Source organism: Sminthopsis crassicaudata, chromosome 5 (genome assembly GCF_048593235.1).
Source record: "Sminthopsis crassicaudata isolate SCR6 chromosome 5, ASM4859323v1, whole genome shotgun sequence".
NCBI classification, from domain to species: domain Eukaryota; kingdom Metazoa; phylum Chordata; class Mammalia; order Dasyuromorphia; family Dasyuridae; genus Sminthopsis; species Sminthopsis crassicaudata.
Genome location: NC_133621.1, coordinates 301,291,553 through 301,432,150, shown reverse-complemented (window position 1 = coordinate 301,432,150; position 140,598 = coordinate 301,291,553). Strand labels below are relative to the sequence as shown.

General features: G+C 47.5%; 4 protein-coding genes across 7 annotated transcripts; 2 read left to right on the top strand and 2 right to left on the bottom strand.

Moving 5' to 3' along the window:
* Positions 1–33,017: 33,017 nt before the first annotated feature.
* RBX1 (ring-box 1) lies at positions 33,018–43,392 on the bottom strand. The gene is made up of 5 exons (XM_074271797.1): positions 42,833–43,392; positions 41,527–41,605; positions 38,221–38,291; positions 35,800–35,885; positions 33,018–33,213 (listed from the first exon to the last, which is right to left on the bottom strand). Exons 1-5 carry the CDS (start codon positions 42,908–42,910, stop codon positions 33,201–33,203), a joined length of 327 nt encoding a protein of 108 aa, XP_074127898.1. The 5' UTR covers positions 42,911–43,392; the 3' UTR covers positions 33,018–33,200.
* Positions 43,393–48,581: 5,189 nt separating this feature from the next.
* On the bottom strand, positions 48,582–76,554 carry XPNPEP3 (X-prolyl aminopeptidase 3). Of its 3 annotated transcripts, none has more exons than XM_074271790.1 (10): positions 76,219–76,554; positions 73,385–73,501; positions 65,270–65,677; positions 63,832–64,034; positions 61,851–61,913; positions 60,667–60,780; positions 59,253–59,338; positions 58,268–58,448; positions 54,529–54,649; positions 48,582–50,297 (listed from the first exon to the last, which is right to left on the bottom strand). In XM_074271790.1, the coding sequence occupies exons 1-10, from the start codon at positions 76,400–76,402 to the stop codon at positions 50,131–50,133; spliced, it is 1,644 nt and encodes a 547-aa protein (XP_074127891.1). In that variant the 5' UTR covers positions 76,403–76,554; the 3' UTR covers positions 48,582–50,130. The 3 variants fall into 3 exon arrangements, with proteins under 3 accessions (XP_074127891.1, XP_074127892.1, XP_074127893.1); XM_074271791.1 differs by lacking the exon at positions 76,219–76,554 and adding an exon at positions 74,991–75,149; XM_074271792.1 differs by lacking the exon at positions 76,219–76,554 and adding an exon at positions 74,991–75,066 and having other exon boundaries at positions 65,270–65,717; positions 73,320–73,501.
* Positions 75,467–99,305, top strand: ST13 (ST13 Hsp70 interacting protein). The gene is made up of 12 exons (XM_074271793.1): positions 75,467–75,837; positions 83,936–83,993; positions 87,464–87,539; positions 87,642–87,712; positions 89,341–89,407; positions 90,102–90,186; positions 90,377–90,487; positions 92,973–93,075; positions 93,904–94,020; positions 95,090–95,138; positions 95,858–95,985; positions 97,015–99,305. The coding sequence occupies exons 1-12, from the start codon at positions 75,728–75,730 to the stop codon at positions 97,141–97,143; spliced, it is 1,104 nt and encodes a 367-aa protein (XP_074127894.1). The 5' UTR covers positions 75,467–75,727; the 3' UTR covers positions 97,144–99,305.
* A 7,081-nt stretch (positions 99,306–106,386) lies between these two features.
* Positions 106,387–137,925, top strand: SLC25A17 (solute carrier family 25 member 17). Of its 2 annotated transcripts, none has more exons than XM_074271795.1 (9): positions 106,387–106,578; positions 126,346–126,406; positions 128,553–128,619; positions 129,293–129,444; positions 133,742–133,858; positions 134,432–134,577; positions 134,713–134,808; positions 136,280–136,362; positions 137,051–137,925. In XM_074271795.1, the coding sequence occupies exons 2-9, from the start codon at positions 126,361–126,363 to the stop codon at positions 137,196–137,198; spliced, it is 855 nt and encodes a 284-aa protein (XP_074127896.1). In that variant the 5' UTR covers positions 106,387–106,578; positions 126,346–126,360; the 3' UTR covers positions 137,199–137,925. The 2 variants fall into 2 exon arrangements, with proteins under 2 accessions (XP_074127896.1, XP_074127897.1); XM_074271796.1 differs by lacking the exon at positions 106,387–106,578 and adding an exon at positions 106,769–107,100.
* The last annotated feature ends 2,673 nt before the right edge of the window (positions 137,926–140,598 follow it).

Sequence of the window (140,598 nt, the reverse complement as noted above, 5' to 3'; positions counted from 1 at the left end):
CCTGCCGGCTTCTCCTCCGGTGGAGAACGGGGCGCTGGGGAGCCAGTCCCCCCCCACCCCCAGAAAGCCCTGGCCTAGTGATGGAGCCGTGCCCCGCTCCCCCCGGACCCTCGGGGCCCGGGCAGCTCGGGCAGGGGCTCCAGCCCACCGGGGCTGCACGGGGCGGGGGTCCTCAGCTGCGGGAGAGGCTTCGGGCCCGGCTGGGACGGGGAGCGAGCTGTTCTCTGGGGCTCTCCCTTCCGCTCCCTGCTAGCGTGGTTCCCCCCGGAGCATCCCCTCCCCGCCTTCACCGTCCTACTCTCCATCCAGGCGTTAGCAATCTCCACCCCCTCCCCACGGGCCGGGCCGGCTTATCGGGGGCTTCCGGGCTCTTCAGACCGGTCAATTATGGCCGCCAGGCCGAGCTGCGAGTTAGAAACTCGCCTTTCTTCCGACGGCCCGGGGAGGGGGCGCTGACATCGTGCGGTTTCACATTAAAGTCGTGCGGGACCTCAACCACGGAGAGAATCCCTGCATTTTACAAAGGGGGAACAGAGAAGCTCTTGTCAGCCAAGGCCTGGCTGCAATACAAGTGGTCAGCGGCCTCTTCTCCGGCTCTTAAAATCCCCCCCACCATCGGGGCCCGCCTTGTCCCAGCATCACCTTTCACAGAAGGCATGAGGGGCACGGCACCCCCTCCCTCTGCCCTGCCCCCGCCGCTGGAGCCTTCCCTCCAAGGGCGGCTCGTGCTGTGCGCACTTTTGGTCTTGTCTGGTCAGTTGCATTTTGGCACACTACTCCACACCACCCCAAAGGGCATCAAACTGTGCCGCCCTTTGACCCAGCAGTGTCTCTACTAGGCCTGTATCCCCAAGAGATCATAAAAGGGGGAAAGGGACCCACGTGTGCAAACATGTCTGTGGCAGCCCTCTTTGTAGTGGCCAGAAACTGGAAAGTGGATGCCCACCAATAAAGAAAAAATTATTTTGGAACACAAGGTTTGGCAAAGGTGAGTGTTGAAAATGATACGATTTGAAAATAAAGTTTTAGTAAAAAACAAAAAACTCCCACTGTATTCCATCCCCATCCCCTTTCCAGCTAAGAGCCCCTTAGGTGGCACAGCTTGCTACTGGAGTAGCAATGGCCCCTATGGGACCCTTCCAGAGCCTTGGTTCTAACTCTTAGAACAGGTCACTCACTAGTTCAAATCACTCTTTGGGCCTCAGTTTATTCATCTGTAAAACATAATACCTGCATCTATCTAATCTTTTTTCCTTCCCAAGATCTGCCCTGAACACACTTGCTTTCATCCCACCTCACACCCATTCTGGAGTGTTCCATGAGCTGCAGGCCATGTTGCATTAGGACTGAGCAGCAGTGCAAACATCTGGAGGGAGGCTGGCTTCAAATCTCTTCTCTGATGTTTTCTGATGGGGAAGCTTTGGCAAATCGCTTAATCTCCTTGGCCTCCACTGCCTCAACTATGAAAGGATGGGGCTGAACTACACTGTTCTAAAATCATTGTCCTATCATTAGTGAAACTTGTCTCTTTTATGTCACCCTTCAAATGAAAGGGGTTGAACTCAGTGACCCACAAAGGCCCCTTCCAAGGCCAGATCCCCTGACCTTGATTCAACATATCATTCACCTAGCTCAGATATACTCTTTGGGCCTCAGTCTATTCATCTGCAAAATGTAATATCTGCACAGATTAATTCACAGAGTATCTGTGTGTTTCAAACATGTGTATAAAGTACTTTGTCCTTGTGCATTTTTCTTTTTTTTTTTTTTTTTTTTTTTTTTTTTTTTGAGGCTGGGGTTAAGTGACTTGCCCAGGGTCACACAGCGAGGAAGTGTTAAGTGTCTGATAACACATTTGAACTCTGGTCCTCCTGAATTCAGGGCTGGTGCTCTATCCACTGCGCCACCTAGCTTCCATTAAACCAGGATTTTATAAATGGGTCTGGGGGGCCTGCCTTCATAGACTACATGTTTCTTGTACATCTTTTCTTCAGTTCCTCCAGAGAGGGTCTGCCCAGCATGCTGGAAACTTTTTTTTCAAAATTCAAGAGGAAACAAAAAATTCCCATGTTCACAATAGGACATGAAAGGATTCAATATAAAACAAAACAATTCCATTTCAAGAAAACTGGTGTAAGAAATACTACACATTTTATTATTATTATTATTATTATTATTATTATTATTATTATATTTTTTATTTACAAACACATGCATGGGTAATTTTTCAACATTGACCCTTGCAAAATTTTCTGTTCCAAATTTTCCCCTCCTTCCCCCCACTCCCTTCCCTAGATGGCAGGTAGTCCCATACATGTTAAATATGTTAAAGTATATGCTAAATACAATACACTACACATTGTTTTAAAAGCTGCCCAGCTTTTTTTCTTTGCTTTTTTGTAGGTTTTCTTTTGCTCTCTGCTATGCATTTTTTCATTTTTTCCCACCCTTGTCCTAAATAAGGCTAATTAAGCATGGATTTATTTATATATATATACACAGATATCTCTAAACATACTATAAATATATACATAATCATATACATAAGACCATACTATGCTTATTGCCACTTATTGCCACTTGTCATCTGTTTCTTTGAAGGTAGATAACTTCTTACAAGTCCAAGTCTTTCCATGTTTTTCTAAATCAACCAGCACCACAGTAATATTCCAACCCAGTCATACCCTATCTGAGAGATTGTCTGAAATTTTTTTCTACAATTTTCTGCATTCCTTCTATTCTTGGCTGAATAGGTTTTATTTATATAAGAAAATTTTAATTTAAAATAATCCAGTGTAGCCAAAGCAGTTCTTAGGGAAAATTTTATATCTCTAGATGCTTACATAAATAAAATAGAGAAAGAGAAGATGAGTTGAATTGGGCATGTAACAAATTAAATCCCCCCAATTAAATACCAAATTAGAAATTCTGAAAATCAAAGGAGAGATTAGTAAAAGTGAAAGTGGAATAGTTAAGTGGCACAATGGATAGAGCACTAGCCCTAAAGTCAGGAGGATTTGAGTTCAAATATGGCCTCAGACACTTAACACTTCCTAGTTGTGTGACCTTGGGCAAGTTGCTTAACCCTAATTGCCTTAGCAAAAAAAAAACAAAAACAAAAAATTGAAAGTAAGAAAATTATTGAACTAATATTCAAAACTAAGAGTTAGTTTTACCCCCCCCAAAAAAACCCCAAAATAAAAGAATCCAAATTATACATTTTATACTTCTCTCACCTTATAACATAGTTTAAGGTCTGATACTGAAACTGCTTCCTTTACATCTTTTTTCCCATGGTTTCTTTGATGTTCCTCACCTTTTGTTCTTCCAAATGAAGTTTGTTATTTTTTCTCACTCAGTAAGATAAGAATTTCTTAGTAATTTAATTAGATTTACCTTTCCATGAAAAATAAATATTACTACAATTATTTAGATATAATTTTATTTGTATAAAATATTTTTGAGTTTGTATATTTCCTGTGTTTCTTTTGGCAGGTATATTCTCAGGTATTGTATACTGTTTAGTTATTTTAAATGGTCTAAAACAATATTGAATAATACTGCTGACACATAGTGGTTTCCCTATTTTTCTCTTTTGATTAAATTTATTTTAGCTTTGAGATAACGATTACTAACCCAGAGAATCAATTTAAAAGCTATTAGAAATAATCCACAACTTTGGCAAAGTTACAGTATACAAAATAAATCCACATAAATCATCAGCATTTTTATACATCAGTAACAAAATCCAACAGCAAGAGGTACAAAGAGAAATTCCATTTAAAATAACTGTTGATAATATAAAATATTTGCCATAATATAAAATTTATATGCCAAGGGAAAGTCAGGAACTATATGAGCAAAACTATAAAATACTTTCCACACAAAAAGTCAGACCTAAGCAATTGGAAAACTATCAAATGTTCATGGATAGATCGGGCAATATAATAAAGATGACAATACTCCCTAAACTAATCTATTAAGTGCTATACCAATCAGACTCCCAAGAAACTATTTTACTGATCTATAAAAAATAACAACAAAATTCAGCTAGAAGTACAAAAGGGTAATAATTTCAAAAGAATTAATGAAGAGAAAAGCAAATGAAGATGGCCTAGGTGTACCAGATCTAAAACTATATTATAAAGCAATGGTCATCAAAACTATTTGGTAGTTGGAGAGTAGTAATAGAGAAGTTGATCAGTGGAATAGGTTAGGTTCAAAGAACAAAATAGCAAATGACTATAGCAATCTAGTATTTGACGAACCCAAAGGCCCCAGCTTTTGGGATAAGAACTCACTATTTGAAAAACTGCTGGGAAAATTGGAAACCAGTATGGCAGAAAGTAGGCATAGATGCACACCTAACACCGTATACCAAAATGAGGTCAAAATGGGTTCATGATCTAGACATAAAGAATGAGATTATAAACAAATTAGAAGAATATAGGATAGTTTACCTCAGATTTGTGGAGGAGAAAAGAATTTGTGACCAAAGAAGAACTAGAGATCGTTATTGATCATAAAATAGATCATTTTGATTATATGAAGTTAAAAAGTTTTTGTACAAACAAAATTAATGCAGACAAGATTAGAAGAGAAGCAATAAGCTGGGAAAACATTATTACTTCCAAAGGATCTGATAAAGGTCTCATTTCCAAAATATAGAGAGAATTAACTCAAATTTATAATAGTTCAAGCTATTCTCCAATTGATAAATGATCAAAGAATGTGAGACAATTTTAAGATGAAGAAATTGAAACTATTTGTAGCCACATGAAAAGGTGCTCCAAATCACTATTAATCAGAGAAATGCAAATTAAGACAACTCTGAGATACCACTGCACACCTGTCAGATTGGCTAAGATGATAAAAAAAGATAATGATGAATGTTGGAGGGGCTGTGGGAAAACTGGGACACTGATACATTGTTGGTGGAGTTGTGAATGGATCCAGCCATTCTAGAGAGCAATTTGGAACTATGTTCAAAAAGTTATCAAACTGTGCATACCCTTTGATCCAGCAGCGTTACTACTGGGCTTATATCCCAAAGAGATCTTAGAGAGGAAGGGACCCACATGTGTAAAAATGTTTGTAGCAGCCCTTTTTGTAGTGGCAAGAGACTGGAAACTGAGTGGATGCCCATCAGTTGAAGAATGGCTGAATAAATTATGCTATATATGTGCTTATGGAGTATTATTTTTCTGTAAGAAACGACCAGCAGGATGATTTCAGAGAGGCCTGGAGAGACTTACAAGAACTAATGCTGAGTGAAATGAGCAGGACCAGATCATTATATATGGCAACAACAAGACCATACAATGATCCATTCTGATAGACACGGCTCTCTTCAACAATAAGAGGATTCAAGCCATTTCCAGTTGTTCAGTGATGAAGAGAGACATCTACATCTAGAGAGAGGACTGTGGGAGATAAGTTCGGACCACAACATAGCATTCTCACTTGCTTTTGTTATTTGCTTGTCTTATGTTTTCTTTTCCTTCCTTCTTGATCTGATTTTTCTTGTGCAACAAGATAACTGCATAAATATGTATACATGTATTGGGTCTAACATATATTTCAACACATTTAACATGTATTGGACTACCTGCCAGCTAGAGGGGGAGGAGGAGAAAGTAGGAACAAAAGGTTTTGCAAGGATCAATGGTTGATAAAATTACCCATGCATTTGCTTTGTAAATAAAAAGCTTCAATTAAAAAAAGAGAGAGAGAGAGAGAGAGAGAGAGAGAGAGAATGATTACTACTCTTGCTTTTTTTATATAAATTCTACTACTGACCTTTATTTTATTTTTGTGTATATCTCTCATTTTTATAGCATTTCCTGAAAGCAACAGATTGTGAATTCAAAATATTAATCTATTAGTTTCCATCTTATGGATAAGTCCATTCCATTCACATTCTAAACTATAACTGTGTTTTTTCCTCCCTATTTCCCACCCCCCTCCTCTGTTCTTCTCACTCTATTCCTATCCCTTCTCGCTCCCTAGTAAATTTTCAAAGACCATAAATTGCAGAGATGTTGCTGACCTGCTGTATTTTCCTAGGAATCCCCCACATCAAAGAGTCACAGGGATTGTATTGATTTGATTTGATTTTACATAATCACAATTCACATTTACATGGCATTTTGTGATAGTCAGTTACCCCATTTTGCAGGTAAGAACTGGATGAATTGCATGAATGAAAGTGGTCTGAGCCATAGAACGCCAACATATTAGAAGAACCAAAATAGCCAAGGATCCAGAGGGTAAGTAGAGATTTGTGGTAGTGAGTAGAAATGATGTGGTCAACTGCTACATATTAATGATGGTGACCCTAGTACTAAAAATGAAGCAAGAAATATCAGCAGGGATGTGTGTGACCTGAAAATGAGGAAGGCGGGCCTGGATTAAGAGTAAGGAGTAAATATGATGATCAATTCTGATGGATGTGGCTCTTCAACATGAGATGAACCAAATCAGTTCCAATAGAGCAATAATGAACTGAACCAGCTACCCAGTGAAAGAACTCTGGGAGATGACTATGAACCACTACATAGAATTCCCAATCCCTCTATTTTTGTCCGCCTGCATTTCTGATTTCCTTCACGGGCTAATTGTACACTGTTTCAAAGTCCAATTCTTTTTGTACATATATTGTATTTAAGTTATACTTTAACATATTGAACATGTATTGGTCAACCTGCCATCTGAGGGAGGAGGTGGTGGAAGGAGGGGAAAAATTGGAACGAAAGATTTGGCAATTGTCAGTGCTGTAAAAAATACCCATGCATATATCTGGTAAATTAAAAGCCTTAAAAAAAAAAAAAAAAAAAAAAAAAAAAAAGAGTAAGGAGTAAATTCTACATGACCTAGGTTGGGTTGACATTCTTGAAGGATTAAAAGAGCCAGAGAGAATGTCTCCAGCATGTTGGGCAGATTTTCTATGACAGATTTATGGAAAAACATGGACAAGCATGGCTCACTATGGGAAGTTCTGGATTGGTTATGTGTCATCTATACTGGCAGGATCATCTAGATATAGCTTACTGGAAACTCTGAAGTGTGGACAACAAAAAAATCTTACTGAAGAGAGAGGACATGTTTCATTCTCCTACTCAATAAATTCCAATGGCTTCCTATTATCTCTAAAAATATCTACATGTGGCAATACGAGTCCTTAATGACCTGATTCCACCCTGACTTTCCATGTGATTAGACATTATTCTCCTCCAACCTCGAAGCCAATCTGTTCCCTGTGCTGTTTCTCACATGTGATTTCTCCTCTCCGCCATTTTATTTCCTTCCCAACTCCGTGCAAATGACACCTTCCCTGAGCCTCCCCAGCTGCCAAACAGGGTCAGGAAAGGGGTCAGGCCAGATTGACCGAACAACTTCCTAGCTGGGTGACGTTGGGCAATTCCACCCCTCCCCCAGAATGTTCATGCATTCATGTTGTATAGCCTTCTGTGCTCGAGTTCCTAACTGACTTTATAGAAGTCTCTTGAGAAGTGGAGAGTCTATTTCACTTTTTTCTTTTTTTTTGGGGGGGGGGAGGATTTGTATCTGAGTACCTGGATAGTGTCTGACAAAGGGGTATTTAATAAATATTTGTTGTTTGACTGATGGCTAGCATGAAGGGAGGAGGGGAAGGAAAGAAAGAAAAAAAACAATAAAAAAAGAAGCCCAAACAAGAAAGGGAAGAAGGAGGAAGGAAAGAAGAAAGCAATAAATAGAAAAAGAAAGGGAGGGAAGGAGAAAGAAAGAAAATGGGGGGAAAGGGAAGGAGGAAAGAAAAAGAAGGAAATGAAAGAAGGTAGGAAGAAATAAAAGAAATGGGGGAAAGAAGGAGGAAAGAAAGAAGGGAAAAAGGAAAAACAAAAAAGGAGGGAAGGAGGAAGAAAGAAAGAGAAAGGAAAGAAAGGAAGAAAAAGGAAAGGAAGGAAGAAGGAAAAAAAGGAAAGCAATAAAGAAAGAAACAGAAAAGGGGGGAAGAGAGGAAGGAGAAAAGAAAAAGGAAAGAAGGAAGAAACAAAAAAGAGAGGACAGAAGGAAGAAAGGAGGAAGAAGGAAAGAAAGGAAAAAACAAAAAGGGAGGGAAGAAAAAGAAAAAAGAAAGAATGATGAGTGAATAAAAAAGAAAGAGTGACTGAAAGGCATTCTGAAGTGCTTACTTAGTGCCCAGAGTCTCCCCAGGAAGAAGAGAGAGCCTGGAGCCCCAGGTGGCTTTAGAGAGGCCCACTTGGATGAGAGGGAGCAGGAGAGATGAGCTCCCCCTTTTAAGGCTGGCCACTGGCCACGTCCTGAAGATCCCGTGGAGCTGAGATCTGGAGTAAAAGCCTGCACGGGCTTGTTTCTCCCCTTCTCTGAGTTGTTTGTGTCCTCAGCCTGAGCTTCCTCATGGACCTCTGGCTTCTATGGCAGGAGACTGGGATTCTGAGGGGAAAGAGCAGGGACATTTTAAGATTGGCAAAGCAGGACAAATATGGTCATTGACACCTTCTAAATAAGCAAAGATGGGCTCAGAGGGCCAAGCGGTGAGACCCCGATTTCCAGAGTTTGGCTTTGGCCCCGGGGCTCCCCCACCTGGCCCAGCCCTCCTCCCCCTGTACTGTATTGCCTCTCTCTGTCGGGGTGCCTCAGCTTCCTCATTTGTTAATTGTGAAACAATAACATTTGCACTATTTATAGCACAAGGAGGCTGTGATGAAAGCATTTTGCAAACCATGGAGCGCTGGAGAAATGGGAGTTGGGTGTAGCAGGGGCCTGGGACACCAGGCCAGCTGTTACGGGGTGACATTGCTTGACGTGAGCCATTATGCGCCGTTAGGATATGGGAGTGGATTATAAGATCACAGCTCTACAGCTGGAAGGAACCTGAGAGACTCTCCAGTCCAACCCCCTCGATTTACATCTGTGGAAACTGAGGCTTGAGGATCCTAAACTTGAGTTAGAAGCCATCCAGCCCAACCCACTGCTTTTATAAACTGCTGTGTCAAGGGACACAGAAGTGGAATCCAGGTCTCTTCCTCCTAGGGCCCCTCCCACATTGTCACTGGGCCTCCCATCTGCTGGGCTCCGCCTCCATCCTCCCAGGCCACCTCGGTTCAGTCTGGAGTAGCCTGGGCCCTGAGCTGGCGCTGGCCCCTCCTTCCAGCGCACCAGAGAATTGGGGAAGCAGGCCCTGATGAGGCTTGTGGTCCTGCCAGGTCTTCCACCGTCTATCAGAATTGCACCACCTAAGCCTGGTTCCGGTTTCCTGTCCCCAGAGAAGGGCACTGGGGGGATGGTAGGGACGCCGGGCAATCGGACTGGGCAAGGCCCCCACTTCAGAGATTTCCCCAGGATCCTCCTGGGGGCCTTAACCATAAAGCGGAGAAATATCCTCCTAAAGTGTCCTGGGCCTTTGTGCCAACCAGGATCCCTGGCAGGAGCTTGGAGCCCCCCAGCCTCCGCTGGGGGAACAGAATGGGCATACTGGCAGAAGATGGTCTTGGGCAGGGATGGAGGCTGAGAGGAGGGAGGGGAAAGGAAGGAGAGGAATGAGGGAACCATCAATGAGACAAGAACTCTGATTGGTTGGCTTTCATTTTGGCAAGGAAAAGATAGAGATTCCTGCAGACCTTCTATCTTTCCTTGTCTGGGAAACCGAACTTGGGGGCTGAACTGGGGAGATCCATAGGGCAGAAAGCTGGAGATAGACTGCTACAGAGACAGAGAGATAGAGAGGAGAGAGAGATGGAGACAGAGACAGAGAGATAGAGAGGAGAGGAAAGGGGAGAGAGAGATGGAGACAGAGACAGAGAGATAGAGAGGAGAGGAAAGGGGAGAGAGAGATGGAGACAGAGACAGAGAGATGGAGACAGAGACAGAGAGATAGAGAGGAGAGGAAGGGGGAGAGAGAGATGGAGACAGAGACAGAGAGATAGAGAGGAGAGGAAAGGGGAGAGAGAAATGGAGACAGAGACAGAGAGATGGAGACAGAGACAGAGAGATAGAGAGGAGAGGAAGGGGGAGAGAGAGATGGAGACAGAGACAGATAGAGGAGAGGAAGGGGGAGAGAGAGATGGAGACAGAGACAGAGAGATAGAGGAGAGGAAGGGGGAGAGAGAGATGGAGACAGAGACAGAGAGATAGAGAGGAGAGGAAGGGGGAGAGAGAGATGGAGACAGAGACAGAGAGATAGAGGAGAGGAAGGGGGAGAGAGAGATGGAGACAGAGACAGAGAGAGAGATAGAGGAGAGGAAGGGGGAGAGAGATGGAGACAGAGACAGAGAGATGGAGACAGAGACAGAGAGATAGAGGAGAGGAAGGGGGAGAGAGAGATGGAGACAGAGACAGAGACAGAGAGATAGAGGAGAGGAAGGGGGAGAGAGAGATGGAGACAGAGACAGAGAGATAGAGGAGAGGAAGGGGGAGAGAGAGATGGAGACAGAGACAGAGAGATAGAGAGGAGAGGAAGGGGGAGAGAGAGATGGAGACAGAGACAGAGACAGAGAGATAGAGGAGAGGAAGGGGGAGAGAGAGATGGAGACAGAAACAGAGAGATAGAGAGGAGAGGAAGGGGGAGAGAGATGGAGACAGAGACAGAGAGATGGAGACAGAGACAGAGAGATAGAGAGGAGAGGAAGGGGGAGAGAGAGATGGAGACAGAGACAGAGAGATAGAGAGGAGAGGAAGGGGGAGAGAGATGGAGACAGAGACAGAGAGATGGAGACAGAGACAGAGAGATAGAGAGGAGAGGAAGGGGGAGAGAGAGATGGAGACAGAGACAGAGAGATAGAGAGGAGAGGAAGGGGGAGAGAGAGATGGAGACAGAGACAGAGAGATAGAGAGGAGAGGAAGGGGGAGAGAGATGGAGACAGAGACAGAGAGATGGAGACAGAGACAGAGAGATAGAGAGGAGAGGAAGGGGGAGAGAGAGATGGAGACAGAGACAGAGAGATAGAGAGGAGAGGAAGGGGGAGAGAGATGGAGACAGAGACAGAGAGATGGAGACAGAGACAGAGAGATAGAGAGGAGAGGAAGGGGGAGAGAGAGATGGAGACAGACAGAGAGATAGAGAGGAGAGGAAGGGGGAGAGAGAGATGGAGACAGAAACAGAGACAGAGAGATAGAGGAGAGGAAGGGGGAGAGAGAGATGGAGACAGAAACAGAGAGATAGAGAGGAGAGGAAGGGGGAGAGAGAGATGGAGACAGAGACAGAGAGATAGAGAGGAGAGGAAGGGGGAGAGAGAGATGGAGACAGAGACAGAGACAGAGAGATAGAGAGGAGAGGAAGGGGGAGAGAGAGATGGAGACAGAGACAGAGAGATAGAGAGGAGAGAGAGATGGAGACAGAGACAGAGAGAGAGGAGAGGAAGGGGGAGAGAGAGATGGAGACAGAGACAGAGAGATAGAGAGGAGAGAGAGATGGAGACAGAGACAGAGAGAGAGGAGAGGAAGGGGGAGAGAGAGATGGAGACAGAGACAGAGAGATAGAGGAGAGGAAGGGGGAGAGAGAGATGGAGACAGAAACAGAGAGATAGAGAGGAGAGGAAGGGGGAGAGAGAGATGGAGACAGAGACAGAGACAGAGAGATAGAGGAGAGGAAGGGGGAGAGAGAGATGGAGACAGAGACAGAGAGATAGAGAGGAGAGGAAGGGGGAGAGAGATGGAGACAGAGACAGAGAGATGGAGACAGAGACAGAGAGATAGAGAGGAGAGGAAGGGGAGAGAGAGATGGAGACAGAGACAGAGAGATAGAGAGGAGAGGAAGGGGGAGAGAGATGGAGACAGAGACAGAGAGATGGAGACAGAGACAGAGAGATAGAGAGGAGAGGAAGGGGGAGAGAGAGATGGAGACAGAGACAGATAGATGAGAGGAAGGGGGAGAGAGATGGAGACAGAGACAGAGAGATGGAGACAGAGACAGAGAGATAGAGAGGAGAGGAAGGGGGAGAGAGAGATGGAGACAGAGACAGAGAGATAGAGAGGAGAGGAAGGGGGAGAGAGATGGAGACAGAGACAGAGAGATGGAGACAGAGACAGAGAGATAGAGAGGAGAGGAAGGGGGAGAGAGAGATGGAGACAGACAGAGAGATAGAGAGGAGAGGAAGGGGGAGAGAGAGATGGAGACAGAGACAGAGACAGAGAGATAGAGAGGAGAGGAAGGGGGAGAGAGAGATGGAGACAGAGACAGAGAGATAGAGAGGAGAGAGAGATGGAGACAGAGACAGAGAGAGAGGAGAGGAAGGGGGAGAGAGAGATGGAGATAGAGACAGAGAGATAGAGAGGAGAGAGAGATGGAGACAGAGACAGAGACAGAGAGATAGAGGAGAGGAAGGGGGAGAGAGAGATGGAGACAGAGACAGAGAGATAGAGAGGAGAGGAAGGGGGAGAGAGAGATGGAGACAGAGACAGAGAGATAGAGAGGAGAGGAAGGGGGAGAGAGATGGAGACAGAGACAGAGAGATGGAGACAGAGACAGAGAGATAGAGAGGAGAGGAAGGGGGAGAGAGAGATGGAGACAGAGACAGAGAGATAGAGAGGAGAGGAAGGGGGAGAGAGATGGAGACAGAGACAGAGAGATGGAGACAGAGACAGAGAGATAGAGAGGAGAGGAAGGGGGAGAGAGAGATGGAGACAGAGACAGATAGAGGAGAGGAAGGGGGAGAGAGATGGAGACAGAGACAGAGAGATGGAGACAGAGACAGAGAGATAGAGAGGAGAGGAAGGGGGAGAGAGAGATGGAGACAGAGACAGAGAGATAGAGAGGAGAGGAAGGGGGAGAGAGATGGAGACAGAGACAGAGAGATGGAGACAGAGACAGAGAGATAGAGAGGAGAGGAAGGGGGAGAGAGAGATGGAGACAGACAGAGAGATAGAGAGGAGAGGAAGGGGGAGAGAGAGATGGAGACAGAGACAGAGACAGAGAGATAGAGAGGAGAGGAAGGGGGAGAGAGAGATGGAGACAGAGACAGAGAGATAGAGAGGAGAGAGAGATGGAGACAGAGACAGAGAGAGAGGAGAGGAAGGGGGAGAGAGAGATGGAGACAGAGACAGAGAGATAGAGAGGAGAGAGAGATGGAGACAGAGACAGAGAGAGAGGAGAGGAAGGGGGAGAGAGAGATGGAGACAGAGACAGAGAGATAGAGGAGAGGAAGGGGGAGAGAGAGATGGAGACAGAAACAGAGAGATAGAGAGGAGAGGAAGGGGGAGAGAGAGATGGAGACAGAGACAGAGACAGAGAGATAGAGAGGAGAGGAAGGGGGAGAGAGAGATGGAGACAGAGACAGAGAGATAGAGAGGAGAGGAAGGGGGAGAGAGATGGAGACAGAGACAGAGAGATGGAGACAGAGACAGAGAGATAGAGAGGAGAGGAAGGGGGAGAGAGAGATGGAGACAGACAGAGAGATAGAGAGGAGAGGAAGGGGGAGAGAGAGATGGAGACAGAGACAGAGAGATAGAGAGGAGAGAGAGATGGAGACAGAGACAGAGAGAGAGGAGAGGAAGGGGGAGAGAGAGATGGAGACAGAGACAGAGAGATAGAGAGGAGAGAGAGATGGAGACAGAGACAGAGACAGAGAGATAGAGGAGAGGAAGGGGGAGAGAGAGATGGAGACAGAGACAGAGAGATAGAGAGGAGAGGAAGGGGGAGAGAGAGATGGAGACAGAGACAGAGAGATAGAGAGGAGAGGAAGGGGGAGAGAGATGGAGACAGAGACAGAGAGATGGAGACAGAGACAGAGAGATAGAGAGGAGAGGAAGGGGGAGAGAGAGATGGAGACAGAGACAGAGAGATAGAGAGGAGAGGAAGGGGGAGAGAGATGGAGACAGAGACAGAGAGATGGAGACAGAGACAGAGAGATAGAGAGGAGAGGAAGGGGGAGAGAGAGATGGAGACAGAGACAGAGGAGAGGAAGGGGGAGAGAGATGGAGACAGAGACAGAGAGATGGAGACAGAGACAGAGAGATAGAGAGGAGAGGAAGGGGGAGAGAGAGATGGAGACAGAGACAGAGAGATAGAGAGGAGAGGAAGGGGGAGAGAGATGGAGACAGAGACAGAGAGATGGAGACAGAGACAGAGAGATAGAGAGGAGAGGAAGGGGGAGAGAGAGATGGAGACAGAGACAGAGAGATAGAGAGGAGAGGAAGGGGGAGAGAGAGATGGAGACAGAGACAGAGACAGAGAGATAGAGAGGAGAGGAAGGGGGAGAGAGAGATGGAGACAGAGACAGAGAGATAGAGAGGAGAGAGAGATGGAGACAGAGACAGAGAGAGAGGAGAGGAAGGGGGAGAGAGAGATGGAGACAGAGACAGAGAGATAGAGAGGAGAGAGAGATGGAGACAGAGACAGAGAGAGAGGAGAGGAAGGGGGAGAGAGAGATGGAGACAGAAACAGAGAGATAGAGAGGAGAGGAAGGGGGAGAGAGAGATGGAGACAGAGACAGAGACAGAGAGATAGAGGAGAGGAAGGGGGAGAGAGAGATGGAGACAGAAACAGAGAGATAGAGAGGAGAGGAAGGGGGAGAGAGAGATGGAGACAGAGACAGAGACAGAGAGATAGAGGAGAGGAAGGGGGAGAGAGAGATGGAGACAGAGACAGAGAGATAGAGAGGAGAGGAAGGGGGAGAGAGAGATGGAGACAGAGACAGAGAGATAGAGAGGAGAGGAAGGGGGAGAGAGAGATGGAGACAGAGACAGAGAGATAGAGAGGAGAGGAAGGGGGAGAGAGAGATGGAGACAGAGACAGAGAGATAGAGAGGAGAGGAAGGGGGAGAGAGATGGAGACAGAGACAGAGAGATGGAGACAGAGACAGAGAGATAGAGAGGAGAGGAAGGGGGAGAGAGATGGAGACAGAGACAGAGAGATGGAGACAGAGACAGAGATAGAGAGGAGAGGAAGGGGGAGAGAGATGGAGACAGAGACAGAGAGATGGAGACAGAGACAGAGAGATAGAGAGGAGAGGAAGGGGGAGAGAGATGGAGACAGAGAAGAGCGGGGAGGGAGAGACAGAGACAAGGATGGTCAGGGGCAGAGACAGGGGTCCTCAGCGGCCACGTGGGCGGGCTTCCGCCTTCAGGGCGTGAGCGGCGCCGGCTCGGCAGGCCCTGCCATGGGGCACGTGCCGGGCGCGTGCCCCCGGCTCTGGGAGGAGGGAGCCGGTGGTACCCGGGGTCCCGCACCTCCCCCTCCGGCAGCAGGGGACAGGGAGATCAGCGCTCCCTCGCTGGCCATTAGCCGCAGGAACTGTGCCTTCTGCTCCGGAGACCTGAAAGAGGCCCGGGACTGCTCGTTCCCTGCCGCCCCCCTCCGGAACGCGTAGCTCGGAAGCCTTCCTCCGCTCTTTCCCACGGGGCGGGGGCGGGCTGAGGAGCGCCCCCCCCCCCCCCGCACCAGCAGGGGAGGGCGGGGGAAGGAGGACTCCCAGAGCGGGAGGGCGGGGGGGGGGGAGCTCGAAGTCCTCCCCAAGGGCCCACCTGAACGCGGAGCCGCGGAGGCAGCCGTCCGAGCTGCGGCGGGGAGGGGGAGCGCGTTCCCGGCTCGGGGACAGCCTGTGCGCGGGGAGCCCGAATGTCACGTTCCCCGAAGGGACGCAGAGAAGGGCCATTTGGCCGGGACTGCGAGTTCGGGGAGGGGAGCACCGTGGACTGGGGAGGTTAGAGGCGGCCCGGAAAGCTTCGAGGGCCCCCGGGGACCTCGTGCGGCAGAGGACCCCGGAAAGGGCAGAGGCTGGGGGTCTTTCCCCAGCTTCAGCCCGGGGACCTGTTGTGGCTGGAGGCACTAGTGGTCCTGGAGGTTATAGCCCAGGGGAGTGGCGGGGCCTGCCTGCAGTGGGCGACCCAGGCCCGGGAACCCATTAGGAGATCGGTGGGAAGCCGAGTCTGGGCCCAGTTACATACGATCATGGGGGCGCAGTGCTAGAGCTGGGAGAGCCCCCCTCCCCCCGCCTCCCGGGCACCTGTGAGCGTGGCTGCGGGGAACAGCCCATCTCTCTTTCCTCTCCCGCCCTCTGGTTTTATGTCACGGCCCTCACCGGCCAGTTAGGGAGGTCCGGGACCATCCAGATGGACAAATCCCCGGCCTGTCCAGTGCTGAGGAACCGAGGCCCAAGCAAGGCGCTCAGGGAGAGGCCCCCAAAGTGGGACTTCTGCTGCCCCTCATACACACAGACACTCATACACGTGTGTATATCTATGCATAGAGACATAAATATGTCAATGAGTGAATTAACAAGGGTTTAGTGCGCACCTTTGCTGCGCCAGACAGAGCGGGCTGCTGGGAGTGCCAGAAGAAAACCAAATAATCCTGGTCTCATTCTCAGATGAGAACATGGCCATGTATACGCGCAGCCTTACACAATGGCAACTTGGGGGTAGAAGGCACTGGCGTTTGAGGAGAACAGGGAAAGTTTCCTGTAGGTAGTTGTACCTGAGCTGTCTTTTGAAAAATCTTAATAGTATTTTAGTTTTCCAAATACATGCAAAGTTAGCTTTTAACATTCACCTTTGCAAAACCTTGTGTTTCAGTTTTTTTCTCTCTCCCCGACTTCTCCGCCCCCAAGACCGCAAGCAATCCACTGTAGGTTAACCATGTCCATTTCTTCTAAACATTTCTCCATATTGGTCATGCTGAACAAGAAATATCAGATGAAAAGGGAAAAAAAATACACAAGAAAGAAAGAAAAACAAGCAACATCAAAAAAGGTGAAAATCCTATGCTCTGATCCACATTCAGTCTCCGTGGTTCTCCCTGCACGTGAATGGCTCTCTCCATCCCAAGTCTCCAAAATTGCCTCGAACCATCCCGTTGTTGAAAAGAGCCACATCCATCACCGTTGATCATTACATAATCTTGTTGTTGCTGGGACAGTGATCTCCAGGTTCTGCTCACTTCGTTCAGCATCAGTTCATGCAAGTCTTCTCAGGCTTTTCTGAAATCAGCCTGTCAAACTAATTTTTTTTTTTTTTTTTTTGGCTGAGGCAATTGGGGTTAAGTGACTTGCCCAGGGTCACACAGCCAGGAAGTGTTAAGTGTCTGAGGCCACATTTTAACTCAGGTCCTCCTGACTTCAGGCTGGTGCTCTATCCACTGCGCCACCTAGTTACCTTTTTTTTTTTTTTTTTTTTTTTTTTTTTTTTTTTTTTTTTTGCTGCCCCCTGAGCTAAGTCTTGAAGACAAGGAAGGAATTCAAATAGGGAACTGTGAGGAGTGTGCACCTTCCAAGTGTGGGTTACAGCCAGGGCAAAAGCACAGAGGTGGAAGATTAAAGTTATATATGAGGAAAAGAAGCTTGCCTGAGATGTGAACTGTGGGAAAGAGAGCAATTCCCAAGAGTCTATGTAATCGTAGACCATCCAACCGAAAGGGACCATCTTGTCCAAACTTAGCTGAGATTTCCCCCTCTGAGTGCCTGTGTTCATCTGATAGTCTCCTGAAGACTCCTGGGACAAAGAACTTTTTCTCCCTCAAGGCAATCTCTTTATTGATAACACATCCTGGAGCCTAAAGAAAGGGCATTGCAGCCGTTCTTCAAGGTCTTCCCCACTACTTCAGAGATTGACTTGATCTTTTAAAATAGTTTTCTTTTTTTATTTACTATAAACTTAATCAAAATTACGATGAGTCAATAATCATTTCAATGAAGATTACAATATATAAAATATATTTCAATATACAAAATATATTTCAATATATAAAAAAACAAAAAAAAATGATATATAAAAGTCTAGAATTCTATTATATGCTATTTGGTTTCGAAATGCTTTAAAACATATTAAGTTTAACATTTGACATAAAATTCAACAAGGCAGTAATCAAATTGCCCCGTTTGTATCTTTCCAATTTCCTTTTTGTTTTCTTTTGTGTACTTTAAAAATATTTAGTTGATGTTCTTTTCTATCATCTCTTCTACTACTTATTACCTCCCCCCAAAGAAGTGTAGCTGAGCTAAACAAGTGACCATATTGGCCATGTGTGGACACATGTTTCCTTTGGGGCCATTACCATCCACAAAGTATGGGATGTTCTGGCTTCAGGCTGCTGGAACCCTGGGTAGCTCGTGGGTCCACCCCTTTTCAAAGGTATTATTTAATGTAGTGACTTCTCTCACCACAATTCATCTCCTATTGTCCCTTTCCTCCTACATAGCCATAACCACTCACATCTCCAGCCTCTCCAGCAAAAATAACCCTATTTCTATAGATGAGGCAACTAAGTTTCAGGGAGGAGGGGTTCTAGAGGCAGTAAGCCAAAGAACCATGGTCTTCCCCAATTTTTCCTTCAGAGAGAAGGGAAACTAAAACAATGATCACTGGACTAGAGAGGCCTGGATTTGTGTCTAGATGGTAGCATTGGGCACCTACCCAGGCTGAACCCCTGTTTCCTGCTCTGTAAAATGGGGTAATGGTACTCTCTTGGCTTCTAGGACAGGGTGAGAAGCAATAGGCTGGGCCTAGGAATGAATAGTATTCATAATAACTAATTGATCATTACCAAGAAAGAGTAACAGAGAATTAAGAGCTACATTCTCCAAGAACAGGAAGTTGGTGAGACCTGCCAAAACTGAATGAGAAGAAAAGAATTCAAAGTGATCCCCATCATTGGGAGAAATGGGGTGTCTGAATTGGATGGTGTTCAACATGGAATAAAGTAGAGTCTTTGCTAAATCCGATCCATTCGGAATGAGCAAAGATGGCCAGGCAAGAACTCGGAACCATGCTTGAACTCATGAAGAGATTGAGAAGCCATTGCATTGTGAAAAGAGCCCTGAACTTGAATCCTGGATTTCTTATTTACCACCAGTGGGTAACTCACTTTCCCTCTCTGTCCCTCAGTTTTCTCTTCTGTAAAATAAGGGGATCTGACGAGGAAATAAGGCCTCAGGAGCCTGGAGTCAGATCCTGGGGAGGGGGGGAGGCTTAATTGCTAGAAAAAGAACATATTCTTCTAACATTGGGGCAGGATGGATGGCCTCGATAAGGGAAGAAACAGGATGATCCCTTTTGAGGAGGAGGTGGGTGCTTTAGGAGGTTCAGAGCAGCACTATGGGCAGTGTACCGAGACCTCCCCAGGGCCAGAGAGAGGGAGGGAGGAACAAATGGAGATGAACTAGATAACCGACTTTCCAGTGGGATTCCTTGGTCAATGGTTAGCAGTCGAGAGCCGAGGTTTGAGAAGCAGAAGAGGCCTAACTAATGGGACAAGTGGGCTTTGCCTCCTCCTGTCTGCTGAGAGCTGGAAGGACCTTCAGAAGCCCCTTAGTCCAAAGCTCTCATTTTAACAAAGGAAGAAATCTAAAAAGTGAACCGATTCACCCAAGATTACATATCTCAGTTGAAGTTCAAACTCAGATCTTCTTGATTCCATTGCCTCAAAATGGGTTCTTCCAGTTCCCTGACAGGGGAAGTTATTTCCCCAAGGTCAAACGTGACTATAGATTTATCTATAATCCATCTAGTCTAATCCCCTCATCTAACAGAGGAAAAAAATCCAGAGCCAGAGAACTGACGCCATCCTCAAGGTCACACGCATAGTAAGTGGAGAAGGGAGATTTCAATCCAGATCTCTGGCTCCAGAATCATTGCTCTTTCCACCATAGACATTGTGACATCTGGCAGGGTCCTCTGACGCCCTAGACTAGGCCCCAGAGTGCCACTTTAGGGTCCCATTGCCTGGCTTCCCCCGGCTACACCACCAAGTGTGCAGTGCTCCTAAACCTCAGTCTGCTCCAAGGCTGTTAGCTGGGAAGCTAATTACCACTCCTGGGAATGGAGAGCAGAGTGGGATCTGCAAATGAGTCACGGCTCTTTCCCAGCATCTTGCCTGCTGCCCCCCCTCTTCTAATGTTCCCTCCAAGCTGGGAGGACTGCTTCTGGACTGCCCTGAGATGTACGTGGATAGCAGCACAGACTTGTCCAACGGGCTAGCTAACTCAACCTCCACATTTTACAGATCAGGAAACTGAGGCTCGCTTAGGCAAAATGATTTGCCTAAAGCACAATAAATAAACGAATGCTCACCAAAAAAATAATCTTAGAGTTTATAACAATATAACAATATTCCTTTTTTTTTTTTTTTTTTTCCTGAGGAGGAAACTGAAGCTTATAAGGGAGAAGCGAGGTAGGAATACATTAGATCACTAGATCCAGTTTGTACAATGCAATTCATATGTCCGAGCCTGAAATTCCTCATCTGTAAAATGTGGACAGGTGGGTGGTTCAGTGGGTAGGGCTTGGGCCTTGGAGTCAGGCACTTGCTCGCTAGGACTCTGCCTCAGTTTTCTCATCTGCAAAATGAGTTGGAGTTGGAAATGGAGTCTTTGCCAAGAAAACTCCAAATTAGATCAGGAACAATCAGACTAAATAGAACGACACGGGGGAAAACAAACAGCATTTTCACTCTAAACTCTGAAGGCGATTATGAAAATAGGAGATGATAAAAATAATTCTACACACCCCCTCTCCCCAACTTACAAATATGTGTCAGGTGCTATCGTTAAATATTCCATTAGTCTATTTAAAATTTTTAAATTTCATTTTCTAGATGAACAAAAAAATCTCTCCCATTGCTGCTAATAGAAAAAAAACAAAAACAAGAATAAATGTTTTTTGCAACAAATGTGAATAATCAAGCAAAACACATTCTCCCCTCCCCCCCGCTGGCCATGTCATTTATAGGTATACATTTATGCATACATATACTTTAGTGGCTGACCCTGTGATCTCATCTGTGAAGGGAAATCTGGGTGAGGAACTTTTGCTAGAAACAGATCAGCTTGGAGGGATCTGAACTGCCCCTGGGCATGAGACATCAGGATGGAGTTTGGGTTTTTTTGTTTTGTTTTGTTGGGTTTTTTTCCGGGTGGGGGGGGATAAGGCAATTGGAGTTAAGTGACTTGGTCAAGGTCACACAGCTAGTAACCATGAGGTTGGACTTGAACTCAGGGCCTCCTAACTTCAAAGCATTGTGCCATGTCGTAGGCTTGAGTCTTAAAGTCTCATCTTCCTGACTCTGAGACTTTCCAGGTATGGGAGGGCCATGGACCAGTGGATCACACTAGATCCCCTTAAAATTCCCAGCCAGCCCTCATACTCTGATCCCGTGCTCCTATAAATCTATGACCTCTGGAGTTATTAAGCATGGTGAAGCGGCGCACAGGACCCTGACCAAGGGCGGACTTGAGTTCAAATGCCTCCAAAACGAGCCACCCCGTGAGCCGATTAACCACTCTGTGTGCCTCAGTTTCTTCATCTGTAAAACCAGGGGAATGGTGGTGGATTTGATCTCCTTTGAGCTTCCCACCAGCTCTAAATCTATGATCTCTGAAGAGGTTGATAATCAAAGACCCAAGTTTCCAAAATGAGGGAGCATCGGCGTGGGGGGAGGAAGAATGGGTTGTAATGCTGGGACCACCACTGGTCGTGTTGATTCTCCCCAAATCCCTTAGTCACTCTGAAGTGAGGAAGCATTTATTCATCGCCTACTGTGTGCAGCATTCAGTTTTCTTCATCTTATAATGATGATGATGATGATAGTAATACCTACTTCAGCAAACACTCCAGCAATGTCAGCGACTACTCTCATTGTTATTAGAATTATTTTTGCTTTTTTACAGCAGATTCTCCAATGAGGGCGCGGGCAAGGAGGGGGGAGGGGAACCAAAGAGAATTCAGCAACAGAAAAAACTCAAAAGGCAGCAACGGACATTTTCATGGAAGTGATGAGGAAGGGTTTTAAATGGGGGGGAGGGGAAGACAGACACAGACAGAAAAGGAGAAGGAGGGAGGGAAGATGGGAGAGGCAGGAGGGGACTGGGAGGGGGAGACAGAGACAGAGACAGAGAGAAAGGAGGGAGAGAACATGGGGGGGAGACGCAGAGACAAAAATAGAGACAAAGACACACACAAAGAGACAGAGACATTCAGAAGAGAAGAGAGAAGAAGAGAGAAGAGGGGGAGGGAGAGAGAAAGAGAAAGATACATGAAGACAGAGACAGAAACAGACTGACGGACTCACAAAGACAGAGACAGAGATACAGAGAAAAGACAGGGAGAAAAGGGGGGGAGAAAGACAGAGACAGAGAGACAGAGAGACACAGAAGACAGGGAGAAAGGGGGGTGAGAAAGAGAGACAGAGAGGGTGTCTTCGGTAGCTGGAGAGGGGGAAGGGAGAGGAAGCGGAGCTCTTTTCGGCGCATGCCCCCCTTCTCCCAGCCAGGTGAAGGGGGAGGGGAGGTGCAGATTGAGGGTGGAAAGAGAAGTGGGGAAAGAATGATAACGGAGGGAAAGAGGGAGAAGAAGCAGCAGCTCTCCCCTAGCCAGGATTCTCTGTTGTTCAGCGGGCACTGGCTAAGTTTGTTGAAATAGCGATGAGCAAAGAAAGCGAAACGAAGAAAAATTCTCCCTCTCCATAGATGTTCAAGACGGTCTTGGGGAGGAGGGAGGGGGGAGGGGAGCCGAGGGGGGAGGGGAAGTCCACAGTTTGTCGTCCTGGATTATCGCTTTAGAGAGGGAAAGGACCTTGGAATCCCCAACTCTAACTTCCTCCTTTTTCAGATGAAGAAACAGTGCTCACCCAAAAGGGAGACCACTGTACATGCTCTGAGATTGGGGGGCTTTTCCCCTCGTGCTAAGTCACTGGGGAGACTGGGGACAGAGAAGGAAAAATGGCCTGCCTTGGGGAGTAAAACCCTGTTTTTCCAGAAAAAGCAACTGAGGCCGAGAGATTTGCTTAAAAGCAGCATGTTGGGAGGCCAGCGGCTGCCCTCTGCCCCGGGCGGGCCCCCTGGCTGGGAGTGGCTGATTCCTCCAGCTAAAACCCACCGAGAACCCCCAGGTGCACGCAGCCCCCCAGGGGAGAGAGGTGCCCGGGAGCCTGGAAGCAGGTAAAAGCCCTTGGCAGAAAGTGCCCGGATCTGGCCTTCCCAGAGTCCTCACGTCCTTCTGGGACTCCCAACCTGAGATGGAGAGGTTCGACAGCAGCCCTAGGTGGGCCGGAGCGGAAATGTCCCCCCAATATTCTGTCCCCCAACAAAAAGAGTGTGGCTCAGTGGGCAGAGCTCTGAACCAGAAGTCAAGAACTGGATTCAAATTCTGCCTAAGAGACTCCCTCAGTGTAAACACACCCTCAGACATCTCAATTAACCCTTCTTCCCCCAATCTGAGCTCATCAGTGCTCTGTCCAAAGTGACCCCTGTGGCCACATCCCACGGCTTTTCCTCCTCCTGGACCTGCTTCTCGCTTGGTTCTCCCCCCACCTCTCTGACCTCTCCTTCTCTGGCTCCCCTGCAGGATCCTCACCCAGGTCATGGCCTCTAACTGCAGGCGTCCAGCGTCCTCTTCTCTCCCATCTGCTCCCAAGGCTTTAATGACCGTCTTTGTGCTCATGATTCTCCTATCTACCTACTCTGCCCCTACTTCTTGCTAACCTCGATTTTGATCACATTTCAGATGGCTCAGAGTGGACATCCAACGGATATCTTACACTCATCTTGTTCAAAACTAGATTTATGGTTTATCTCATAAGTAAATAACAAAGAACTAGATTAGTTCTTCCTTTGCTCTCCCCACTCCTACCTCCCCTATTACTTTTGTGAATCTTCAGAGCCCTTTTAAACCAAGGAATTCCTGAATCCCTCAAGATCTACCATGCCCAATCCCTTCCCAAGGCCTAAAGTTTTTCCCTTTGCAGCATCCCTGATGACACCGTCCTCCATACTGTGAAGGCCCTCATCCCCGTATACCTGCGTTATCCAATAGCTTCCGGCTCCATTCAGCCCCCAAAGTGTGGGTCTGACCAAGTCACTCCCTTACTCAGTAAACTCCAGTGGCTCCCTATTGCCTTAGGAGCAAATACAAAATCTTCTATTGTTTGAAGCCCTTCCTGACTTTGTCCCTCTCATCCTTTTAGACTTTTGACATCGTACTCCCCACTATGTACTCTTCAAACCAGAGTCTTTGGCTCATCATTCCCTTTGGCCGTCTCCCATACCGAGAATGCTCTCCTTTTTTTTCACTCAGCTACCCACCTTTCTGACTTTCTTTAAATCCTGACTAAATCCAGGAAGCCTTTCTCAATTCTAGTGCCCTCCCTCCTCAGTCCTAACTCTTGTGACTTCCTTTGGGGTTTTTGTGGCAGGAAATGGCTGGCCACTTCCTCCATCAGCTCATTTATCAGATGAGGAAACTGAGGCACGCCGGTCATACAGCTAGTAAGTGTCTGAGGCTAGATTTTAGTTCAGGAAGGTGAATCTTCCTAACTCTAGGCCTGATGCTGTACCTACCATGGCTCCACTGAGCTGCCCCACCCTTAATTATTTCCTATTTATCCTGCATATAGCTTGCTTGTACCCCTTTGCTTGGAAACTCCATGAGGGCAGACACTGTTTTGCCTCCTTTGTATTCTTGATACTTAGCCCAGTATTATTAATTATCTCTAAAATGAGGGAGTTGGATTAGGCAGACTGTGCTCCAGCTCTAAGATTCTAGGGTCCTGACAATAGAAAATGCTATGTTATTCAATGAATGAAGGAAGGAAAAATAATTTGTTAGGTTTCTCCTTGGTACCAAGTGTTGGGGATACAAATAGACAGTGCAAAAAGTACCTCCTCTTAAGTTCCATTCTTACTGGAGTTCACACACAAAAGCAAGTGCAGCGTCAGGGTTGATGGCAATGCCTGAGCCATTTCACACAAAGGAGTAGAGTTGGTCATGTCTCCTAAGTCATATGAGCAGTAAAGTGACCCAGAAGGATTCTAAGCCAAGGGGGAGAGGTATACCCAGTCCAGTGAGAAAATATTTTCTTTTTTTTTTTTTTCCTTGTGGTTTTTCTTGTTTGTTCTGATTTTTCTTTTCCAACTTATATGGAAATATATTAAAAAATGAATGTACATGTGAAACCTGTGTCAGGTAGCACGGGGAGTGAGCAGCTAAGACAGAAGAAGGAAAAAAAGTTGGAACTCAAAATATTACAAAAATTAGAGTGGAAAACCATCTTTACATGGAATTAGAAAAATAATATATTATTTTAAAAATTCTCTCTCACTGGAGTGTGACTAAACTCGCTTAAACTGAGCCACAAACTCTTTCAGCCCGATTCCCCAGCTACTGGATGTGTTGAATAGTAACTCAGATGTTAGACCTCATGGAAAACTGGAAGACTGGAGAGGAGAGAAAAATCTCTTCCTATCTCCCCATCAAAGAAAGCTCCGCAAATATATACACTGCATATTTTGCAGTTTTTTATATATTTTATATATACATATAATTATATATACATATAATATTTTATATATTTATATATACATATAATATGCATATATATGTGTGTATATATATATATAATTTTGCAATTTTGCCCAATTGTCTTCAAGATTTAGCTATTTCTAATCCCAATGAGTGTGCCCAATCTGCATTAGTCCAATGCCAGGCTCTCTTCAAATCCATCAGAGAAAAGTGTTCTCATTTCACAAAGGGGAAAACCAAGGGTTAACTTCTTATGACCACAGCATAGTCTACAATTGCAGATATGAAAATATATCAGTTGGGACAGCTAGTTGCTATAGTAGATAGAGCACCCGTCCTGAAGTGAGGAGGACCTGAGTTCAAATCTGGCCTCAGACACTTAATACTTCCCGGCAAGTCACTTCACCTCAATTGCCTCAGCAATAAACAAAAAGAATATATCAGTTGAGTTGGATGGGGGGGAATAAATTTCTTCTCTGCCTTGTGTGTATGTATATGTGTGTTTAGTGTAGGTTACATAGGTAATATTTAGCCTCTAAATGCACATATTTATATACAAACATATACCATATAACACATACTGCATACATGTTTTATAAGCACATATTTATTCACGTCCATGTATGTATGTACACATATATGTGTAGAACTAAACATTATCGATCTATCTCTCTGAGTCAGATTTGGGCCATTACATTTCCTACAGCGGCACTGGCCTATTCTATTTGACACTGGGTCCAGTTCACTATTTGATCATGAGCTCCTTGAGACTTGGGATTGATTTTTGCCTTTCTTCAGATTCCCAGACCCGGACCTGGTTGGTATAAAATCGGTGGTTAATATATGCTTATTGACCGAATGCCATTTGCAGTGTTAGTGTGAGACATTTGTACTAGGGGGCCAGTTCTATGAGTTGTCCCTCCAATTCTATGTCATTGCCGGAACATTAGGCATTTGTCATCCGTTTGACTTTCCTCCTTACATGGAAGAAAAATTCTATACTCTGTTTTAGGCCCAAGCTTGTCAAGGATGAATTTATTAATTAACTCTATCTAATTCTATTGCTTAGAGAAAGAGAAAATCAGAAGGGACCAAAATGCATCCAATCTTTGGAAATCTCTATATTTTTGAGTTATAATTTTTGGGTCCTAAGAACGACGACAAATTTAATACAGGAGCTAGACTATCTTTTTGATTCACCAAACTATTCTTCCTTTCATTTTTGGCTCACCCTGGAGAATCCAAACTCCAAAGGCCATAGTAAGCATTTGAAGAAGCCTTCCTTTCACCTGATCAAAAATGAACTCAAGGGAAACTTCTGTTAATTAAATTAATCGACTTCCTTCTCTTATACCAATCCCTTGAGGGAGGATGCCTTCCTAGGCCGACCACCATAGTTTGGGACCTCTTCTCAGAATACTTTTTCAAATAGGTTGAATTTAAGAGAAAGCCAATTCTATTAAAATATATTTGCTCAAATATTTTCTTTGAAACCAAATTTATGTGTCTGTTTTACAGTGTTTAGACCTTTGATAAGAATGATACAAAAAGACAGAGAAATGATATAAATTAGAAGAATGATAGAAAATGACCTTGTTCAGAATTGAGAGTTAAAGACTGATAGGGATTTTTCATTCAGATTAGGCCAAGGACATCAGACTAAAGTACAATTTTAACATTATTTTGTAATTTGAAGCCTTGAGAAGGGACAAGGGAAGGTGTATGTGTGGGAGAGACTCAGTATGTTTCCAAAGAGATTAGAGCCTCCCTCCTTAAAAGGGATAAGAGAGTGTCCTGCAGTGTCCTAGGACTTTGGCAACCATCTTTACTTTTTTTTGGGGGGTGGGGTGGGGCGAGAGGTGGAGGCACGTGGCAGGAAGGCAATTGGACTTAAATGACTTTTCAAAAAAATTGTTTTAATTTTTTTGGTTACATTAACTTTTATATACATACATACATACATACATACATATATATATATATATATATATTTTTTTTTTTCCACATTTCTTTATGGGGGAGAAAAACCTGAACAAAAGGGAAAAACTACAAGAAAGAAAAAAAAAAGCAGAAAAAAGTCTGTGTTGATTTATATTCAGTCTCTATCGTTCTTTTTCTGCATGCAGATGGCATTTTCTATCTAAAGTTTATTGGGATTGCTTTGGATTAAGTGACTTTTTAAAAGTGATTTATTCAGGGTCCACAGTAAGTATCTAAAGTCTATTTGAATTCAGGGTGTCTCGTTTCCAGTGCTTTATGCACTTTTGACACCCAGCTGCCTCTCTTTGGCAAAAATCTTCTAATATGATTCTAAGGAGACACTCTCTGTCATGGATGTTATTTTAAAGAACATTTTAAAAATAGTGCCTTTCCAGGTTTTTAGTGTATGTATACAATTGTCTTGATAGATTAGATATCTTTGAAATTTTTTTTTTTTTCTGAAGCAAAAAGTGACTTCCCCAGGGTCAGACAGCTAGGAAGTGTTAAGTGTCTGAGATCAGATTTGAACTCGGGTCCCCCTGACTTCAGAGCTAGTGCTCTATCCACTGCGCCCCCTAGCTGCCTAGCTGATATTTCTTTAGCCTCTTACAAACACTGTTCCAGTCAGTCCCTACAAAGCAAGTTCCCATTTGACAAATGAAATCAGAGATCCAGAGAGACTAGGGGACATGCCCTAATAAGTGTCCAGGAACCCAGTTTTCCTTGCTCCTAGGCCTTTTCTTCCTAAACCACGATTCTCTAGGGCCTCTCTGGTCCCCTCCCCCACCGCAGCCAGGGCCCTGATTGAAGCAGGCCCTCAGGAATATATTTGTCAAGTGCCTGAATGAGTGAATGAATGACTCCAGAGCTGAATGAACGAGATGCTCTATGGGCTTCCTCCTCACCCACCTGTATCAGCATCCCTCAGTTGCCATAGCAACAACATAACAAACCATCCCACTGCCCGAGAGGCAGGCGCCCGAGACCTTGACAGAGACGACCGCTGGAAGGCCTCCCCCAGTCGGCTTCCAGCAGGGCTGCCCCGGGCTGGGGTTCCAGGGGGGCCAGGGGATTGCATCCACCCAGCAGCCCAAGGGACCCGAGGGCCTCCGATTGCAATAAAACCCAGCCTTGTTTGTGAGGGAGGCAGTGAGTCATGGAAGGCTCCCAACACCCAGCAGGGTAAACAATGAGGGAGTGAGGCCATGGGGGCGGCAAGCCGGGCCTGGGAGGGCTGAAATATCCCGAGCTGGGAGAGCTCCTGCCCCACCCCCAGGCCGGGCTGCCATCTTGGCCTAGGAGACCTGGGGCATTGTCTAAGGCTGGGCCTTCCTGGAACTCCAGGGAGAAGTGGGGGGAAAGAGTGCTGGCCTGCTCTGTACTAAGGAGAGACCCTAGGCGCAGAACCTGCAAGCACGGGAAAGCTGCTAGGGGCAGAGCTTAGAACAGGGGATGTCAGAGCTGGGAGGGAGCTTAGAACAGGGGATGTCAGAGCTGGGAGGGGGGGCTTAGAACAGGGAATGTCAGAGCCGGGAGGGAGCTTAGAACAGGGGATGTCAGAGCTGGGAGGGAGCTTAGAACAGAGGATGTCAGAGCTGGGAGGGAGCTTAGAACAGGGGATGTCAGAGCTGGGAGGGGCCTTAGAACAGGAGATGTCAGGGAGGGGAGGGAGCTTAGAACAAGGGATGTCAGAGAGGGGAGGGGGCTTAGAACAGGGGATGTCAGGGCTGGGAGGGAGCTTAGAACAGGAGATGTCAGGGCGGGGAGGGGGCTTAGAGAATGTCAGAACTGGGAAGGATTGTAAAATAGGGAGCTGAGAGAGCTCTTTAGAATATAGATAGAACATCAGAGCTGGCAGGGGCCCCTTAGATAAAGGAGATGGATGAGAATGTGAAATGAGAGTTGAGAGGGAATTAAAGCACAGAATGTCAGATCAAGCAAGAGCCTTAGAACTTGGAATGTCGGAAGAGAGGATGTTAGAGCTGGAAGTTCACTTGAGAGCTCTCCCGGGGAAAGCATTCCACATTTTAAAAAGATTTTCCAACTTTTAGGATGGTCGGATTGATGAAATGGCAATCCCAAGGAAAGGTGATAAGGGCCAGTGCTCGTGTTTTTCTCCTTGGGTTGGGCCATAATGAGGTGGGGAGGGAGAACATGTCACAGATGAACGAAGATGAGGAGGGCTTAAGGGACATGGGAAGAAGTTGCCTGGGCCCGTGGTAGACAGAGCAGTGGGTTTAAGTCCCAAAGTGGGTTTAAGTTGGCTGGCTCTGGGGACAGCTTTCTAGCCAGCAAGGCCTGAAAAGGCATTGTGGGTAAGATAAGTGAGGTCTATCAGCAGGCTGCCGGGAGGGGTGGGTGGTCCGTCGGAGGAAGCGGCATCTTTGGAGAGTCCCAACGTTTACTTTGTAGGTTTTGAGCTGCACCAGACGCCCCTTTGTAGCTTCTGAGATTTGATGACATTTAGGAAGCATTTCTTTTCAAATTTTCACTTGACAAGAACTAGGGGCCAGGAAGATGTGAGTTCCAATGGGCAACTTACTTCACTATCTGAGACTCATTTTCCTTATCTGCAAAATGGGAATATATTAATCTGTATTTATGGAGCTTTGAAACTCTTAAAGGAATACTAGCAATGATTATTTTCTATTTCATATTTATTCTGCACATATTCCCCTCCACTGTAATCTGAGAGGCGAGGAGGTCTTATTCTTGGTCTTTGCCAGCACAGTGCCTGGTACCCTGGGAGTCACATTTGTTGATTCTCTGTCATTTTTTCCAGTATACATTTGTCACCTCTCAGTCTGTCTCCCCAAATGTAAACAGCCAATAGCAGCACTTCCTTCATCTCCCTCCCAGGGTGGCCGTGGGACGAAATGAGATTCCATTTGTAATATACTTTGCAAATTTTGGAGCACTAAATAAATGCTGTTGCTGTTTTTGTATCTGTAGAGAATAGCATACAGTCCAGCTTAATAAATGCTGGTTGATTGATAGTATAGTATTGAAAGAGTTACCTAGAACCTGGAGAAATCAATTACCTAGAACCTGGGAGAAATCAGTCCACTTTCACAGCTGGAAAATGAAGGCATTTCCTTGCCTTGGAGGTTATTTTTCAGCAGGGTCCTCAGCCTGGGAAAGCGCTACAACCGTCTTGTCTCAAAATCCCTGTCTCAACACCCCCCCTGCCATATTCCAGGTTTCCTCTGGGGGGGCTCATTTGTTCCCCCATGAACCAGCAGATCTGGGGAACAGTCGGCTTTGGGGACCATCCCCCAGATCACTCTCTCTTTGGCTTGTCTGCCACCCACCTGGCCCCCAGAGGACTACCCTAAACTTCTGGTGCCCAGCAAAGCAAGTTGCTGATAGGCCGGTGAACGCCACCTTCTCCAGAGATCCCGACATCCCACCGACAGTCCAAGGACTCGGCTTCCACTCAGAAGGAAAAGTGACTTCTTCAGCCTTTTGACACTGCCCTGTGGGGCTACAACTCTGACCAGGTACCCCTCCCCAGAACAGACCTGCCCAGTCAAGGTAAGTCATGGAAGTAACAAAGGACAAAGTTCAGGTCCTCTCTCTCCCAAACACAATTCTGTGGATCGGCTTCCTCAATGCTCTTCTGGTGATGGGGACCTCATCCCTCCCCAACGGGCTGCCTTTGCCTCCCTTTCTCTCTCAAACTTGAGAGCTCCCCGAGTCTTTGGAAGCCCGGATTCTGGGATCTTGATCCCTAGAGATTGTGGGTCTGGACTAACACTGTGAGGATGCCATGTCCGATGCTCTCATGGATTTAATGACCCTGTGCACACTGATAATTCACCCATCCTGCCTCCAATCTCATCCCTCACATAAATCCAATTCCCCAGCATGGCTTCCCTGACGTCATGGTCCATTTTGAGAACTAAGAACAACCGACGTCTCTTGCTGCCCTTTAGGCATCCTGAACGAGATGTTCAGGAGACGTCTTAAACATGGCTTGTCAGAACAGACTTCATTAGCTTTCCCTGACACCCTCCTGTCCCTCTGCTCTTGGGGCAGCTGCTGGGTAAGGCAGGGGATAGAAGGCCAGGCCTTGAGTCAGGGAGACCTGGGCCCAAATGTGGCTTCCGACACTTACTTACATCTGACCGAGTCACTCACTTAAATGTTTGCTTGTTTCCTCAACTGTAAAATGAGCTGGAGAAGGAAATGGTAAACCATCAGAGGAGGTCTGCCAAGAAAGCCCCAAACGAGGTCATGGAGAGTCAGACGGGACTGCAGCAGCTCACCAAGAAGTGGGGAGAGAACCCCATCCCAAGGCCCCTGACTCTGTGGTTCAAGCTGAACTCAAAAAACAGAAAGGCCAACAAACCCAGTCTGTCAGATTCCCCTTGAAAGCCAAAGTTGGCAGTCAACCCAGACCCCCAAGACCCATGTGATGTAGGAAGACAATTAAAATTGGCTATGGAGGGGAAGGGGAGCAAATGGGGAGTGGCTGAATCTCCCATACCACAAACGTGGGGGGTTAGAATAATGGTGGCTGACTACACTCCTGTCAGATTGGCTGATGAATGTTGGAGGAGCTGTGGGAAAACTGGGACACTGATGCATTGTTGGTGGAGTTGTGAAAGAATCCAGCCATTCTGGAGAGCAATCTGGAATTATGCCCAAAAAGTTATTAAACTGAGCATACCCTTTGATCCAGCAGTGCTACTACTGGGCTTATATCCCAAAGAAATACTAAAGGGAAAGGCATCTGTATGTGCCAAAATGTTTGTGGCAGCCTTTTCTGTAGTGGCTAGAAACTGGAAAATGAATGGATGTCCATCAATTGGAAAGTGGCTGGGTAAATTACGGTATATGAATGTGATGGAATATTATTGTTCTGTAAGAAACAATCAGCAGGATGAATACAGAGAGGTTTACATCATCTGATGCTGAGTGAAGCAGAGTGAGCAGAACTAGAAGATCTTATTTATGTTGTAAATGTTGTAAAAAAAAAATTACTCATGCATATGTACTGTCAAAAAAATTATAATTATAAAATTAATAAAAAAATATGGGGAGTATATATATAGACATTATATATATATATATATATATATACATATATATATATATATATATAATATATATATATATATATACATACTTTCCCCTTAAGCAAGGTTAAAAAAAATAATAATAATGGTGGCTAAAAAATTACTCATGCATATATACTGTCAAAAAAATTTATAATTATAAAATTAAAAATAATAATAATAATTAAAAAAAAAAAAAAAAAGAATGGTGGCTGTGCTCCTGCTGAAAATAAGGACGTGAGGAGGGATGGGCTTAGGGAAAGGAGAATGCGTTGTTTTGGACATGCAGGCCTTCAAGGCCCAGAGCCAGCCTGGTGTAAATGCCCAGGGAATGCGGGAGTGGGACCTGGTCTGAGGGAGGCTGGACATGGAGACAGAAGTGTCATCCATCCCAACGCGCCAGGCGAATTCACAGGAACTTATGAAATCATCAAGAGAACAAGGGGAAGACTCGGGATAATCGAGCGTGAGAAGATGCTGCATGATGGGGGCTGATGAAGCCACGTTACCAGGAGGACTGGTCTGACCGCGAGGAAGAGGATGGGCAGGTGCCTGATAACCAAGGATGGAATGCACCGCTCACCCAGCCTCGGTCTAGTAAGGGCCAAACAGGGCACAGACTATCTAATTCAATCAATCCACATCCTCAGTTCTCTTTTCAAACATTTAATTCAGAAGACGGTTTCCTAGTCCGGGAAGAGAAGATCCTTGTGACGTCGTCATTCTAGGACACATGGAAGAGACCGGCAGTTTCTTGGATCCAACAGGGCTTTATTTCACACAGAATACAATATGGTGGCACTAAGACCAAACTCAAAAGACGCTGCACACAAGACCGAAGACTGGCTTTAACTCATGTATAATTAAGCAACAGGACAGCAAGTCATCAAGTAGCGAACAAAAGTGATAATCTTGAGGAAGAAGGTGCTTTTTCTAATGCCCATACCTGAAAAACAAAGAAAGATTATTGTCTCAGAGCCTCCCCTGGGCTAAAGCCTGCTGGAGGCTCACACGCACACACGGGCCCCACGTGTGTGGCTCAGGACATTGGCTCCTTGCCAGTCCCTGTTCTTCTGAGACCTCCCCCACCAATCAGAAGCTGGCCATTGCTACAGGGGCACCCGTGAGGCTCCTGGGCCAGCACTGGCTCAGCTTCACTCTCAGGCTTCCCTTCCTTGCCCCATCGGAGGGCGGACACCCCTAGGTCACTCAATTTAACTCAACAATCATTTCTTAAGCACCTACATCCATATCCTTGGCATCTGTTGAACCTCAGGGACACTAACACACACAAAAAGCCAACTGCCCTCAAACCCCTTAAATTTTACTGCTGAGAAATGACACATCAAGTAGATGGAGAAGATACAGAAACCATTGGGGGTTGGGAGTTGGGCTTCAGGTAAATGAATGGAGCTCTGGCTTCCAACTAAGGCAAGGAGGGCACAGGGTGAGGGGGAATCAGCAGGCCACTGGGGCTGGAAGATAGGGCAGGTTGTGAGGGGAGATGAGGTGAGAAAGGCGCACAAAAGATAAATGTCTATTTGTCTTAAGAGTCACTAGTGGCTGGTAGGCAGGGGTCTGGGTCCTTCATACTTCAGGAATATCAATTAAGCATTGAGCAGAGAACGGACAGGAGAGGAAAACTACATAGGGACTAGTTTAGCAGTAGTGAGATGGGGTGGAGGGTGGAAGATGGAAGATGAGACTTGGTGACTTATTAACTACAGGGGATGAGGGAGAGGGAAGAGCCAAGGGCAGCTGGGAGACTTCAAAAACCTGCCTGACTGGAAGGATGGACTCCTCTGCAGTGTGGGATGCCCAGGAATGCCCCAAGGGCAGTTGCCAAAGAAAGAAGGCCTGGAGCTCAGGAGAGGGCCGAGGGCTGGCAGTAGCACTCTGGGAGTCACCTGCAAGGTCTTTAAGACCCCCCTTTCAGGGGCAGCTAGGTGGCGCAGTGGATAGAGCACCAGCCTTGAATTCAGGAGGACCCGAGTTCAAATCTGTTCTCAGACACTTCACACTTCCTAGTTGGGCAAGTCACTTAACCCCAGCCTCAGAAAAAAAAAAAAAAAAAAAAAAAAGACCTCCCTTTCATAGATGAGATCATCAATCTCCTTGGGACTCAAGTCTTTTGCCCAAGGTCATAAATTAAGTTGGTAGAAGGGCTGGGACCAGAACCTTCCTAATTCTACAGCTGACTTGATTTTTTGGGGGGGAAATTTGAGAGATTGGTAGATTCTAGGCAACACAGAGCAAGTCCATTTCTGTCCTCCATCCTCCAAACTTAGTTTGGAGCCTCCCCATACAACATGTCAAGCACCAAGTTTCAGCTGGCCCCATGCAGAGGACTATGGCGAGACCCTGGCCTGGGGCTGCTTGTGCCAATCCCCGAGCCTGTCTCTTTGGCATCCTTATCTTTAGCCCCAGGCCTCTTGGATCAGTTATATTCCCAGAACAAAGCTTAGATTTCTAAGGAATAGGCAGATTTCTCTGTAAAAATCAGCCATTGAAGTTCTCGCTCCAGGCCATATCATAACCTAGGTCCTTCTGGCACTCCCTGGAAGCAGCTTCTTGGACAGGACCCAAACAAGGTCCACGTGACGCCCAATGCCACGTCATGGAAGAATACCCCAAAGTGTCCAATTGCTTATCAGACAAAGCAGTGCTTTAATCTGGGTTTGAGGGGAGCAGAAATGGACCTGAGAACAGCTAATTTAACTGAAGCCCACAAGCTGAAGTGATTTGTCTTAGTCTAGAGGTTAGAAATTGCACAAGGATTTCAACACAGATCCAAAGCCAAACCCCCTACTCTGCTGTCTCTCCTTCACAAGACATAGACCCAAAAGCCTTGGGTCCTGTAGCAGGACCGTTACCTGCTCGCCACTAGAAAATGTCTTCCATCCCTCAAGCTCTAGGGCCCAGGTTGAAAGGCCGGACCCCCCAGCTCAGGCTCACTGGAAGATAGCCCATGTGCCTGTGCCCTGGGGGTAGCTCTACCTTTGCCAGTGCCCAGTCCTTCCAGACAATTCAAAGGGTTGGGATCCAGGGACATCTTCTCATGGGCTAGGTTCCTGTATGGCTGGATTTTGGGGCAGGACCTTGCCTTGTATTTTCTTTGAACTGAATTAAGGGATGTGCCTGAGGCCTCTGGCTGTACTGAGAGAAAGAGCTGCACTGCTGCTCACAATGCTTCCCAAAGCTCCCTCTCCCAGCTCTGAGAGGCTGGGAGTACAGCGTCCTTCAGCTTATTTTACAGATGAAATGAGACGTCAGCAGTCCATCTCAAGGTCCGTAAGGGTGTGCAGAGCAGATGCTGGAAGCCAGGGCTCCTCACCCAAGGTGCCTCCTTAGACTCTTATTAAATGAGTCCCATCACCGGCTAGACCAGGGCAGAGTCACCCTCCAGGTACCTGAATGGTTGCTACTCTGTTGACCAAAGTCTAAATTAAAAAAAGCCACAAGTATACTCAGCCCCCCACCCCAGGAGGTCTGTGTGTCTCCCATCACACACCAAACTGCCCAGAGCACCTACTTTTGAAACTCCCACTCTCTGTTGTCCAGCGGGCACACCTGCCTGGTTTTGAGCCAGCGAGAGATGCAGTGGAAGTGGAAGGCGTGCTGAAATAGAAGGCAAAGCACATTAAGGAGGATCTCCATCATTACCTCACAAGCAAGGCAGAAGCAGAGGTGTGGAGGAAGACAAGGGAAGGCAACAGATGAACGAACCTCTCTCTTGTCTGTACGAGAGATTCATTCTCAGAAACTTCACTATAACAAACAGAAAAGTCACAGAATGCACGGGGCAGACACCGGAGGCCGGGGCCCCCATCATGCCCTGCCCTTCCTGGTGAGGACATGGCTCTCATTCTTCTCACAGGGCAAGGGCTCCCCCGGGCCTGCCCATGGATCCCAGCCTCCCACTATTTTCCCTCAGGCCTCACTCCAAGGGCCAGTGCTTAGGAGACCAGAACTCCCTCCAGCACCCTCCCAGTGGCAAAGGCTGGCTTCTGTCAGCAGAGATGCATCTTATGGACTCCAAGGTTTATTTTAAATTCGCTGAGAGGAGGCAGTGGAGAAGGCAGACCATGGGGAGGACAAACATTGTCTTCCTTTGGGATACGGATGTGGGAAAACGGCATTACTCAAATTGGGATGAAGGGAGGGAGAAGGAGGGAGCAGTGAGCAAGGATACTCCCTGGGTAGCCTGGGAGAGGAGCAGAGTCTGCCTTCGGGCAGGGGAGGAGAGGATCGGTTTCAGGGCCCAAGGTCAATGACCTTGGGGGCTCATGTCCCCACACAACTTGTTATGGAGAATAATCTGCAAGCAGCAGGGAGTGCTGGCTGCCTCCTACAACTCAAGACACGTGGCTGGAGGAGAAAAGCTACCCCCCAAGGCTGGTTAGCAAGCACGCTTGCTTTATGGCATCCACCACGGCCTTGAACTTATGGGAGGAATTTTAGAGCAAAGAAAGCGTACGAAGAAGCAGGAGAGGGACTGATCTCCGGGGAGAGGAAACCCATTTTGTAACAATTATAACCAAATTCAGGTGTAGTAAATAAAGACTAGATCCATTGCACTGGGGGCATTGCGCACGAGTATTCTAACTTGGAGAAAGCCGGCAGAAGCCGGTTCTGGGAGGAGTTACAAGAGCTTACTGGAGAAAGTGCTAGATGCCAGGATCTGTGCTGGTCCTGAGCCTTTCTAAGGACAAGTTTAGCCAACCTCCTAGACCTTTATAACCCTAGCCCTGTGCAGTTGGCCAAGCCGCAGCACCTCTCACCCTGCCCCCAGCTGGCCGGGCAAAGGCTGGCCTGCACCGACCCAGCTCTTCCTGACCTCCACCTTCCTCCCCGCACAGCAGCTATAGAGCCAGCACATTGAGCTTGGCTGAAAAGAGACCCCAGGAGAGCAGGGGCTCAAAGGCCTGTGTCCTCCTGCACCTATGCAGAGAGGAGAGCCCAGGGTCCTCGGCTAGATCCTAACAACACCCTTTACAACCGGTCTGCGGGAAGCTGGACAACACACTGGGAAGATTGCTCAGAGGGATCAGAAGTGGGAGCTGAAAGGGAACTTGGGCCCAGGGAGGCTGGGACTTTGAGAAGGGCAGTCTTCTCATGGCCAAGGGCTTATGGGGGACGTCCCCCACCCAATGGGAGCTCAGGGTTCTCTGACAGCCGCCAGTGCTCCAGCCTAGAACTCATTCACCAGAGGTGGGACCAGGCTGTATCCAACAGAACAAAGCTTTGATCAGTCATCAACTAGACTAGAAGCAAACCCCTCCTTACACAAAGGGGATAGATGAGATGCCTGAGGTGGCCAACAGCGGGACTCAGGCTTGACCATGGTGTATTTGTGATAAGGGTTTTCTTTCTCTCTCCTTTGTTTTCCAGGAGGGAAGGAACAAATGGGAGGGAGAAAAAGCAAATGCTTGGTTTAAAACAAAACAAAAAAACAACCCAAAAGACCAGTGAAGCAAATGTTTTTAGAGGTTCAAAGGCCATTTCCAGAGAAAGAGTTCCTGAAGCATTCTAAATGCTGCTGGAATAAATCTTTGCCCACTGAGAAGCCTTTCTACAGCACGTTTGTTAAAAAGTCAACCTTGGGCCAGGGCCAGGGCCGCCCCATCAGCCCTTAATCTTGATCTTCCTTTCCCGCTCCACTGTGACCTACACAATGAGCAAGGAGCTGGGAGCCTTTGTGAAGAAAACAGCATGAACAAGGAAGGGCCCAGCAGGAGTGCCGAATACACCAGTGCTGCATAAGAGCACCTTGCAAATAGTTACTGGCCCATGGAAGTGCTAATGAACAAAACCAGGAGAATGATGTTTAAAAATCTTACTTTCCATGTGCTTGGATAGAATCCAGTGTGGAAAAGTTTTCTATTTAACTGCAAACCTGATAGAACAGACAAGAGAATGGTATGTCTATGGAACATAAAGATGTTTCTCTTACATTGCAGACTCCCCATGCGACAGTACATTCTTCAGAGGTGGCGGATGCCTGATTGGCTTGACATTCTATACCTGTGGGAACAAGATCACACAATCTCAGGAGTAGGAACCCTTTTACCCACCTGTAACAGCAACTTTTGACAACTATGGCAAGAGGGTTTTTTTTTTAATATAAAACATTTGCAAAAAAAAGTGTGATTTTATATATGTGAGTTTTCATATGTGGAAATGGGGAGCCTTGAATCCTTGCCATCTCCTTTCCCTCTGCCTTCCAAAGAGGTCCTGGTCCCAACCCTTCTCTGATCCCCCCTCTGCCTCAACATATGCAGCATCTTCCCAAAGCCCTGCTCCCACAATGCTGCTGCTCAAAGGTCTTCAATGGGTTCCCACTGCTGACTCCAAATTCCTGGCATTTAGTGTCTTCCCCAATCTGGCTCTAAGGTTCCCTTCCATCGCACTCCTGCCCTTCTAACATTCAAAGTTTTAAGTCACACCAGACTGACAGCTCACGTCCCCTTTCCAAATTCTGGCCAGCATGACCTGCCTCCCCTCCTCCACCCCACTGACATGCTTCTCTCCCTATGGTGCCCAATATAACTCATGAAGCCCTCTCTGAACCACAGCAGCTCACACTTTCGACTCCTTCGCTGCCTCCCAGATGGACTCGGGTAAGGATCTCTTCTGCCAGCTGCTTGACCTTTTCCCACTAATCGCTGAATTGGTAGAATTGTCTAACTCTCCCCAGCTAGAAGCTAAGGGCTCCCCTGGGCCTAGAGAGCCCTCTAGAAGCTGCTTCTTTCCCCTCAGATTTCTTGGGTTTTATCATGTTCTAATTTGCATTCTAGCTCATTGGGTATGTGTCTGAGATGACAAATTTCTTGAGGTCAGGACCTAAGTCTTTGAACATTGCTTTCAACATAAATACTAAATGTTTATAGAATTCAGTTATTCATTATGTAAACCTGGCAGTAACCAGAAACCTAGAGAAAAAAAAAGGTATAATTAGGTGCTGCCTGGAAAGGTGACTAGCCAACACGGACAAGAGGCCTCCAGAAGTTCCTTGAAGGAGATGTTTAAGAAAGGGCCCCCACCTAAAGCAGCATTTCATTCTCCTCTTGGACCTGTTCTTTGTCTAGTACTCGTCTTTAAGGAATCACCCAAATAAAGACCTAAGACTTCTGCTTGTGATTTATTCTATGTCTGCTGAGGAGAGCAAATGACCACATGGGTTCTCAAGGACCAGTTCATTTCATGATGAAGGACCTACAATTAAAGGAGGAGAAAAATCTAGCCAAAAAAAGAGAAGTCATGAGTAAGGTGACAATTTCAGCGTAAGGATTAGGACTCGATTGTTTTTCCCCAAAAGTGATCTTCCTAGTTCAGCTAGGACCTACTAAGTGTTTTGTACAGAACAAGGACTCACTAAATATTTGAAGAACTACAATCCTTATTACTTATGAAGGGCCTGATTACAATAATATCCTTCCTTGATCAAAAATTTCACAAGAGAGGAATAACAGAAGTGGCCCAGGGGTGGGCATTAGGATGTCAGATGAGAGGGGGTTAAGAAATTTTAAAAAACCAACCAAATGTTAAATATTTAAAATATCAAACATAAGAGAAAACACAAAACACGTGTTTTCTCAAAACACATATTTGAAGTTTGGGGGCCAAGAACAGACAGGTTAAAGTTAGGCGAGTCCAATGCCTGACTGAAGTCAAGGACCAACAGGAAAAATGTCGATCCTGAGGAAAACCTCGTCCTGCAGACATGGGCAAGCTCTAGAACAGGGGCAGGGCACCTTTATTCTGCCAAAGGCCATTTGGATGCTTAAATTATCATTCAAGGGTCATAGAAAATGATCAACCAGCTTTCCGCTCCTATGTTTGGTGGTACGCATGTTAATTCGAGGAGGGAGCCTCTTCAGATGAAGCTGTTAATAAAAGCGAGCGCTGATGCTTTCTTAGAGCATGGTCTAGGCAAGTCAGAATCCATTTACTTTGGAAAAGCGAGGGCCAGCTTGGCAGCTCAAACACTTTTTGAGACCCTCAGAAGATCAGACGCTGGCATGCCTTCTATACAGCACCCAAACCGACAATGAATAGCTCTTCCTACGAATCTTGAAGCAGCAGCGGCGTCCTTAAAGGCCTCTACTCACTCAACAAGATCTAAGAGAAAACCCGAGAAGAAAGAGAGCAAGCACGGCCTTGAGTTTCCCTGCGAGACAGCCCGCAGGCTGGCTCTCCAAGACCAACACCCAGCCTCACAATGCAGGGTTATGTGGGGCAAAAACGGAAATGTGAAAAGAATTTTCAACAACCACCTTTACACGAGACCAAGCCCAAGTCAGATCTTCCTCCTTCTGGGCAAGGCCCCATGAAACTATCGAGGCACAGATACTGGCTGGCTGTAATCAGAGACTACACCCACACACATTTAAGACTGTACGTATGTTCTTCTGTGATTGGCATCTTTCAAATATACATGCAACACACACATAACATATATATGTAACATGTACACAAATACACACACACATGTAGTTATGTACTGGAATTTCTTGGAAGCTGGGGATCTGCCTACGTGTGAAAGAGAAGCACCGCTTGCTTCCTTTCTCCCTTGGAAAAAAGCCTCAAACCCGTAGAAAACCGAAACGCTCCCACCTAAGACAAAGGTGGCCTACCCAACCACCAATCAATTCGCTACATAATCATAAGTCAGGATAGCTTCCCAACAGCAACTAATGACTTTTATTTTTTAATTTAGAAAATGTAGCTATGATTACAGACTATTCCCACTGGCTGATAATTTAATCATGAAAATTTATCACAGTTCCCTGAAGCTATTTCAAAAATAAAGAACTAAATTTGGGTGTTTGTAGGTTTCTTGGCCTACCTGCTAATAATAAAACAAACCATTTTTGCCATTAACTCCTCGGGATTGGCTTTAAAAGTGTTGCTGGTTGATTTTCTTGTCCTTATTACTAAAAGGCTAGCCATTCAGCAGCATGTGCTCAGCAGCCAATTGGGTCCCATGTGGCGTGTAAAGATGTAAGTATAATTCCCTTTGAGCTATTTGACTGGGAATCTGAAGTTTCCCGTGATTCTCCACCTCGTCTGAGATCCGTGTTTTCCCTCAGACGTCTGAGCTTCCCTGTGCCCACAAACGTTGGCTGGGAAGTGTGGCCCCCCGGAAGGGAGCGGCTTTCTTTCCGCGGCTGGGCCTCTAGCGGGTGCCCAGCCTGGCTGCGCACTCCTGTCTTTAGGCCCTGCCACCTCTCCTCTGATCCCCGCCCCAGTGACTTACAAAGGTCCATAATGTGGTTCCTGCAGATGGCACAGTTGTCAACCACAATATCCCAGGCCCAGAGAGCTACTGCATTCCACTGCAAAGAGAGAAAGGGGAGAAGGACGCAGGCTGGCTGGGAGCTCCTACAGCCCCGGGGTCTCCTCCGTGATAAGTCACCCTCTGGGGCCGGACCCTCCGCCAGAACTTCCCCATGGAGCCGCCTGTCTCTGAGAGTCCGTGTTAGCTACAGTAAGCGCTGGGACCCGGAGCTCCAACCCCCCCCCCCCCCCAGGTCCCATGGAAACCCTCCTCTGCAGAAAATGCCCCGCAGAGCCCCACGGGGGATGGCCGGTGGCAATGGCTAATCCCGGGATGAGAGAGGCTTGCCACTGCCCAGTCTACATCCCGGGCATGGAAGCAGGCCAGCCGGCGTCCGCACTGGGGGCTGCAAGCCACCCTGCTCCCCGACAGGCCCAACTGCCTCTTCCACCCCAGGTAAACTCCGTGCCCCCTCCCCCACCGTGTCTCAGATAATGGGGGTGTAGGGCAGCAGCAGAGACTTATTGCACTTAAAAATGGGTCCCCCATGTCTCTAATATGTAAACTGGGGGGGCGGTGTCTGCAAACCCCTCAGTCCCATCCCTCCCCCCGAGATTTGTTTAGGAGAGAATGCCCTTAGGTCCGCTGTGACCGTCGCCCTCGTCTCCACATCCCCCTTTCATTTCAACTGGGGGGGCTCCAGTGCTTAAGGGCAAACCCACGGGCTTCGGACGTGACCAGAACAAGGGGCCTGGGAGGAGCCGCGGGACAAAGCAAAGGCCAGGGGCTGAGGGGAGGGGGGAAGGGGGAGCCGGCTGGTGCCCCCCCTTCCCACCCCCGCGCCCCGGGGAGGGAGCGGAGGAGCGGGCGGGGCAGCCCCCGAGGCGTCACGAGACCCCGGGCTCCGCGGCTGGGCTGGGCTGGCTTGGGCGGGGCAGATCCGGCCCCACCCCCGCCCCTCCCGGCCGCGCCGCCGCCGCCTCCCCCAATGACAGCTCAGGCTCCCGGCAGGGGTGCAGGAGCCGCAGCCCGCCGGCCCCTCAACAACGGCCGCGCCCATTGGCCCGTCCCGCTTCCTCGCCGGGCAGCCTCGCCCGCGCCCATTGGGCCGCGTCCGCGTCCATCCCCGCCGAAATCCCGCCCACTTCCGTTCTCCTGTGGAGAACCGGGTACCCCAGCAACGCCGGGGAACAGGGGCCCCCCAGCCCAGCCGTCCCCCGCTTGGCCCTGCAAGCGGACCCACACCCCGCCGGCCCCTCTGAGGGAGGCGCCGGGCAGGCCCAACCTTTTTCACTTCAAAGCGCTTCTTGCCGGCGCCGCTGTTGGTGCCACTGGGGGTGTCCACATCCATCGCCGCCGCCATTTTGGAAAGCGAGTGCCCGTCGCGCGCTCACTGCGCCTGCGCGGCGGCGCACGCCTCCCCCTCCCGCCTCCGACCTCCTCCCTCTCCAGCCCCGCCCCTCTCGGCGTACGGAGGCTCCGAGGCGTGGCAAGAAGCCACGCCCCTTAAAGGCGCTGATCGGGCTCTCCCCCCTCCCTCCGGTCTCCCCAGGTTGTCACTGGGGTTGCTCAACCCCCAGAGGAGGCGGGGCTGGACAGGGAGGGGCCGAGTGAGCCCAGCTGAAATCGAAAAGACGTCGTCGTTCCCCCAGAATAGCCTTCCCCCCGCGCTGAGCCCGAGGAGGCTCCGGGTATCCCCCCGTGCGCAGCCCCCCATCCCCGGGAGCCGCAGGGACCCCGCTGGGGTACTGCGCCACAGCCTCCGAGCCTGGCGGGAGGTGGGGGGGACAGCCCGGCCCCCCGGCCCGAGTACGCACTGGCAGACACGTACCCACGCACGTGCACACGTAAGGCACCTCCACCTACGCAATGCGCCCCCCCCCCGCCCCAGCATTCCTAAACTACCCCCCTCCCCCAACGGCCGCCGGGATCCGCGGCTCCCCGCTCCCCTCACGGCCGCCGGGATCCGCGGTCTCCCCGATTCCGCACGACCGCCGAGATACAAGGTCTCCCCCTCCCCCACGGGACCCTAATGTGCTCTTTGGATCCCCGAACTTTCCGTGTCTCCTTCCTGGGTCCCAGATGAGAGGGTTCCTCACTATACTCCTTCCAAAGAGCCTTCGAGACTCCTCTCGGGTCCCACATCTGCAGCTAACCTCGTCGCCCCATCCGTCCCCATCCCTACGCTCATGTCTCCTTCCCGGGTCCCCTCGAGTGCCTTCTCTGATTTTCCTCAGATTCTGCCCCCAATGTCTCCGAGCCCATGCCTCCTTTCTGCGACTCCGGTTACACTCCCCCCCCTTGGAATCCTTTGGGCTCCCTCCCATCCCCACAAAGCCCTCATCTCCCTCGGGGGTCCCCACATGTCAACAATTTCTCCTTTTCATTTCCGAGAGCCAGCTGGGCGGCCGTCTCCCGCCCCCAAATCTTCCGGGTACCACAATCTAAGGCTCTTCCTCTTCCTCTCTGGGTTTCTTGGCCTTTTCATTTAGGGCTGGAAGCCACGGCCGAGCAGCTTGCCTGTGTCAGGGCCCCTTCCCTCCCCTCCCTCCTTAGGTCCTGAAGCAAAGGCTGTGCAGGAAGAGGCCCTCTGCAGAGAGGAGGATCTCTGGTCCCTGTCCAGCTTCCATCCAGACACTGATTCTGTGAGCCTCGATGCTCAGGCTGTCTGGCTCACTGAGGAAACTGAGGCTGGAAAGGGAAAGCTGGCAGAATCAGGGTAAATGGCTCGTTTTCTGATTCCAAATCCAGCCTTTCCCCAGGGCTTCCTTCTCCTGAAAAGGCTGCTTCGGTTAGTGACCACCCACCTGGCCTGCAAGGTGACAGAACTCTGCAGGTGCCCTTCGGGGTTTGGAGGCTAAATGCCAGTTCCTGTTGTTAGATGCCTGTTTTTGTTGAAAAATAAGCTCTAGAACTTTCTCTCTGAGGTTAAATAAAGCAGATCTTTTCCAGCCTTTTTTTTTTTTTTTAAACAACCAGAGATGGGTAGGTAGGCAAGATATTGGTAAGTATGATAGGTTGGCAGGTACAGATGGCACACGGAGTGATAAAGCAGTTACTGTGTTCACCGTGTGTCATGAACTGTGCTAAACCATGAGCTCACTGCAGAGAAAAATGAACCGTAAAGTCCAACTTTTATGTCCTCCCCAAACACCAAAAGATGTGATTTTTCTTAATTTTTTTCATAAGGCATATTTCAATTTTCTTGTAGCTCCATGCTTGGTCATACTTTGTATCACCAGAGCTTGCTTAGCTCAGTGCTCTGCCCAAAGTAAGTGTTTAATAGATACTTCCGTCTTCTTTACTCCATGAAAGCCACATTAACCAGCTAACCTATAACCACTATTTCTTAAATGTCTAATTTGCGATTGATTCTATTTGCCTTTCTTGTCCTGGCCATTTTCAAGTGTTTTTAGGTTCCACTTTGACCAGACTCATGGACTCTTAACAAGTTTGAATCCCCAATGGTAAACTCATGGCTTAGAGGCATTCTCTGAGCTAGCTCCCTCATTCTACAGGCCAGGGAACCAAGTTCCAGGTTCGAATCCAGATCTTCAGAGCACAAGATTCATCAGGCTCACTCTCCAGTGAGCGACTTTCATATCTGCTCTCAAGAAAATGGGACAGTAGTGGACTGTGACCCACTGAAAGTCTTGGAGTGGCTACTCCCTGAGAGGCTACCTGCCACTCATTTCCTTGTCTACTCATTGCCCTGGTGCCAACATTTGACAAAAAAGACATTATCATGAGGTGAGCCTTGCAGTTACTGAACTGAATATGAATACATATGCTGTACTGATCCGCTGAGCTTTTGTTGTCCAGTTTTTAAGATAATTATTCCTTATCCAAGTAGGGGCCAAAATCACAGCCCCAAGAGCTTATTTCTTCTTAAGATGAAGGTGAGGGTCTCCCCGGTAACTGCCCTGGTCAGGGGCCCTATCCGGACGGTCGTGATCAGTAGGATTGGTTGTTCTCATTCTTGAAAAGGACAAAAATGACGTCACTCTTGGGGTCAAGTTACAGTGTGACTGATCAGACCAATATGAACTCAACGTGCTCTGCCACAGGTCGGACACAGAGTTCCTATGAACATTTAAGGGAGGGGAGGGTGGGAAAGGGGCCACCTTTTAGGATGGGTTGAGGGTGCCCAATCTGAGCATCACTGAATGAAGTGGCCATGTTTGGTCTGGAGAAGATAATTAAATGGCCCTGGTCTGCATGTGTTTGAAGAGCCAACTTTGGGAAGGAGGATTGTTTGTTCTACTTTGGCCCCAGAGTCCACGACAAGCAGTGAGGGCTCTGGGGAGTTGTTACAGAGGCAGATTCTGGCTCTGTATCAAGGGAAATCCTGATGCAAGAGGGGGCTGTGTTGGGCAGTAAAGAGTTCTTTCCCTTTGGAAGGCTTCAGACAAAGGCTGGATGGGTACATATGTAGAATGGGGCTTTTCTGGAGGTGATTCAGAGGTAGCAGCCACACTTCGCTTATGATTTCCTTGGTGGAGTGTTAGCAAAAAAAAGCAGTGGGATCTTATGTTAACAAGGAATGTCAGGATGGGAAGGAGCCTCGGAGAGTTTTGTCCAATGCCCTCATTTTGCAGAGCGGCACGTGGTTCCAGCAAATGAATTACTTTAAAAAATTTGACTTTCTCAGTCACATGAGCCTGGATTAACCAAGTCCGGCCTAAAATCCAGGTCTCCTGATTCTAAGACCAAAGCCTTGGGAACTTTCCACTGTGTACCATCCTTTTGGAGCACCTTAAAGACTGAATGGAAATAGCTGCACCTGAGAACTTCATACATCCCATGCTTTAAGTGGTCTGTATAAGAATGAAAATTGGGGAGCCCCTCGATAGGAAGCCTCAGCATAATCAATTATGTCAATTACCCATCATTGCCTTGGCCACTGAGATTTGCCCAGTCATATATTGGGTCAAGGTGGGGGGGCAGTGTCTCTCCTATTCAAAGACTGGCTTGCTATGTACTATAGCAAGGTGCCTCTTGTCAGTTGTTAGCACCGAAATCTTGCCATTGCCTCTAAAGGGTTTTCCTCTTCCAGCCAAATGGGAATCCTTGTCTGCCCACTGCTTCCTGCTGCCATGCATTTGCTAACCCTCTTTCAGGTCTGGAGAGAATGAGCCTTCAGCCCTCCATCCTCCTTTAGTACCTAAGTCAGAACCTCTTCTGACCCCACCCTATTGAGGGAAAATGTTCTTCCCTGTGGTCAGTCTATGGAAAACTAGGCCCACAGGTTCAGGGATGGAAGGAACCTCTGACATCTCATCCAAACTTCAGATTTTGTAGAGGGGCTTTCTGAAGCCTAGGAATGTGCAGCAGCTTGTGTTGGGTCACCCAGAAAGGGATAGGGCCTAGACCCAAGCCCAGCTCTGGCCTTCTTTACAGTGTAAGTATACCTTCAGATGGATCTGGCCCTGCCACCCTTTGATCAGTTAGTTATATCTCCTTGCCCTCATTAGCCTGAGGATGGGGTCCATATTTCTAGAACATATCCATGAGCACGAGTGGAAAGTTAAATGGTTGCTTGCTGCCAAAGAAGAACCTTGAGCTGAGTGCTTGGTGAAAAAGTCACACCTTTAACCCCAGAAGAAACCTTTGGCTTCTGAAACATAAGGCCAAAAGCAACGTACAGTATATTTATTTTTAAACACTGGTAACAATTTTTTTCCCTTGTTGGGAAATACCTGATATCTTGGTGGGGGAGTCTTTACAAAGTAACAGCATTTTGTCCAATTCGATATTCACAGAAAGTTCATAAAACCATCAGGATGCTGGTTGAGATCAGTTACCTCATAAGGAGATCATTCCCATGAATCTGCCATGATTTCCCTATGGGTGCAGGAAACAGAGGGCAGTCAGATATTCAGCTGCTCTGTGAACTTGGGAAGGACCTTGGTATAAGGGAAGAGTCTCTTCCCCCAAGGGATCCATGAGGTATTTGGTGATCCAACCGTTCTCTGTTCCAGTTAAGGTCAAGCCTAGCCTGGCACCCGAGCAAGCTCAGCAGCTTAAAGGGACACCTCTCTCAAGACAACGGCTTTGTTTCACTAAGTGGCAAGAATGGATACCAAAATTAAAAAGCGCCCCCAAACCCAACCCTTCTCCCCCCCCCCCCCTTCAAGAATAAAATCTGCTTTATTACTGGACCTTCCTAATGCCACCATGGGAAACAAAGTCTGTGGTCAAATGTGCAGAGGCTCTAACTCCTTGAGGATACACCAAATTGAGGACAAATTCTAATTTGTCTTACTCATTTAACCCTCTCAGTAATCAGGCCGCCTCCATCTCCCTTTGAAGAATGAGAATGCTCTAAGATCAGACACATCACAAAGGGAACCCAAAAGTGATTCCTCAGCAATGGGGCTGCTTTCTCTTCACTCAGAAACCAAGGAAGAAACATTCTTGATATCAACAAATATAAATGCAAATCGTTTTGGGAGCCAACGAGAACCACCTTGAAATAACTTTGCTATTAGTATTGTTCACTCAAGCCACTTAGGGAAGAAAAATATACTTGAATTTTTTTCCCCCCACCATTGCCCAATAACGTGTTCACTTGGGGGTGTGGGTGAATGTTGAAAGGATCTAATACTTTTTTTGGCTGGCAAATCTTTATGCAAAGCACCGAGGATATACCCTGGATGGAACGACTGTCTGCTCTCCAATTCCCAAACCTAGCAAACTCAGACACCTCATAAAACACTGTCTTCAAGGCGATGGTGCTGAGGGGATTTTTGAACTCAGGAGCATCAGTTGTTCAAGTATCCAGGAGAGTCCAGTTGGGATGCTGGAACTCTGGTGACAAGAAACCCTGTCGGAGGAACTTTCCAGTGGCCAGAGAAGCTCCACAATTCTACTCAAAGGCACACTTGGGGCTCTAGGGCCCAGGACCAAGTTCTCAATGACCTGAAAGTTTTTTTGAAGGAAGGAGGTATCAAATACAAGAAATTGTTCTGCCCAAGTTCAGCTAGAAAGTTGCAAAGTTGTTACTGTGTTCTTTCACAAGGAATGCCATATAGAAAGGTCAAGCTTTTATTCTATTCTAGGGTTTTTCAAGTTTAAAAAAGCCCTCCTACCTTGCTTGTCTCATTTTTTTTCATTTAAATGGAGAATGGCAGGCTGAAGTTGGGGGCTGGGCAAGAGAGATGGAGAAAGACAGTATATATGTGTATGTGAGGGGGTCAAGGCTGTATGTAAAGGGACATCTCGGCTCTCTGGAGCACTGGGCCTCCTCGTAGACACCTGCTCCAGCTGTCCAGCCATCATGGGCCCCTTTTCAGCAGGGAAGGGAAGGGAAGGGCAGCCCGGATATAATTTGTAACACTTTGGCTTTGTAACATTATCCTTGCCTCCCGAAGGAGCGCCCGGCTGCCCGCCCTTGGCTTCCTCTGTATCTCTCTCCAGTTTTCCTATCAGATAGGCACACTTCCAGCACTCCACGAAGGGTGTCATTTCTCAAGCTCGTTTCCCTGACGTGTTTATTAAACAATCCGTGGCCCTTTTACTGGCACTTTGTGAAGTTGGGCTTTGATTTTGGCATTGACTCTTAACCTTTTCCTAAGGCTCCCTCCCTAGCGGGGCCCCAGTACCAAGGCCAGGGCTGGGTCTTCCCTGAGCCCAGCCAGGACACCAGGATTTCAAGGGACAGCTGAAGGCTCATCCGCAGCTTTACAGCATTAGCACTGCCTGAAGCAAATGGCGGGAGAGACAGCAAGTCTCCCTTGCTCAGACTGAGCTGCAGCCTTGGGAAGGCTGTTTCAGCTGGTCCCTTCATCAAAGAAGAGAGCCCACCTGACCAGGGAATGGGTACCATTAGGGCAGGGTAAGCTACAGGAAGCTGGGAAAAGGAGAGGGAGGGTCTGTCCAGAACCAAGCTCCTTTTCTATCTTCAAAGCCCTTTCCCAGCCTGCCACAAGGGATGGACTCTGAGCCATCACCTCACTGAGGGTGTAGCCTCAGCAGCCAGCCAACCCAAGTTGTGGAGACAACGTGGTCAGCTAAGGGCTTCTGGGTAGAGAGTGTGGTTCTCCATGGGAGAGAGGAAGAGGAGAAGCTGAGAACTTTGTGCCTCGTTTCCAGGCCTCTAAGACAGGTCCAGAGGGTGAATACTCAAACTCATCCCATGGAAACCAACCATGGAGTCCCTGGAAGCAGGAACATACACAGCTAAATTGGGAGGGCGGGAGAGGGGCAATCTTTTTCCTGCCTTTGACAATGAATGATTTTCTAATTAAAGCCCAGAGGAAATGCGGACCTCACCTACCCCTTTCCCTTTAAACCTTGAGCAGGCCTAAGTCACTGCTGTTGTATAAACAGGCTCCCCCCTCTCCAGAGCTGAAGAATTCCCTCTTTAGGCTTCCCAAGTATAAAAGGAAAATGTCCACAGAAAGACTCCCCCCAACTCCCAAGGAAGGGAGTACATACAAACATATATACATGAATATATGTATATATGTGTATATGCACACATGTGCACAAACATATACTCGAGAATATATGCATGTGCACATCCATGGAAGCTCCTCAAGGGGTGAGTGTATGGATCTGTCCAGGAGCCTGGGCTTCTGGTCAAGAGGCCCGGTCACAGATCTGCTCCACATGGTGCATCTCTTTAGGGCAATCTGCAGACAGGATGAGGGGTGAGCCCTCGGTCACCACCACGTCGTCCTCAATGCGCACTCCGAGACCCCGGAATCTCTCAGAGACATCACAGTCACCTTCAGGAACATAGATGCCTGGGAACAGAAGAAAGGGGATGGAAAAGAAGGGCAATCACCAAGGGAAAGAGAAGACAAGCCAGGGTAGCTTTTCAGAGTGTCTTAAGCTCGAAGAAATCCAAGCTACCTAAGAAGGAAACACTCCAGATCACGAAAAATTAGAGAAATGCAAATCCAAGCGGCTCTGAGGTGCCCCCCACCACACACACATTAAGTGCATGGTGGTAGAGCTGCTCCAGGAAGCAATTTACAAGTGGGCCCCCAGAGTTCTAAACTGGGGATAGCCTCTGGCTCATCCCACCACCCTTAGGTCCATACCAAAGAGTTTAAACAAAGAGGGAAAAAAATCATCTTTCTTTATAAAACTAAAATTTGGACCACATGACATTAATGAAATGGAAGCCAGAGGAGGGCTCACCAACTAGTGGCTAGCTGGGAGCAGTACTACATTTCAATGGGAAGACTTGTACAAACTGATGCAGTGTATGGCGAATAGAACCAGAGGTCATGTTTTAATGGTACTTTGTAAAAATGAACCACTTGGAAGGACCTGACACACTCCCGCCATGACACACTCCTGCCATGACTCCGGGGATCTCCTGATCAAACATGACCCCTAATAGAGCTGATGGAACCCAAGATGGAAACATGTTTGGGACACGGCTAACACGGACATTTGGCTGGCCTGTGCTTACTCATTCCAAGGGCTGGTTTCTTCTCTTTCCACCGGGGAGGGAGAACAGAAGAAAAATAGCAATGTTGCTCCCACCTTCCCCTAGAATAAATGCCACCCAGGGGAGTAGCTTAGGGACGCTCTTCTTCTGGCCCTGGAAGTAGCGGCATGTTCCCGATAGGCCAGGGGGCAGTCCTACTTCCCGCCTCTCCCTTCTTGACTGTGCTCCTTAACTCTGCCCAGTAAACAAGCCCCCCAAGTCCTGACCAGTGGGCCTTTGTGAGGATGTCACTGAGGCAGAGAATCTGTGGGTGATGGCACCACCAGGGACCTAGAACTTTGCTTTTGAAAGAATGTCTCAATGGGCTGGACTATGGGGAAGATCTAGTACAGGGTCTGAATTCATCTGAGCTCCACCATGCCATGGAAAATTTTCCATCAGACAGCTTTAAAATTTTCCTTTCCACAGCCTCCAGGGGATATCCTCAGTGGGACAATTAGATCAAAAGGAAACAAAAGCAAATTCAGCAGAGCCCCTCCCTGGAAGGTCCTCGTCTCCCTGATATGGGGCACAAGGAAGGCCAGGTCAGGCACTATGGGAGGAGACTGGCTTCTGACACGCCACCAATGAGGCTGGCACAACAGCTTCAAGGCCGAGAGGATGGCACAAGGCTGGATGCACTGAGCTCGCCAGCCTTTCCAGTTCCAACCCGCAATTTCATAACTGGCTGGAGGTGGAGGTTACCGGCCCGCGAGCTCCTGACAACAACTGTGGCCACGGCAGTGCCCCAGATTTCATTCCCCACATGCCCACATCAGGTGACCCATCAGACAGTCACACCTCTCTCTGAGGCATCTGAGAAAGCATAGGGATGTGTGGCAGCAGAGAGCTGGGCAGTGCCATAGGAGGTGCCCAATAAGCCCATCCCCTAACCTTTCCACAGGGAAGGCAAGGGTGTTTCTCATCTGCTAGGCTGGCAAGATGGACAACTTCAATCTCTCTTCATCTGAGCCTAATAACATTGACTGAAATTTATATCAAATGGAAGATTTGAGGTTGCACAATAAAAGGCAGATGGGTGGCACAGTGGATAGAGCCCCTTACATGAATATCCGAGTTCAATCTGACTTTTGATCCTAGCTGTGTGACTCTGCACAAGTCACCTTCTCTGCCTCAGTTTCCTCATTTATAAAATGAGCTGGAGAAGGAATGGCCATCCTCTCCATTATTTCTGCCAAGAAAACCCAAATGGGGTCAGGAAGAGCCGGAGATGACTGAAAATGACTAACCAAAAATCCTAATAAAAGAAGCATTTGCAGATACTAAAGATTGAACAGTGAAGGAAGACGTCAAGCAAAGATCCTATGATGTTAATGAAAGAACATAAAAGTGATGGTCAAACCAGGCCCCTTTCTTCAGCCAGGTGGCACAGTGGGTAAAGCACTAGGGCTTGGTACCAGGAAGACCCGAGTTTGAGTCCAGCCTCAGACACCGCCTAGCTGTGTGACTCTGGACAAGTCACTTTACGTGTCTGCCTTAGTTTCTTCAACTGTAAAGCAGGGGGGGATAAAAACAGATTTACCTCCTAGAGCTATTGAGAGGACTAAGTTATGTACTATTTGCCAAGTGTCAAATAGTTAATCTGGTTCCAAGAAAAGCAGTGTGCTCATGACTGCAGGCTCATGGACTTCAACGTTTAGAGGGTTATCCATGAGGTACTTTGTTTTTAAAAAGGCCAAGACAGCCCACTGAGAAATCATATTTCTTTTTGTAGGGATTGCTTCTACCTCCCGGCTGATGTTCTTCCTGGAAAGCAAAGCTCTCAACATTTCATTTAGAAAGTGACTTCTCTCCAGAGGAAGGACCTAGCGGGCTAGTGTGGGAGGCACGTGAGCCTGGATTTTGGGGAGCTAAGCAGAGCTTAATGCTGGATCGACTTGCTGTAGCGATGGTCGTGGGTGAGTGTCAAATTTGGAGGAAAACCTATAGTAATCAGAAAGAATGCTTGGATCAAGATGGCGGATTTGTGTTTTTAGCCACAAAAAATGGCAGCCAAGTGCAATATGGTCAATGACAAATCGCCAGAATTTCTGGATGAAGGCGGAAATATTCATTAAATCCACAGCACCCTCCTCCCAAAAGCATGAGCAGTCGTGTAATCTGCCATAAAGGTGACAGAGAAACACAAGTACCAATATTTCAGCTTGTGGCCCCCCAAAGAGGGAGAAACCCAAGAGCTCACAGAGCCAGAGGAAGAAGGAAAGAAAACCTAGATGAGGGGAAGGGACAAGTTAGCCCAGAGGAAATTAATTCAATTACAACATGGCTGACACAACTTCTGAGGGACCTTTCCTGAAGCAAATGAAGCTTTAAGAAGTTTTCTGGTGGGTATGTTGGCTCTGTCTAAGTAGATTTCCAGAAACAAGTACATGTATGTATACAGATGTCACCAAACACTTCTTCATTAGCAGAACTAAGATGGAAAACCAAGACAGCATTAAGAAATATTATTCACCAGCTAGACATGCCGATGGATCTGAACACCAACAAACAAAAAAGAAAAAATGCCAATAAGGCTGGTGGCGGCCCACAAAAGCTCTAATACCAAGGACAGCTCTGACGGGTAAAGAGAACAAGTGCAGAAGGGACCCTGCCCCACAAAGGACAGGGCAGGATATTTTAGGTCCCCTCCTGTTTCCACCTCCCTCTCAGACTGTGCTCCTCCCTTTCCACCCGGCTTTCTACATTTAGAATCTAAATCTCGAAGGGGACATGAAACGACAATGACCCAACTTCTGATCCAGGATCAGAAGACTGAAAGGTCCAAAAAGAAACTAAGCCTGTTGAAATCAGGATGTAGGCAGCTCGATGTTGCAGTCAAGTAGTCAATAGAAGTCAGGAGGACTTCAGTTCAAATGTGATCTCAGACACTAAACGCTTATTAAGTGGGACCTTAGATAAGTCACTTAACCCCAAATGCTTCACTGCTTTACCTCCTTCCCAAAAAAGGAAAAAAAGAAAGAACGGGGAAAGTCAGTATGTAATTTTCAGACCCCACTGAGGCACTCAAGAGTCTCTCAGCTGATAAGAGGACCCTTTTCTTGCTTGTTAACTGGCTGAATGAAGGAAGAGTGGGCAAGGAGTTACAAGGGGAGGAATTTCAGCTGTATTTCAGTCAGCATCTCCGTCTCAGATCTAGATCAGAACTCGTATCTACACCTACTGGGCTCTTCATCAATCTGGAAGAGGCTTAAGGAGATGCTTAGGTCTAACCTACTAGAACCACGACTCCAAGGGAAATGAGAATGGTCTTCCAATATCTGGGGGGGCTTATGGGAATCCCCTCAAACAGGAGGCTGTCCCCAGAATTTCTCAAACACTCCAGGGCCCTGAAAGAGCAGTCAGAGACTTTTGTGTAGGGAGTCACCATGACCATTCAGAGAGACGCCTGGGAAAAGGGCCATTCTCATCCTGGCCTAAAGCAAACAGGGGGATAACTACTTTGGGGAGGGACGCTTCATCATGCTCTCCAAGCACCTTCTGCTCAAGTTCCAAGCATACTAAAATGTTCTCACCTGGCTCGATGGTGACCACCATGCCGGGCTGGAGGGGCAGTGAGCGGGACATGTCCGGCGTGTCATGGACATCCATGCCAAGGTAATGGCCGACGTGATGGGGGCAGTATTTCCGAGCTGCCTAGAAGAGCAAAGAACCTGGGTCATCACCACAGAAATGACTAAGCCAGTGAAGGGGAAACTGTCCTCCCTACAGAGACTGCCGCTTAGACCTAGGATTCACACGATGGCTCCTGTTATGTGAGCTGACTTTGAGGGAAACTCTAAGCTTGCTGGGAGACAGTCCAGAGGCTCCCACCAGATTTAATTTATTATAAACCTCTCCATTCAGGACTCCTGGGAAGGGAGATCCTGGGCTGTCACAGACAGCTTTCTGTCCCATTCCCAAGCAAAGTGTTCCTAGTTTAATTCCACCCAAGGAACATACTCCTTGCTACTCTTTTTAAAAGGCAGCAAAGCCAACTTTCATTTATTCAATGAAAATACTGTAGGATTTTTTTTTAAGAAAAGTCTTCTTTAGGAACTATGGCAAAGAGTAAAGAAAAATTAGCCATTTTCCAATCAATAAATAACTAAAGAACATGAATAGTTTTCAGAAGAAGTAATCAAAGCCATCAATATTAAAAACATCTTTAAATCACTAGAATTGGAGAAATGAAAATTAAAACAGCTCCAATGTAACTTGCTACTCTAAAAGGCAGCAAAACAAGTTTTCATTTATCCAATAAAGATGCTGTAGGATTTTTTTAAAAGAAAGATCTTCCTTAGGAACTATGGCAAGAAGTAAAGAAAAATAAGCCATTTTCCAATCGATAAATAACTAGAGAATATGAACAGTTTTCAGAAGAAGTAATCCAAGTCATCAATATAAAAAATACCTCTAAATCGCTATTGATTGGAGAAATGAAAATTAAAACAGCTCCAACATATCACCTCTCACCTTTCAGAATGGCTAAGATGACAGGAAAAGGAAATGATAAATACTGGAAGAAAGGTGAGAAAATTGGGACACAAATACACTGCTGATAGAGTTGTGAACTGATGCAAATATTATGGAGTACAATCTGGAACTATGTCCAAAGGGCTAGGAAACTGCAAATCCTTTGATCCAGAAACTACTAGGTCTGTATCCTAAAGAGATCAAAAAAGAAAAAGAAAAGGAAAAGGATCCACATATGCAAAAATATAGCAGCAAAAGATTGGAAATTGAGAAGATGTCCATCAACTGGGGAATAGCCGAATAATTTGTGGCATATAATTATGATGGAATACCGTTCACTGTACAATAAGAAATGACAAAGGACAGCTAGGTGGTGCAGTGGATAGAGCACCAGCCCTGAAGTCAGGAAGACCTGAGTTCAAATCTAGTCTCAGATCTCAGCCACTTAACACTTCCTAGCTGTGTGACCCTGGGTAAATCACTTAACCCCAATTGCCTCTGCAAAAAAAAAAAAAAAAAAGAAAGAAAGAAATATAGCAGGATATTTTCGGAAAAACTTGGAAAGACTTTTATAAACCAAAGCAAGCTGAAGTAAACAGAACCAGGAGACATTATACACAATTAACAGCAATACTGTATGATCAACCATGACTCACTTAGCTATTTGGATCAGTAATGACTCAAGTTAATTGGTCCAAAGGATCCATGATGAAAAATACTACTCCTATAGAGACACAGAATTGATGAACTCGAAGTGCAGATTGAAGCATCTTTTAATTAACTAATTGGTTTTCCTTTAAAAATGGTTTCCTAACATGACTCATATAGATATATGTTTTACATGATTTCACATGTCAATGGTACCTATTATTGCTTGACTTTTCACTGGGTGGGCAAGTGGAGATTTGGAATTGACTAGAAGGAGAACATTTGGAACCAAACAAAAATTTTGAAAAATTAATAATATGAACACTTCTCTCCTCAAATTAAAAAACACACTCTGCTCTTTCTCTCCCTGACAAGGGACCAGATATTTCAGGATAATAGGAAAAAAAAACCCCCAAAACAGCAAAGCCAGATGGTCAGATACTGTTGTCCTCTGGAGAGTTAGCCCTTATGCCCACTACCCTTCAGAGTGCGTGCTCTCTCTCTCTCTCTGTCTCTGTCTCTGTCTCTGTCTCTGTCTCTCTCTCTCTCTCTCTCTCTCCCCCTTCCTTTCTCTCTCTAGAAGGTCCCGTTGTGATCCTGGGTTGCCACTCCAACTTTTACTGTGAACCCTTGCACAACATTTAGTTCTAACTACGTGTCTTGTCCTAGGTCCAAAATCTTCCCCACTTTTAGCACTCCTGACAAGGAGTCCTAGCTCATCTGAAACCCAGATGAAACTAATTCCTCCAGGACACCCACCCACTCACACCCACTCTCCCCTGGGCCACTCACTGAGTCCCAGCTCTCTGTTCAGGCTCAGAGGCCAGATCTACCCCCTTGGCAGAAATCTACAGATGGCTGTCCTCTGGTTCTGAGCCTTTCCTGCTCACAAAAACTACAATGAATGCAGACTCTTTCGACTCACTAGGAAATGAAAGTTATTTCAAACCTGCCCAACCTTTAAGTGTGAGGAGGAAGTTGGTTTTAATTTTTTCTCAGCAGTACTTGATTTTTCTAATTCCATGTAAAGATAGTTTTCGGCATTTTGTATTACAAATTTTTTCTCCCTTCTCCTTTACCTGTTACTTCCCCAATAAGGCACGCAATCTGATAAGAGTTTATACAATCCTTTTAAACATATCTGTCAATTTGTGCAAGAAAAATCAAGACCAAAAGGGAAAAAAAAAAATCATGAGAAAGAAAAGACAAACAAAAAAAGGTGAAAATACTCTCCGCTTTGATCCATATTCAGTCTCCATAGTTCTCTCTCTGGATGCAGATAGCATTTTCCATCCTAAGTCTATTGGAATAACCTTGAATCACCTCATTGTTGAAAAGAGCCCATCATAATTCCCTTACTCCCACATGCCATACCATTCCCCAAACTGATGGGCATCTACTCATTTTCCAATTCTTTACCATCACAAAAAGAGCTGCCACAAACATTTGAACATGTGGCTCCTTTTCCCTCTTTTCCAATGGAGATTGTTATTCTAATTCAAATCACTCCCTTTGGTTCTCATGTTAAGCATTTGCTAGTAGCTAAGACAAAGATTCTGGCATTGACAGCAAAAAACTGGCTGTTTACTAAGTTGCCTAAACCGGGAGGAATTTGGGACTTTTGTTTTCAGATAAAAACGGTTCAGGGAAACTCCGGGGAAGAGGGAGATCTTCCATCTGTAACATTTCCGTGATAAAACTTGCAACTTTCTCCCAAGTAGAGCCTTTTAATTTACAATAAATTCCATTTGTGTGAGATTTGGACAAAATCTTCCAAAAAGGGAACAATATTAATCCTGGTGACCTTCAGCACACTGGGTAGCACACAATAGGTGCCTAATAAATGCACAAGCTTGTGAGCTCTCTCTCTCTCTCTAGCAGAATATTAACTAGTAAGGTGTCCCAACCGGTTTCACTGCAAAGAAATCTGTACAGCCTGTGCCTGGCCCTTTCCCAGCCCTCTGATGCCCACAAACCACCATCTTGGTAAGGGATAAAGGGCTTTGCTTGTGGCAGACAGGGCTGCCCCCTGCTGACAGGGCCAGGTAATTATCTCCATGGGCTCTGGAAGAAGGAGCCTTTCCTTGGTCCTTAATGGGCCTCCCATTGACTGCAGTCTCCTGAGGTGGTGCCCTGTGTGAGGGTATGTACCTTGATGGTGCCGTTGACCCGGTAGCTGCTCAGTGCCCGGAGCTCCTGAAGCTTCTGCCCTATCAGGGCCAGCATGTGGTTGTAGATGTCCTCCAGGCTCTTTCCGGGGCGGCACAGGGCCAGGCATGCCTTCTGGACATCCAGCACAGCTTCATAGAGCTCTGCCTGGGCTGCAGAGAACCTGCAGAGAAGGGAGAGGCTCACTTTACCATTACCAAAGGGAATGGAGGAAAACATGGGGCACCAGAAATGATTAAAGCTTGAAGAGGGGTGGGGACGCTGTCATAGCTGTGATGGCTAGTGGGCGATAGGGCATTTAGGAAAGACCAGAAAACTGGGACTCTCACTATGGGGCACCACTGATGTGACTGCGGGCAAAGCCCTGGGCCTCAACTGCCTCATCCGTAAAATCAGGAAGTCCAACTAGATGCCCCTAAGGTCCTTCCCTGACCCAGATCCAGGTTCTAATACAGGGAGCTTCTGGTGGGCAGGAGGGCACACATGAGAATCTACAGCACCCAGCGCAGCTCCTGGCACCCAGCAAGTACTTAGGAATGCTTGCTGAGATCCCATGACTAAGCGTCACATCACTGGTCTGCTTTCAGCACCTTGAAAGGTGAGCCTTGCCATCAAGGTCTATGGGTGACAACAGAGGGGAAGTCTCCCTGTGCTCCATGTCCCTGAGGATAAGCTGCAGTATGCTTCCTATGAGTGGGAGTGAGACCCCCCAAGTGACATGTGAGTCCATGTCCCAGAAGGCTGTGAATGGGGCCAAACAGGGCCAAATGGCTCCAATGGGGCCCCCCTCCCGGGACAAGGGCAAGGCCCTCGGGGTTAGGCCTCCTGACTTTGCCTGTCCAGCCTGGTGACAATAACTTTGCTCTGTCCCCACCCACTGGCCCACCCCAGAATTGCAAATCGCTCTCTGTAGGGGAGCACCTCCAAGGAGCCTTCCTGCTGGCGCCATCCGGGTCCTGGGGCCTACCTCCCATTGACAGGCCAGGTCCGGGTAATGTCGCTCACGTAGCCAGAAGTTTCACAGCCTCCGTCCAGTAGCACCAGCTCCCCATCCTGCAGGGGTGGAGAGATGAGCAGAGTTGGGGGAGACCAGAACAATACTTTGCACTTAGTTTGTGCTGCTTCTCCCTTTTTAATGGGCCCAATTTAAAGGAAGGAGAATCTTTCCTGGGCCTGGCCAAGAACAGACATATTCTGTGGAGTTTTCTGCTGTTTTTCTCCTGCCCACACAAGTGGAGCTCCAGGCCTTCTCTCGGCCCTCTCACTTCCCCAAGGGGCCATGTGGCTCATGTGGGGCCTGGTCCACAGGTTCCCGTGTTCCGTCATCTCCACAGGCTGTCTCTGCTTTCCTACCTACACTTTGCATTTTTGCTTTTCTTTTCCTCACCTAAGCAGTGGGGAGAGAACTGACAGACCAGGGGCAGAACTTGATTCTGGGCTCCCATGGGCCCGGCTCAAAGATGAAGTCTTTTCCTCTTCGTGACCCTGGGCATTGGAGCTGTTTGGTGCCAGTGCCCCTAGAGAAAACCCTGAAAGAGGGGCAGCTAGGTGGTGCAGTGGACAGAGCAACACCCCTGAAATCAGGAGGACCTGAGTTCAAATCTGACCTCAGACACTTAACTAGTTGTGTGACTCTGGAGCAAGTCATTTAATCCCAGAAAAAAAGATGAGAGAAAACCCTGAGAAGTGCCCCTGGTGTCCCTAACTTTGAAGTGAGCAGTGGATTTGATACGAAAAGCCGGCCCACCCTATCTGCAAGGATGGGCAACTGCTCCCTCAGCTCATGGATCTCAGCAGCTGTCTCCTTCCTTACATCCTGTGCTGCCCTCGGAGGGAGTGACCAGCTACCTCAGCCACCCATCCTGGATGCACAGTGCCCCCACGAGCAGTGGGGCGGCTGGCTCCATAGCACTGCGTGTTTAAGTCACTCTAAAGAATAAAACCAAAGCTTCCAGAGAACAGCAGACAAGGTAGAGGGGGGCTAGCCAGAGGGAGGGGTGAGGTGACCTTTGCCCAGCAGCAGGCACACTGGTGGCTGCTGCCTGCTAGGTGAGAGTGCCGCATGTGCCAACAGGACAAGGGTCGCCCAACACAGTGAAAAAAGTAGGCGGATCAGCACATGTTGGGAGGGGGTCAAGGGATCCTCTGGGCCCAGTTTTGGGGAACAAGAACCATCTGACCCGACCCATCAAGGGCTTAGAGCCCCATGAGCCAGGTGCCAGGGACACCTACGAAATGGGAGCAGCGCTGAAACTACAGCTTCTCCTTGCTCCCTCGGCACTGCGGGTGAAGTGCTCTGCTAGACCTGGGTCTCTATACCATAGTCCTCTCAGACTGGCAGGCCATCCAGTGTGTGTGAGTGTGGGGGGATTCCCACTTACCTTAATAATTTGGTTGTTCTTCACATAGTGCAAAGTATTAGACCGGTTCCCCCCTGCAACCACAGGGGGGTAGGCCAAGATGTCTGCACCACGAGCCCGGCACTCAAATTCAAACTGCAAAAGGCAGAGACAGAATGAGGACCCGGCCTTGGTGTCCTCCATGCCTGAAGGCGGGCCGTTATACCACTATGTATCACCACTACAACATGCACAATCCCTGTGGGAGGGACCATGGTCCCCAGCGGCTGGGCCAGGCCCCTGCCCTGAGGGGGGCTGCAGGAGAGGGGCTGTGGCCTGTGTTCTGCAGCCTCACCTGCTTCCCCTTCAATTTCAGGCCATTTTTGTTGCCTGGTCATCTGCCCGGCTCCAGCTTTCTCAGTGCCAGCTCCTTCCTTAAGAGCTCATTAGCCACTTACTTCCCGGCGTTCTATTCTCTAAGCCACAGAACTTGGACTCTTAATGGCCCCTTTGCCAGACCTATAATCAGCTCTCCAGGCCTCCTTTTCTATGGACCTCATTCTGGGAAGGCCACAAGTGGCTCCAACTCCATTGAGGGGCATAATGAGGGCAATTATGGACCTTGGGGGAGAGAGGCCGGACTCCTATTCAGGTACCGCAGCACTGTGCTGGCTTATTAAACAGCGGTGTGCCGGGCCTGCTGACGCACACACGCCTTGTGACCTTTTCAGCCTTTCAAATGGCCACCAGCCTACTCTTATGGGGGAAGTAAGAGCTGTGGGCAAGTGAGTCATCACATCACGAACTGCATTCTAGCAGCCCCCAGGATGCTGGGGCAGCATGCCCACTTAGGCAGGTGCCCCCCGGGTCTTCATTGTCAGAACAGCATGTTTTCTTCTTGCCCAAATACACAACCGGTCACTTATGGGAACGTTCATGTAGCTGCTGCTGGCTCTTAGGATGCATAGAACTTCCTAAGCTTAAACGTATTACCTCCTTACCTGCAAAAGGAGGGTGAACCCTGTTCTAAGGCCCCTCCCAGCTCTGATTTTCTTGGTTCCAAGATCTTTCTCTTTCTCCTTCAACATTTCCTATTTCAAGGATTGCCCCCAGCTCTAAGACACAATTGAAGCTCACGGGCATTCCCCACCAGCTTAAGATTATATGCTAACTCCTTAAGAAAGCTTTTCTTCTTCCACAATCCCTTATTTTAATAAAATACCCACCTTTGCATAAAGAAACGCTTCATCCACTGGGGCTTTGCTAGCAAACATGGTCTCTACAAAAGCCTGCCAAAGGAAAAAGGGGCAAATAAGAGTTTTCTTTTATCCAATCCACACTTCCTGACCTAGACATATGGAATACCAAGAACCGGTCCTCCCATTTTCTCAGGCCCAACAGGGATATCGGGAGTCAAGCATGGGCTGCTGAGCCAGAGTGAGAAGGCAGAACTGTTCCCTTCCAGAAGTGCCTTGTGTACCCACACTGCAGGATAGAAAAAGCAGCAAGCCTGGGGTCAGAAACCTGGCTCTGCTCTTACTTTTAACAATTAACTGCTGAGTGGTTTAAAAAAACCTCAGTTTCCTTCTCTGTAGAGGGGGGAATAGCATTACACTTTTAAAAAGTATGGTTGTATTGATGACCTTATCTCTTTCCTCATGGTGGGGATCAAATGAGCTAAGGGATTCCTATCCACCCACTGCGCCACTGAACCAGTATTTCACAAGAAGCCACCATGTTCCAGGCAATATGATGGGTGATGGGGACACCAAGGAAACACTTCGGTCACTGCAGCAGTAGTGGGACACGAGGAGACCAAAGGAGAGGTGGAGACAGATCTCTGGAGGGCACCAGCAAAGGGAGCATCCAGAAAGGAGGCGGCTTCGTGGGGGCACAGCCTGAACGGGGCCTTGAAGAGTAAGGAGGTTGGCTTAGCACATTCAGATATGGGGAAGAACACACCAAGTTCAGGGAACAGGCCATCCTGTGGGGCTGGAGCCCAGGGAACAAGGAGAGATCAGATCAGAAATAAGGCCGGGCTCGGCATGGGGAAGGCCTTGGATGTTACCACGGCTCCTCAGAGGTTACCCTGGTTCACAGAGATCGCCAGATGGGAACCACTGAAGCTTTCTGGGGGAGGGCTGACTCTGTTAATGTATAAAGAATCATCAAAGGAGGAAGCCAGGTGAGGCCGTGTGGGTGTCTTTAAGAACACCGTGCTCCAGAACGGACTCCTCGCTTCTCCTAATGGTCCCATAATCCTCCCAAGACTTCACAAGAGATAGACCCCACAGCAACCTGCCCAGAGGTAATGAGGCAGCAAAAGGACAAAGTTTATGAACTTGGCCAGGGACTCCATTTTATCTCTTTGCAGAAAGAGTGATTCACTACAGCAGCCACAGCTGGGGCCAAAATGGAGGCCGGAGAGTAAAGTCAATGTGGGGAGCTTGTGGGTGGTCCTTTGCAGGGGTTCCTCTGTGCCAAGAGAAGCTCTGAAGCAGCAGCTCTGAAGCTACAGCTAATGTGGTGGGAGGTGAGCCCCCCAAGGCCAGCCAGCAGAATGCCCTCCATCTTCTTAGTTTAAAGCAGCGTGTGTGTGTTCTATCTGTGAATATAACAGCTGGCGATGTCTCTCCCCCTGCCCCCCACCCTCCTGCCCCCTGTCCCTGATGAAGGGCTGGCTATGTCTCCAACATGATTTTCAATCACACCTCAGGTTCTCCTCAAGCATTTGTCGGAGGCCTTGTGGTCTGGATCATGTGGAATGATTCCTTCCCTAGCTCTTATTTCCTAGAAGCTTCCTCGGTTTCCTTGTTTGTAAGATGTGGGGATGGGGCAGCAGCAGCAGAGCTCTAAACCCCCTGCTCCCGTCTCTCAGTCCTGGGGTGGAGCTCCCACAGGGAAAGTTGGGGTCGGGATCCTTGCTATCAGAAGAGTTTCCCTCCCCACTCTGCCGTTCTGTGAGTCTAAACTCTCTTTGGAGACGGGGAGAGGAGGCACAGAAAAAGGGCACAACCACTTGGGGATCTCTGTGGACATGCCCATGACGGAGATCTGAGGAGGCAGATTTCAGGTGATGCTAAGAGCTGTTCCCCCAGGACTTGGGGCCTCCCAAGCAGGAGCTCCCGGAAGTTCTTGTGAGAGACCCTGGCTCATCCATTATCAAAGATATCCCCGGGCAGAGCTGGCGGCTGGGCCGCCGCATACCTGTGATGTCATCCGTCCAGCAGCCTGCAGGAGCGCTATCTCAGAGGGGGATTTGATGAGCCGGAGGCGCTGGATCAGCTGCCGGACAGTTCGCACCCTGTTCTTGCTCCCGGCTTTGGCCTCAGTCACAGGTTTCATGAAATCTGAATGCAGCTGGGCATGCGAGGGCTTGGACCAGTCATACCAAACTGTACTTGTCTCCGCTTCCGAGGAGACCCAAGATAACCGGAGGCAGGGAGAAGAGTGGCAGAAAGACGGCAGGATTACAAAGGGTCGAATGACACCAGCTCCCTGGGCCTGGGGTGTGGCAGGGCCCTACACCACACAAACACCCACTCCCCCCATCAGAACCTCTGTGGAGGGGGCAGGAGGCGGGAAGGACCAGGGCAGGGGCGCTGGCTCTAGAAGTAGTACTGCTATGCTGGGACTGTGTAGGGGGGTGGCCAGGCTTTGGCGCTGTCCCTTCCACAGCTCTGTCTGGGCTCCAGGGAGGAGCCTTTCGTCATCCTGGGAGAAATACTTCTCCCAAACCGTGGTGGTGGGCTACACAGTAGGGGGGCCACCACGTGACCCACTCCTCCCCTAGCAGCCTATCCCAGAGGACTTGGACGCTGTCAGAGCAAACCCAGAAGCAGGGGCCAAGGCCTCGGAGGAGAGTGTGCCAGCCACCTCCGCCGAGTGGCCCCTTCTGGGTGGAGAGCTAGGTTCTTGGGACAAGGGGCAGGGACAGGGCCAGCTTTTTCAGGGGTTTTCTTGAGGGATTGTGACCAAGTTTCCCCCTGCATGAAGCTGAGGACCCTTTTCCCATTCCAGCCCCATCAGCAGGCGCATGGTCTATGAGAGGCTGGTGAGGTGGCCACGCCAGCTGTGAGCAAGTGATTTAATGCACAGCCAGCTAACGGATAAGGGTGTCGGGAGGGGGCAGGTTCTCCAGGTTTGTACCCAAAGTGCAGGAAGCCTGGCCCTCTTTCTGGTTCAGGGTACAAACTCATGGCCTAATTAAGACAGCCTTTAGAGCCCTCAGGCACCAGACAGCAAGTAAGCGCTATTCTATCCACCTTATTTATTTACTAGTCCTGTCCAAAAAACAGGCCAATCACTTCCCTCCTTCTCAAGGGGGAAAAAAAAAGGGAGAAATCCTGGCCTTTTTGTGTCTTCCAGGGCTAAGGACCTCACAGATGCCTCTGGAGGAGAATAAACACCATCCACTAAGTTTCCAGCTTAGAAAAGGGCAGTCTTAGTCCTTTGGGCCACAGAAGAACTACTAGAAATTTGATTTTAGGTGGCAAGGGATCCACTGGATCCCCAAGGAAACCGGTGACCTGGTGGTAAAGGTGGCAAAGGATCCAGCAGGATCCCCAAGGAAAATGGTGACCCAATGGTAAGTAGGGTTCTAGCACCAACATCCCTACGGCTGGCTGCTGCCCCCTGTTGGTACCTTTCAGTTTGGGAATCAGATGCTTGAACTCCTCCAGAGGGAAAGCTTCGTCCACGCCAGTGAGAGCCACAGCTCCGTCAGCCCCTGACCGTGGCCCATCCCAGAGCTCCCGGCTAGGATCCCGCCGGGGAACAAAGAGCATGGCTTTATGAGTGGGCAGCTCCTTGCCAGGGAGGCTCTGAAGGACCAGAATACTGTCGGGCTCCTGGAATCCACAGAGGTACAGGAAATTATTGTCTTGGTGGAAGACGTAGGGGATATCATTGCTCATGTAGAAGGTGGGATTAGAGAGCAAGACCACCGCTTGGTCTGTCCCATTCTGATCTCGGACTTCTTTCTGGATCAAAGTCATCAGTTTGTGTCTACGGAGAGCATATTCCACTTGGGACAGTCCTGGAGTCACCTCCCCTAAGGATGACAAACAATAAGATTGTGTGTTTATGCAGAGCTATTTTATAGATGAGGCGGCCCGAGGCTAAGGACACACAAGCCCCTCAGTGTGCTCCATGGGACTGCTAACACCTCAGAAGTTGGGGAGAGTACCCACGTTTTCCATCTTTGAGCCAGCCCTTCTCCATCCTCTAGGATGAAGGTAGATCCAGAGATGGGGATCCAAGACGAAAAGAATGAGGGCAATGGCCCTCCCCAGCCCAAAGTCAGGAAGGCCCCCAATATCATTCCAAAATGCCTTGGTCTACCAAGAGTCCAATTTCCCTCTAAATTCCAAAACTGTCTGGTTGAGAAGAGACTTACATTCTGGGAGCAGGTTTGCTAGCTTGTAGTACGACTGAAGGGGCTTCCTAAAGAAGGGCTCGACATGGCCTGGATACCGTGGGGAGCCTCCCAAGTTCCCTGAGGCTGCCTGCCTTGGTAAGCACACTCAACCCTTCCTCAGAACCACCAACATGGTTTGTACAATCATGGGGCCCCCAACATTTGTTGGGGAGCCATGATAGAGACAACCAAACTGATGGGGATGGGGAAACGATTACTAGACTAACAATGGGGGTGTTCAGAAAGGCTTCCTTTACATTTTAAAATTAATGGATGGCTGGATATTACCAGACTAACAATGGGGGTTGTCCCAGAAGGCTTCCTTTATGTTTTAAATTAATGGATGGTTGGTTGAAGCTGGAAAGGCATAAACTCCCCCTGCAGTTCATTTGTGGAAAGGCCTCCGGCTCATTTTTGACCCAAGTGCTCGGCTTAGTTTCATCTATCAGTTGATGACATCACCTAGCTCACCATCTTAACGATTGCCCAAGGTGCCCCCAAGTCCGTACTGAGCAGCCTCCTTAGCATCCCCTCTGCCCCTACTCTTGCCCGCATGGGAACCACCTTTAAGAAGTTCCTTTAAAAATGCTAATACCTGGACCTTAGTGAACTATTCTCTGGGGAAGGAGGATACAGAGGAAAGGGACAGGAAATGTCCTTGGTTGTCACTAGAGTGCAGCTTCTCTTTGCCCTCGGCTCACGGATCGGGAGCGGGAATTTGGGAAAAGCCAAGGATTACTAGCTGCTGAATGAAGCTTAAGAGAAGGGACCACGATGGGAATTCCTGTGCGCTTCATGGCCTCTCTGGAGGAGAGTAATCTAGGGCCCAGCATCTTAAACTCTGGGCTGCAACCCTATATGGGGACTCCTAACTGAATGTGGGGGGTTGTGAAATTATGATTTATTATCCCTAAGTGCTTGGTTTGTGTACCTATTTTATATACCTATATACCAGGGAGGATGTAAAACTTTCTTGGGAAAGTTAAGAAGTCCTGGGCTGTGACAAATGGTGGAAAAGACTAACCACTAGAACAGAAAGGAAGGGTCAAAGAGGTGTCTGAGAATGCTTTGTCCAATAAAAGGTAGTGAGGCACTGACCAATTTGGGAAAACCTTTGGCAGCAAGGGCCACAGACACCCAGGGGGAAGGAGGTGGATACAAATCCCTCGAAGTAAAAATAAGAAATCAAGTTCTGGAGCGCCTCAGAGCTGGACTGAACCAAACTGGGCTTAAACCTTTGAACCTGGCTCAAACCAGACAATGAAGGCGAGAGCCAGAAACAAGGTGAAGGGGTATTAGGCCCTGCTCTTACAGCTTGGGGAGCAGCAGACGGAACTGGCTCTGTCAACATCTTGAAGAATTTCTTAGAGGTTGATCCCCAGCTTCCTTCTTCCCAGCCAAAATTCACATCTCCTCCATCTCCTTACTATTTATGAGACCTGACCAAGCAAGCCCCCAGCAGGAGAAGAAAACATGCTTTGCTTGTTCACTTCAGAGGAGATTGTTGGAAATTGGGGAAAAGTGAAGTTGAGGCAACTGGATAATGTGCCTCAAGGGCCAGGCCTGCTCAACAGCAGGAGTTAGGAGGAACCCCTATGGGCTTCCTTAGGGATTCACCCAGAGATCTTAGGCTCTGCCAAGAGTCTGAAGAAGAGAGATTGTCTCCCTGCCCTTACCACTTAATTGTTATGACTGGTTCCAAAGGATGAACTTTGTCACTACAGGGACCCAGAGGACTTTGCACCATAGAATGCAGGGCTCCAAAATGGCCCTGCAAAAGGTGGCTCTGCACTTCAGGATTTGTCCAGATATTCAAGTTTTTCCCCTTTTCCTTCTCATCCCTCTTTGCATCCTGGTCATTCCATTGAGCTTTTCTATTTTATGACCTGGAGAGAACCAGCCACTTAGATGAGCCACGTTGGAGAATACAGAGGCTTCTGGGCTATCTGTGAATTTCCCTTATCCTATGACTGTCATTAGCAACAGAACTGATCATATAAGCAACAAAACATTGATATCGGTACTTAATATGTTCAGCTACTAAGTGCTGGGGAAAGAAAAGGCAAAGGGTCAAAAGCTGGAGTCCCAAATTTAAGGAAGGATTAGAGATACATTTTTAATATCTTTACATTTACTTTAAGCACATATTTATGTCTGGAAAGGATTATCAAACATCAGAACTAGGAGCCTAAAGGATCGTCTATTTTATTATACAGAACAAGAAACTGAGGCTGTAAAAGTTACCCATTCAAGCTGATCAGAGGCAGAAAAGAGCCCCACTAAAATCCTTTAGCATAGTTCAATACTTTAGCACAGGCCTACACTGAAATAGGTGGCTATGGCCCCAAAGGGATTATTAACTGTGTCCTTCCCATTTAAAAACATAAAATAAAAAATGATAAAGTTTATGAAAAAAAAAAGAGGAGAAAAAGGGCTGATGAGAGATAAGAAATGTGAACTTTTGAAGCAAATGTGGCCATTTTTACACTGTGTACAATGGATAGACTGAAAGTCCCAACGCTGCTGTTGGATGAAGTCCAGCTGATAAGACCGAAGCCGAGTAGGCATTATCCCCCCTTATCAAATCATAAATGGGCTCTAAAGAATAAAGAAACCAAAGTCAGGGAAGCAAGTAGGGGCCGCCACCAGGTGATGCAGACTATGACCATACTTGTTTAGCCAATCTAGTTGCTCTATACAGAAACCTCCTCAGCACAAGGGGAGAGAGCTCCCAAGCCAGCCGGCATACCTCCAGGAATCCCGAAGGCACGAGAGCAAGAAAGTCACTTCTCCCGATTTTGTCTGAGGAATGGCGATCCAGAGAGAGAGAAAGGTATGAGCCTCTCCGAACAACTGCTTCCTGCTCGTGTATCCTGAAGTAAGGTGGGTCAAGTTTTATTAAACATATTCTGAAGCTGAACCAGGGAGGTGGTGCAAGACTTTAAATGGTACTCTCTTTGATACTGGGAGATTTAAAAAAAAAAAAATTTCCTCTAGTCATTTTACACAGTCAAACTTTTGCTGTATCTGCTTTTGAAGTAGTTACAATGTGCTTAACTTATCACAAAACTACCACAGGAGAGGGGAAGCCAAAAAAACTATCAAGGTTTCTTCCACCAACAAAACCATGAGCCATTTGAAAATGTAATACTAAAACGTAGTTCACATTTGAAAAAAATCAGACTGCATTTGAGCTATAGGTGTCTTCTCAGTATTACTGTTCATTTTCAAAAATCCTGTTCTTGATAAACATGAAGATAACCTCTTTTCGGTTAAGACTTAAACAGAGGGAACTCTGTCAGGGGAAAATCTGGTAGAAGATTTCCACCACTTTTAGAGAGAGAATGGCAGGTACCTGGAGAATGACAATCCATGCTTGAAGGTGGCCGTTTAAGGTCGGGAGAGCAGGAAAGAAGCACAATTCCCCAGGAAAAAGAGCATGCCCCATTTTGTAGATGAAAAATTGAGGTGGAAGTAGTTTGCTCCCAGTCCCAAGAGCCTGACATGGACCCTCCTGACTCCACGGTGACCTCTGGTGGCCAACAGATCTATAACCTGCTGTTGACTAAATTTTCCCCTTTCTGACAACTAGGTTTTTAAGAGACAAAAGCTTTATTTTTTATTATTTATGACCTTTAGAGAGCCCCCGAGAACCCTAAAAATTCGGAATCTGATTCTTGTCATGTCTCTTCGGGGAGCTTGGATTTATTAGCACTAGTGAGGGGGAGAGAGGTGAAGGGCAAACATGTAATCTTAAAATACCTACATTTAAGAGACCCAAGTGAAGGGTTTGGCCACGTAAGAGTCCCTAGTTTCCCTCTCATCTCTGGCGATATGAAACCTCTAGTTTCCATGACCACGAATCGGCTAACAGGGACTTTCTAAGCACCACATGAGGCCTCCGGTCTCTCTATGCTGTCCGATGTTATGATCAGATACAATCTTGGGAATACGGTCCATGTCACTGACCCAGGGGGCTGTTAAAGAGCTGGGCCTTAACTGGGCCTCTCTCCTTAACCCCGCACTCGCGCTGAGATGTGGATAAACTTAATTGTTGTTGGTCCAGAAGAGGACCAGCACATTAGGGAGGGGATGCCATGCCTTGGAAGGGGAAATGGATGTAGGAGGCAGGGCCATGCAAAGTCACCTGCTTCACTCCACCCTCCCCAACCCAGAGTCAGCTGAGTCTAATGGCCAGATGTAGATCAGGATGACTGGAGATGGTCCCAGATGCAGTGGGAGCCCTGCTTTTTTTTTTTAAGCTCAGTCTGACTGAGGTAATAACCACTCAGTGATTAAGGCGAGGTAGCAACTAAGGCAAAGTATGACCTCTATCACCTCGTCAGAAAAATACAGAATGAATGTGGACCCCTAAAGACGTGGCACTAAAAAGGGAAATGCCTTATTTTCCTTTTTACCATTGATTCCTAGGCTGGCTCCAATTCCATTTACCATTTGCAGAAAGGCAAAGTCTGCCTTAGCTAATAGTTCAAGGAACTTCTCTTGGATCCTCCTTGGCTCCCCTCTCTCACACAGTTTAGACCCCTGATGAGCACAGTGGGTGGAACCTTTCAGAAAGGGCCAACCCTTGGCTGTGCGCCCATCAAGTGGGGTCAGGTAAGCAGCACAGGGTCAGGTAAGCAGCACACAGACCACCTCAGAGATGAGCACCCAGTATTGCCTTTGACCTTTCAGTGACTACTTCTACTGATTTTTTCAGACTTGCCAAGATAATATAATCTAGTAACAAAGAATGTCAGTCAGTTACCATCCATTATGTATCTCCTATGGTCCAGACACTGTGCTAACCACCAGGAAAACAAAACCAGCCCAATGCCAGTCCCTGTTCTCTAGAAACTTACAATTTAATGGGAGTGAAAAGGTACAAACAATACGTATAGAATACAGAGAGAAAATCAGCAAGAAGATACAGGCCTGAGGTTGGGAGTGGAGTTCAGGAGAGGTTTCTAATTGAAGGTGAGACTTGAAGGAAGCTGGAGAAGTCAGAAAAGCAGAGCAGAGTTCCAGTCACAAGGGGCAGCCAAAAAAAAAAAAAAAAAAAAAAAAGCCTGGAGGCTAGTGTCACCTTTAGGGATAAACAAGGAGACCAGGGCCCTGGATCAGAGTGTCTGGATCTCAGATAAAGAGTAAGAAGAATAGAAGGTGGGAAGAGACCACCAGGTCATAAAGGGCTTTACAAGCCAAACAGGGCCTCATGTCAGCCATTGGAGGATAGGCACAGAGAAGTAGCTATTTGTTGCCATCCCATCCCCAACCACTCTATGGAAACAAATAATGTGGTTTTAGATCTGGAAAGAACACTAAACATGGTACACTTTCATTTTTCTTCCCTGCCAAGAGATTCAAAGTTCCCAGATAGTGTACTTCTGAAGTATGGCAGAAGGCAAGTCAATAGGAGGAAAGAAAGAGTTGGGGCTAGGGTACCCCTGCAATACCCTCAGTTTGATGATTTTCCCAGGCTTCAATCTGCTCTGGGCCAGAGCTGTCCCTGAAGCACACCACGCTACTTCTTCCTTCCAGCAGAGGGCAGCAGGAGGACCAAGGGACTCTCCATGAAAAAGTACGCACATGTATGTACCCTTGTAATCCACCCATGTCACCTTGCCAACATGACTGATTATTAAGTGAAGGGTCCAGGAAACACAGTCACCATCTGAAAGTCGTCTGCCATAAGAAATCAACGATTTTCAAAGCGCCTCCATTCTATTTTTTTGGGGGGAGGGGAAGAGTTCACTTGATAGCAGTTCAACAACCATTTCCCTCACCTTCCGACTCTGACAATCTCTGCTTTCTTGGGTAATGAACTGTAATTTCTGAGTCTCAGAAGACTTTCCAGAAAGAGTTCCAGTCTCTGAGATACGTCTGGTGCCATTTGCTGAGTGGAGAAAGTCAAAACAAGGTTCCAGAGGGAGCTGACTTCCCTCACCTGGTCATACATCTGCTCAAGAGTAAGTGTGACTCCTCCACCTTAGCAGGGGGGCAGTCTACCAGTTGGGAAGTTATGTACCCAGCGCTTGCAATGTTCAACAGTTGAGAGGAGGCTGGAGGCAGCAAAAGCAAAGGGAGGCCTTCCCAGGACCCCAAGAAGTGATCAGCATTTGGGACAATCAGGTCAGATACTTATTGTGCACAGATGGTAAAGAGGAGACTCAAAAGAGTAACTAAGCAGGGTCTAACACCAATCGACAAGCATTTATTAAGCACTCATGGTATGCTGGATACTGTGCTGAGAATACCAAGAAAGGCAGAAAAGATTTCCTGGCCTCAAGAAGCTCAAGTTCTAAAGGGGGAGACAACAAATATAACTCAGTAGTCAAAAACACGAACATTAAAAAAATGTGCTGTTTCTATGCCAATGGATGATGTTAACTATAAAACAAAAACAAAACAAACACGAACCAAGAAAACACTTTAGGATGTTCTTATTGGAAAGGCCCTTTGGGTAAGACCACACAACGCTCCTCCCAGTCTCACTGGTTGTACATCCAATGTTCCTAGCCCTTCCCCAGCTCCCTGAGGCCGCCTTCTCAGGAAAGCTTTACAAAGGCAGGGGCAGCCCTGACAAGCACATGGGATATGCCAGGCCTTCTCTCCGCCAAAATTGGAGCTCCTTGCGAGCAGGGCTCTCGATTCCTATAGGCCCAACACATCCATCTCAATATCAAATGATGTGACACCACACAGAGGGCCACAGTCGGATCTTATGCTGTCTTCCATTGCTCATTAAGCTCATCTCTGACACTGTTCCTTTGTCCCAAGGCCTGGAATCACCCCGCCCCCAAACCAGGGTGTGTGTGTGTGTGTGTGTGTGTGTGTGTGTGTGTGTGTGTGTGTGTGTAAAACTTCTTCCTTTTCAGGTTCAGCTTGGGGCCTCCTGTCTATGGAGGCCTTGCTTAGGGCCTTCCCCTTGAGGCCCAATTGTTTTAGCTCTGACTCAATATCCAGAGCCTAGAACGCTGGACAAATACTGCGGTACAGAAGAAAGCTGAAGAACAAGCTCCAAGCAGCCCTTTATGTCTGTCTGATGATGTCTGTCCATCTGCTCTGGGCTCCACCCCTCCCCATCTTCTCTCTCAAAGGGCTTTTGGGAACATCCGTTCATTCAGTAACGCCATCCCACAAGAAGGGCTTCCACCGAACAGCTTAGCTAGCTGCTCAAGCTACCAATGGGTTTTATACTTTTCAAAATCTGATGTGTCTTTTTTCACAAAAACTTACCCCCACCTCCAGTGAGTGTGAACTCATGGGGTTTTACTTTTTGGGTCGTAGAGCAAATACCCATTTGGGGAGATTATTCCTTGGAAGAGGAGGCATCCTTACCTGGCCTGAGAAGGTGTGGGTGTGTAAAGGGGCTGGGCTGGCCTAGATAGCGGCTGGGAATCTTTCTCTCGGGAATAAGTTGGAGGGAGAACCTCCTCTGTGAACAGGGTGTGCATCCTAAGGAAAGAGTAAGAGAGGATGAGGAAAAATAAATATGTCGCAAGAGTGGATAACACAGTTAGTCAATGAGCATTTATTGATTGTCTAAGATGTGCCCAGCCTTGGGATGAGAAAAAAGAACAAAACTTCTCTACTCTTAAGCTTAATTAAGTTCTATCCATTTACACTCCAAGCAGTCAAGTCCTTTATCATAAGGGAAAGTTTTTCACTGTCTCGAGCCCCTCTCCCCCCACTCTTAGACCAAGAATTTCTTCATTAGGTTTATCACGGAAACAAACAGATGGATAACGCTCCGGTGACCCAGAACTGGCCCGGATGGCGGCTGTCGGCCCCAGCCTCTCTGCGCCTGCTGACAAGCAGACACGAAGCACCGTGGGGTCTGGGGGCCCAAGGCTGAGCAGAGACTCCCGTAAGCTGAAACAGCCAAGGATGTTCTTTTTCATCCTTAAAGTGCCACAGAAAGGAGTTATTTATTGCTACTCTGTTAAATCATATGGATGAACTCGCCTCGCTTCCCTTAATGCCCGGACCGGAGCCAAATGAAGGGGGCCCCACGGTGGCAAACGCAGGTGGGGTGGGGACCAGAGGGCCTGCTGGGGGGCAGAGCTTGGAAAGGAAAGACAACCACTTAAGGGACCTGAGAGAGCCCCACCCTGGCCTTCTGGTGAAGCAAAACTAGCTAAGTCGCTTCTGGGGGAGGAGGACGGGGACGGGAAAACCATAAGGAGGTGAGGAGGCTCTTGCAGGGGCCACGCTGCTGACATGACAAATGGATTCCTTCCTTCAGGAGCTCCTCCCCCAGTGGAGAACAGCCTGTGCGCCCAACTGCCTAACCCTGGACCAGCAGCGCGCGTTCTGGCCCATCGGAGGGACCTTCTCCGGCCACCCACGGCCCTCATCTCTCTTCTCCGGCGGCAGCTGCAGTGTCCTCGGCCCAGCTCCGTCAGCCCAGGGGCTTTTCTCCCGCCCTCCCGGCTTTCGCTGAGGGGCTGACCGGAGGCTGGCCTCTAACAAAGCTGGGCTCGCGGACATTCTGGGCCGGTGCCCGGCCGGGCAGTCTCACGGGGGCGGGGCCGGGGCCACATGCACCAGGACAGAAGCCACACCTGGGGGTCTGAGCCTGAGCCGGCCGGGCCAGTCCTGCCTGACCAGCACCTGTAGCCCCCACTTTCCATGCCTCCGAGTGTTTGGGAGGGAAGGCCGGGGTTGACAGCGCTCCCAGGCCCTCCCCAGAAGTCACGCCCCTCTTTGGGGTCCCGTCCCCATCGGATCGCCTCGGGCTGCGGCCTCCTTCTTGGCGCGCCGGGGCTGCGAGAACTGCGAGCATTCATTCCGTGGCTTCGCCCTCCTCTGCTCCCGCCCCTCCCACCCCGCTTCTCTTCCTCTCCGGACTCCCGGGAGCTTGGAGACCGGCTCGCCCCCCACCCCATCCGAGCCTCCGTTTCTCCTTCGGCGCGCCCTCGGGCCGAGACGGCTCGGCTCTAACCTGCGAGGCGCCGGGCGCTCCTGGTGGCGGGCCCGAGCCGGGGGCCCGAGAGCAGCCAGGGCATGGCAGCCAGCCCCTCGCGCGCGCCGGACCGCAGCCGCTAGCGGAGGCGAGCGCCGCGTCGCCGGGAGACCGAGGCGCTTCCGGCCGCGCAGGCGCGCAGGGCCGGTCGGGGCCTCGGGCCTGAACAGCGCGCGGCGCGCGGCGATGGCGTCACAGGCATCCGGCCCTGTGGCGTCCCGGGGCGCGGCCCCGCCCGGCGCCACTCTAAGGCTGCCTTCCGAGAGCGCCTGAGTCCAGCCTATCCAACCCGCTGCCCGCCGCCAGCCCACCGGCATCCACCAGTCGCGGGAGTCAGCAGCAGCATGGGGGGCAGTGGAGGCGTGTGCGCCAAGCACGGTTGCGCGTTCGGGCAGGCGACGAGCTCGCCCGGGGGGCTTCTAGAAGGTTCGTGCGCAGGTGCGATGGGGCGGGGCGCGGGGGAGGAGCTGCCGCCAAGACCCCAAGGCCCCACGAGACTGTCCGGAAGGCGGAGCTATCTGCCGTTCCGGACCCTGTCCGCTCCCACGTCGCGCGTCCGCCTGCCCACCGCCTCCGTCTCCTCCGTCTCGGCCAGCGCCCGCTTGGTCACGCGCGAGCAGCCGCCCGCCGCCGCTCCAGCGCCCGCCGCTCCGGCCCCCGCCGCCCCGGCCTCGGCCCCAGTCCCGGCCTCGGTCCCAGCTCCGGCTCTGCCCGTCATGGACAGCCGCAAGCTCAGCGAGCTCCAGGCCTTCATCAGGCTCTGCCAGCAGGACCCGAGCCTTCTGCACACCGAAGAGCTGCGGTTCCTCCGGGAATGGGTGGAGAGGTGAGGCCTGACCCGGGCGGGACCGTTGGGAGAGCGCGAGAGGCCAGGAGGCAAACGACCGCTCTGCCCCGACCTGCAAAGATGACCCCCCCACCCCCACCCCCGTGGTGTAGGGGCGCGGGGGCCCGGGATGCGCGAGGGGAGGGGGAAGGGAGCGCGTGCCCGGGCTTGGGGGGGGGGGGAAGGTTCTGGGCACGCTAGGGGGAGGGGCAAAGTTCTGAGTACGCTAGGGGGAGGGGCGCGCGTGCCCGAATTGCGCAGGGGGAGGGGCGCGCGTACCCAAGCTGGGCGGGGGGCGCTTGCTTGGAGCGGGCCAGGACGAAGGGAAGCCTAGAGGCTCGTGTGCCCGGGCTGCGCAAAGGGGGGGACAGGGGCGCCCACCTTGTTTTCCCCCTGAGGACGCTTCCTGCTCTGTTCTGGGGCCCCTCTGGAAGGCTGGGGTCCGCTGCCCTCCTGGATTGGATGGGAGGGGCGTGTCCGGGGTAGAGGTGGGCGGGGCAGGGGCCCCTGCAGACCTGCCAGTCCAGGCCGAGGTGGGGCTGGAATGGCGTTTAGAGGTCACCATTCAGGCCAGTCTGCTCATTTTTCTAGGAAGGAAATCATGAGGGTGGGCGGTTCTGACCAAGGTCACCCAGGTGGTCACGGATCCAGTCCGCGGGCTCCTGGGCCACGTGTTAGGTTTGGACCCCCTGAGGTCCAGGAGCTCCATTCTCAGGTGGCAAAGCCTCTCCGGTGCTTTTGAGTTTATAAAAGTATAGTAGTTTGTGACGTTAAACCCGTTGGCAAGGAGCGGGACCTGGATTGGTCACTGCAGAGGAGCTGAGTTTGGTTGCCTTTGGCGTTGTTTCCATAAATCTGCTCTTCCTCTGGTGCCTACACACCGTGCAAGACTGTCCCACTCCCCTGCTTGCTCTTTGGGGATCTCAGCTCACCCTCTTCTGAGAGCTTGCTTTGGGAGGGACGTTGTGGGAGCCCAGGGGTGGCCTGCATTTCTTGTGATAACTGGTTCAGCCCTGTTGACTATTTGTACTTGTTCTCCTATTTTTAGTCATTCTCATTATGCCTTGGGGTTTTTCCTAGAAAGTTCAGGCAGAGTCCTTTAATCCATTTGATGGATCCTCTGAATCTGGGAAAAAAAAAAAAAAAAGGCACCGGGACTATCTACACGGTGATTGCAAGATTTTTGCTAAATCAGATTTTGGCTTTTGGCACAAACTGTAGCATCTTCAGTGTAAAAAAAGGTTGTATTCATTCAGTTTTTACATATGACACGAACAAAAGGGGGGGAAACCAAAAAGAAAATAGTGTGCGATGATTCACATTCCATTCAGTAGTTCTTTCTGTATGCAAATGGTGTTTTCCATCCAGTTTATTGGAATTATGTTGGTTCACTGAATTGCTGAGAAGAACCTGGCTATCACAGTTGATCATCACACAAAATTGTTGCTGTGTATAATTTTTTCTGGCTCTGCTTGCTTCACTCAGCATTATTTCATAAAAATAAGTCTTAGCAGGCTTTTCTAAAATCAGCTTGTTCATCATTTTTGTGGTACGATTATATTCCATCACATTCATATCCCATAACTTATTCAGCCATTTGCCAATTGATGGGCATCCACTCCGTTTCCAGTTCTATGCTGCCAGAAACATTTTTGCACGTGTGTACCATTTTCCCTCTTTTGTGATCTCTGGGGCGTGGACCCCAGTAGAGACACTGCTGGATCAAAGAGTATGCACAGTATGATAGCCCTTTGGGCATAGTTCCAGATTGGTCTCCAGAATGGTTGCATCAGTTCACAAATCCACCAACAATGCATTAGGGTCCCAGTGTTCCCATATCCCTTTCAACATTCATCATCTTTTCCTGTCCTCTTAGCTCTTCTGATAGGTGTGAGGTGGAACCTCAGAGTAGTTTTACTTTGCAGTGATTTAGAGCATTTTTATATGACTATAAACGTTTATTTCTTGCATGAACAACATATAATAATACAATATCATATAGCCTACGGTAAAGATACGATATTGTTCCTATCCTTTGACCATTTTATCAATTGAGGAGTGACATTGGACTGTGTTTTAAGGGAAATGGGGAATGGCTCACAATGTGTGCCCTCAAGTGATTTCCTCAAGTTTCACATGTCAATATTGGCTTGAAAACTCTTTGTTTCCAACAACAGCTCTAGAACTGAAATGTGATGTGGTTGGAGGACCAACATGTTGTGGGTGATGTTAGACGCTCAATGGTGATAAGCACCAAAAGTTCAGGTTCAGTCACGTGAAAAATTCACAATGCTCATTCTCTTTGGCAAAAGGTAGATTTGTTTAGGGACGAGGTTACGGACAAAATGAAGCGATACAATGGACACAGAGAATGGTGAATATGAAATAAAGCGGGAGAGCCTATGAAAGATAAATTCCTCAGTGGAACTCATGATTATCCAGTAGAAAGGGAGCTTCCCATGAGCTTGGAGCATGTCCTTAGCTAGCAGCCTTTAAATCCTGAAAAGGACTTAGCACTCTAAAAGTTAGCTGTAAGGAGGAAAAGTGAGGTTGGGAAACATACCTCATGAGGTTTGGGAAGATACCATGTGGGGGGAGAGGGGAGATTATAAAGAAAGACTCTACAAGGCAATGCTGTGGCTAGACTGACCCAAAAGAGGGCAGCAGCCATGGGATGGCCCACCTAAATCCCTAAAGATTTTATAGGGAAAATTTAACCTCATGGACATGATTGGGATTTCTGACAAGACGTGGCAAGGTGAGGCTGCTGGAGACTCCCACAGATAAGTTGGATTACAGATTGGAGGACCTCCCCAGAGGGTGGGGCCATGGAGCTAAACTGATCTCTATCAGAGCTTTCTGCCTGCTTGCCTCAGGAATCAATTCTTTAGTGTTCTCTCTGTCCACAACCATTCTGCACCTCATGAAAATGGACTTGTGCCCAGCCTCTTCATGTGGAAGATGAAACAGATCTTGAGAGGGAAGTACCTTTTTTGAGGTCACTCAGAAGTCTTGTGGAGTTCCTAGGTGGGTGTAAGGTAGCCTACTCACACCCACAAGTATCCATTGCTCTCCTTACTGTAGCATGTTAATCATTCCTTCCTTGGGGGGCAATGGTGACCAGTGGAAACTTTGGTGAAACAACAGTTTTAGTGATTAATTTTTAAATATGGGCTTTTGCTCATATGGAAAACTTGGAATAAATCAGACCACTCTTCCTTTTCACTTTGGCTCAGCTTGTTGATAATCCATCTTGAATGTCTGTCCCAGATAGATCCTGAGACCTGGACATAGAGTGGACACTGACTTGTCAGGCACAACTACACTGCTAACACCAGTTTGTCAGTAGTCCCCAACCTAGTAACAATGGACTTTGGGGAGAAGGAGGCGACCTCAATTATTTCAAGGGAGCTGGCTCATTTCCAAAAAAAAAAACAAATCCAACCCCCCCCCCCCCAAAAAAAAATATTTTCTATACACTAGATAATCTTAGGAAGTTAGGGACTGGATATTTGATTGCATTGATAAAGGAAATTCTCAAATGAGAAAACTTCCTTTCAGTGCAGGTGAGCATCTCTTTAGCTTACAGTTGTTAGGGCCTTAGGAGATGGGGAACTGCACCCCAAGTACTTCTGGCTCTCTACTCATCCCCCTCTCTCAATTATATCATTGTTACCTCTAGGAAGAATTAATGTGGATCTTTTAAAAGTAATTGGGGGGCAGCTAGGTGGCGCAGTGGATAGAGCACCAACCCTGAAGTCAGGAGGACCCCAGTTCAAATCTGGTCTCAGACACTTAACACTTCCTAACTGTGTGACCCTGGGCAAGTCACTTTACCCCAGTGGGGGGGGGGAGTAATTGGGAGTGGGGCAGCTAAGTGGTGCAGTAGATAAAGCACCAGCCCTGTGAGTTCAAATTTGACCTTAGTCACTTAATACTTCCCAGCTGTGTGACCTTGGACAAGTCACTTAATCCCAATTGCAGGGGGGCGGGGAGAAATTGGGAGTTTACATTACAGACATGACCTGGTTAGATTGACACAAGAGGCATTAGAGGAAGTCACTTTGGCAACTGTGTCCTCTGGGTAATTGTTTTCTCTGAGAATGACATGAAGCCTGTAGGAAACAAAGTATCTTACTAAGAACTCCACTGATGAATGCAGGAAGGATTTCTTTTATATTCGTGCAAGAAGTGTTTTATTTCTTATCCTCCACTGATTCTCATTTAATTGCATGTTAAACCATGTGAATCTCCAATTCTCATTCCACAGCCAGTTCCTGCCCGAATAGAGCTTACTTTCTGGAAGGGGGAAGATAACTTCCATCCTTGATTATTCTTTCTTCGTGGGTTTCAGTTTTCTGTTTCATTTTGCCAATTTAATTTTCATAACTGTGGAAACCAAATAAATGCCCATCCATTTCTCCCAGCCTAATAATGCTGATGTTAGCCTAGTCCTCTAGAATGAGCATTTTGAAGGGGTGTCCTAAGTTGTGGTTATTGTCACTTTTTCCTCTGACACTGTATCTCCTAGACTCTTCTCTACTTGAATGTTACAATTTTTCATCTGTTAAAGAAATATATTAAACATTCATAATGTGCCAGGCGCTGTGCTATACACTGGAAAAGATGAGGTGTGAGAAAGTTTCAATGTCTGAGAAGCCCTGAGGTTACCTGGCCTTGAGTGCCACAAACAGTGTGGCCAATAGCAGTAATTCAATCCTGATTCTGTTGGTCTGTGAGCTTAGACCTCTATGGTGGGTATTACCCTACCCCTATGCTTCTTCGATTGTACTTCTCAGCCATATTAGCCATAATATCAACCTAAAGTTATCTTCTTGCTTCTGCCTCTTTGCTCTCTGCTTCATTCCAGGGCCCTTTCTGATGGTTTTCTCCAGTTTATCCCAGCTGGCCACAGCTTTTGCTTGTTCTATTGAGGGCAGGAGCTGCCCTTTTAAAAATTTATTTAAAATTTATTTTTAAATTTTTTCTTCCTTATTTTTTTATTTTATTGTAGTTTTTTTTTATTTATAAGGCATATGCATGGGTAGTTTTTCAGCATTGACAATTGCAAAGCCTTTTGTTCCGATTTTTCCCCTCCTTCTCCCCACCCCTTCCTCTAGATGGCAGGTTGACCAATACATGTTACATATATTAAAGTATAAGTTAAATACAACATATGTATACTTGAGGGACTGCCTTTTACCCTCTGTTATATCCCCAGTGCTTTTCCTGGCGCTTCAGAAATGTTTATTAGCAGGACAGGAAGTCAGTGGAGGGTGGGGGTGCTGCCACGTGCAGAGCTCCTGAGTCCCTCACATTGTTGGCTGCCATGAAGAAGATGCATTCTTTCTCTGCAGTGGGGGAAGGGAAGGGGCAGCTGGACTGGAAGGTGCTTCAGGAAGTGGGGTGCTGAGGCTCAGGCCCCTGAGCTTTCGCTGTCATCAGGGGAAAGATGGTGGCCATTTGACTCACCTTGTATATCTCTGTGTGTCTCATTCATGGTGTTGACTTTGAACCCAGTGGGCTCAATAAGGCCCGGAAGAAGATGGTACCAGGGGGACGAGGTCCTGAAACGGTCAGATCAGTGGGGTTCTTGAGACAGAAACACTGGAGGCATCTGGCTAACTCCCTGCCTCTACTTTTCTTGTTGTCATTTTTACAAACATTTGTAAAGTGCCAGCTGTATGCATGGCCTGGTGTTAGGTCCTAATGATAACAAAATAAAGAATACTATGAAGGAACTGTGTACTCAGAAGTGATGAGGCTGCTGTCCATTGCTAGGGTCAGATCACAGATGAAATTCTACATTCAATCCTGGACTTTGTGAAAGGATTGAGAAGGTGGGATTTTTTTTTTTTTTTTTTCTGGAGATGATTTACCTGTTTCTTTTATTTGTGTATGGTTTTTTAGTGAGGCAACTGGGGTTAAGTGATTTGCCCAGGGTCACACAGCTAGGCAGTATTAAGTGTCTGAGGCCAGATTTGAATTTGGTCCTCCTGATTTCACGGCCTGCACCATGACCGATTTATTTCCATTCATTTATTTATTTAGGGTTGTGTGTGTGTGTGTGTGTTTTTTTTTTTTTTTTTTCCCCCTGAGGCTGGGGTTAAGTGATTTGCCCAGGGTCACTCAGCTAGGAAGTGTTAAGTGTCTGAGACCAGATTTGAACTCAGGTCCTCCTGAATTCAAGGCTGGTGTTCTATCCACTGCCCCACCTAGCTGCCCCACCATCACCGATTTAGAAAAATTTAGAAATTTAGAAGACTGTGTTTAGCTTTGAGGAGAACAGACTTGGAAAGTGATGAGAAGATGTTACTTGTCACTGATGATGCAAAACCCCCTCCCCAACTCCAAAGGTCATTCCCTTTTATTGCAGACAGGAAGATATTGGCCTGCAATCACATTTTACATCTATAAGATGCTCACTCCAATGATTATCTCATCAAAAGTGGATGACATCCTGCCAATAATGGCTCCTGGCAGTCTATGCCATGCTCCAAGGCCCATGGTACCAATCTCTCTCTTTTTTTTTTTTTTTGAGGCCCAGTGTTGATGACAATTTACTGAGTGCTTGCTGTGGCCCATTGCCTGGTCCTGCATTTGGTGCTGGGGATTCAGGGAGATGAAATGCAGAGAACTCTTTTAAGTTGACAAAACCCTTTTCTCTCCACAGTATTGTTGGGAATGAAAACTGTTTTTCCCTCCAAGGACTTAGCTTAAGTAAAAAGATAAACAGATAAATGACTAATCCCAAGTAGATGCCCTTGCCCAGGAAAGGTCCAGAAAGTTCCAAAAGAGGGAAATCTGCCAGAAGGGCTCGGTCCCTTGTGCTGGTGGCTGCGTTGCTCACAAGCCCAGGGAGAGGATGTCAGCTCCAAAAGTGACTTCATAGACCTTGCTGGGGCTTTGGCCAGGTTGGCATCAATTTTAAGCACACAAGGTTCCCTTTGTTCCATGCTTACATAGAAAACCTGATCTTTGATGTAGTTCTTAAGGTGAACAAGACATTTTATTTTGTTTTCTTAAATTCTCAAAAAAAAAAAAAAAAAACCCAAATAAGGTATAAATAATGGGATACTTCGGCCCCCACCCTCCCCTCAACTTTATAGATGAAGAGGAAGACTCAGCAGTCCAGGGCCACTTGGCAAGGACCTAGATTCAGGAAGCCTCTCAAGAGCTCAATTGGCTCATTTGTAAATTAAAGGAGATTGGCCAAGATAAAAGATAGCTGGGCTGCCCTCCCCTTTCACAGCAACAACTTATAATCTTATAACTCTACCCTGAGCCTATGGACTCCAAATTCAGTATTCTTTCTAGTATGTTTTACTTCTTGTTGGAAAGGGTGCAGAAGGGCGGGGGAGACATGAATGTGCTTGTGTAGGAAGAAGTAGGATGAAGAAGGAATGGAATGGCCAGTCCTACAGAATCCTACAGAAATCAAGGGAAATAAGCATTTGGAGAATCCGGTAGAGACAATATGGGAACCCTGTAGAAGTGACCTTGGAGCAGGTAGGGGTGCCACGGTGCAGGAGGCTGGGCCAAGAGTCTGAGACACTTCCAGCCTCAGACACTTCATTGGTTGTATGGTAGGGTTTTGACTTGGGCTTCTTAGTCTGTTTTATATGTGTCAGCAATTAGAGAGGTGGTGGTAGCTTTTTGCTTCACTGTGAGTCAATTAGAAGAAAGCTAAATGTAGATAACCCACAAGTAAGTGTTCCATTTAATTTAGATTTTACTTGTATATATTTCTGCCAGGATAACCCCACCTGATGATATTTAGCTTTGGAGATGCCCCCATCATAAAAGGTTTTTTCTGGTATTAACAAAATATTGCTGGCCCGTTTAGTAGAATAGAGCACGATGATTGTATGTGGAAGTTGGAATCTTTTTGCGTGGTTTGCTTTTCAAGTATACAAACATTTCACCATGTGACTTTTTGAGCTGTCCCATCTGGCAGTGATTCCTTGCAGGCATCCAGCTCTTTCGTGGTATGTAGCTGTTGTCAGCTACAATAGCATAATACAACTGTTTGTTTGTTAAAGATAATTAATGCGTATTTTTGTTAAAATGTGATTTTTTTTTTTCTTTCTTTTTCCAGTATGGGTGGTAAAATCCCACCAATTCCACATAAAGCAAAATCAGAAGAAAAAATCAAGGTAAGTAGAGATTAATTCTGATTTGATCATTGAGGGTATAGCTAATGATGACTTTCTTTTTTTGTTGTTGATTTTTAAAATTTTATTATATTCAGCCAAGATCTGCCACCACCCTCCCCACTGCTGCCCCCCAAATTGAGAACACAGGAAAAGCAAAACCCATGGCACACATGTATCATCAATCAAAACAAATTTCTACATTGGCCACATCCTAAACAATATTTGTCTCCTTTCATGTTCTCAATTCTTCACTTCTGTCAGGGAGTGGGCAGGGTTATTCATCATTCATCCTCTGGAATCCCGGTTGGTCATTACACTGAAAAGAGTTCAGCATAGCAATTATTCTAAAATACTCAAAGACCATAACTTGTTTATCTGCTCTCCAGTTTATGGGCACCCCTTCAATAGAGTTATTACTATTTTCGTACATACTTAGAGTTTGTTTTGCTTAGGATTCAATATACCTTCAATATTTCAATATACCTTCCCTTTAATTCTCTTCTCCTGTTTCCCTGTGGAATGGTGTGTGTGTGTGTGTGTGTGTGTGTGTGTGTGTGTGTGTGTGTGTGTGTGTGTGTGTGTGTGTGTGTTGTTCTTTCAAATACTTCACATGAGAATAAAGTTCATGTCTGGTGTCCCCCACTTCTCCCCTCTTCCTTGGTCCTTATAGATGTCACTTTTGCACCCTTGCTGTGTGACAGTTTTTCCTAATCTCCCTTTTCCCCAGAATATATTCGTCTTCTCCCTTTCCATTCTTAAGATTACTCCTAGACCTTGATTCATTGGCCCCCTCTGTGAACCCTAATAATGATGAACGGTTTCACAAGGACCCACAGGTATTCTCTCCCCATGTTTGAATGGAAGTTATTTAATCTTGTTTTATCTTTTAAGTTCATTTATGTATTTACCTTTTTATGTTTCTTTTCTCTCGTTTATTTAAATCTCCAAGTTTCTCTGAAGGCTCTGGTCTTTCTATCAGGAATACTTGAAAACCTTTGTTTTATTAAGGGGTCCAGCTTTTTCCCTTGTAACATTATATTTGTTATATTTGGCTGGGGAAGTTATACTTGGCTGGATGCCCATTTGTTTTTTTGCCCTTTGGAATGTCACATTCCAGGTCTTTTGGCTGTTAAATAATATAATTGTGACTGAGGTCCTCATCTTTGAATTCTTTCTTTCTGTATTTGCATCTTTTGACATGGAAGCCTTAGATTTTGGCAGTGATGTTTCTAGAAATTCTTAAGGTTTCTTTTAGGAGGTGGCTTGTAGATTCTTCTTTTTTTTTTTACTTTTCTTTGCTTTTGGTAAAAATCTGGGCAGTTTTCTTTCTTTTTTTCTTCTTTTTTTTTTTGGCTGAGGCAATTGGGGTTAAGTGACTTGCCCAGAGTCACTTGAGTTCAAATCTGACTTCAGACACTTAATACTTTCTAGCTGAGTGACCCTGGGCAAGTCACTTAACCCCAATTGCCTCAAACCCCCCCCCCCAAAAAAAAAAAAATTCCTTTCTTTCCTTCTCCATACCCTGTTAAGATAAGTGATATATCAACTATATTTGCAAAATCACGCAAAACAATTCTGTATCAGCCATGTTGTAAAAAATAAATAAATAAATAAAATGAAAAAATAAAAGTTTACTTCAGTATGCTCTCAAGAGTTATATCAGTTCTGAAGATGTTTAGCATTTTTCATCATGGATCTTTGGGATCATTTTCTTTATCAAAGTAGTTTAGTCATTTATCATCACTACAGTATTGCTACTACTATGTACAATGGTCTGCTCTGTTGCACTTTGCATCAATTCGTATGTAAGTTTTCTTTTACAATTTCTTGAACTAGAATATCTAGACTTTTTTTTTTTGCTCATGGTATTCAGGTAGACAGAAGAGAAAAATGTAAGAACCACTGGACTGTTTTCTAGATTGGTAGTTTTTGTTATAAGGGATTTTATTTATTTATCTTTTTGTCTTTGTGTTTCTATTTCTTTAGCTTCTATTTGGACCATTCTCATTTTCAGGGAGTTTGTTTCTTGGATAAAAGAACTCTTGTGCCAAGTTGTCTGTTAATTACTATTCCATTTCTTTGTTCCAGAACTCTCATTTCTTTTCCAGTTTCTTCCTCAAGTGCTCTCATTCTAGTTATAAAAACATAACTTTTAAAAACTTCTTTCTCCTTCATCTCTTCCAGGAATTATGATTGCATTTGTGCCCCGTCTGTGTGTTTCTTTGAGGCTTTGCTCATATATATTGTGGAGTCATTCTTTCTGGGCTTGTGTCTTGAGCTTTACTGCACTGTTATAAAGGCTCATTAGGGTGAGAGTCTTTTATTTGTCCTTCCAGCTCCTTCCTGACTGAAGCATTCATGGGCTCAGCACACTTCTGCCCTGCTCCTGTTGCTGTTTTCTGGGCATAATGGATCTCATGTTTCAGGGTCTTAGGAACAGCTCAGGCTAGGGACCCATAAATTTCAGGGCTCCTAGAATGGTCTATTTGCTCTGCAGAGTAGCTGCCGCTGGACTTAGGCTCTGTTAGCTAGCAGGGAAACTCTGGGGGGTTCAGAGCAGCAGAATTATGGGTTTGTGCTCATTCCCCTACAACTTGACTAGAGCTTGGAAGTGAGACCCTGCTCTGAACTTGTAGTCTAAGCCATATCCATGCCCACTTCTGTTTTGGCTGGGGCCTCCCTAGCCAGCAGGGCCACTGATCTTCTCACTCCTCCCTGGGACTGGGGACTGGGGAGCAGAGATGCCAGTTGGTACTTGCCCCTGTTAAGAATAGCCTGCATGAGTGAGGGTGCCCAAGTCTGATACATAACCTCTTCCTGTGTACCAGGCCAGCCTCAATGTCTTAAAACTTTTCTATGCCAACTTGGGGCATACAAAGGACTCATAAAGATTTTCTCTGGATTGCTTCATTAGCATTTGTTCTGGTCCATTTTCTAGCTTGGTTTGGAGGAAGTGTGGGCACAGAAGCTCAGTTTACTTCTGCTCCATCCTCTCTTGGGGTTTCTTCTGGATGTATTTCTCCTCTCTTTAAGTTCCTAAAGTATCCAGGGCATTGTGTTGAATTAAGACTTCTATCAATTTTTCAAGATGAGAAAAAACCATGTTATTAAAAACATTCTGAGAAAATCAGCATTTATAACATAGTTCCTGCACAGGCTCTGGCTGAGTGCTTTACATATCTCTCACTTGAGATAATGCAGGACAGCTTCAGAGCATGTGGATGGTGGAGCTAAGTTCACTCCTGGGCTTATTAAACCAAAACCATTGAGCACTTTGGACTTAAGGATGGGCAATCTGCAAAGAGAGGAATGAACTCATTTTCTGCTCTAGTAATTCCTTCAACTGAAGTGAATACCCAGAGTTGTTCTCAGTATAAAACTTCCCAATGTCTGCTGCCATTGCATGTTCTTATTGATGAAAAGATGGCGAGTATGGGGCAGGCTGACTTGGTTGGCTCTTGTTTTCTTAGGAAGAAAAGACGGAAACTAAAAAAGCAGAGGAAGCCCCCAAACTAGAAGAGCTAGAGAGCGAGGAAAGCGATGTTGGTGAGAGAAGCTGGGCTCGTGTGATTGACATGGGGTGGGGGAAAGATATCCTTCTCAGGCCTCTCCCAGATTGCTAATGGACTTGTGTTTTGCCCCCTGCAGAAATTGATAATGAAGGTGTGATTGAAGCAGATACAGACTCCCCTCAGGAAATGGGAGATGAGACTAAAGAGGTAAGTTTAAGACCCTCTTTGTCTTTTGCCCTAAGGATTGCTGGTAGTAGTATCACTTTCCCTAGAAGGGGGTGTATAAACGCTGGTTGTGTGTGGGGGCTGGGCTGCGCTACTGGGGTCCACAGGGAGATGATGCCTGTTGTGTCTCGGAGCAGCCTGGGTGTGAGCACATGGTGCTGGATGAGGGTGGGAAGGGGATTGTGGGGATGGTGTGGAGCTCTTGGGGTCTGGAAGGGATGGATGGGAAGGGCCCCCAAGGCTTTGGGATAGCCAGATGTGCACCCAGGTGCAACAATGGGGATAAGACCAGGAAGAACTTGTGACAGTCAGATGGAGGAGTTTGTGGTTTAGTCTTGAGGTGATTGGGATCTTAGAGGAACATGGCCACATCAACTTCTTGAGGGAAATCTTTTTGCCAGCTGTGTTGGCTGGATTCAAGTAGGGAGAGATGACAGCTAGTGGATGGTGGATAGAGCATCAGGAGGTCCTAAATTCAAATCTGTCCCACTTGACACTTAATGTTGTGCGACCCTGGGCAAGTCACTTAACCCTGATTACTTTGGGGGAAAAAAGCAGGAGAAACCAGTTAGGAGATCTTGGTAGCAATCAGGTGAAAGGTGATGCCATTGACCCTGAGCTGAGATGGTAGCCTTGGGGATAGATATTTATGGGATATTGTGGAGGTAGAAAATTGGACAAGGTATGTTAGGTGCAGAAGAATGAGTGGAGAGCATTCTGTGGTTATGAGCAGGAGTACTGTGCTGCTATAAAACAAGCATGGAGAGGAAAACTCCTTGGAGCTCTGTTTTGTACATGCTGGTGTTGTATGATGCTTTTGGGGCAGTCTAGTTCTAGAATATGCAAGGGCCGCTGGTAATGTGGTCCTGGAAGTTAGAGAGTGGCGCGCCTGTCTGGAATGGAGATATGGGGGATGAAACAACCAGGAAACTGGAGAGAATTTTTTTATAACATGAGGTAAATTAAATATTCCAGAAATTTAGAGCTTTTGAGATGAGTCAAGAAAGATTCTATTAGTAAAATACACAAAAACCTAATAAGAAGAGGAAAAGGCTGTTGTAGAAAGCGTTTTTCATAGGTTTTATTCTTTTTGATGTCATAAGGAGAAAGACTTGAATGCTAATTGAATATATTTAAAAAAAAAAAATAAGTCCAAATGGGGAAAATGAAGCACCGAGCAGAAAGCTAATCTTGGTAAAAAGGATACTGACAAGAAACATTTCTACTCAGAGGGGTCCCCTTTGTCACACATTTGTGACTTTTCATGGGCAGAAATGATTAGAGTGTGCTCATTTAAGTTTTGATTCTCTTCAGTTCAGCCAGTGAATACCTTCCTTCCCTTTGCAGAAGGACCTTTCCCATTTACTCATTTAAAAACTTGGACCAGTATTGTTCTGTGAGTCTGGCTCAAATGAAAGTAGAAGTGGGGGCAGCTCAGGGCTTGAAGTCTCTGGATGGAGAGGTCAGCCTGAAGTATGGGGTGGAGGGAGTGCGGGGGCCAGCATGGTGCCTGTAGACTTCTGTGGTAGAAGCTTGCCTCTGTCCCCCTCTCTCCCCTTCTCTCCTCCACCCCATATATAATCCAGCCTCTTCTCTTAATCTTTCTCTAGATAACAGATGAGATGATGGATCAGGCTAATGAAAAGAAAGTGGCGGCCATTGACGCCCTCAATGGGGGTGAGTAGAGGGGCTTCTTTGATCTTCCTGGAGGTGCCTGCCCCAGGCTTATGCAGCTACACCAACAGAAGAGTGTCCCTTTGGGAAAGATCTGGTAGCTAAGTGTGTGAATGAATCCCTAGAAGCCACCATAGGGAGAGTGAAGAGTAGGAAAATGTCTTTTTTCAAGAAGATGATGATGAGATTTCTCTGCCAAGGACTGGCGAGCATCCCCGATCCTCTCCCCGCCTGTCCCGGCCTCAGACGCTCTTCAGGCAGCGCTGCACTCATCCAGCCTCTTCCGTCTTTACTACTGTTGCACTGTGGTTGCCTTGACGGGAATGGTTGTAGTTACTCTGGACTTGGGCTAGATTCCCTCAGTGTGATCTCTGACTGATATCCAGCAGCCTTTTTGGTTAAGGAGGACATCACACTGAGAAAAAAGTAGCAAGTATTGGTCCCTTGGGGGTTTCAGATTTAACAGTGCCTTTCTTTCCTGGGCAATATGCAGTTCAGGAGACCCTGAAGCAGACATGTTCCAATAGCTCATTTTGTACACTGACCTAAGTTACTGCTGGTCTTTTGTTGGCCACGGGAAGAATGTAGATGACTATTCTAAATGTTATTTGGGAAATATGGGGTAAATGAATATTACAAAAATAATAAAGTGGTTTTATGTCTGTTTTACATTTTTTCCTCTTGGCTATTACTTTAGGTGATCTTAATGCTGCCATTCAGTTACTCACAGAGGCCATCAAACTCAATCCCCGTTTGGCCATTTTATATGCTAAGAGAGCCAGGTAAGGAGCCATGGGAAGTGAAGTAGCATGCAGGCTTCCCCTTTTTTTCCCCCTGGTTTGTGGGTCATTGGATCGGGAAGAAGGAGGAGAAGAGAAAGTTCTAAATGGGACTTTTCATAGGGACTGTTATGTCAACCTTTTGTGAAATTGCTTTTGAAAGTGCTTAATAATGTCACATCTCTCTTTTTAGTATCTTTATAAAACTGCAAAAACCCAATGCTGCTATTAGAGATTGTGATAGAGCGATTGAAATAAACCCGGACTCCGCCCAGCCCTACAAATGGCGAGGGAAAGCCCACAGGTGAGAGAGAGGAAGTCACTATGACAACTTCTTGGTGGAACAGGGCTCCCCTTCCTTCCCCTTCTTCCTTTCCCTTCCCTTCTTCCTCCTTCCATTGAGAGGGGGAAGAACAAGAGGCTGCCCACAGCTGCCAATCTACCCAGGGTCTTTCATCTCGTTCACCCACTGGTTCCACTCCTGGTACATTGATGCCGGAGGTTTTTTCAGCAAACTAGCCACATGCATTTAGTCCAGCCTCTACGCACTCTGCACCTACAAGTGTGTATGCTGAGGAGTAGTTCCTTGATGGTGTGGAATCCAGCTCCCCGAGTCTGAGGTCTGTTTCTTTGGATTAGTGTAGTGGGCCTTATTTCCAGGAATAGAATTCTACAAGGCCAAAAGTCTTATCAGTTCTGTGAATCTTCTACCCCTGAGATTCCAGTTTTCCTATGGAAAAAATACTGAAATCCATTTTTGGTGTAATAACTTGTGTGCTTAGAGAAAGCGTATTTCCTTTGGATTGATTTATGGATTTATGTTGAGATGTTAGATGGGAACAAAAAAACCATCTTCCTTGCCTATATTAGGAATATGAACCAAGAAAAGGAAGCCAGAAAGCAGACGTTGCTTAGTTTTCAAAAAGAGCTAGAATGCAGGACTGACCATCCAGTCCCGCCAAATGCCTCTAAGGGAAATGATGAGGTATGAAACCTTGCTCTCTTTGGGGGAAGGCAGAGAAAAGAGGAGGGAGTCTTTCTAGCCCTGAGGAAGACAAGCAGGGGAGGCCAGGGAAAGCAGAGCAGAGAGGAAGGGAACTTCACTGAAACGCCCTGGCCGGCAGAGGGATGTCTGGCTGCCTGGAGTCTGGTTGACCGGTTTCAGATTTGTCCTCAGACACTCCATGACTGTCTGTTTCCTCATCTGCGAGGCAGGTACGGTGACAGTGTTTCCCTCACAGGGCTGCTATTGCAATCCAGGGAGAGGTACGACACTGTCAGGTACTGAGACAGGGTCTCTAAGTGCAGACTGAGTGGTTTGCTGTTGAGAAGTCAGGGATCAGGGTTTGGGAGTGGAATCTGCATTAGGTGGTCAGAAGGAGTGAGCCATCAGCAGGGGGGAAGAGAGAAGCTTCAATGTATAATGAGCTTAGATTTCCTGTCATCTCTTTTAAGGCAAGGATGGTGTTGTTTGTGTGCCTTGTGCTATTGATCAGAAAGAAGGCACTGAATGAAATGATTGGTGAATTGAAGACCAATGAGCTATGAGAAAGATTGATCCCATAAGATAGAGGTTGTCCTTTTCCCCCTCGAGGTCAGTCTTAAATGCTCTTTTCTCTCCATCAATGAAAGTAGAAGAAGCTTGATGAGCAGAGCATTGGATATAGGAGCAGGAATGGGGACTTGCCTGGAAAGGGATTCCTGAGCTAGTTTGGGGAGCAGAGTGGCCTTCTGATAAGGGATAACAGGCTCAGACACGTTCATTGGGCTGTCTTGTGGCGAGCAAAGAAAAAGGACTATGTGGAGGGAGAGTTTGGGGAAGCCAGGAGGGGGGCCTGGAAGGGAGTGGTGAGTGAGTAAGAAGGGAAGCTCCTCAGGATTTGGCAAACAGGGGATGTGGGGGCTGAGGATGGCATCCCCCTAGACTTTACAGAGAGACGCTGTTGCAGGGATCCCCTTTGGGCTTTCTTGTCAGATACTGGAAGAGTTTTCCCTTCCCTAGCTCATTTTGCAGATGGGGACACTGAGGCAAACAGGATAAAGTGAGTTCCCAACACAATGACAGGGGCTGGATTTGAACTTGGTAAGATGAGTCTTCCTGTCTCCAGGCTTGATTAAAAAAAACTCCAGTGTCCCTGTGTGTGATTTCAGTTACACCATTTTTATTTAGCTGTGCTAGAAATGAATTATGAATCATTGGGTACCTGAACCCAGGGTACTTTGTAGACCTGAGATTCAACATTCCTGTTTCTTAGTAACTAGAGTGATTCTATGCCGGACCCATCATATAGAACCAGTGCTCTTTCATGTAGATTAAGAGTCTGATCATGATGAGCTTGTGATCAACAAACTGACCCTGATCCAAAATACAATTTTTATCAGTCCCCTGAAATTACTCTGGGGGGAAGGATTCACTATCTTCCCCAAAGCATCTGCATCCCTCTCTTTTCTGGATCTATATCTCTTCAAGTAGGAAAGACTTATTTTTTTATGAAAACCTGAAATAGTAATATTTTTTTCTTTGAAACAGCCGCTCACACTGCTGAGATCAGAAATGACACCAGTTATGTGTAGTTGATGTGAGAGAAATAAAGTGTGAATCAAGTCACGAATGAGCTGTGCTTTTGAATCTTACCTGTCTCATTTAGATCTTTAGAAATGATCCTCCTTTTTTTTTTGCTTTGGAATGAAAACCAGGTGTTGTGGCACTCTGGTTGGGAGAAGGGGAAGAGATTGCAGAGAGATGGGAAGAATTTGTCAATTAATTATTAAATCTAAATCCACTGTAGACTCCTTGGCCACTGGGAGGATTCTGCTCGTGATCTTGCCATGGCTTGCAAGCTGGACTATGATGAAGATGCCAGTGCTATGCTGAAGGAAGTCCAGCCACGAGTAAGTGAAGCCACAGCTGGCTGGGAAGTAGTCTCTCAGCGTCATGTTTGCTGGAAGCAGCCCAAGTGAGACAGTCGGTCCAGATCAGGACTCCTTAAACTTTTTCCACTCAGGAAATTTTTGTACAACCCAAGTCATATAAGTGTACAAATCAAGTATTTACTGATAATAAGTTATAATTTTGCAACCCCATCGAACTTCAGTTTAAGAAGCTATGCTGTTTTGGGGTGGAGGGTTGGATACATGCTTCTGCAGAAATGATCCAGGAGTTGAGTGATGGGCAAACCCGGCTGTGATATCTAGCCCTGGGACAGGCGGGTATGCTGTGAGAGCATGTTGGCTCATGCCTCAAAGCCAGGTTAGATACTGGATCTTTGCTTTAGGGAGGTCAGGAGGTGTGTTGATGCAGAGCTCCTTCAAGTACTGCCAGCAGCAGAGTAAACTTCCCTCATCAGAAGGCTGGCCACGGTGTAGGGGGTCGCTGACCACAAGAGGGCGCACAATCCCTTCTCACATTTTGAGTTGGCCTTGAACTCCTGACTGCATTCTCACCACCATAGTAATGTTCTCAAAAACAGCTTATAAATTAAGTAGGAGGGTCTCTTCCTGCCAGTCCTTCCTGCCTCATTGTAATGGGTTGCCTTGATCTGTTAAAGTTGCCAGTTAATTGCCATCCCAAATTTTTAGGGTATTTAATCAGGAATAGTCCTACATTTTATGTGGGAGATGAGGGGGGGATAGGCAGGGTAATGGCTGCCCACGTGGTTTCTTTTTCCTTCGTTTATACTTTAGAGAAAAATATATTTCTCTTTCTGTTCATTTTACCAGGCCCAGAAGATTGCTGAACATCGGCGGAAATATGAAAGAAAACGTGAGGAGCGAGAGGTCAAAGAAAGGCTAGAAAGGGTGAAGAAGGCTCGGGAAGAACATGAGCGAGCCCAAAGGGTAAAGTCTTTGAGCCAGAGATGAGAGATCAGGCCCTGATCTTGATGTCCACACTCCATACACTTGCTCAGGTTCATAGTGGTGATAGAGCGCCTGGCTGATGAGACATTAATCTGTGTGGGCATAGTTTATATTCCCGGGGCGTCTTCAGTGAGCTTCCTCCCACAGAGGAAAAGGAAGCAGGATCAGCCTGTGCCCATCTGAGGCAGCTTGTTTTGTACCTTTCTACTATAGTGCGATTTCTGCCATCACTCCGTGGTGTTCTCTTTTGCTTAGTGTTTTTCTGTCTGCTGATCCATCAGGTCTCTGTTTTGTGTGGCAGTATTAATTCAGCAGAAAACTTCAAAACTCACTGATCACCAAGATGAAAATTTTCATCCCAGAAAGTGTTTTTGTTTCCCCTCATTTATCTCTGGCCATTAGAAAGACTCACAATTGCACCGTTAATTCCTACCTAAATGCCTCCCTGAATTTCTGTTAAGGAGCCCACAGCCCTGGAGAGCTGGGGCCACGGAGATCCTGGTCACAGGAATCCTGTGACATTGAGGGGTCACTATGCTGATGACAAGTTAAGCAACTTGGGTCTCTTAGAAGCATAATAAGATCAGATTTACTGAATGTTGGCCTAGTTTGTTTAAAGTGGAATAGCGATGGTGCCATTTGTTTATTGATTGGTTTTGCTTTGTGTATTTTTCTGGTCCTTGTAGACCTATTAGAAATTCTGCTATCTTTGATACAAGGTTATTTTATTTTACTTTTTGGAGGCATTGTAAACAAGTAATTATTTAGTAACTACTGTGTGCCAAGAACTGTGCTATAGAAAAACCAAAAAAGCTGCAGGCATTAAGTAAGTTTACATTCTTCTGGGAGAGATAGTAACACCTCAAAATCTATAAAGAATAAATACAAAATGTTTTGATACAAGGTAGTTTGGCACTTAAGAACTCAGAGCCAGCTTCTACACAAGTGATCCTGAGTTCTCAGATATTTGTGATTGAGTCAAGCAAGAAAGAACGCAATTGAGATTCTCCTTCTGAAGTGATGGACTCTTTTTTCTCTCTCTTCAAAGGAGGAAGAAGCCCGACGAACTTCAGGAGCCCAGTTTGGCTCTTTTCCAGGTACTACTTGATCAAAATAACAAAATGTATGTTTTGAATTAAGGAAGTCGATTTTGTTTTTTTAACAACTTAATAGAATAATGATCATTACATCATCATAATTTCTTTCCAGGAGATCTCACTTCCTGTGTGTCCTTTGCATCTCTCATGTTCTTTAATTCTGTAAAGTGTCAGAATTTTTGAATTCTGAGGTCTGACCCTTTTATATGACAGATGAGGAAGGTGCCCACAGAACTGTAATTTGAAATCAGAAGTCAACACAGCTCATGGCAGGAATGAGAGAGATTCCCAGTACTGAATTCTTATTTCTGTGTCTGGGATCGGAGTAGACATTATGAAAATGTCAGTTTAAAAAAAAAAAAAAAAAAAAACTTTTAAGAAATTTGCAATGGAATTGCTTTGTGTAGTACATAGTTATATTATTTAGGAAAGACAGTTTTTATGTATCAACAATGTAATCTTCCATCTCAGGAAAACAGGATGGGGAAAGAGGAAGCATGAAACTTAGTTTGAATGGAGAGGCTTAGGCTGTTGTCAAAAGGTCTCAAGATAAAAGCAGGGATTAAGATGAGACTGATCCAGAATTGTCACTTAATGGCAGCCTTGGCGTTCTGGGTGAAGAGCTAGCAAATGTGGTTCACTTGTTAGAAGTCATACTGTTAAAAGCATGACCATCATCATGTGATTTTTGTTTGTTTTGTTTCATTCTCTTGTTGCAGGTTTTCCTGGAGGTATGCCTGGGAACTTTGGAGGCATGCCGGGAATGGCAGGAGCCATGCCCGGGATGGCAGGAATGCCCGGGCTCAATGAGATTCTTAGTGACCCAGAAGTTCTTGCCGCCATGCAGGTAAGCCTTGTAAAAACTGACCCATCGGCTGCTGATTCTTGCCATACTAGAACTACTAGAAGCAGTTATGTTTGTAGTGCTAGTGATACCATTTTAGGAATCATGCTTTTCCTATTGAGTGGCTGATGGGTCATTTGGGGAATTCAAGAAGTGCCCATTCTACATGGGGAGCAGTTTGAAGGGAAAGGATTTATGAAACAAAACAGCTGTTCTTTTCCTGCAGATTCCCTTCCTCCCATTTTCCATCTTGACTGTGATTTCAGATTCCTCCCCAATTAAGACTTGCCCAGAAGGCTGGGCACACACAGTGTGTTCCTAAAGCCGTCCTTTACTGCCTCCTTGTGGTCGAAGTGGTGACTCCAGATTCTGGCCAAAGGGGCTCAGCTCTGAGAGGGCCACCACCATAAAGGGATGGAGGGAATGACTCTCCTGAAAAAGGGTTGTACCCAGGTCTGTCCTTGGACATAGTTACAAATCTTGTAAAACTCCTTTGTAAACTCAGCGTGTTTTATTTTTATGTTTCTAATGTGTTCTACAATTATCTAAGAAACTTTGGAAATGGTGAGTAATAGAACAAGGAGATAGTTACAATGTAAATACCTTAGCTCACAAGAGGGAAAATTGCCTTATGTCACCACATTGCTCTGGTAGCTTTTCATGATGGAGAGAAAGTAGATCTCGATTCCAGCCATGACCAGAAGTCTACTAGCTATATTGAAAGGAAACATCACAGAAACAAGGCAAGTGAGCACCTAGTAAGGGGGGGTGGGGGAGAACGGATTCAGCCAACTGTTGTACTTAATGATGAAACAGGTCCAATTCCTGTAGGATTATGTGTTATTTTAGGAGAAGCCAAGAATAGTGAACGCTACTATGGGCCAGAAAGCATAGTACCGAGGCTGACAGATTGACCCGGACAAGACTTGAGTCTAGATGAAGGGGCAGTATGATTTAGGCTGATAGATGAGTTCGTTAGGGCCTTCTTCCTCTGGGATAGTTTATCTAATGGGGTTACAACTTTGTTTGCAGGACCCAGAGGTGATGGTGGCATTCCAGGATGTGGCACAGAACCCTGCGAACATGTCCAAATATCAGAGCAACCCAAAGGTTATGAATCTCATCAGCAAATTGTCAGCCAAATTTGGAGGTCAAGCATAAATGCCCTTTTAACAAATAAAGCCCTTACTGACGGAAAAAAAAAACAAAACAAAAAAACAACCCAGATCACTTAATGGACCTCGCAATAATACAAACCAAATGTACCTCTGACCTTCTGGTGAAGAAAATTGGGGTGCTTGGAAGATATTCCCCTCCCCCTTCCTCCCTCCCCCACCCCCAATGCAACAGGAACATTTTGTAGTGATTGGTTGGCCATTAATCTTATCAGATAATATTGTCCTACTCTGAATCACAAACGTAAGAAACATAAAAGCATTTTCCAAAACTTACATAAAGAAGAAAAGAAAGATAGCGCAAAAAATTATTTTCTTTACTAATCATTTTGGCTTTCCGTGGATTTGAATAGAATTCAGGGTGAGGAAAAAGAGACTTACTTTAAAGATTTCTTATCCAATCATGGTGGAAAATTGGTTTAATCAGAAAGAGGTGAACATTCCTCATATTATTATGTAAAATTTGAAAAAGAGTTGATGCCTATTCAGGTTTTTTTGATTATTATTATTTTTTTTAATTCTGATGTGCTTTTAAAAAAATGCTAATTTTGATGGCAAAACCAACTGTGGGACCACCAATGATATAGTAAGTATGTGAGCAGAGATGTATGGGAGCTGCCTCTGGGAGTGTTACCAGATGATCTCTCCCATAGCATTGTGGGGAGGAATTAAATAATTAGATCCTGCATTGTGATGAAGGCATGTTTCGGTGAAACTGGTTCACCACCTTGTAATCTCAGCACCTCTGTCACTGTAATCATTTGTATCTTTGTGTAGGGAAAGAAAGGAAGAGGTCCTTTACTTTCTTGGATGGGAATCAATTGCTTTTTCTCAGCAACAAGACAATTGGCCCTCTTTTGGGTGTGTATTTTCAGTTGTTCCCATAGTCTTATTTCTCCCCATTTTATTAGGCTAAAAATAGTTCTCATGTAGTCCATATTTATAAAGAACATCATTCGAAGTATATGTAATTATGCAAGCATTGCCGAATGTTTGATTTAATGTAAAATGCAACATTTACTGTTTCTATATACATAGGCTAATACCCTTAATTTCTCATTTGGACAAGAAATTTCATTTTTACTCAGTGGAACCCTGAGGACCCCACATATATCTATACTAAACACAGAGGAAGTTCTTGGTTTTCTTTCTGTTACTTGGGAAATGTCCCTTGGAAATTACGTTTGCATTAATCTTTCCATTTTGGGGAAGGAGGGTGTGAGCATTGGATTAGTGGGTACATAAACGTGTAGTTGAACATGGCTATATGATCCAATATTAAATATGTGATTTATAAATAGATTAGATTTGTGATTATTTCTGCATTGTAGGACTGTTTATTTTATAATACATCTCATCGCTGCTTTCCAATAGGGAACTGTCCCTCTCGGTAGATGCTAGCTGTTGCTACAGCTGCTACCTCTGCTCTCCTTTCCTCAAGTGACTTTTAAATAACAGTAAACTGGACACCATCCAGAAAACGGCTCTGGCTTTGCCTGCATGGACAAGGCCCTCCATCTAAAGACATTCTGAAGGGCAGCATGTTACTCATACACAGCCTGTGTTTTAAGGACAGGAGTAGCTGAGGCAGTAGAGTGAATGAACGTGGAGCATCCCCGAAATAAGTCATTGGTAAAGCGATGACATTTTGCTGCCCCTTCCCCCCTCCAGCAGGCAGGATGGAGCTCATGGTGCTGAGGGCAGCACAGCTGGTGCAGTGATGGATACCCTTGCTCAGGCAAAAACCTGGGCTTTTCCTCATGGTGTGCTCTACCTTCTTGTAGCCCTCAGCGTGACATCACCAACCCTCCCAGAATCCTAGCCTTTTCATTTCATGTACTTCCTACATTTGAGCAGTGCAAAAAGTTTGTCCCAGTTGAGTCTGGATAAGTCATCTCAATCTTAGGAAAACAGCTTGTGTTGGACCTGATTGGTTTGCAAATATAAAGCTTATTCTCCATTTGTCTAGGAATGCAACATAAATAGCCAAGTCTGCGATTTTTTTCTTGTACTAACAACTCTACAAGAAAGAAAAATGTGAAAGGAGGTTTTGTTTGTTTTTTTTTTTGTTTTTGTTTTTGCTTAAAATAGAAGTTATTGGATATTTCTAGTCGCCTTCACAAATAAAGTGTGGTTTTCAAACCGGAAGCTTTTGTGTTGTCTCAATTGACCAGCCAGACTGGGGGAAAAGATAAGGGATATTCACATCTTTTTACTCAGCTCAGGGGGATCCCTGATGGCAAGGGGCTGTGTGTCTGGGAATGTGAATAAGAAAACCCTATTGAGTTAGAGATGGACAGCTTTTAAAAGCTTGTCAGTCTTAGAGGAGGTCTCTGTGGGCATTGCCAGTAGCTCACCTACCATTGCATTCAGACTCCCTCAGGTTTGAGGCAGCTTTCTCAGCCACACAAGTATGTCAAGTACAGGTGCAATGTGAGAATTAGGATTTGAGGACAAGAAGGTAACGAAAGGCGTGAAATAAATATTACTGGGCTCAGTCTCAAAGTTGCCACCTGTGTGAATTAGATACTAGAGGAAATGAAAGGATAAAACCATAAGTTCTGAATGCCCTCTTAGGGGGAAAATCCAGGGAGCTCTGTAATAATTACCTCTTAGGAAGGAAATCCCAAAGTAAGAAAAAAGCTGTCTGCAAAGGATTGGCCAATTTTATTTGGGATAACAGTACAGACAGCTGGGTGTGGCGTTACCCATGTCTCCAAAGTTTGGAGTCCTAAAATTGCTTATAGATTAGGAATTTAGTGACTGTGGGTAACTGATAAACCTTATATGAAGTTGGAAACAGTTTCTAGTTGTTGGGTCTATGCTTGCGAGATATTTAAACATTGAAAAAGCAACATTGCTATAAAAAGATAATTATAGATGTGGGCCAAATTGTAAAAAGTGTATATTTAAATTTTAGAACATGATTAAAATATCTTTCTTTTCCAAGGGGAAAAAAAAGTACCAGTAGATTTGTCAGTAATACAGATTGGGCATATTTTCATTATCCAGTAGACCACAATTTGGGTTCAAATACATTGTATGGTGATGGCCCAACCTCCATCTCCTGGAGGGCCTAGCTTTTCCCCAGATTTTCAAAATCTTTCAAAATTGAAGTAAATGCTATTCCTCTCCCTCTTGGGAAGAGGATGAATGACATGGGGCTGGGGGAACTTGGAGATAAGTTTAATTTTAATTTGATACTCTTTAGTGTTAAGTACCTGCAATTTATGATCACTTAGTGTATTTAAATTATCTCCTGGTGCCCAAAGGGTTCATTGTTTTTCCCTTGAGGAAAAATTTTAAAACTGCCCTCCATTAATAAAATCTGTAGGGGCAGAAAAGGACTGAATCATGGGCCCCAAGGAGGGGCAGTCCAGGAGCTTATCTAAGTAGCATAAGCGATGATCAATGTAGTCATTAATGTGGTGAGCATTTTACCCTACCAGGAGTCGATGAGGTGTCCAAGGAAGAGCGGGAGCCTAGTGAGGAGCTAGATCAGCTCAGTCTGGAGAGGACGAGTGACGAAATGTACAGTGAAGATAGCTTAGAGTTGATGGACGCCTCTACTGAAGATGAGCAGTGGATCACGACTCCGAAGCCTATCCCTGGCAGTTTTATCCCTATTAAAAAGAGCATCGAATGGAGTCAGCCCAAAGCTGGAGAGGTGATGCGCTGGGGCCGTAAGAAAGTGAGGATTGAGGAGCTGGAGGGTGCGAGCAGTGAAGATGAAGATGAAATCACCGAAAGGCTCAGTGACAAGGACCTGTGACAGCACAGTTTAAGACCAGGAAATAAACAAGGCAAGGACCTGTGACAGCGCACTTTAAGACCAGGAAATAAACAGTCAAAGAGAGCCGGCTCCTGTGGCATTTTTCCTAAGCTCTTTTACTTGCTTCTGGGCCTCCTACCTTTGTCCACTCCAGGAGACTCGGGTGCCTGGAGGCAAGGTTGGTAGCTCGTGCAGATGTGGGTGACTGATCGGCTAGGATTACAGTGGGCAGCACTGAAGGAAACCAGAGGACGAAGTCAGGAAGGGCCGCTGGCAGCGCCAGGATGGAGGGCTCCTACCATCCCCCCCTTTGTCCCCTGCCCTTTCCAGAGCCAGCAGTTCTGCCAAGTGACCCAAAGCACCAAACAGATGTGACCTGCTCCACCCTCCACCTTGCAAAGGGGCAGGGGGGAGGAATTCCTTCTATTGCCATTCGGTGTTTTTTTTATTATTTAAAACTGAAAATAGAAAACAAAAACAACACTCATGTGCACAACAGATCATACTAGAGGATACAAAATATGTAACAATAAATTTCTATTTCAAAAAAGTATATATAATAAAACATTGTTTTCAGAACTGCCTATTTTAGCTTCCTTGTAGGTTTTCTTTTGTTCTCTGCTGTGCACTTTTTACTTTATCCCCTTTCTTTCCTTCGCCTCCCCCAAGCAGGCTATGGCTAAGCTCAGATGTATTTATGTTTACATACATTTATATATATGTACCTTACATGTAGACACATAAATGCATACATATACTCAAAGATATGGTTTATATTAACACACAGAAAACACATTTAGTCTCTAGTGAGTCCCTTGAAATTAAATTTTTTGATGCCTCTTATATGTTGAATTTTCTATTGAGTTCAGGTTTGTTTGCAACAAAATCATGAAACCTGATTTTTTTTCATTCAACATTATACTTAATTTTGCTGGACATAATGTTTTTAGTCACAACTGGTTCTTTTGATTGTAATATAAACTATATAATATTCTAGGACCTAGTGTCTTATTGTCATCCTGTGTGACTTGTATTGATCTGTGTGAATTGTAGCTCCATCATATTTGAATTGTTTTATCTTTTTGTATAAGAGTTTCCCTTGAGGGACAGCTAGGTGGCACAGTGGATAGAGCACCAGCCTTGAATTCAGGAGGACCAGAGTTCAAATGTGGTCTCAGACACTTAACACTTACTAGCTGTGTGACCCTGGGCAAGTCACTTAGCCCCAGCCTTAAAAAAAAAAAAAAAAAAAGTTTCCCTTGTTCTATCATTTTAGGACAACTTTGAGTATTTCTTTTTTTGTCACTAAATTCGTTTCTGGTCATAGCTTTCAGATAGTCTAATTGTTCTTATGTTTTCTCTTCTTGATCTGTTTTCCAGATATTTTGTTTTTCTTCTGAGATGTTTCACATTCTCTCTTAATTTTTTCATTCTTTATATTGTTTCATTATTTCTTGATCTTTTATAACTTCATTGACTTCCCCTTGCTCAGTTTTAATATTTCAAAGATTCATTTCTGTAGTTTCTTTTCCTATTGGTTGATTTACTTTTCATAATCTTGTTTTTCTTTTCTTTTTTTAAAAAGTTTTTCCTCAATTTCATTTGACTTCTAAAATCTTTTTTTTTTTTGGGGGGGCAGGTAACAATTTAACATTACTCTGAGGTTAGAAGAGACTTTTCCTCCACCCTTTGGTGTACTCAGAATATGAAGAGTTTATACTATTGTCTGTTCTTTTATATTGTAGTTGTTGTAGATGTTTTCCTGATTTTTTTGCTTTATATCAGATTGTGCATCATTAATAGTATAACATGACACTCATATACCCTGATATCCATCCATGGATGGATATTACTTTTTAATTCAGTTCTTTGCTTCCACCAGAATTGCAGCTTACAAATAGTTGTATGTATCTGGGATTTTCATTTTTATCAAAGACCCCCTTGAGCTATCCTCTACCTAGCTTTAGAATCTGGGTCAAATGGGTTAATTTCTTTCAGAATAGGTAATTAGCTATTAAATGTGTGCTGTGAGCCAGACTTCCTATAGGCAATGGGAATTTAGCTTCAAAGAATAAAGCAATTCCTCCTCTCAAGGACCAGATACTCAGTCTAGGAGACAAGTACTAATCAGAGATAAAGTTAAATCCCAAATTAAGTTGGGGTGAGCATTGGTGGCAGGCCAGGAAAGCTTCGGGGATGAAGGGGAAAGATGAGATCAGTTTGGGATGACTGTGGGACATCCTGTTTGAAATGTCCAATGGTCATTTGGTGGCGTGAGACCAAGTTTATAGAGAACCCAAGTTAAAGTCTGCACAGTGCTTTATAAATACCTTAATTTTATCCTTGCAATCTGGGGAAGTCAGTGCTATTATTTACGGGGTTATGAATTTGGCTCTTCCTGACTCCCAACTACCCAATGGATTTGCTCATAGATTACTGATATCAGGGGAGAGTGGTTTCAGTAGAGCCATGAAGTTTGAACCTAAGTTACAGAAATGTGGATGGGAGCCTGAGGCAGGAACAATAGAGACTTTTTGAGCTAATAAAGAGTTGAGAGGTTAGGAACTTAAAGGCATGGTATGACAGGCTGGTCAGAATGGCTTCAAGCCTGTCTTTCCAAATCCCTTATCACTGACTGACTCCCATTTTCCAGCATCCTGGTTCATGAGGCCATCTGGAATAGAACCTCAAGGTTGCTTTGATTTGCATTTTTCAATGGTTTGGAGCAGTTACTAATAATTTGCAATTCTTGTGAAAATTTCCTGTCCCTTGTCCAAACTTACTGAGAAATAACCTTGTCTTTTTTTTTTTTTTTTTACTTGTCTAAATATGTCAGATATTTGATAACTTTTTTTTGTTCCTCTGCTACCTCTTACCCTAACTGTATTATTTTTACTAAATAATTATTTCTTTCATATAATCACAATTATATACTTAATCTTTTGTAATTGCTTCTATCCTTTGGTTGGGAATTTATCCCCTATCCATAACTGTGAAAGATAGGTACATTATTATGACATCTCTTTTAATTTTCCTGTACTATGATCTGTAATATGCGGGGTCACGTATCCATTTTAAATGTGTTGAATATGGTGCAAAATGCTGATGTAAACCTTATTTCTGACTTTTTACAGGGTTTTGCAGAAAAATCAGAGAAGCAGGTCAGCTCAATGCTGAAAGCAAATAGCTTCTTTTTTAAGTCTTTTAAGGAAAGGCCATATGGTTTTAAGATCACCCAAGAGAACAAGCTGTTGGGGGTAGGAAGGAGAGAAGCAAAGAGATTTTTCAAAGACTACAACCTCCTTCCCCTCCTGTTATAAGGGCTAGAAAAGGATATTAAGATCCTGAGGTTTTTGAAGTTTTTTTTGTCAAGGCAGTCAAGGTTAGATGACTTGTGGGAGAGTCACACAGCTAATAAATGTCAACTGTCTGAGGTTGGATTTGAACTTGGGTCCTCCTGGCTCCAGGTCCCATTGCTTTATCCATTGATCTAGCTGCCCTCCTGATGCTCTTGTTGGGTCTTCAGAGGAAGGAGTCCACATATGGTGATGGTTCCTGCTTATTCCAAACTCAGAGTCTCCTAAGAGGATTCTCCCTCAGAGGATTCTGATTAGTAATCACATGAGGTCCACAGACGACAAAACACTAGTTAAGTGGAGGTTTCTAGCAAAGAAGAGAACATTTTGATGGAGGGAGCCCCAGAGGCTTCATGTCTGAAGTTCAGAAGCAGAACAAGGGTAACAGATTGAGGGTCAGGGGATGAAAATTTGTCACTTGGCCTTAAGAGGCAGCTAGCCGGGGGGCTAGAGTTTTGGGCCTGGAATTACAAAGAACTGAGTTAAAGTTCTGCCTCAGACATTAGATGTGGGATCTCTGCGATCATTATTTAATTTCCCTTAGCTTAATTTTCCTTGTGGGTAGTGTGGGCCGGATATTCACTCATCTCCCAGGCTGTTAAAAGGATCAGAAGAGAGAATTTTTGTAAAGAATTTTGCAAACTCCAAAACTCTTAGAAGCTTGCCAAAAAACCTGTCTTCCATGCACAGAGAGAGCCTCTTCAGTGCTAGGGGATTTGAGATGTGTCTTGTTTCAGGAGGAAGGACAGCGGTCAGGTCTTTGGGTTCACAGCCCCTCCTTTGGTGATCTGGATGCTTCTTAACCTCTTGCACAGGTGTGTGATCCTGGACAAGTCACTCAATCCCGCTTGCCTCAACTTCCTCTTCTGTAAAATGAGCTGGAAAAGGAAATGGCAGATGACCCCAGTCAGCTGCTGAGAAAACCCCAAGCGAGCTCATGAAGATTCAGACAAGACTGAAAAATGAGCAAATTAACGGAAGCGTGGGAGTCTGAATGAAGAGTGCCACGGGCAGAAACGGAATTACAAGGCAGACCAGATGTGAGAAGAGGAAAATGAACTCGGTTTGGGTACATATAGAATTTTTGAGGTCCTGTGGGATAACAAGATGGAGACTCATTGTAGGCTTTTGGAGATGGAGCTCGGAATGCAGATCAGGACCGGTATTTGGGAGTGGCAGAGGCCACTGTCCTCAAAGTGACCCCGGGATTGCTAAGTATTGAGAGCCAAGGACAGACTTTGGAAACCCCATAGTAAGAGGTTGGTTGGGAAAGGATGAGCCAGTTGGGGACAAGAAATAGCAATGAGAAGAAGAGAGCCAGGACAGTGTGCCATCTCCGGAGATGAGAGAATCCAGCGTGGAAGCACAAGGAGTTAGAAGTGGGAACAGAGACCAAGGACAATCAACACTGAAAACTGGCTGGTGGGTTTGTGTCCGAGTTCACCAAGAGCTTTGGAGAGAGCAGCCCCGGCGGCGGGTGGGGACTTGGCGCAGGTTGCAGGAGGCTGGAGCGAGGAGGCACATGGGGGGCTGTCATCCTTTCAAGAAGCTGGAACGCAAATTCTCAATGGCAGCCTGGCCTTGCTGGTGCTGAATGCCCCACAGTGCCACCGGGGAGGATGGGAACGGGCCAATAGAGACACCCCGGAGGGGCCGCGGCCGTTGGACGATCACAAAAGCATTTGCGGGGGTGCTGGGGCCCAGAAACAGAGGAGATGCTGCCCAGCAGATGTCCAAGGAAGCTGCACTGTGTGAATGCAATAGGATCTCTGTGCAGTGGGGAACCTTGTGGATGGAGAACCGTGGGGAAGAATTCATCCAGAATGAAGAGGGGGTGGGGGTGGGGGGCTGCTAGGTTGTGCAGGGGAGGATGCCAGCTTGGAGTCGGGAAGACCCGAGTTCAAATCCAAACTCATGGCACTAGCGGTGATCCCGGCCAAATCAATTCTCCCCGCTGTCCTCCCCCTCCCCCGAGGTAATCAGCGACAATTCCCCCCGCCAGTGGTTCTGTTATTTACGCCGCCTTGGCGCTGTTTGTAGTCCCGTGGGAGCTACAAACGGGACGGAAGCTCCGGAGGGCGGGGGGTTGGCATCCGGCCTAGCAGACGGGGCTCGGATACAGTGGGGCACGCAGGCTGCCTGCTAACCCTGCTTTGCCCTTCAGCGCCGTCGGGGCTGATCCGTGCTGACCCGCGGTAATTCATGACGCCCCAGACTGCATTAGGACTTTAGGGACGCCGCGTAACTCAGCCCAACAAGGAACCCCGAGCCCCGAGAAGGTGGCGGCCTGCAGGTGCAGAACGGGAGGTACCTCGCCGGTCCACAGCCGAGGCGCTCACCGATTACTTCGGGGGACCGTCCTTCGCTGTGACCGACTCTGAAGGGCTAGGGGAGACCCGCAGCGCGGGCAGGGATTTAAAAAGGGGGGGACCAAAAATCCATCAAAAGAAAAAAACTCCGGCGGAGATTTGTGTAGAGTGTAAACGGGCTAGTGCGCGTGCTTCGAGTGCCGGGTACCCATTGGCTGTTTGGAGGACACGCTTCCTCGGGTCTCTCCTGCCCTCTCCGAGGCGCCGGGCGACCCGGAAGTGGTTGCCATGGCGGAGGCCGGCGACGAGGGCGTGGCCTGCGGACGCTGGGAGCCCGACGCTGGTCCGGCTGCCGCTTCACCGCCTCTGCCCACCGCACACCCTCCCCTAGCTCCACCCGCCGGGACAGCTGCGGCCGAAGCGTCCCTTGGGGTCGGACGGGAGCCGAGCCCATGGCAGCCGTGCTATCCTACGAGAGCCTGGTCCACGCCGTGGCCGGCGCCGTGGTGAGGAGGGGGCGGGGCGCCCGGGCGGCTGGGGGCGCCCGGAAGTGGGGGGCGAGGGGAGCGGAGCGGGCTTAGGGGTGCCCGGATGTGAGGGCGCGAGCCGGGGGGACCCGGATGTGGCGAGTGCGAGCCCTAGCCCCCCGGATGTTCCGGGCGCGAGCTGAGGGAAGACTCCCATAGGGCCTTTGGAGGTCCCGGGATTTAGAGAGAGGGGCCATGGGACCGCGGTCCTGAAGGGGAACGGAGGCGGCCCCCCCTCCTGACAGAAGAAGAAACTGAGGCCCGATCTGTAAATGGCCGGGCAGGAGGCGGGCGTGCCTCCGAGGGGACGTGAGGCTCCCTGCTTTGAGGGCGCTGGGCGGGCAGAGAAAAAGGGCTCGTCCCTCCCCCTCCGAGCTGTGTCATGGCCCCCGAGGGCTCTCCCAGTGGGGAGAACGGCCGTGTGGCCCGGGCCGCGCCCCCTTCTCTGCCCCCCGGGGAGCCGGAGTCTTAGAGAGCTGGGTGAGCGCGGGGCCCCCCCGAGAGCTCCCCCCAGTACTGTGCCAGCAGCGCGGGGTGCCCCCGGGCCGGGCCCTGCAGCCCGCTGTCCCCCCGGCTCCCCGGCCTCTCCTTCCGGCTTTTCTGGTTCCCCTGGTTTGGGTGTCCCCGCTCCCTCCCTAGTGACTTGTCTCGGTTCTGTCCTCCCCGGGGCCGCTGGGAGGCACGGTCTGCCCCCACCCCCACCCGCCCCCCGCTGCTCCCGGCCGAGCGCCCCTCCTCAGTCAGATGTGCAGGTTCTCCATAGACTTGTGCTCTTCTCCCCAATCTCAGCCGCCTCCTCGCCCGTCCCGTGGCCTCCTCCTGCAGAACTTGGCTCACAAGAAGCATTTCATGATTGAACGTACCCTGAGCCTTCATACAGGCCCCCCAGGCGGTTCTGGGCTCCACAACGCCACTTCTCCGGGGTGGGCTCATGCCCTTTTAGGAAGTTTGTACGCACTGGGCTCCAGCTAGATCGGAAGTTCTGGGACCGCCGCTTCTGCTTGCGTTCCCGCCTCTGCCTTCAGAGGGCACAGGCTCGCGCACATTCTCTGCTGAAGCAGTGGGTCTCTTCTCCGTTACTTCCCCACAAAATGAATTTAGTTTCTGAGCCTCAAACTTCAACTGGAAGGAACATCAGAGAGTCATAGAAACCAAACTACCCAAGTCGCAGTTTGGAACTCTTCACTAACCGCACATTGGACCCTGCCCCTGGTGAGGAAGCAGGGGGCTGGGGGTCCTGCTTCGGGGAGCAGCTGAGATGTGCAGACAAAGCACAAGGGCAGTTCAGAGGGCCGGGGCCTGGGAGATTTCAGAAGGAAGAATTTCTTTTGGGGAACATGAAGGGAAGCCTCCTGGTGATCCCCGTGTAGAAAAATGGTAGAATCTGGGATGATGGCGCGGTAGAAGGGAGGTCACTGAGATGAGGAGATAGAGTGAATAAAGGATGGGAAGTGGTACAATTCAGGCCCCCGGGAGATGGTGACACAAAGTCACCAATGAATGAAGGAAGGAAAGGAGCCTTTAGTAGGTGCTCACCATGTGCAGTGCACTGCAGTAACATCTGGGGGTACAAATAAAGAAACAGCCCCTGTCCTGGACGAGTCCCTGTTTGAGTAGGAGAGACACCACCTAAATGAGGGGCAGGTCTGAAGCAGCCCTGTGGACGTTCCAGGCAGCAATGGCAAATGATAACATCATCTTATGTCATTTCCAAAGATAAAACTAGGATGCTGAACTCTGACAGTCCCTTGGAGGAGACCTTTTCCCCCAGCTTTTCCTTAGTGCCTCTGGCTGGCTGCAGCGCTCCCAGGAGCAGATGCCCGCGTGAGACCTGCTTCCCTGCTTGATGCTGCTAAGTGGGCTGGGAGTGGAGGGTGCGGCTTCTCTTGGGCTGAGGGCGAGTGGGGCAAGGGCTGCCTCAGATCCGCCTAGAACAAGATTTCTCCTGGTATTCCCTCCAGGTACATGGCTCATAATGTGGCATTGTTTTTATATAATCCCTGCCTCCTTATGTAACACATGTTTCAGAACTTCAGTGTTGCTGTTTTATTTTTCCCATTGTCCCCATAAAGACTCTCAAATACAAATATAAACCTATAGTAAAATGCTTTGCTTTAGCCTTCTTTCTGCCTCCAGGGCACCCCTGCCTGTCCTCAGAACACCTCCCTCAGTGAGAGGCTCCTTTCTTTTTTTCCCCTTTAGCTCTCAAGTAGAAAAGCTGTTCTTATTTTTTCATGTCATAAGCAAAGTCTACATGGACTGCATCCATTCCTTAGCAACAGCCCCACCTAATCTGTCACCTAGAGCCAGGGAGGATGGAACTTTGCTTGTGAGACAGTAGCTGGGTTTTTATTCAACATCCTAAGCTTAGGATCATAAAAGCTTCAATGGGCTGTCGTGTAACTCTTGAGTAGATGAACTTGCCAGAGCAGGAGGTAGGCCTGCTGGTTCCACTTTAAAGGATTTTTCTCTGAGAGAAAAAAAAAAATCCTTTGAGGCATACATTTGCACTACATATTGAATGAATGAGTGAACAAGCATGCATTAAACACCATGTGCCATGTTACAATTAGGAAATTTCTGCCCTCAGACCTCTCCTCATGGCAGATGTGCATGGATCATAGGTGGAATTTTTGAGTGGGAAGTGATGTCAGAGACCTAATCCAACGTTATCTGTTCTTGAATTCCCTTTACTTCCATGACAAATAGTCCTTCGGCCTTTGCTTGAAGACCTCTCATGAGAGACACTCTACCTTCCAGTGCTGCCCCAAACACTTTCTGCTTACAGTCATCACTGAGAGGTTTGGTCCCAGCCCAGGCCTGGTGCTGCCTCTTCTACCATATCTACCCATTTCTCTTGGTTCTGCCGTTGGACTGAGTCCATTTCTTTGGGACAGATTTTTGGACATTTGAAGATAGCTCTGTAATACCACGTTGACATTAATAGAGAGTGGTTCTTTTTGAAAAGAAGAAACCGCATAGTTATGTATTGGCAAATAATCATTGAGTACATTTCTGTTTTGTACAAGTCAGAGTAGTTTGTGGAAAAGCACATGCCATGTTGAGAACAGCATGGGATCCAAGCCTACGTGTTGGCTATAGCTATGACAAGTGCAGACAGCATCACAGCCACAAGTAACGGCTCATTAATGCCGCTTGTCAGCCCCGTCATCACCAGAGGAACATGCTCAGAAAACACCTTGCTACACTTTCCTTACTGTTGCATTTTTGTGGAATGAATGGGCGACATTAGGGAAGATTACATATTGTAAACATGTATAAAAAGTGGACTGAATTTTTTCCCTCTTTGGCAAAATGGCCTTTATTTTTTTCCCTCAATAGTATCTTGTTTTTCCAATCACATGTAAAGATGGTTTTCAACATTCATTTTTGTAAGATTTTTTTTGTTGCATTTTTTTCTTCCCCCTCCCCAAGAAGGCATGCCTTTTAAGTTATACCATCTTTTTTTTTCTTCTTTTTTTCTGAGGCAATTGGGGTTAAGTGACTTGCCCAGGGTCACACAGCTAGGAAGTATTAAAAGTATTTGAGGTCATATTTGAACTCAAAAGTCCTCCTGACTTCAGGGCTGGTGCTCTTGTCAATTACCCCGCCTAATTGCCCCATATACAATCATTTTTTTAAAACACATTTCCATATTAGTCATGTTGGAAAAGAAAAATCAGTTCAAAAGAGAAAAACCATGAGAAAGAAAGAAACGGGGAAAAAAAAGGTGAAACTAGTATGCTTTGATCCACATTTAGGTTCCATAGTTTCCTCTCTCAATGCAGATTTTTCTTCCCATCTATTGCAATTGTCTTGGTGCATTGCATTGCTGAGAAGAGCTAAGTTTCTCATAGTCAATCATCATACAATGTTATTATTGTGTGAATGTTCTGGTTCTGCTCACTTCACTCAGCAGCAGTTCCTGCAAGTCTCTTCAGACTTTTCTGAAATCAACCTGCTCATTTTTTCTTTTGGAACAATAATATTCCCTTATATCCAGGCATTTCCCAGTTGATGACTTTGGTGTGCTTTATTTTGTTTTATTTTGAGTTTTGTTTTGCCCACCAGTGATATTTTGTTGGCCACCTAGAATGTTGCAGAGTAGGGGTTGAGAATCTTTTTTTTGGGTGGGGGTGAGGAGAGAATGAATGACTTTTTTCCAGAAGCCCATTTGAAAGTTAAGGACAGTAGGCTGAAATCCCTTGGCCAAGTAGCCTCATATCTCAGCAAAACAGTCTGTAAGTCTCCAAGGAAGTAAATGCTGCAGACAGGCCTGTTCTTATTTATGTGGGTCTCTTGCCTTGACTAGAAGACTCACTTTGTGGAAATAGAAACTTGGAATTTAAAGGAATTTTACCCAGATTATTTTTAAAAAACTAGATTCTAAGCCTGTGATTTTATTGGAATCATTCAAGAAGATTGAGCAGTCATTTTGTTTCTTGTTTTTTGTTTTTTTGTTTTTTCTCCCTTTTGGGTTGATTTTTCTTCTGCACCATGATAATTGTGGAAATATATATAGAAGAGTCACACATGTTTAACATATATTGGATAACTTGCCATCTAGGGAAAGGGGTGGAGGGATGGAAGGGAGAAAAAAAAATTTGGAACCTAAGGTTTTCCAAGGGTGAATGTGCATGTGTTTTAAAAATAAAAAGCTTTATATAAAGAAAAATTAAAAAGGGGCAGCTAGGTGGCGCAGTGGATAGAGCACCAGCCCTGAAGTCAAGAGCACCTGAGTTCAAATGTGGTCTCAGACACTTAACACTTCTTAGCTGTGTGACCCTGGGCAAGTCATTTAACCCCAATTGCCTTCTCGTGTGTGTATATATATATATATATATATATATATATATATATATATATATATATATATATACACACGAGATTGAGCAATCCCTGGTTTCAACATCAAAGCAGATTTTGGAATGATAATTATGATGTTAATCAGTAATTTTCAGGATACATTTTGGCTCTGGCATGTAGAGAGAGGGGTCTCAGACCTTTGTCAGGAAATGGGGCAGGATTTCTCCTGTTCCAGGCTCCTTCCAGTCTTCATTAGGGAGCCTCTGATTTAGAGCTGAACGGAACATTGAGGTCATCAGGGCCACCCCCTCATTCTCTTCCCATTACAGAGGCAAGAACTGAGGGCTAGAGAGATTAAAGGATAAGTTTGAGAATTTCAACTCAGACCCTCTGACCCTAAATCTAGTCCATTCCCGATGTATCACTGCTGAAAAAAGTACCCGTGGCCAGGGGCCTGGCCTTACTCTTTGTCTACTCTTCATCTCTTTCCCTGAACTGATGGCGTACTTTCTGTCTCCACTGAACATGCTCTGTGTGTCCACAGTGGACTGCCCCGAGTCTAGCCCTACGTGTCAGGGTCTGCATGGTAGAGTAGAAGCACACTGGAGGCAGGACCTGGGTACTGATTCCTTTTGTGTACCACCTGTGGATCTGAGGCAAGTCACTTCCCCTGGGGCCTCTATTGCTTATCTCTGTACAATAGTAATGTACAAATGTACTCTGTACAAATGTAAGGTCCCTGAGGTCCCTGCAAGCTCTAGACCAGGCCCAAAAGCCTTGCTGTCATCACATTCCCTATCTACTACATTCAGCTGGTGGCCAAAGTCTGCCTTCTATCTTGATATTTCTTCTAGCAAGGGGAAGGCTGCAGGCAGGCCTCAAGGCTTAAATTTGTGCTCCCCCTTTGGGCCAGTCATTTGCCTTACTGGGTCTCAGCTTCTGCTTCGCTTGTAATGGGCTTAGGAATGCCCAGCCAAAGCAAGGGCTTTGTACCTTATACAGCGGGATCTCAGCGAGCCCTGCTGTCTGCCCTTCCCTCCTCAGCTGTTCGCATCCAGCTTTCAGAGTGGCCTTCCAGCTGGTCCAACCTTCCCATCTTGCCTTCATGCTGCTGCCAGGTGGTTCTGCTAAGGTTTTGTTCCTGTTTCTCTGTTGATCCCAAACCAACCAGATTTCTCCATTGCCCGCCAAATAAATTCTCACTTGCCCTGGTGTGTGTGTGTGTGTGTATAGCCTGCCAATGTTACTGTCAACAGAGTCTGAATATTGGCTTTTAAAAACTTCCTCAGGCAGGGCAGGAGAGGGCACACTGAGACCAAGCATCATGGCAAGCCCTGATGCCCGAGTTAACTGCATTGGATTCAAATGCTGGCTCAGACCATTGAGGCTCCTCCTTTAAACAGGCACTTTAAGCCATTCTGCCAAAGCCCTGGGCTCTGCTTTGAGGCTACAAGGTCAAAAATCACTTTTGCCCATGGGACACTATGTCCTCAACAACTTAGGGGCACCTACTCTGAATGAGGCTCTGACACCGTTCAGCTTCATACCAACATCCTTTATTCTCCAGTTGCCCCTTTCTCCTCTCCTGCCTGGTCCAGCCTCTGTCTGTGTTTAGAGTGGCCAACCCCATCCCCATCTCTTTTGGAGCATCTATCTTTCTTTAAGGTCCAGCTTGGATGCCCCTTGCCCATCTGCCCCTCCTGTCACCAGGTGAAAGTGAGCTCTGCCTTCGAAAATGTCTGCAAGTGCTTTGCACCTTTTTGATTCCATGTGAACTTCTCCCTGCCCTCATCAGACTCAGCTGCTAGAGCAAGGCCTGCAGACTACCCATCATTATGTTTGGCTCTTGTTCATTTGAAATGACCGCTCATAAATGATGTCCGTGTAAGACACTAGATGGAGTGGACAGTTTGGAATCTAGTCTATGGAATCAAGTCTAATCTTCCTCTTCCTGTCTCTAATTTGTGCCTTAACCAGACTGGATGACTCCCCTGGTTCTTGTCCTTCCCCATCTCTTCCCCTTTGCTCAGGGTTTCCTCTCACCTGCAAAGAAAGCCCTCCCCAGTCTGCCTGTGCACTTCCCTGGTCATCCCCAGAAGCCCGACCCTTGTTTCAGCTCTTACACAAGAGCCTTCAGCCAACTGGGAAAGTCCTTCTGAAACGTCAGCATTTCTGTTTTACCTTGGCTCTGCTTTTTCATGTAATAGATTGCTTCTGCCTCTCTGCCCTGCCCTGTTAGATTGTTGTTAAATTGAGGTAGGGACTGGGCACCTCTTAGTCTTCCACACAAAGTGCCAACAGATGGTGGGCACAGAATGTTTGTCGAATTCAGTGTGTATTAAATAAGTAGAGCTGTTCATCACCTTCCCATTTTGGGTAAAGGCCACATGTACGTCAGAACATTTGTATTTCAGATTGAATTATTGGTCCGAAATGTACCCATTTTAACTTCACAAAGTATTTTTATGTCTATTAATCAGCAAATAACATGCTTATTTTGTGCCCATCAAAAAGCAGTTTTCCTCAAAGAACTTAGGTTTGAATAGTAGAAGGGAGACACAAATCATTAGGTAACAAGAGGCAGAGGAAAGAGATAAAAGATCACCCTCGAGGGAAAGTACATTCTCTTGATTTTTAGGGATTTCTTGGGATAGGGAAGATTTTTTAAAAATTCATTTTACGGGACAGCTAGGTGGCACAGTGGATAGAGCAGCAGCCCTGAAGTCGAGGACCCGAGTTCAAATCTGGCCTCAGACACTTAACACTTCTTAGCTGTGTGACCCTGGGCAAGTCACTTAATCCCAAGTGTCTCAGCAAAAAAAATCATTTTATATGGGACACCTAGGCAGTGCAGTGGTTAAAGCAGCAGCCCTGGACTCAGGAGGCCCTGAGTTCAAATCCAGCCTCAGACACTATCTACCTATGTGACTCTGGAGAAGTCAACCTGTCGCCTCCTCCCCACATTCATATTACATATGATAAAACTGAGTCCAGAGGAAATACTTACTATGCTCAGACTAGAACCCAGGTCTCCAGATTCTAAATTTGTGGTTCTTTCTATGTCTTCTTGTTCCTCTGTTTTTTAATTTTATAGTTTTTTGTTGTACACAATTTTACTAATTTGGCATAAGTCCTTGAATCCTCAAGACAACATTGCAGTGGGTCAAGTTGATAACATTCCAATTCATAGGTAAAGAAATTAGGAAAGGGATATTTTACGGGTCATGTAGCTAAACAGTGAGTAGAAATCATCTAGAAAGTAGTTCTTGTATAATGGAAGTAGGGGAGGGATGAGGCTTGTGGCTTCTAAGCTCGGTGAGAAATCGACTGAACAGTTAACTTTGCCTTAATGGTCCAAGAGAGATTGGAACAGAGGAGCATTCTGTCCTGGTCTCACCACCTTGAGAGGTCTGGGTTCTGCTCTGTGTATCACATTTTAGGAAAGGAGTCAAAGAGAAAAAAGTGACATTGTGCAAAAATTCAGTTTTTTACATGAAAAATTGCATTAAATTTAAGAAATGTTTATTTAGTGCCTTCATCGTGCAGAGTCACACTATTTGGTTCTGGGCATATAAAGACCAAAAATGACTTAGTCCTTGCCCTAAAGGTGCGTATGACTAAGTGGGGATGCATCAACACTGATAATGTACTACACAGAGTACAAAGTTGGGTGTAAGGAGCAAAGGAGAGGTCCCAATACTCTAAAACTCAGCCTCTTAAACTTTAGGGTCATACAGGGTCACATATGAATATGGGAGTTGCAAAATTACGACATTATCAGTAAATGTTTAATTTGTATACTTGTTTTATATACCTGGGGTCTTGTAAGAATTTCTTGGGCAAAAAGGAATTGCAAATAGAAAAAGTTTAAGACACCCTGCTGTAGATTATTGGGGGAGGGAGAGAACTTGAAACAACTTTTTGTTGCTGTCTTTTATCTTTACATCAAAGGGACCCATGTGTTCCTTCCCCACCCAGAACTCTCCCTCAGCAAATAATAAAAGGGGGGCTGGGGAAAGGTGGTAAGTAATTCAGCAAAACTAACTCGTATATCAACCAAGTTTGAAAGTTTATGCCAGAGAAATTCAGGTCAAAGATTTCATAGAGAAATTGGCCCAGCAGCTGAGCCTTGGAGGAGCTGAGGAGGCCCAGAGAGGCAGGTGATGGTAGGCCAGATTAGCTGGAGCTTCGGGTGCATGCAGAGGAGCACTGGGAAAGTCGTCTGGAACGAGGCTGTGGAAGTCCTCAAGGGATTGGCATTTTCTCTTAGCAGCAGGAGCTTTCGAAGGTTTGGGTGAGTCCGTTCTGTGGGTAGCTCCTGTCTTGCTCCATGTTCTGTCCTTAATCAGATTACTAACAGAACTGTTAAAGAGGAGCAGACTTAGATGGAGGCCCAACTAAATGTGCACATTGGAAGGGTTGGCTTGGTTCTGCTTAAGCCCCGGGAACAAGGTTGTAGGGCGAGTGGGTAATAATTAAACAGAAGAGCCTGTTGCTTCCAATAAGGCTACATTAAATATGTTTAGAAGAATTGCACATATTTAACCTATATTGGATTCCTTTTTAGGGAGGAGACGGTGGGGAGGGAGGGAGAAAAATTTGGGACACAAGGTTTTGCAACAGTGAATGTCGAAAACTATCTTTGCATATTATTTTTATTACTTATATTTGTTTTATTATTTTTTAATATTATTTTGAAAAATAAAAGCTACTTTTTTAAAGGCCATATTTCCTTAGCAGAGCTGCTCACAGCTGGAATGGGTTCCTTTATAGAGTCATAATCTTCCAGGGGAGGCCTTGAAGCAGGGGTTCCATGACTGCTCCAGGGAATATTGCTGAAGGGATTCCTGTTTATCCCAGGTCTGAGGGTAGCACACTCCTGAATGAAGGAGCTTGAGAGTCTTTTCCTATTCTTAGGATTCTGAGAGGGAGATGATGGGCACATTGCACAAGAGTGCTGTCTCTTCCCCTCTGTGATCAGGCCCGTGCCAGCCTCTTAATTTCTCTAGTTCTTAGAAAAGAAGGGGCATCAAATATTACGTGGGATCACAGATTTTCAAGCCAGAAAAATGTTCCTATCTATGCTTCCCACTTTACCTGGAGTACTTCATAGGACCTGATGGGACTTCCATTAAATTTTGGAGCCATTTTTTAATCCAATTTCATTTAATCTACTTATTTAAAATTTGTCCTTTTTTACCGTGATTTTTAAAAAGCATTAAACATAAACATTGCCTTTGGTCTTCTCATTTTACGGATGAGGCCCAGAAAGGATCCTAGTAATATAAGATCAGAACACTAGTAGCAGAAATAGCACAAGGGTCTGGTTCACCTGACTGTTTCAATCAGAGATTTTGATCTGAAAGGAAGTCATTCCGAGTCCTTGTTTTATGGGGGAAGGATCTGAGGTTCAGAAGGGTGGGACTGGGTCTCACAGGGTAAGGATCGGCTCTCAGAGGGGAGCTTTGAACCCAAGTTCTCTGACTGCAGAACTGTTCGGTTTCTTAATTGAGTCATGTCCGACTCTCTGTGGCCCCAGTTGGGGCTTTCTTGGCAAAGGTGCTATAGTTGATTGCCATTTCCTTCTCCAGCTTTCTGCTAGACCAAACTGTTGACCCAGAAGTCCCTGCTCCACTAAAGCTCGATTGTTTCACCCATATTCAGTATATGTTTAATGAATATTTTCTTGTTCATTCAGTATGTTTTTGTGGAGCTGTCCACAGCTTTTCAGAGTGTATAATGTGTGTCTCACTGATGCTCTTGCTTATCCCTCCGGGTATGGGCCTAGCTTTTTTCTTTTTTCTTTTTTTATTTTAACTTTTTATTGACAGTACATATGCATGAGTAATTTTTTTTACAACATCATCCCTTGCACTCACTTCTGTTCCGCTTTTTCCCTTTCCTCCCTCCCCCCCTTCTAGATAACAAGCAGTCTTATACATGTTAATAATATATCTTATACATTATACATGTTATAATATATCTTAAATACAATATATATGTGCAGAAGTGTACAGTTCTCTTGTTGCACAGGAAGAATTGGATTCAGAAGGTAAAAATAACCTGAGAAGAAAAACAAGAATGCAAACAGTTACACTCATTTCCCAGTGTTCCTCCTCTGGATGTAGCCGATTCTGTCCATCATTGATCAATTCGGGCCTAGCTTTCTAAGAGTTTTCACACTCCATGCCGTGCTGGTTCCTGTTTTTCTAAGGTAGTTTTTGAAAGCTCAGTGCTCTTTGGCGGGGCTTTTCTTTTTCCACCACTGACTTCTTCAGGAGGGGAATAAGAGCCAGTAGCTCGGAACTTCGGAATTACCTTACGGAGCTGTGTGTGCTGGTCAGGGCAGATTGCCTGTCTTTTCTGGCAGCAGAACTCTGAACTCTGTAGTCCCCATCACTGTCTGTTTCCAGAGTTCAGCTGTGTTTCACTATGAGCTCTGGGAAGGTTTGTTTGGGGGACCTGGGTGGGGTTCAGTCTTTTGTCAACTTCCCCCCCAGTCTCTGGCCTTGATTGCTGATGATCTGTTAAGTTAACGTGCTAATCTCCATCAGTAAGCATTTGTTAAGTGTAAACTGTGTGCCAGGCCCTGTTCAAAGTGCTGAGAATATAGAAGGAGGCTAGAGATAGTCCTGTCCCCAGGTGCTCTGGTCTAGTGCAGGAGACAACCAATCAATAGGTGCAAACAAGCTTTATATGGGATAACTCGGGAAATAAATAAGAGAGGAATGGAGGAGTCTTCCTGTAGATGCTGGGATCTCAGCTGGGATGCGAAGGATACCAGAGAAGCTGAGAGGATGCAGTAAGGAGAGAGGTCATTGAAGGGGTAGGAGACAGCCAGTCAGAATGCTCAGAGCCAAGCAACAGAGCATCCAGTATTCCTGGTCAGAGGACACTCGTTGGCGTGCAAGATGAGAAGACCATGCAGGAGAGGGGGCTGAGGGTGCCAAGTAGAACTGATAGCCCCAGCAGACTCCTGAAAGGACCAGAGAGCCCAGGTTCTTCAGGTTGTTATTGATTGTTGACAATAAAGAAGCATTTGATTTAGTAGCCCAGTCCACAAGCATTTGTTTAAATGGGAGGCACTGTATGAAGTGCTGAGGATTCAGAGAAAAAGCCCAAACAAGACCCTACCCACAAGGGGCTCCCAGGGAGACGCCTCTTCTAACACAGCGTCACAACCATAGTGGACTCCTTAAAAGTCTGAACAGCAGAGACAACTTTGACCCCTAAGTTACTGCTATCAGATGATACAGAAAACGAAAACATTTGTGGGCCATCGTAGGAAGCTCTCCCAAGCAAAATCCCTCCACATGTTCCTGTTGATGCTGATTGCTCCAAGGCCAGAAAGATGGCAGAACCTTATTTCAGGGTGATCTGGAAAGGGGGACTCCGTCTGCATTCTGATAGCTTATTGGTTGAATAGCCTTGGGGGGGGGTGCAGTGAGCTTAGCTCAGGATCAAAGCAGTTTTTATTATACTAACAGTAATTTTATTTTTTCATAAAATCATTTCCCAGCAACTCTCTTGCAATTTCCCACTGCAGAGAGGAATAGGCCGTATTACTCTTGCTAAAAGTAAAAGGAAGATCTCTTTTTGTTTTTGTAAAAAAAATGCTTCATTGTTCTCTTTCATTCTGACACTGAAGTCATGATCCCTTCACACTGCCTCCTCACCCCACTAAATCTTCCCTTTATGACATGGAAAAACGTTTAAACAAAAACAAGTGACCAAGTCAGATAGTCTGTGCCATACTGCATCTGGAGGCTCCCTGTCCCTTCCTCCTTTAAGGGGAGGGAATGTTTCCTTATCAGTTGTGTCAGTTCAAGAATTTGCATTTATGGGATTCGGAGCACCCTGCACCACATTTCCTGGCATTCTGGTACAAGATGAGAATTGTTCCTAAAATGGCTTACAGAGAAGAAGCCCATCCCAGGCGGTATCTCACTTGCTCTTCATGGCCCTGTGACGTAAGATGTGGGTTATTAGTAGGTCACACTAGGAAGGCTGAGGCTTGGACCTCTAGATCCAGCCTGCCTTTCTCCTCTGAGCTCCCGTAGGCTGCCCTGGACACGCCACGGGCTTCTCCGACTCGGCACGGCAGAAGCCTTGCTCCTCTTATCCTCAAGTACTCTGCGTTTTGTGCTCGGCCGTGACATTAACTCTGAGGGAAGACGTGGTTTCAGATAGGTGAAAGTGCTGAGCAGCAGCTCAGCTTGTTCCCAGTTAAGTTGGGAGGTAAGGGGAAGGTGAGCGGAATGACGGACACTCTGGGAACGCTTATGCGTTTTAACTGGAAGTTGCCTCCTATGTGAGCAAACCAATAGAAAAGCACCTGTTCATCTTGCAGCAACTTTCTTACCTGAGAATGTTTTGGGGAACAAGAATTGGAAAACAAACTGGATTCTACTCTCTGGGATTTGGCTGATTGTATTTAGAAAAAAAAAACTTGGGAAGACCCATATGTTGTGCAAAGTTAGCAGAACCAAGAGAACTTCCTTAATGACCATACCAAGGTAAAGGAAGACAAGAGTGAGAAGCCTCAGTCGCCTGCATTGTGAAGTCAGCATCTTGGAGCATCAGACGGGATTGGAACGCAGCTCCTCTGGCTCCTCTGTCAGGGCTCAGGACCCTGGCCCCCTTCCCTTGCACTGCCTCTTGGCCCCGATCCTTAGGACTTCGGCTCCTTGAGGGCCAGGCCTGTTCTCGTTTTTTCTCCATCGGTGTAAGAGCATTCTTCCTGGCACAGTCGAAGGGCGTCAGAAGTGCTTCTTGATGGTTATTTGGATGGCTGATCCCCAGCCCACAGAGATCTCCCCTTCCCTCAAAGGCCTGCAAATTGTTTGTCCTCAAAGCACAGTCTGCTTGTGCCGGGTCCCTCTCTTTCATTCTGACACTGAAGTCATGGTCCCTTTACACTGCCTCCTCACCCCACTAAATCTTTCCTTTATGACACGGTGTCTCAACTTAGGGGGTTTCTGCTCTCTGCTGGTGGCCAAGGCCATTCACTTCTGTCCCTCACATCTTTTCCCTCCTTTCTCCTAGCTGCTATCTCCCCTTTCTTCCACACTCCCAGGGCCCACCTGGCCTCTTGGCTTCCAGGCTTTCCCCTCTCCGGTTCACCTTGCTCATAGATGCCAAGATAGTCCTTCTGAGATAGAGGAGGTCCCACATTCCTCCTGCTCACAGACCATCCAAGCTGCCTCCTGCCTCCCAGACTGACACTAGGGCCTTTCCCCACTGCACTGTGACCTCACCTTTCCAGCCTGATTTCACAAGACTCCTACTCACGTACCCTGCGCCCAGCAGACTGATCTCTTCCTGGAAGTCAGTGACTCATCACTTATCTGTGCATCCAACCAGACCATCTCCCAAGGCTTGGCAGGCCATCCGTCCTCTTCCCCATCTGAGGGGCTTCTGGCTCTGCCGAGCCTGCCCGATTCTCCCTGCAGAGCCTGGCTTTCTGGGCTCTCTCCCTTATTTACTAAATCACTTTGTGTTTTCTTCCCTGTGTATAGATCTTTGAGCACTGGGATTGTGGTTGGCCCTGCACATAGTAGGCACTTAATAAATGCTTGTTGAGTGCCTCACTCCTACCTGGACTCTCGGCTTCTAGAGAGCAGGTACCTCCTCCATTGGATCTCTTAGCACTGTGTTTTGTGACTTCCTATGCCTTTGTCCAGGGTCTCTCTGAATCATCTATCCCTATTTTGTCTTAAAGCTCTGGGAGGAAATACCTAAGCCTTATTTGGTGCTGGAGCCTCCAAGGGGATGCTGGGTTCCAAGAGGCTGATGGAGGGCAATGAGGGATGGGATGTCCTCCGTTTGGTAGGGGCTTGGGCGGGGGCGATGGTGAAGGACTCGCTTCAAATGGCCAATAGAAATTAGCATCTTCCATTGAAACTTAGTTTGGCCCCTCTGCCCCCTCTCCCTGTTCCTATTTTTGATCCAGTCCAGCACTGATGGGTTGTTCGGCCCTTGTTTATGGATGGTCCAGCTTTCATTCTTCATCACCAGTGGAGCTCAGAGTCCCCTCAGAAGGAAGTCTAGCCCCCATGCTTCCTCTCAATCAGAAGTTTAAACAGAGAACTGCTGCTCCTGCTACCTGGTTTCTGCCTCATGTATTGGTCCTTTTTCCTGCTCTTTGTGCCAGGGATGTAACATGCCAGTGACCTGCTCCGAGGCTATTTTTTAGAACATGTCCTAAACTCTGGGAGCCGGAGAGGAGGCCAAATACCACAGCGGGGGGACTTGGATGCAGCATTAGATGCTACAAATTTGTCATTAGCTCCCATTTAGAGGGAACATGCAGCCAGAATCACCAAATATAGTCTTAAGAGTTGAGCGTGTTCATCCAGCCAAAGGTTCTCGAGGGTGTTTTACTGCCAAGCCAGCTCTTAAAATAGTTTAAAATGTCAAGGCTTTGTCTCTCCGCCCTTCTGGGCTAATTCTCAAGATATTCAGACTCAATTTCTCTTGTATCCAAAATCATGGTGCCAGCTCCCTCCAGGGCTTAGGATAGTGGCTTCTTTGGAAAGATCAGAATGGAGATAGTCCAGTCTCCATGATTAGAGGGTTGGAGTTTTACTGTGTGTAGAATATTGATACCTGCCTAAGACTCCTGAGAGGGGTGGTGGTGAAGTGATGGGTTTTATACCTAAAAAGTGTTTGTCTTGGGGACAAAAAAGAGTTGTTTTTCTGAATATTTGGTGCTTTGAGGCCATTTCTTCAGAGGTGACAACTCGATTCCCACTCAGGTTCTTAGAGCTGGAGGACAGAAATAATGAATTTATTTTTATTCATGACTAGTGGGATCTTATCACTCTGTCTTATCTGCCATGCCTAAGAGGAACCCCCTTGCAAACAGGCATGGATAATTCTATGGGGGAAAAAATAACATGATGAAATCAATCTGAGTAAATCACTGTTGAAAAAACTGAGTTTATATAGCCTTTGGCAGAAGATGAGCGTACACAGTGTTCATTTTATTGTAGGATCATAGGCCTGGAAAGGACCTTAGACATGAAAATGAGGCTGAGAGGTAGCTACTTGACTTGCCCCTGTCATTCAGAGCTTCTCTTTACTTCTGGGTATTCCCATCCCAAGTCTAGCACTCTCCCCAGCACGACAGTGACATCATAGCTGGATACTGGAGCTATTCATGCTGAAGATGAAGGAGAAAAACTGGAAGGCCAGTTTGGGATAAATCTTCGTCCCTCTGAACTCCATCAGAATGATTTCAGATACTTGTTGAGTTCATTTTTATACCCTTCTCTCTTTGGGCCTGAGTTCAAGAACACCCTTGGATCTATGGCAGAAGGAAACCAGTATCCTTAGTTTATGTTGCAAGTGTTTACCATGGGGGTCTACCCAGCTTCGATGCCCATTAAGTCAGCTACTCTGGCTGTAGAAAACTCAGATCTTCTTGAACTAGGACAGCCTTAGGAACAGACTGACAGGCCATCTCCAGTTCCACCTCCCTACCATCAGCCATCAGGCTTTGAAATGTTCTTTGTAAGTTTGGAGTTAGAAACAATTGCCACAGGAAATAACCTTCTGACTGGTGGGAAGTTTTCCAGACTACCATAATATAAGTGAAATGCTGTACGTTAAAAATCTAAAAGTTCCAGCAGCACCCTACTCCCCCTAAAAAAATCCTGGGATCTTGGATTTAGAGCCAAAAAGGTCATCTGATCTAAAGAGACCCATAGAGAGTCACTTTCTCAAGATCACACAGCTGGTAAACAGCAGAGCCAAGATTTGAATCCAGGTCCTTTGCTTCCAAACCAGTGTTCTACACGACCACCTTAGTCTTTACTCCTCATGCTTCAGAAAACACATATTGAGCAGACTCATTTGGCTGGTGAGTTATTTTCTACCTAAGACCCTACAAAAGGGTCTTAATAGCTCAGAACTGCAGGCATCTTGATAAATGTATGGTGATTGTTGGGCAGGGAATGACGAGAAGGAATCTGGAGTAATCAGGGATCTTAGGATGGGAGCATTGGTGAATCAGGTTGTGATTATCTTTGTTTGGGTACCAGTAGAATATTCCAGTACTAATCAGGATGGGCATTCCTTTCAGTAGTGCAGATTGCAGGCCATCCACGCCTGTTAGGGAATCTTCCTTTGTTCCTCTTGATGCCTTGAACACACTAGCACAACCCATCAGCTAACCATCAATTTGTTGCCTTTTTTTTTTTTTTTTAAACCATGGGATGAGTCCATTCTTGCTTTTTCAGCCATCCTTTGCTCCTGTTCTTATTCATAATTCTCTTGTGCTGTGATGCATCTGCTCACGCCCCCACTGTTGCCCTCTGGGTGATATGCTTAATTCCTAAATACTTTTGTGTTCCATGACTCATGGCCATACATTAATGCTGATGGAATATTGCTATTTTAAAAGATGATTCTCTTGTTTCTTGGGGGAAGCACAGGGTCTTTATTAAAGGAACTTGTAATTTCCCAAAGGCAATTCAACCCATTCTCTTCCTATTCACCAGATGGCTGACTCAGGCTGATCATTCTTTCCTAATGCGATGTTTGTTGGAAATAGAAATACTGATGGATGAGTGATATAGGTTGTCTGCTGGCCTACATTCATTCAACCCATCCTCAGTGCTGGGATGTTTTCTCCTCCTCTCCACCTCTCAAACTCCTGTTCTCTGCTCCAGTGTGGGGACTACAACTTTGGGGAGGCCTTTCCTGATGTCGTCCACTGAAACCTGCATCTTCTTCTTTGCGTTTCCTTATGCCTCTTGGAGGATCTCTACTTTACCCCATTGTACATTATAATCCTCATGTTTTTGGATATATCTCATTTTCTTTCTTTCTTTCTTTCTTTCTTTCTTTCTTTCTTTCTTTCTTTCTTTCTTTCTTTCTTTCTTTCTTTCTTTCTTTCTTTCTTTCTCTTTTTTTTCTTTCTTTCTTTCTCTCTTTCTTTCTCTTTTTTTCTTTCTTTCTTTTTCTCTTTCTCTCTTTCTTTCTCTCTCTCTTTCTCTCTCTCTTTCTTTCTCTCTTTCTTTCTCTCTTTCTTTCTTTCTTTCTTTCTTTCTTTCTTTCTTTCTTTCTTTCTTTCTTTCTTTCTTTCTTTCTTTCTTTCTTTCTTTCTTTCTTTCTTTCTTTCTTTCTTTCTTTCTTCCTTCCTTCCTTCCTTCCTTCCTTCCTTCCTTCCTTCCTTCCTTCCTTCCTTCCTTCCTTCCTTCCTTCCTTCCTTCCTTCCTTCCTTCCTTCCTTCCTTCCTTCCTTCCTTCCTTCCTTCCTTCCCTCTCTCCTGTCTTTCTTTCCTCCCTTCTTTTGTCCCTCCCTGTCTCCATCCTTTCCTCCTTCTCTACTTCCTTTCCTCCCTGTCTCCCTCCTTTCCTTCCTTCCTTCCTTTTCTTTCTTTTCCTTGTATCAGCCTTGGGACACCTACATGTCCTAATGAATAGGGCTCTGACCTGGATTCAGGATACTCAAACATGTCCTCAGATGCTTCCCAGCTGTGTGAACATGGCCAAGTCACTTTATTTCTGTTTACAGTACCTTCCTTAAGAAAGCCCCATGGCTTTTATGGTCCTCAGAATCTTGAGAGTTAGACACAAATGACTGATTAACAATCAATCCCTCTGCAGAGCACTGATAAGAATTTTTTGCTAAGTCTTTATAGAGCTCCTTTTTATTTATCAGTAGAAGCTTTTGTGTGTTTTTCTTTGCAACACAGTAACTTAAAAGAAATCTTGGAGGATAGTTGTTCAAATTTGTTGTGGAAAATAATGCTGAGCAATTAAATTGTGTAAATTGAATGGGAAAAGACTTGGATTTTAATCCTGGCTCTAACATGCGACTTTGGGGAAGGCAGCTTTTTCTCTCCTGGCCCTAGGCTCTTCATCTGCTAAATATGGGGGATGGACTCAAGGGGCTCCCAAAGGCTCCTTTTGGGTTTGAATTCTATTATCCTTGTTTTTCCTATTTGAGGAAGAGAAATTGTTGAGTGACTAATTAAGGAGTGTGGAAATGATCCATTTCCCTCCCATTGATTCCTTTTTGGTGCCTCTCTAGGTAGTAGGGAGCAACTGGCTATGTTTCCAGGGAAAATTGGTTCTTCCCCAGGGGTCTCATGAACTTATCTCAGTATTTTTAGAACCTGTTTTGATAAACACATAATTATGGAATCATTTTTGTTTTAGAGAATTCATTTCTTTCATCCCTGAATCTTTAAAATGCTGTAGAAATGTTGTTGCCTTTACTATGCTCATGCTTAATAGAAGAGTTTCCTGAAGAAATATTTCCCAGAGGGACTAAAAGATTCTTGGAGCCTGGGTTTTGGAGGCTGGGGGAAGCTGGCGGGGACCACCTCATCCATGGTGTGTGTGGGGGTTCTCGGCCAGCTCCGGCTTCTTGTGAGACTACCAGCTAAATGTTCTTTCCACTTTACAGGGAAGTGTGACTGCCATGACGGTGTTTTTCCCTTTGGACACTGCCAGGCTTCGACTTCAGGGTGAGTAAATCTCTGCTCTTGGTGAGCTTGCTCTGATTTGCTCCATGGTAGGCATGATCCTGTCTTGGGACAGCACATGGGGCGGACTCCTTTGAGGCCTTGCCATGGCCTTTTTCCCACTAGCTTGGGATGTTTGTTGTTAAGGCCCCCTGTTGATAAGCAGCAGTGAGCATTCCCAGAGGGGTTTTTTAATCTGAAGCAAAAAGAGTGAGTAAGATGGCTCGGCTCCCATCTATCATGCGGGGGTGCAGAGGCCAGCCCACAGGGTCTCTACTGTGCACACCAAGGGCAGTAGCCCCCACTCGGGGACCTCTGGGAACTAGATGCTGGCCCATTCTGATTTCACGTAGCTTTCCTCATTAGAACATGTTCCCTTCCTCAAAGCATAGTGGACCTGGCCAGGTCTTCCTTGGGGTCCAAGCAGAATGGATCTCGTTCTGCACCGGCACAACCCTTCAGTGACTCAGACATCTGTCTGGGTTCCCCTCATTTTCATGTCTCCTTTCCCTTCATGTACTCCTCGTCTTCACGGTCCCCAGCTACCCTATTTGTCAGCAACCCCCAAATGTGCCTAGGACTGAGGGCGTTCTTCTTGGGCCAGGACTCTTTGCACTCTCTCCTTTTACTTCTTCCTCTCGCTCTTGCTTGCTTTCTTACATGAATGATTTTCAAATCTGTAAAAAGGCTTTGAGGCAATGCAGAAATGTAAGATCACCGAGTATTTTGCCATCGTTGGCTCTTAAACATTGGGCACCCTGTCTGCCAAGTCAACCTTCCCAGCAGGGGCTTGTTGGGAAATAAGCGTGTGGCTGATGGCCTTTGTTTTTTCAGTCATTTCTGAACAAAGTCAGCATTGAGTTCCAGGAGGAAACACCACCAAGTGGAGACAAAAGCAGGAAACCCTCTGTCTTCTGCTGGTCTAGACATGGTTGCTTGATTTACTTTGGGAAAAGGGCTCCAGAGCCAGCCACTGTGCCTGCCATCTGTGGGCTCTGCCCTTTCTTACCAATGCCAGAAGACTGAAGGGGCATATGTGACAGCTGAGGGAAATGATTGAGCTTTGAGTTAATCAGTTCTTGTATTTAATAAATAAACCCTTCCTACCTCACAAAATTAAGCCACTTGAGTTCTTAGAAAACTGGCAGATTTGGGGATTTGAATGTTTTCACATTGGCTGCTTTGCAAAAGATGGAAAGCAATTTGGAACTTTACTCTCACAGCCCCTCAACTGCAAATGTCCTTTGACCCTTGGATACCACTGCTAGGCAGACGTATACCCTGAAGAGCCTGGAGAAAGAAGGAAAAGGCCCATCTGTACTCACAAAGTAATTGCAGCATTTTGTGTAGCAAAAAGGATGCACTGATATGTGTGTGTGTGTGTGTGTGTGTGTGCTCCCTGTTCCCCCCCCCCCCTCCTCATTATCAGAATGTGAGCTCCCTGAGTACAGGAGCTGTTTCACCTTTTCCTTAGTAAGTGCTTATTGCTTGCTTGTCCATCAGTTGGGGAATAACTGAACACATGCTGATCTATGAATGGAGTAAAGAACTCTGGGAAGATTTGCATGAACTGATGCAGAATGAGGTGAACCACTAGGGCAATAGTTAGTAGCGCAGTGAACCCCAGACTGTAAAGCAGGCCTTCTCCCTGTTTTTGTGTCCTGGGCTCTCGGACCAAATGGCAAAGCCTTTAAAGCCTCTCTCAGAGTCATGTTTTTGAATAAATGAAATAAGATAGATAGCATTCTATAGAAAACCAAATAGAATGAAATAAAGATAGGTTTTTTTCCCCATCTAAGTTTAGTAGATCCTCAGAAATTTTGGGGTCTTATACCCCCGGGGTAAGAATTCATGCTGATTAAAATTTTTTTCTTAAATTTAATAGCTCTCTGGTGAGTACAGTGACTGATTTCAGAAGATTTATGATAAAGCCTGTCTCTTCCCTAGAGGACATAGATCCGTGAGAACATCCTCTCCAGCAGGGCTTATTGCAGACTAGCCTTGCTATCCCCTCACTCCTGCTCCTTCCTCTTCCCTCTGTTAATCCAGGGGCACCCAGCCTGCCCTCTTTGAAATTGCAGGGATACCAGGGGAGCCCATGGGTGCATGCAAGCGAGGGGTTCTAATGGTCTCTCTTTTGATCTGCTAGTTGATGAGAAGCGGAAATCCAAGACTACACACACAGTGCTGATGGAGATCATTAAAGAGGAAGGCCTGTAAGTGTGAGACCCTGAGGCCCTACGGTGCTGCAGGGAGGAGGGGGTTGTTGTCTGACTGTACCCGGGGACAGGCAGTGGTGGCCCTTGGGACAAGGGGCTTCCTTGTGATCCTGGCCTGTCCCTCCAGTCAGGAGTCGGCCTACGTCTGGCTTCCCTTAGGTGGAGCTGAATCTCTGCTGGGTGTTCCTAGGCACGTGCCCCGCTTACCACATGTGTTGGCAAGTGGGCATTTTGTGCATTACATTTTGCATGTTCTTCTTGTAGCTGAAAACCAGGATATCATTTGGGAAAGAGCAATAGCAGCATGGGACCTGCCACAGCGTCCATCTCAGCCTGGGCAGTGGGAGTCACTGAGCCAGACGGACTTAGTTGTCTTTGTTTGTAGGTGCCCTCGCCACCCTCCTGCCAGATGTCCCGAGCATTTGGCTTTTTAAAGAATAAAGGACTTCTGGGGCAGCAAACTGGTGCCATGAGCCCTGAGTCAGGAGGACCCAAGTTCAGCCTCAGACGCTTACTCACTGCATGACCCTGGGCAAGCCTCCTCCCAAAAGAACACAAAAAGAATAGAATCTAGAGCTTCTGACTAGCTCAGGAAGGGCGGGGAGCGGGCCAGTCTGGGCCCATTTCTGACAGTTTCTGTTGCTGACGGTTTCTTTGTGTTTTCTCATAGCCTGGCACCGTACCGAGGGTGGTTTCCAGTTATCTCCAGTCTTTGCTGCTCCAATTTTGTCTATTTCTACACTTTTAATAGCCTCAAAGCTGTCTGGGTCAAAGGGCAACATTCAACAACAGGAAAGGACTTGGTGGTTGGATTCGTTGCAGGTAACAGGGGTTTCTGAGGGAAATACCCATTTTTCAGGCATCATTGGGGCGATCTGCATGTACCGTAGGAGGGGAGACTTCAGCACTAATTAGTGCTCAACAAAGGCTTGTGGCTTCACTGGCTTAGCCAAGTCAGTGAGCATTTATTAAGCGCCTGCTGTGTGCTAGGCACTTTGTCAAGCACTGGGGATACAAAGAAAGTCAGCCCCGGCCCTCAGGAGCTTACTGCAAACAGCGGGGAACAAGCCCGCTGCTGCTGCCACCCTTGCCCCCAGACGCTGCCCCTCTTCCCTAGAGCGCCAGCCCGGGGCTGTCTTCTCCAAGCAGAAGGCGTGGCCTTGGGTCAGGCACTATTTGGCTCATTTCTCCCTGGCTCTCAGCTCAGGGATATCTGCCACCTCCTCGTTGGCTTGGGGGACTTGGACTAAAAGGACTTGTCGAGATTGCAAGGGGCAGGGAGAGGACAGGGACCAAAGGCTGCGGGTGGGGAGGGTCCCTCTCCCCCCAGTCCTTAGCTTTGCCCTTCCTGCTCTGATGCCTTGGCAGCTCAGCCCTTCCACTGGCCCTACAGGGAAGCACGAGGGCACGGACCATCTTCTTGTCTCCTTCCCAAAGCCTTGCTTGTGCTGGGATCTCCATCCATCCTGAATGGAGAATTGTTTACGTTTTTTGCCCAAAGCCCTGAGCCCTCCGAGGGGCAGGACGGCCCCTTGCAGCCCTGGGCAGCCCTCCCGGGTTTCAGGCCTCTTTCTGCCCTTACTCAGTTTTGGGCCCCACAGAAGGGTCCCTGTCAGGCAGATTTCCCTGCTGCTCCCAGCCCTGCTGGGGTCACTCAGCTTCTTCCTCCCTCCTTCCCCTCTCCAGGCTCTTTGTGGCCCTGGACACACTTCATCAGCACGTGTGGCACTGGTCGGCAGAGGCGCTTCATTGGGGGGCGGGGGCCCTGCCCTCCTATGGGACCTGCCTCTAACATCTGTGCCCCGAGGACATTAGGGGGAATACTTCTTTCCAGGACACCCAACAGAATACCCAGGCTACCCTTCTCCTTGTACTCTAATAGAGTGACAGGCTTTCTCTAGCACCTTAAAATTAGGAACGCCTTAAACCTTGTTGAGACTCACAAAAGTACTTTGGGGAAACTGAGGCACAGGTCTGCTAAGTGTCTCGGAGCCCAGATATCACTGACTCTATCCCCCGACCCCTGATAACCCCCAACACCAAGTGGGCCTTCAGCCTGGCTTCAGACTACTCTGTTAATTTAAGCCAAGTCTTCCTGCCAGGAGAGTGTTGTTATATCTTGGAGATCATTTCCATGTTGATTAGTTAAATGGATGCAATGTAGTAATGAAATGATGTTTTCAAGTCCGGCCTCCTTGCCTGGTCACAGTGACCCTCTCTGACCTTTGGGCTGGAAGGGCGTGGCCATGGCTTGTGCCCCAGGTGGTCTGGACCTGGGGTTTGAGCAGAGAGGGAGCACCAAAGTCACCACCGCCTTGTACAGATAGGCAAACTGAAGGGGGGGCAGAGGGAGGGGGTGGAGTTGTTGAAGTAGAAGATTGTTCTTTGCTTTGGGCCTTTTTATTTCTCATAATCACTGTTGTTTGGGGTTTTTTAATCTTATTGCCAATATATTCTCAAAGAAAATGTTGCCTTTCCTGCCGGCAGCCTGGTTGTGGTATAATGAGCTGTGTGGGAGCCAGAGCATTGTTCTCTCCCAGGAACAGCAGAAACCCAGCTCTTGTTATTCAGGCTCTGCATTAAACTTGGGAAATTATTCTTGTGACTGTGTGTGCCTCCTACCCCCGGCAGTCAGCTGTGGGGACAGAACCCTTCTGCAGCATGGCAGTGGAGGGAGAAGCTGGAAGGCAGAGCTCCCTTCTGGAGCGGCCCGCAGGACTCTGCTCGCTGAGACAGGCGTCCGGAGGTTTGTTCACGCTGCGCTTCAGCTTGGAGGAACTGCCCACCTTCCCTCTGGCTCCTTCCTCCATAGCCAGGAAGGCTTAGGGCAGATCAGACCACTCGTGGGCAGCATTCCAAGATCCAGTGAGGCCCACCCGGCATCTGTGGTGCTCCCTCCGCTACTCTCTCCAGCTCCCATGGCATTGATGGGCCAGGGCCTGGCCCAGAAGATGGCCAGCTCCTCCCCTTGGGGCCAGTCTCCTACTGGGGGGCTCCCTACTGATTATACAGGTGATAGCAACTCGCCAGCCAGCATCCATCGGCCTTTTGTCAAGGTCATTGCTAGTCTGGAACCTGCAAGCACAAACTGGAGCCAGGGGAAATGCGGGGTCCTACTTAGAGCACACGTGACCCCTCTTTTCATAGCAGTCCTTTCCCCCTTGTTAGAACCTCTGCTGGGCTCCTTCTAGAGCCCTGGCCTTCCTTTCCTTAGCATGTCTAGTTTATCGGGGGATGCTGCTCCTGGCTCAGTGAGAAGTCCCTTTGTATTTTCGGGGAGGGGGCAGCCAGCTCCTCCCTCTCCAGCCCCAGGTTATTCGCTCTCACTGGCTCGGTTGTTGACTGATTCAGTGGAGGAGTCGGATCTTTTCATGTTCACTTGGGGTGGGGCGGACCTTCAGCCTTAGATTCATATTTACTTTTCATTAAAACAGCGTGTCGGCCCCTTCCCCTGTTCTAGAATTGAACCCGTGTAGCAAACACAGCTCTGCATTTAACAGTGTACACCGTGTTCTGACCCCGGAGCCCTCCCACTTCTCTCCTGGGAGGAGGGAGATGTATTTCATTAGCTTTTATTCCTTTAGAAACATAAAATACCCTTCTCAGCAGAAGTCATGTCCTGGCCACAGGATGGAACCTAATTTGATCTGTGCAGAGGTGGGAGGCTGCTGGGCCGGGATGTCGCCTAGGGGAGGGCTGGGCTCTGGCACAAGGGGCAGGATTGGAGGCAGAGGAGGCCATCGCCTGTACCCTTGCCCAACCCTATGTCCCTAAGCGAGTCTTAAGCACCAGCCTCTGTCCTCTGGAGTTTCCGCTTAGGGAAGGGAAGGGCACACATTTCTCTGAAGCTGCTGGAGGAAGAGTTGCTATAGCAACAAATCATCACCTGGTACTTGAGGTTCTCTGAAGATGGCTGGTCTGGTCTTTCAAAGATGGCCAGGGTTGGTCCATCCTAGAGGCCTTTCCCAGGTGGGCAGCCGGTCGTGGTCCTCTGAGCAAGGGGAGCTTGAGGGAGGCCTGGGGGCCACAGCAAAGCTTCAGCGCCAAGGGTGTGCCACTTTGTTGGCATTTTTGTCTTCAAATGCTCGCACTCAGGTCAGCAGCCTCAGCTGCGCAGTTCTGAATGGCAGGGGAGCCAGGGGAAGTTGCATCTCCCAGGCATTCCCTGTGGCCTTTGAGGAGCTTCAGGGCTGCTGCTGCTCCCCAGGGACCTGCTCTGCTCCGGGGAGATCCTTCCCGCCTCCTCGGCCCCAGTAAATGTTACTCTCCTTTGTTAATTATTTCAGGCCGTCCTTTAAAAGAATATGTTAAAGTCTCCAGATGATGTTAAATGGGGATGATGAGTTTTTAAAAGAGAAGCGCCCGCCTCGCCTTGTTCCAGCCCAGGGCCTCCCTGTAGGACCCAGGCCCCTGCCCCTCATGAACCTTGTAAGGAGCAAGTGGAGCACGCTGCTTGGGACGCTGCCCCAGCCCCGGCTTGCTGCCTGCTTGTCTGAGGGGGGCGTGAGGATGTGGGGGAGGGCCAGGGCTTCACCTCGCCACGTCCTCCCCGGCTCTCACCGCCTCCCCGGTTTGTCCCAGCCCGCACGGCGGCATAGGGGGGTGACTGTGTCTGCTCAGGGCCACTGCTGCTCCCCTTGTCTGGCCTCTGATCCCTCATTGGGAAAGCGGGCGAAGTTTTCTCTGAAACACCCCACAGTGAGGATCCAGGGGGTGCCCCACTTCTCTAGTGGAAACCCCAGTCTTCATGGTCAGAGACGGTGCTATTAACTGTTGTAGAGTGTCTGTCTGTGTCGTGTCTCTCTGTCTCTCCCTCCTCTCTGTCTCTCCCTTTTCTCTGTCTCTTTGTGTCTCTGCATGCATTTGTGTCTTGCTATCTCTCCGTCTGACTCTGTCTCTCTCTGTGTCTCTATCTTTCTCTGTCTCTGTGTCTCTCCCTGTCTCTGTCTTTGTCTCCCACCTGTCACCAGTCACGTTCCCTCCTGAATTGCTTCTAACAGTAGGGGCTTGTGTGGCCGCCCACCCCGGCCCAAAGAGGCTCTGGCTCTGCTCCGACATCCGTGACACAAGAGGCGGCGACGTTTCCCTGAGCCCCCCTCTGCTTCCTCTCCTGACCTAGGTGTGGTGAACGTGCTGCTGACCACGCCGCTGTGGGTGGTGAACACGCGGCTGAAACTCCAGGGGGCCAAGTTCAGGAATGAGGACATTGTGCCCACCAACTACAAGGGCATCTTGGGTGAGTGCCTTCCTGCACCGGCTTCCTGCCCCACGGGGGATGCTCGTTCTGGACTCCTGGACTCCTTTCCCCCAGGGCACTGTCTGCCCATCTGGTCCTGTGACGTTTGTGCTGAGGGCACAGACAGTGGGGAGGAGAGGCGGGCACTTCCGGCATTGCCTGGAGTGAGGCAGGATGGTTCCATGGGAAAGGGCAGCCACAGGCTGGGTGTCTCTTGGCCCTCGGTATCCACTGAAGTTGTTGGGCTGAGGCCAGGATGGCGCCTGTGATTTCCTTGGCAGAAAGAGGAGGCCTTCTCCAGTGCGGGTGGCAGCTCCCCTGCACCTCAGAGCCTCTGAACTGCCCGGGGCCCCAGCGGAGAGGGGCATGCGGGAGCTCACACGGCCACCGAGGGTCCGAGGAGAACTGGAACCCGGGTTTTCTGGTCTCCGAGGCCATTTCTCCCGGCTGCTGCCCACCGCCTCTGGCCACCCTCCGCAGGAGCGCATCTGGGCCCTTTGGAAGCTGCTCTGCCCAGGATCCCTTCCCCCTTTACCCCTTTGGTTCTGGAGCATCCCGTCTCCTCTTCCTCAGATGCTTTCCGCCAAATCATGCGAGACGAAGGGATCCTGGCTCTGTGGAATGGCACACTTCCCTCCCTCCTGCTGGTCTTCAACCCCGCCATCCAGTTCATGTTCTACGAAGGACTCAAGAGGCAGCTCCTGAAGAGACGCCTGCAGGTACAGGCCTCCCTCTGAGGTGGGGGAAGAGGTGCTGTGGGGCCTGGTCCTCCGAGCAGGAGTGTGGGCCTCTGGCCGCCGACCCTGCCGTTCAGAATGGCGAGTCTCAACCCTTTTCTTTCCTCTGCTGGGCAGCTTACTTCTCTGGACGTGTTTCTCATTGGGGCCATCGCCAAGGCCATCGCCACCACAGTCACCTACCCGATGCAGACAGTGCAGTCCATTCTGAGGGTGAGTACGGCCTTCTGCCCGTGGCGCAGCGTGTCTCAGGAGCCCAGCTGGGGTAAGGGCTCGCCTTCGATGAGAACTGCTGGGAGGCAGAAGGCCTCGTCACGTCCCACGGCGTCCAGACGGAGCCGTGACCCGGCATCTGAACGAACGCGCCGGAGCCGATGAGCTTCGTATCTGGGGGCGAGGTGGGGACACAAGGGAGACAGAAGAGTGTGGGTGATGCCACGGACTGGTTAGGTGATGAAAATGGAAAAGATTTTGTACACTGAAAATCAGTGCAGTTATAACTGAAAGGAAAACAACTGGGAAAAACTGGGCGAATCCTGGGCCAGAACCACGTCCTTGCTTTTCCTAGGTGTTTAGACCCATCCTGTCTCTCCCCAGATGGGCAGCTGGACCGGCCGGGAGCCGCAGGACACACGTGTGGCCCATGGTTGTTCTGCGCTTCTCTCTGGGGGGTCTCCGCTGTGTTGAAGGAAGTCTCGTTTTGAGCCATTTCTTGAGACGTGGGATTTTAGAAATCCCAAGTTTACAAGACTCGAACTGGGGGTGTCTTTACATTTTGAGAACACAGAGTTCTCAAACCTTGCATCATCGTCCCTGAGACCACGAAAAGCCCAAGAGACAGTTTCTGGGTAATTAATTATCAGTGGCCAGTGGTCTTTCTCTGTCAATGAAGACAAAACCACGGAGATCACCGATACCTTTGGAAAAGTGGGTGCCCCTGAAAGGGGAAAATCAATCCTGATTGGTGAACAGTTAACAAGAGGGTGGGCTTTCAGGTGAGGGCGTGGGCTGCTATGTCTCTGCTGAGCATGGGCCTGCATCATAGCACTCAGCTGGACAAGGGAATCCAAGAGACCCCTCTGCTTCATGAGCTGGTTCCCCTAAACTCTCCTGCAGGAGTTCAGGACGGGGGCTTACCACTTGGGGCCGGGATCAGGAGGAGGAGGCCCGTCTCCTCTGTCTCTGTTCCTTCAGAGACTAACTGAATGGTCTGTAGGGGCTGTACCCTGAATGAGCAAAGGAGAAGAAAACATCTTAATCCTCATTTAATAATTGTTAGTGCTTAGCTCACTGTTGATCCTACTTAGCTTCCAAAATGGCCACTTAGCAGAAAGGTTTGTGCCTCCTTGAAGGCCCTCGGGGCCTGGACTCGTGCCAGGCAGCTCCAGGGGAGCTCCTGCTTGGGGAACTCAGCCATGGGACCTTTGCCAGGGGTTCCGGGGCCCTGGCGAGAGGGAAGTCCCAGGTTCCAGAGAAGCTGACGGGAACTCTCAGGGGATTGGCGTCTGGTGGAAGAGCAGAGACCAGGAGAGGTGGTCTCCCAGTCCCCATCACAGGGCCAGCTCTCTCTGCCCCCTTCCCTGAGACGGGCATTGGCAAGCGTCTTCCTTGCCCCCGGCGTCTCCCAGTTCCCCGCTCTGGGAGTGCAGCTCGCCAAATAACCACTTGGGGTCTCTTTCTGCAGTTTGGACGCCACCGACTGAACCCCGAGAACCGAACCCTAGGAAGCCTTCGGAACGTTCTTTACCTTCTTCACCAGCGAGTGAGGTGAGCCCTGCCCCGCCCTACCCCTTGCTCTTGGAGCAAGGAGACCTCTGCCAGGATCTTTGGGAGTGGGAGCGTGCCTTCTACTCACGTACAGATTAGAGGTTTTTGTTAAATAAACCAGACTTAAATTGGGGGCGCACACACAGCCTGCGAGGACTCTCGTTGTGAGATCTCTGCGCTGAGACCAGGGACGTAGGGGCCCCGCCATTGCGCCCGCAGAAGGAAGCATCCGGCCTCCCCCCCAGCCAGCAGAAGCCAGACGGGTGCCCCACACTGTCCCCTCTCCTTAGGGCCTCTCCCTTTTCTGCAGAATTTGGTAGGGCCTGTGCCTCAGAGGAATAAGTAGGCCGGACACTGGGGGTAGCACAGACTCGCCACGGCTGCTTGACGTGTTCCAGTTCACGGCAACGTGGTACCTCCTGGGGCCTGGAGGCTGTGGGGACCGTCATGCCGGACTTCTGGCTGGAGGCCGGTGCTGGCCCCCTGCTGCGGCCGGGCCCCTTCCCCTCCTGCTGCCCGCGGTCTGCCGCGCTAAGATCCCGTCAGGGCCCCTTGTCCCATGTTCCTCGTCACCCCCCTCCCGACTGGCCTCCTGCATCTCCAGGAGATGGCAGTTAGATTCCGAGATAGGCGCCGGGCGCCGTCTGTCCCGCTTGCGCCCCAGCCTGCCCACCCTGTTTCCTTGTAGGCGTTTTGGAGTGATGGGACTTTACAAGGGCTTGGAAGCCAAACTGCTGCAGACGGTGCTCACGGCCGCCCTCATGTTCCTTGTCTACGAGAAGCTGACCGCCGCCACCTTCAAGGTCATGGGCCTGAGGAATGGGCACAAGCGCTGAGAGCGGCCCAGGAGGAGGGGCCCCGGGGAAGGCCGAGGGGTCCTCCTCCACGGTGGAAGAGAAGACCCTTCTCGGACGCCCGGCTCCAGAAACAGCCGGGGGCGCGCGGCCTGAGGCTGCCGGACTGCTGCCAACTTTTATCATGGTTGGTGTAATTTCTGTGGACCGAGGGTCTCTAAGAAAACTTTATTAAAGATCTGCAGATGTAAACACTTGTTTCTTCCGGGATTTGGATGGTTTCTTTAGGGGGCGCCACCTCTGGACCCTAGCCTTCCTTCCTACTTCCTCCTCCAGCTTTGCGGCTGGGCTCATTCCACGGCCTTGCCCGGGTCTCTGCCCCGTCCCGGTGCAGAGGGGCCTCCAGGCCCTCCTCCTCACCCTCTCAGGGGACCCCAACCCCACCTTCATTCCTGTCCTGGGCCGGCTTCCCCAGCCCCCCTCCCCTCCCCCAGGCCTCCCTGGGGCTCCCAGACGATGGAGCTCCTTCTGCTGTCTGTGTCGGGAGGCTGCCTCGAGGGCTGGGCCAGGAACTAGCTTACCCTGGCTCCCACGGCTGACCTGCGTGAGACTGGACCCCAGGACTTCCTGGCTGCAGGGCCAGCTCCGTGAGACGCGAGAGACACCCCCGAGACGGAGCCTTTACCACGTGCTTTATGGGAGGGGGAGCCATCAGATGGGGCATATTTATATGGCACTTTATGATTTTCCAATAAAGCCTTGTCAGACACTTCCCACGTGCAGACTGATCCTTGGGATGGAGGACAAATGGGTAAGGCACAATCCTGTCCCCGGGGCTGGGTCCAGTTTAGTCTGTGAAAGGCTCTGGGCTTGGTTCTAGATAAAGATTTTGGGTTTGTTTCAATAAAACTATTTTTAAAACACACGTAGAGATGTAATTCGTCCAAGATCACGCAGGCAGGAAGTCGTTCAGTCGTGTCTGACTCTTTGTGACCCCGCGTGGGGTTTTCTGGGCACAGGTGCCCCAGGGGTTTGCTGTTCCCTTCTCATGTTACGGAGAGGGAAACTGAGGCAAACGGCTCCAAAGTGACTTTCCAGGCACCCAGCAGGTCAGTGTCTGAGGCCACAGCTGAGCTCGGGAAGCTGGGCCGTGCTCTGGACGCTGGCGCAGCCCCCATCCCCGAGTGGCGGGCAGCTCTGTGACGGCCGCGGATGGGATTTCACCCCCAAACCTCGGCTCCCCTCGGCAGTCAGCCCCTGCCCGGCTCCCCGGGGCCCCTTCTGAGACCCTGCTCCCTTCTCCGGCTGCAGAAGTGCCCGGCTCCCTCGCTCTCACAGCCGGGGCAAGGGCGACTGACGCATCCGGGAAGGCCCCTGTACAGCCTCTGTTGGCTCCCAGTGCCGGCGAAGGCCGCCCGGGCAGCAAGGCCGCTTAAGTGCGCCCGATCCCTCGGGCCTGGGATGTCCGGGGCTTGGATGGCGGCCGCGGCTCTGGGCAAAGCGCCTCCGGTTTCCGGGTGCGTGTTCCCAGAACGGGGCCGGTAGCTCCAGGCTGCGTGTGTTCTCATTTTTCCCGAGAAGCCGGTGACCCTCAGTGGCAACCGGCCGCACAATAACGAGGCCCCGCCGTCTGCCCTCCATCTGGGGGACGGAAACTTCCCCTCTCTCTGCTTTGGCTCCTACAGTAATTGGAACAGAAGTAATTATCAGACTAAGAATTGTCTCTCGGTTATGAAATCTTCCAGAAAATTGAGCTGAGCAGAAACGAGCTCCCCATCGATGTGGGAAAGGAAACCCTCTCCCTCACTTCCTGCTAAATGCAGACTTAATTTCACTCCTTATAAAACCAAAACTGCCTGAATGGCTAGAATGTTTCGCTCTATAGCATAAAATAGCACGAATAAACAGCATAAAATAAATCTAATAGCACGGAGATGCTATTAATGTTCTTCTTCCCTCCCACGCTTCCCTCTTCCCTCCCACCTCCCATCTCTCCTTGCTTTCTTCCCTCCCTCTCTCCTTGCACTTTTCCTCTTTTCTTCCCTTCCTCTTTCCCTTTTCTTCCTCCTCCTTTTCCTTCTTTCCCTCTCCCTTCCTTTTCTCCTCCCATTCCTTCCCCACCCACCCCAAGCCCGGCACTTTGCTCACTGCTCTGCGTTTTTGAAACATAAGCCATCTTGTCATAGAGCAGTCATTAGCGCCTCGGGCTGGGCTTCCTCCCAAGTCGCTTGTTCCCTCCCCGCGATTCTGCTGTTCTTTTTTCTGCCCGTTTTGCTTCATCGAGGATGATGTTTCCTTTAAGAGGAGTGGCAGGTCCGGAGCGGACAGCTGCTGCAGAATGGGTAGAACGAGACGCGGCCCGCCGTGCCACTGTGCCCGCCTGACGGAAACAATTTCCTTCAGCCTCTATCTGGGGACGCGCGTTTCCCCTGAAGAGAGGATTGATGGTCCTGGAAATGGCAGCAGCACCAGCTGGAGATTCTCCTCCCGACTTCATTCTCGGCTTGGGAGCCGGTCTCTGTAGAATGCAGCGGAAATTCTGGCCTGTAGCCCCTGAGCAATTTTCTCCCGTCCCAGGCTTCGGCTTCGAGCTAGTGGAGACAGAAAAGCCAGGCCTGGGTCTGGGGGGGAAGGCCTGGGCGGAAGCAACCTGAGCCTGAGCACGTGAAACAGGGCTAACTTTAGGTTTCCATGTGGTAGGGCAGGTAACGTCACCTGAACTCCCAGTCTACCAATGTTAAAGTGCCTACTGTGCTGAGGCACTGCCCTAAGCAGCTATGTGGTACACCAGCCCTGAAGTCAGGAGACCCGAGTTCAAATCTGGCCTAGACACTTAACACTTCTAGCTGTGTGACCCTGGGCAAGTCACTTAACCCCAGCCTCGGGGAAAAAAAAGGCAAAAGACAGATCCTGTCCCAAAGAAGGTCACAGTCTCATGGGGGAGATACAGAGAGATACAAGCAAGTTTTAGAAGAAATAGGAAATCGTGGACAGATTTAAGAGGGGTTAAGAAAGGCTTTCTGTAGAAGGACGGATTTTATAGACTGAAGGAAAGCCAGGAGGGAGAGAGGTCCGGGTACTGAGGGCAGCCAGAGAAAATGGCCAGAGCTGAGAGATGGAGGGACTGGTTTGTGGGACGGCCACAAGGCGGTGAGGTGAAAGAAGGCCAGAAAGGTGGGTGGGGAGGAGGGATGCTGTGAAAGACTTTGGTCACCAAACTGGAGCTTGAGGCAAGCAGGCCCCCGGCAGCCACTGCAGTAATCGAGGGCTGAGGTGATGCCGGGATGAGGGCCTCCCCCGCATGGAGAGGTGCAGGAAGGCCCCCGGCAGCCACTGCAGTAATCGAGGGCTGAGGTGATGCCGGGATGAGGGCCTCCCCCGCATGGAGAGGTGCAGGAAGGCCCCCGGCAGCCACTGCAGTAATCGAGGGCTGAGGTGATGC

What these genes read in the sequence shown, in the direction of transcription:
- RBX1 (XM_074271797.1), bottom strand. Translation starts at nt 42,910, where the DNA reads ATGGCGGCGGCGATGGATGTGGACACCCCCAGTGGCACCAACAGCGGC. An exon ending in GAACCACATTATGGACCTTT is followed by an intron (nt 38,292 to 41,526) that starts GTAAGTCACTGG and finishes TTGTTCCCACAG; the next exon opens with GTATAGAATGTCAAGCCAAT. An exon ending in TCGCATGGGGAGTCTGCAAT is followed by an intron (nt 35,886 to 38,220) that starts GTAAGAGAAACA and finishes CTTCTATTTCAG; the next exon opens with CACGCCTTCCACTTCCACTG.
- ST13 (XM_074271793.1), top strand. Translation starts at nt 75,728, where the DNA reads ATGGACAGCCGCAAGCTCAGCGAGCTCCAGGCCTTCATCAGGCTCTGC. An exon ending in AATCAGAAGAAAAAATCAAG is followed by an intron (nt 83,994 to 87,463) that starts GTAAGTAGAGAT and finishes TTGTTTTCTTAG; the next exon opens with GAAGAAAAGACGGAAACTAA. An exon ending in CCAGTTTGGCTCTTTTCCAG is followed by an intron (nt 95,139 to 95,857) that starts GTACTACTTGAT and finishes CTCTTGTTGCAG; the next exon opens with GTTTTCCTGGAGGTATGCCT.
- SLC25A17 (XM_074271796.1), top strand. Translation starts at nt 107,047, where the DNA reads ATGGCAGCCGTGCTATCCTACGAGAGCCTGGTCCACGCCGTGGCCGGC. An exon ending in ACGCCGTGGCCGGCGCCGTG is followed by an intron (nt 107,101 to 126,345) that starts GTGAGGAGGGGG and finishes TCCACTTTACAG; the next exon opens with GGAAGTGTGACTGCCATGAC. An exon ending in TCCTGAAGAGACGCCTGCAG is followed by an intron (nt 134,578 to 134,712) that starts GTACAGGCCTCC and finishes TCTGCTGGGCAG; the next exon opens with CTTACTTCTCTGGACGTGTT.
- XPNPEP3 (XM_074271790.1), bottom strand. Translation starts at nt 76,402, where the DNA reads ATGGTGACCTCTAAACGCCATTCCAGCCCCACCTCGGCCTGGACTGGC. An exon ending in CCCACACCTTCTCAGGCCAG is followed by an intron (nt 65,678 to 73,384) that starts GTAAGGATGCCT and finishes TGTCATCCTTAG; the next exon opens with GGGAGGTGACTCCAGGACTG. An exon ending in TCTGATTCCCAAACTGAAAG is followed by an intron (nt 64,035 to 65,269) that starts GTACCAACAGGG and finishes TCTCCTCGGAAG; the next exon opens with CGGAGACAAGTACAGTTTGG.